Raw genomic sequence first — 144,179 nt, 5'->3', positions numbered from 1 at the left:
TTCTATGCAAATTAAATATTATTCAATGCAGAGAAGAATTACTCCATCATTGAAAGGAAGTGCCTTGGCATGATTTATCCCATAAAAAAAATTTGACATTATTTGCTAGGGTATGCATTTATTTTCCATGTGGACCACTCAGCATTGGTTTACCTAGTTGAGCAACAAAATGTGACTAGAAGGTTGGCAAGGTGGATCCTCTTGCTACAAGAATTTAAGTACAAAGTGATACATCAATCAAGAGCTCAACATGTGATTGCTGACTTTCTTTCCCAGCTAGATTCTAGAGAAACACCAACAGGTGTCAATGATGATTTTCTGGATGTCCACTTATTTGTAACAAAAGCAAATGAACCAAAGCCTAAACTACCTAATTTACCATGGACCTAGTCTGAGGAAATGTTGACCTTCCTAGAGACCAAAGTGCCTCTAGCCCATTTGGGGAAGGATTATCAAAAATGATTTTATGGATGTCCACTTATTTGCAATAGAAGCAAATGAAGTAGAGCCTAAACTACCTAATTTACCTTGGACCTAGTACGAGAAAATGTTGATCTTCCTGGAGATCAAAGTCCCTCCAATCCATTTGCAAAAGATCTACGAAAATAATTGGTCATCTAGAGTTGGAGTTTTGAGGCCATCATGGGCCAACTATATCACCATACCCTATCCAAAGTGTTATAAAGACTAGTTTTACCAATGGAGCAATTTGCAGTTTTGGGGGAAGCACACTAAGGAATTTTCAGCGACCATTTTATTGCTAATGTGACCATTCAAAAAATCCAACAAGTCAAATTGTGGTGGCCAACCATTTATAGTGATGTGCATAAGTAGGTCCAATAATGAAATTCATGGGCTCAAGTCCATATTGCATGACAATGTTAAGGGTGACAACAATTAGTAGCATTAAAAGCAAGATGGCTAGTGACCATTGAGGAGTAGATGGTTGCAACGGTAGTTATGGCCATTGGCATGACATGTGGTCAAAGAGAATATTGCAACTAGCATCAAGCTATAAAAGGGAGAGGCTCTCCCAAGCAAGAGGTTTATTTTTTGGTGTTGGGGGTAAAGGCGCCTCCACCTAGCCGCCCATGTATTACTTCACTGACAGTCACCACCACCACTGCATACTGCAGGTGGCAGGCGTCCATCACCGTCACTTTATTCTTTATTCTTTTAATGACCCTTTGAATAAAGGAAGGCCCGATCACACATTGTGGCTGTTGGAGTTCCCATTTCTTGTCTCTCTCTTTCTTACTCTTGCTCTCCCGCCATAGCTCTCGAGTGCACGCTTCGATCCTTCTCACCTTTCAACTGGTATCAGAGCACGGCTTCCCGACTCTTGAGCTTGGCTCGTGGCATTCTCAGCTTCCCATCGACTCCCCACTCGCATTGGGTCTCCTTCCCGGCAACCATAGCTCATTCTCTTAAGCTCCCGTCACTCCCCGGCTTCCCGAGCTTCTTCCCGGCCTATTGAGGTACCATTAGGGCATTGACATTGAGATATTACTTCATTATTTCAGAGATTTATCTCAGTCCACAGGTCTAGGTAAATAGGGTTTTCACAGGTTGTGTGCAGCCATAGCTCACACCTCTTGGAGCTTCCTTCACCTGGATCTTGCTTGCAGCCTATCAAGGCTTGTTGAGGCTTAGTGTAGGCCTTCTTTGGCCCCCATTTGTGCCCCCTTTGGGCCCCATTGTTGACACATGGGATAGCAGGTCCCCCCCAACCAACTCACGTTTTTTTTACGCCTGTTTCAAAATCTGGCCCAAAAATCACTCTTTTTGTCATATCTCGAGCATTCGGAACCCGATTCAGGCAAGGTAAGAGTCTAAGTTGGGGTTTTGGCATGCTCCGAACACGATGGTGATGTCGGATTTGCCAAATTCTAATGAGAGCATATTTTGCAACAGATTTCAGGTCTGAGACAGCATGTATTTGTATGCCTATGGCTTATGTGATGCTTCTACTGATGTCTATTGATACCAAATCACTTGTGGATATTATGCCTCTTATGAGAGACGCATTTGGAGCTGATTTAGCTCAGTCATTGACTATTTTGAACAATCCCAAATCCGTCCAAAACAAGGCAGCCACCCGTTACTTCAATTTTATGCTTACAGGTCTTGGCATTTGATGCCCGATTATGCTCGATTTGGTGCCTATACATACAAGAATGTATGCCTATGGTTTGCCAATGGATTTGAGCTTGGATTGAGCACTAATTTGCTCAGTTTACAGAGGCTATATGCTACTGGAAACTTCAGGGTTGAAGCTATTTATGCTATAGTTGGGTTATGCCTATTGGTCACAGGGTGCTCCCGGCTACTCGGTATGATGTCATGATGTATTTTGACTATGCCACATGTCTTGTTTATGCTCCGGAATGCTTTTGAGGTGAGATTAGAGCTCGATTTGGGTTTGACTGTCACTTTTTGTAGCTGGCATTTCATCTATGACATGGTTTATGCCTAGGCTACCCAGTACGGGTTATGATGTCTTGGTGAATGCTTTATGCTTTGGCTATGGATGGTAGTTGTTTGAGCTCGTCTCGACATTCATTTGAGTATTCCCTTGAGCAGTTGGACGTTGACTTGGATTTTTCCATTACAACTTGGCTTTTTCCATTACGACCTTGGATGCTATTGAGGCATTGTCTTGCTTACCTGTCTTTGGTACTTTGACTTGGTTTGCTTGAGCTGTTGAGCTCGTTTATCTGCCTTTTGAGCCAGTGGGAGCATCTTGTATGCTTGACCGACATTGAGCAGGAGGTTTATGCTATTTTGAGCATTTTGCATATACTTGAGACTTTGGGATCTCTTACACTTAAATGTTACATGGTTCATGCACTGATATCTTAGAGTTGCTTTTGACTTGAGCTTGGGCTTTGCACTCTTGTAAGGTATACCTACTGGTGTCAGGTCTTGCCAGTGTTATGTATACTTTGCCCTATTATCAAGGGGGTATGCCTACTCACTAAGGATGCTTTGTTGACATGTTTGGGTGTTTGCTCAGGGTCTTGATGATTGTTTGGTGTTGATTTATCCCCGTTTATGGCTGGTCATGTCTTGGCTATCATTTCTTGACTTGATGCAGTGATTTGGTCAGCAATTGCTTCTCACAATACCCTGCTGTCATTTATTACAGCAAGCATATAACACCGAACTGACATGGATTTTTCATGTTGAAATATTCTGAAATGATGTACTTTCACTAGTACTTGGTGGGCAGTAGCTTTGGTTACACTTTTCTCGCCATTTTCTCTCGATTTTGGTGATTTTTTTATCATTTTCTGCAATAAAAAGCAAGCAGTATTGAACTGTCTACAGTCTTCCAACCTGCATTATGGCGAGTTCATCCATTGATCATGCTATTTTCAACATCACTAAGCTTGATGGTACAAATTACTCTTATTGGAAGAGCCAGATTTGGCAGGTGTTGGTGCAAAAATCGCAGAGCAAACCATTAAGGTTGAGCGGGCATCCGCCTGCAACTATGCCAGATGAGGAATGGCTTGAGCTTGATGAGTTATGCAAGTCCACTATTGTATTATCTCTCACAGAACAGGTTCATTACAATGTATTTGAGGAAGAACAGAGTGCATGGCAGTTGTGGGATAAAATCAAGAATCTCTATGACAAGAAAAGTAAAGCAAGTCAGATGTATTGGCTGAAGCAGCTTATGGATCTGCGCACATGAAGGAGAAGGTGACTATGTCTACTCACTTGAGCCAGTTCCATGCTATACTCAAGAACTTGACTTCACAGGACATCACTTTTGCAGAGGATGTCACTCCTCTTTTCTTGCTTGGTACTCTTAATAAGTCATGGGATGTATTCCGCACTACATTATGTGCCTCTACTACTACCTTGAAATTATCTGATGTTGAGAGTGCTCTTCTACAGGAAGAGGTTAACCATAAGAATTTGGATGGCTCTCTGTGTCGCATGCTATGACAGTTAGAGGCAAGAATGATGGATATGGAAAGCATGGCAGTGGCAGTGGCCGTAGACGAGATTCTTAGAAATCTCGGTCCAAGTCTCGTGGGAAGTCACATAGCAAATCCCATGGCAGGAATGCAGATGTTACTTGTCACCATTGTGGGAAAAAGGGCCATATTAGAACACAATGCCACAAACTGCGCAATGAAAGGCGCAAAGATAAGGGGAAAGACAAAGTGCAGGATAAGTCTTCTGATCGCAGCATAGTGCCTACAAAGTCCAGATTAAAATTGAAGAGATCAATGTTATGCAGCCTGAGGATGTTGATGATGATGATTATATCCTTGCAGCTTCTTCTAGTGCTTCGTAGATGATAGAGATACACTCTATGTATGCACAGTGTTGGCTCTTGGACTTAGGTGTGTTCTTTCATGTGACACCTTTCTGAGAGTGGTTTCATTCATATTGTACTATTTCGGGTTCTGTGCGCTTGGGTGATGACAACTCTCTTGATATTGTGGGCATTGGTGATGTTAGGTTGCAGTTTCCTTCTGGCAGCAATTTTGTTATGCAGGATGTACGTCATGTACCTGCTTTGACACGCAGTCTCCTGTCAGCTGGATAGCTTGATAACGTAGGTTATCATGTATATTTTGGAGACTCTGCATGGAAGATCACTCGTGGCAGACTTGTGATTGCGAGAGGTGCCAAGGCTAGCAGCCTCTATCCCTTGATTGTATCTACTTCTTCCCTTGATCATGTTTTGTCTGTGGGTTCTATCCCACATGTATCTCTTTGGCATGCCCATTTGGGCCATATGTCTTTGAAGGGAATGAAAATTCTTTCTGGTTTGCAGTACTTACCGCCCCTTGATTATGCATGTTTTGATTCATGTGAGCATTGTCTTTATGGCTGTCAGACTAGGTCTACGCATAAGAAGTGTGGTAGGCCACGCATGCATGAGCCCTTAGCATTGGTACATTCGGATGTCTGTGGGCCCATGCCTTGTCAATCTATGGGTGGTGCAAAGTATTTTGTTACGTTCATAGATGATTTTTCACGGAAAGTTTGGGCTTATCCCATTAAGCTGAAATCCGATGTCTTGGCTGTGTTTCAGAGATGGCTTGCATTGGTTGAGAACCATCTGGTATAGGCTAAAATACCTAAGAACAGATAATGGGGGTGAGTATGTCTCACGTGCTTTTGAGCAGTTATGTGATGAGAGGGGTATTAAGTGTCAATTGACCGCCCCCTACACCCCCCCCAGAATGGTTTGGCTGAGCGGATGAATAGAACCATCCAAGAGCGTGTACGCAGTATGCTTGTTAATGATGCGGGATCTAGAGCATGAAAGAGGCGGTAGCTATGGAGGATGGAAGATAAAGACACAACTCATGTTGACATGACAATGTAGACAACTGTTACACAAGTGAATTAGGTTTCAAGATTGAGACTTGAACTCATAAACACAATCTTGTGTATGGAAAACAATGACACAGACACTTGACATAAGAGACAAGTACTCTTTCATTATCATCATATGAAAGTGATAGTTCAAGTACATCATTATATAGAGTTCTTTGGTAGCACTTAACATCCACTGTGCATATGGGATTTTGTCTCTCTTCCTAGAATAAACTGCATCTTCCTAGCCTAGCTGTCCTATACGAAGGGACTAAAGTAGGTGTGATTGCAGGTATCTCAACAATGCTTAGCCATGTAGGCCTACCACAGAGCTTTTGGGTTGAGGTAGTTAGTACAGATGTGCAGGTCATAAACAGATCACCTTCTAGTGGTTTGGATTTCCAGGTTGTAGAGGAGGTCTGGACTGGAAAACCTCCCTTTTATGCACATCTCCGTGTCTTTGGATGTGAGGCATTTTGCCATGTGCCCAAGGACAAGACAAGCTGGATCCTAAGAGTGTCAAATGCATTTTCCTTGGTTATGGGGATGCAGGCGAGATGGGTTACCGTATCTGGGATCCGCAGGCGCAGAAAGTCATTCGTAGTCATGATGTAGTCTTCCATGAAGACAAGATGCATTGGCAGCCTGAGAGAGTTGTTGAGATCCACAGGGTCATATTTCAAGAGGAGCCAAGAGCTCCCACACAGCCAGTTGGACAGCCTACAGCTGCAGCAGATGCTCATGGTCAGGGTGTTGGACAAGGCAACTGGGCAGGCAGCCGAGCCTGCCGTGAGACGGTCTACTAGAGATAGACGTCCACCTAATAGATTTTAGCCCTTGATGCATTATGTCTTGGTTACAAATGCAGGAGAGCCTTTCACCTATGATGAGGCTATGCACAAGGGTGACAGTCACTCCTAAGAGAGGGCTATGCAGTCTGAGATAGACTCCTTGCATAAGAATGACACTTGGGATTTGGTTTCCTTGCCTATGGGCAAGAAGGCTTTTCCAAGCAAGTGGGTGTACAAGCTAAAAAGTACCCCTGGACACCCCAAGCCGGTATACAAGGCTACATTGGTAGCGAAGGGTTTTAAGCACGAGCAAGGTGTGGACTTTGATAAGGTCTTTTCTCCTGTGGTTAAGACGACCACCCTATGCTTAGTCTTGGCTTTGGTTGCTTAGCTTGACTTGGATTTATACCAAATGGATGTCAAGACGGCTTTCTTGCATGGGGACTTGCATGATGAGATTTATATGGAGCAGCCTAAGGGCTTTGCAGAACCATTGCAGGAAGCACCTAGTGTGCAAATTGAAGAAAAGTCTTTATGGCTTGAAGCAGGCACTCAGGGAGTGGTATCATAAGTTTGATGCCTTTATGCAGTCACAGGGCTACAGCAGGAGTGCTATGAATCCATGTCTTTACAGGAAGAAAGCCCGTGATGGTTCTTTATTGATTTTGGTACTCTATGTGGATGATATGCTGATAGCTGGGAAAGCTCATGATGAGCTAGATGCTCTTAAGGCTTAGCTCAAGAAGAGCTTTGAGATGAAAGATCTGGGACAGGCTACTCACATACTTGGTATGTGCATTAGATGCGACAGGCATTAGGGACTCCTCTACTTGTCACAGAGGGAGTACATTCATAAAGTCCTTGAGCGCTTCCACATGCAGGACGTAAAGCCTATTGGTTGTCCATTGCCTTCTTATGTGAAGGTATCACAGGCTGATTGTCCGCAGACAGATGAGTAGAGGGTCAAGACGGCCAAGATTCCCTATGCATCCACAGTGGGCAGTCTTATGTATGCCATGATCACCACTCGTCCAGATATTGCCTTTGCAGTTGGTATTGTGGCACACTATATGACTACACCTGGCAAGCAGCATTGGGATGTCGTGAAGGGTATCATGAGGTACCTAAAGGGCATTGCAGATATGTGCATATGCTATGACAGCCAGGATACAAGAGTCGTGGGGTACACTAACTCTGATTATGCAGGACATGCAGATAGTAGGAAGTCCACTCTCAGCTATGTATTCACCTATGCTGGAGGTGTTGTTTCTTAGATATCCAGGGTGCAGAAATGCCCGGCCCTTTCTACTACAGAGGCCGAGTATGTTGCAGCCACTGAGACTTGCAAGGAGGCCATTTGGTTGGGTCGTTTACTTGTGCTGACCTTGGTATTGATGCTATCCCTACACTGCATTCGGATTCTATGAGTGCTATTCAGTTAGCCAAGAATCCGATCTTCCATGCGAAGACGAAACACATTGAGGTGAGGTATCACTTCATACGTGGGGTCGTTGAGGACAAGTCTGTTGATCTTGTCAAGATCTCGACTGACCAAAATCCTGCAAATCTGCTCACGAAAAGCCTCTCTATAGAGCGCTTTGCCTTCCTCAGGAGGTTGATGGGCATGGAATAAGATGACGTCTTTCCTCATCTTGTTGTACATGTGTACATGTTGTACTGTCGTTTTTTCTTCTTCTTTTTTCACTCCTCACTAAGGCAGATTCGCCTTTAAGTGGGAGATTGTTGGGGGTAAAGGCGCCTCCGCCTAGCCGCCCATGTATTACTACACTGACAGTCACCACCACTACACACTGTAGGTGGTGGGCGCCCGTCACCGTCACTTTATTCTTTATTCTTTTAGTGACAGTTTGAATAAAGGAAGGTCCGGTCACACATTATGACTGTTGGAGTTCCCATTTCTTGTCTCTCTCTTTCTTACTCTTGCTCTCCCGCCATAGCTCTCGAGTGCAAGCTTCGATCCTTCTTACCTTTCATTTGGATAGTTGGTAATTGATCGGTTCTCTACGTGACTTGATAGGTAGCCTGGTTGCTATATGACAACAACAAAGCTATCCCCGATGTATAACTTGAGTCATGATCATTGGCATTAGTAATGCCTCCCCTCTTGTATTTCCATTGTCACTAACTATGTGAAGTTATGCTGCCTCTCCAATGTTGGTTCTCATGTATTCGAATGCTGTTATTCCATTCTAATGAGGCTATTGTATTGAATAGAGATATCAATACACTTGGAAGTTTTGTCTAAGTATATCGTCTTTGTCTCCATTATTTTGGCTATGTATGTCTTCTTACCTCTAACGGTGCTGACTATAGGTTAGAATGTCAATATCCACATGTATTGGTTTTGAGTATGACCGCACTACTCTACACTATGCCAGTGTGATGCTCGGACCCGCTTACACTTATGGAATACTTAAGAAGTTGCGTGAGGAATTGTAGATTCCATGTCATATAAAACCTACCTAAATCATTACTTCTTTCTCTACTAAACTAAGAAAGTGGTCCTAAATGTAACTAATTATGGGCAATAAATTCTCAAAATTTCTCCATTGTCCTTATTCAAATGGACCCCTAATTTCAGCCCCATCGCACACAAGCCCTCAAAGTTTTTGATGTGTGTAGAATTTCAATACCTTCCTCTTAAGTTTTACCCCTTTCTAAGAATCTTGGCCTCTACTTTAGAAGAATTGTTAGGTCAAAGAGCAATAGTAGACACTAATCCTAGATGGCATCCTTAGATTTTAATAGAATTAAATAGCAGTAAAAAGTGCTTAAATTCATAAGTATTATAGATTCAGATGGTAATACCTATTGGGATGCACTCATATATGAACATGTACTTAGAGAATATCTAAGAAGGAAATATCTAGATATTTAGGAGAACTAGATAAGATAGATCTAGAATATGTGGAGAATACTTCACTAAGAAGACCTACCATATCCACACCTTTATTGTATATATATGTGTACTCTCACATATTACAATGCAAGTGTGTAAGCAAGTGAGCAATACAAGTTTGTGACTCATTCTCCATCTCATTGTCTCATTGTCTCTCTCTCTCTTTCCCTCACAATCACTTTCACTACATAGTATCAGAGCACGCCAAGCTCCCAAGGGCCTAGGTTATTAGCTTCCAGCTTTTGTCTACTCAATCAATCCTAAGATTTATTTATTGCATGCAATCCAAATCAATTGCTTTGTGTGTAGATTAGTAGGATTTGAATCCATGTCAAGGTAAACTCACCTTATTCCACATGCACCTTATTTTTATTATCTTGATCTCATTTTATCATATCCACCTACTTCTTGTATATTCTTATCATCTTCATCTACTCTTATATTCTTCATTATTACATCTCCTTAAAAGAGAGAGATATTTGTCCTCTTTATCCTTATTGACATCCTTATCTCGTCGTATCTCCTCTCTCCGCCTACCTACCCCTTTGATCATTTGCCATATTAAGGTCTAAACCCCTTCTCTCTCGCCCTCATTTGTGGCCCATGCATCTTCACCTACTCTTATATTATTCATTATCACCTCTCCTTAAGAGAGAGATATATATTTGTCATCTTTATCATTATTGTCATCCTTATCTCATCTTATCTCCTCTCTCCACCTACCTACCCCTTTGATCCTTTGCCATATTAAGGTCTAAACCCCTTCTCTCTCACCCTCATTTGTGGCCCACCCATCCATTACCCATTAAAGTGATCTCCCACACACAATCCATTTAATTCTCACCCAACCTTATCCTTAAAGAATCTTCTTCCTAGCCACACATATTTTCTATCCTTTCTCAAACCAATCTCACCCTCTTCACCTTGAGACATTGAGCTATCTATGCCACATATACTTCAATCATTTCTAATCTAGCTCGAGCCTTTACATTACCTCCCATTTTTCTCCACTTTTATTGATCCTTATCCACAAACATTATCTCTAATCTTATCCTCACTTCATACAATACCTTATTACTTCGTGCCAACGTGCATATGCTTCACATAGTTTCCTAGCTATTTTCCCTTGCCACATGTTTACTCTCACCTCTTTTGTTAAACTCCAAATGTTCTCCCTTATCTAAAGTCTTTGTCACATTATACTTCTATCACATCATGTAAGACATATTTTCCATCCGTCTATCCTCATTAAGTCTATTATTCACTCTCTCTTGTCAACTAATGGAATACATAGAATATTATTTGATGGAAAATCCCAATTCTCTACCCCATGAAGGCCCCTCACATCCATATCTTTGTCATGAGTCTTCCATTTTGTGCTCTCATGCTCTCAACTCATCTGTCCTAGCATGTTCTAGCTCTCTTGGTTACTTTCAATACTACAATGTTTGTCATCACTGTCAATCTCTCTCGTTGAATCCTCAAATAGAAGGCTCTATCATAATCTTAGTTAGAACGACAATTTCAAAAGGGAACGCCCTTTGTACTCTACATCTTGAGGCCCAAGAAGGCATTGTATGTGGCCTTTCTATTGAATTGTGTTCTTCAAGACTTTTGGATGGTACTTTAGTGGCAAGAATATGGCAAAACCTCATCACTCTCTCAATTAGCAGCATGGATACTCCTACTATTCCTCATCGACTCTTATTGGACACCAACCTTCAAGGTCACTCCCTCGTTAGACATATTACTCCACTTCTGTTACATCTCTGAGTTTTGTCCTATTTACTTACATTTATCACTCAACATCTAGTCTTTATCTAAACTCCACTTCAACTATGTGCCATTATCTCTTGAACAAATGCAAATGCCCACACTCTTGGCGTCCTCCTACACATTCAAGATTCTCACAATGAATCCACATTCACATCAAAATCCTATCTGCTTGAGTACCTCATTATCACATCGCTGCCACTCAATGTGCAATTCTAAATTCTTACACATGATCTTATCTTGCTATCACATTCCATCCACATTATGTTTCTTTTACTTCCAATCCATCAAATCATCATTTCTATCTATCCTACCCTATCCAACCATCCACATGGTTACCTTCCTTTCGCAACAACCTTATCAACCATCACAAGTACTCTCTCTTCCAATTTTCTCTCAATATCATCTCATGAAATAGTCTACCTCCTACCTTACCCAAATCATCATCTACAAATTGCATCTTTCTCAAATTGGCCAACTATCTTGGCCTTCCAAATGTGGGGAAAGAAATGGATAAATAACAAAGAAATGCATAAGCGCATTGGTACAAATTACTTTGTATACAAAAGAGCACATTGACACTAAGTATGCTATTATTAAAGATATGATACTCAACTCTTGGAGTCCTCTCAAGGAGAATATGCTTGAAATTCCTAATCAATCGCTTGCTAATTTACACTTTTGTATTTATCAACAACCTTCCCAAGGATCATGCCACAAGCACCTTATCAAGATCCATCTTACTATGGTATATAGTGGCATTGGGATCATATTTTCATCTACAAACATGCTCTCACCATTACTTCACTCCACAACTATCAAGCTCCAATTGAAATACATCATTTATCTACATCATGAGACCATCTTTTATCAAGTCTATCATTAAGCAAACTATGGTGATCAACTCTTCATCAAGGTATCCATCAACTAAAGTCTAAATATATTTATCATCAGCTTACATCCCTTAAATCATTGCAAGATTGATGTATATCTTCTACAACAACAAGGATAAGGTCTCATGCTATAGTAATCATTGTAATCTTACTTCTCTTATAGCCAAGATGATTTTGGCAAAAATTCTTTGTATTGCAAAAGAAAATCCTATTTTCCTTTGAGAAGGGAGGAAGAATGTTAGAAGTTATTGTTAACATTTTCTAGAGAGGGGAAATGTTAGAATGTACTCATGTGAACATGTACTTAGAGAATATCTGAGAAGACAATATCTAGATAGTTAAGAGAACTAGATAAGATAGATCTAGAACATGTGGAGAATACTTCACTAAGAAGACCTACCATATAGACACCTTTATTGTATATATATGTGCACTCTCACCTATTCCAATGCAAGTGTATAAGCAAGTGTGCAATACAAGTTTGTGACTCATTCTCCATCTCATTGTCTCATTGTCTCTCTCTCTTTCTCTCACCATCACTTTCACTACAATACCATTAAAAAGAAACAAATCCTTTGTCAAAATTTCCCAAATTCTTGCTTCAAATGTCTTAAGTTTAGATGTTTTATTAGAGATTATCCTAATCTAAAGTTCCCTAAAGAACATGTCAAACCAAAGGATGATGTTATCATATAGGAAATAGGATAGATAGTAATAAAAGTCTAATTGAATTAATCATGTGAATATCTCCTAAGGAAAAGGAGGTCCTAATTGGCTATGACCAACTAAAGCCAATTCCCCCTTATTCCCAAAAAGGATAAGTTTTGCCTTCAAATCTCAAAAATAGATATTATACTATAGAATAAATTGGAAGTAAGACTTTTAATCTAAAGAAAAATAGTCAAAAGAAAGGTAAATCTCCTCAAAGAACCTAATCATACTAATTCCCTTAAATATTTAATTAATAATACTACAGGGATGAGTGGTCTCCCGATAAACAAGGGTGATGCAATGCTAGTTGGAAATCTCACAACCAAACTCCCACATCTTTTGCTTATAGGAACTCAAAGCTATGGGGGAAGCCCTCCTTAAAATTTTGAATATTATCTTTAAATATCATGACTAGAAAATCACTAATAATTCTTATAAAAGTAGTAGAGCTATTATTGTATCATTAATATAACCTTCCATTTGGTTTCTAAGATCTCTAATACCTATAAGACTAAATGGGTCATTTCTCATTTTGGGAATGGGGAAGAATTTATAGTTGCACCCTTGAATGCTTTTTGAAGTGCCCAAGAGAGCATTCTTTGGACTTCTGTACTAAATCATCATTGTCCTCAAATGATGGCAAACGACTTAAAGTCATTCAAGACAAGTAACTAAATAAAGGGCAAGTATTAATAGATAAAGAAAGGAATATTTGGAATCATTGTAAATCTGTCACAAGCTTATTAAGAGATAGGATGTACTTGGGCTAACAACAAAAAGGTTCTTATTTATAGAAAGCTAGACTTGACATTAGGAAGAAGTTGGATTCACATTTGGGACATTTAAGAAATTCCACTTCAACATAAAGAGATGTCATTCTTAAACTATTAGAAATTGTATGAAATTGAATTTTTTGCATGTTTTGTTTTCTTTTCTAATGCTGAAAGTAGTGCAAAGCTCTTTACGTTGTCATTATCCTATAATAAAGAGTTAAATAATCAATGCATGGAATTTTATGGCTCATATCTGTATCAATCTCGATAGAGGGATTTGTCTCTCTTTCTCAAGATTTGAGTCAAAAAAATGATACGAAGGCATGAGCTACATTTAGATACATTTTTGTATTTAAAAAGAAAATTTTAGAAACAAACCAAGAAGGAGAAAAATACATAGAACATTTGAAAGATGATTGGATCGACATTAGAGAGACATAGAAGAGTATTCCACCTCCACATCGTGCATCGTGAGCATGAAGCCTTAAGTAAGAAAAATAAACCTTGTATAATATATTCTAGTTCTAGAGAAATATTAGGGATTTGTCCGCATAAAAACTATCTTTAGAATATGAAACATATAAAGTTGAGATACAATGGTATAAAAGAGAGGATACATGGAACGAAGTTATATGTATATTCTCCATATGTTTTTTTTCTTTAGATTTACAAGTTTGACAAAGTTGAATAGGATTAGCACGAGAAATGAGTGCATAATGGCACCCAAGAGGAGCACTTTGGGTTTGGAACATGCAACAGATATGGCTTCAACAATCCAACCACTACTCAAGGTTTCTAGGTGCCTTTGTGTAGATTTGAAGGAAAGCATATTATTCAATGATTAGGTAATAAGAATGAATACAGTTTTTGAATATCTATTAGGAAAACATTTATGCATGATAAAATGCCACATTTCTGGAAGGAAAACTCAAATGTTTATCCCTATTGGAACATATGAAAAGGGATTAATTATTAGGAATGCATGAAAGGGACTAGAGAAAAGAAACTTAGACTCTAAAACCATTAAGTTATATCTAGAAACATAGGAGAAGACTACGAAGGACTTGGAAACCCTAGGATGAAATAAGGAAGAGGATGATCATTGGAAAAATATGCATTGTATTATGATGTAGGATTAAATGTGTGCAACTAGATGTCATGCCCTCTTTCAAGGAGGAACTAATGATTTTATTATCCTGGGGGAAAGTTGTAAATTGTATTCTCCTTGTAAGACATTTCCTTGTGGAAAAACTCATTATGGGACATTCAAAGGATATTGTTTTGATGTTGATTGACATATTGTAAGATACCTTTTATTGCATGGAAAATACATGTTTTCCTAATTAAACATAGGCTATTTGTGTTGCCCTTGTTTGAAATTTTAAAATTCCCATAAGGGGGAGCTGTACTCGTTTTGGGGGGGTTTGTTGAACGATGTTGCACAACTGGATCACCTCCATGATTGAACTATAGAAAAAGAATATTGACAAAGGCAAAAGAAACAAAAGGACATTGCTCGATACACTAGCCAAAGGTCGAGTAAGGCCACCATAGAACACTAGTTCACTCATATGGCAATATACAGGTCAAGGAGGCTCTAGACACCCCACAATGGCCTAGGATCGAGATGGAAAACCTTTGTAGCCCAATATCTTTGGATGTTGGAAGACCCAATTCTAAATAAAGAGTGGATTATGGATTGTGTGCATGGGACTTGGACATGGATATCTAGGTGGTTGGTGTTAACCCCAAGTCAAGAAGGCAGAAGGACGAATGAAAAAGCGGAAAGAAGATGGAAAAGGAGCAAGGACATGCAGGCGGTCTCCAAAGCCAAGCCGGGGCCAAAAGCGTAGTTTTAAATAAAAGGCGCCTCAAAAACTCCAAAAACTCTTGTAAAAGAGCGCCAGGCTCCCTCCTATGCCACCTGTAAAAGAATAGTCGAATATAGGCCTAGGGCGTGAAGCAAAAAGAGGGAATTAGAAAAATGGACCTTGCCACAATGGCCGGTCATGTAAAAAAGGATGGGTGCCCGTGAGGTTTTAGGGTTTGTATATATAAAGTTCAAAAAGTGAATGGAAACTCATTCTTTGATGTGTGCCCAACAAGAGCTTCTCTTCTTCTCCTCTCCTTGCTTATGTGTGCTCTTGAGAGAGGGAGTGATTGTGAGTGTGAGGGAGGGAGTGTGTGGGAGTGAGGGATCAAGGGGGTGAAGCTCTCCATCTTCTCCTCTCTTCTTCTCTTCTCTTCTCTTGCACATGATTATGGCGGATGGAGCTTGGAGATGGAGGAGGCTTGAGCATGCTTGAGCTAGCATCTAGGATCATGGAGCTACCAGAGTGTGAAAGAGAGGAGGCAACTCATATTGGCATCAAGGTAATCTCGCTACACTCGTAGGAGCGGACGCGTTAGCTATGTGAGAGGTAGCCAATAGAGCTCGCTTGGAACACTTGAAGCAATAAGCAGTCAGTGGGTCTTGGCGATTGAGCGAAAGCTCCCACATTTTGGTTCTATTGTCAGGACCAACGGATTCAAGCTTGAGTGCTTGTGCGCCCCATATCAAGCATCGAAGTAAGGGATTCTCCCCCGAAATGGAGCTTCAGGTAGGTAGGAAGGTTGGGTGTTTTGATCTTCAAAACAAGTATTTTGGGTTAGTTAGTTTGTTTGATAATTGGAAAATACGGAGAAATCATTTAGTTTGTTGCTTTCGATTCTCGTTGCATTTAGTATAGGATAGGGATAGGAAATCGAACCGGGAAAGGGTAGGGTTTACTGTTTACTGTTGCAAATAGGGAAAAAAACAGGGCATAAAACATGCAAAAAAATGGCAAAAAGCTAGCTTGGGATGCTTAATGTTGGCAAGTGAGTGATTGAGAGTGTCAAAGCCCTACCCGAGAAGGGGTTTAACGGCCAAGAGGCCAAGGGAGAGCTCATTTGCAACCGTTGCAGTGAGAGAGAGAGAGAGAGAGAGAGAGCCCCCGCGAAGATTCCATTCGATCGCGTCGTCGAAGAGCCTACCACTCACCCAAGGTATACCAATCACTTCCCTTGGTGCCTTAGCCAGGATCTAGAAGTTTATGCAGGGGATGATTGCTTTACTAGGGAGATTCGATCGAAATTGTCATTGCACAGTATTCATCGCGCCGCGTTCGGTCCGTCTGAATGGCCCTTGTTAGGCCGAGTCCCAAACTCGGCCCTCGGACCTGCCCATTCGGACCTCAACCCGAAAACCCTAATCAGCCCTCGAACCCGATACTCGACTCGGCCCATTCGAGTTACTCCACTCGGCCCTTTGACCCAACCGACACTCGACCCGAAGTCCACTCGGCCCAGGACCCAATTCGGCCCTTGGCCCATCATTTGGCTTGGCCCGTCCGAGTTACTCCACTCAGACCTTGGCCTACTAAAAACTTTTTGCACTCAGACAGGCACGATTCGGCCCATCCAAGTCACTCGCTCGGCCCATGCAATTTAGACCAGTTGGGCCGAGTGTGTGCCTAATTCAATCTCAAAGATTTGACTTGACCCAACTAGAGCTCCACAGTGCAACCTGTCGTAAGCCCTCCTGATGATTAGAGCCTGATTCTGGCGCACCGAGTAGACAAAATCGTAAGGCATAGCCACTTAACAGTTTGAGTGGGTTGTTGCGATACCTAGAAACCCAGAGACCTAGAGGTAACCTGCCGAGCCATAAAACCCTGATTGAACCCAAAAAATAGCAAGGCAACGTAGCCGAAAGGCCCTAAATCTCGCGTAGATGGCTAGAGAATTGATCTACAAAGCCTATCAGGCCAAGGGTGCATGAGACGCTTAGAGGTTTTTTACCACACTCACCTTGAATTTCTGCACTTGAAGTGCACTTAAGAAAAACTGAAAGCCTGATTGAACACATGTGCACCAGAAAGAACACACACACGGAGTGGAGATAACTTGAGGACTGTATTTAATAAGTCAAGGAACTCACTCAGATAAGCCACTCAAGGAACCCACGAATAGGAGAGAACCCACGGACGGAGACAAACCATCAATACGCAAAGTAGGACCAAGCAAGTGGCACAAACAAAGGGGATTTGGCAAACCCACTCAATCCGATCGATAGCTTGGCGAAGCACGAAAACTCGACTATGGCGAAGAAAAGCTCAGACCGTAGGTCCAACGAGAAACTCAACTTGGGCGTCTTCCTAGAGGCTATTCAGTAATTGGTCAACAGCTACGATGCACACGCCCAATATGAGCACCGCGGTCGGACAGCAGATGCAATCATCGCAGACTTAGAAGAAGAGAGGAAGCTAGCCCATAAGGTGTTGCAAGGCATAGCCGCATACAATAGAGACTAGCAGGCCAGGAATCAAAGGCCCACGGAGTTGCGTGAGGTACAATGACTGCTAAACTTAGCCGATAGAAACCAAACGGATCACGAGAGAGCCTTAGAATGAGACTTCACGCTGAGCGAACTTCTTATGAAGCGATTGTTAGACAACACCGTAGCAGAGCAAAGTGCTGCAGCATTAGCGACCTCACTGCTGGTAGGGTTAGGAGCAACCCAAGGATCTAAGAGCCAGTCTAAAATCCCGATAGTCACAAAGTAGCTCGACAAGTACCAACCCCATGATGATCCATACAGCTTTGTAGAGCAGTTCGAGCAAGTCTGCGAAGCCAACAGCCTCAGTGACCTGACTCGGCATTCTCAAGCGTTCGAACTCTACTTAGGTGACAAGGGCAGGACTTGGTATACAAGCTTAGATGCTGCAGAGCGGGCAAACTTCAATAGCCTCAAGGATCTCTTCATTAAGAGATTTGCCAAGCTTGGATACTCCGACAATCTACTGGTGCGACTGATGAATGTCAAGCAGAAAGAGAAGGAGGATATTCGCGATTACATAACCCACATAAGGAGCCTCTTCAAGAGAATCCCTACAGGTGAACGACCGACTGAAAGAGCAGTTTCAACTGTGTTCATCAGCGGAATTCGAAACAAGAAACTGTATAAGGCTTTGGCAACCAACTTGAGCTTGCAGCGAGACACGCTAGCTACAGTTTTTGAGGAAGCTATCAGAGTTGACGATCAACTGAAAGAGAGGAGCTCCAGGAACTCCAACTTAGAAGAAACCATCTCGCGAGGTTTGAAAAGAGCACCAACCTCTAGTGAGCGACCAGCACCATCATCCCAAGATAAGGGGAAGGCCACCGAGACAAACCACAACTTGGCTGATGTCAAGATAGAGATAGTCAAGCTGCAAGACCTGTGGAGATGACCAACGTGGCCACACATCCAATGTGTGTACTGTGGCGGAAATCATTTGCCAACCGAGTGTCAAGACCCTCGATCGAGACCTTGCGCTAACTACGGCAGGTTTGGTCACGATGTTATGCACTGCAGATTGCCCAGGAGACTTCTATACTCCCAACCATATGGTCAACCTTACCTAGCAAACTACCGCAGCCACTTTTCGGAAGGGGAGCCCCATTGGCCCTTCCTGCGCCTAACAACATGAAGCCGACTGCCCCCAGGATGGACATAAACCCTACATGTATACCTAGGCCGCCTAGTCCCTATGTGACCCATCCACCGAGTGACACTCCAGTCCATTACGTGGAAGAGCCAAATGAGGAAGAAACTTACTTATACCCTTATGTCTCTCACGACGAAGAGGGCAACGCCATCCTCATGGACTATCGACCAGTACTAGTGATGGCGTTAGGGAGAGGACGAGGTAGAGGCCTAGGGAGTAGACGCAGGATCCAATCATCTGTTGGACCTGTGGACACCCAGGCCATGTCTCATTACGTTGCCCCGAGAGGGAGAAACAGAATAGAGACAAAGCTAACCAAGGTGTATTGAGTGTGGAATCACCCATCTCTTCATCAATTGCCCAAAGCGAAAACCTTCTACAAATTCAGCCGAAGTACCATCTATCCCATTGGGACTGTTCGGCGTCGAGAACCTTGATGGGGAGGCCACCACCATCCCGTTGCGGGTCATGACCCGTGCCCAGACAAAGCAGGCCAGCATATCGCTACCATGGCCCAGCAACCTCAATGCAACCTCGCCAGGAAAAAAGAGCCGCAGGCGAAGGAAGGGGAGGCCCTAAGATCGCACTGAAAGCTGAGAGTGCTACAACTCTACCTATTGGAAAGAAAGTCGAGAACGCAGAGACGGAAACTTCAGCCCCCAAGACGGCCGAAAAGGGAAGTGCCAAGGTAGGGGAGTACCCGCATCCGAAGCGCCAACTCGAGGCCATAGAGAAGGTAAGGGACTGGGTAAAAGAGGCCCAAGAGCACTTAAGAGATGCTGAGCCCATCCTAGAGGATGAGAGCGAGGATCTCATTAGCATGAGCATGGCAGAATCACCCCCTCAACCAAAGTCAGAAAGGGCAACTGCACCACAAACAGCACCCCTTAGGGCAAGCCTTGATGCTGCACGCCCACAAATCAAGACAATTCGGCGCAGGAGAGGGACGAGCAACCGACAGCCTCCTCACCACGCTAGTGACCACCCCAGTGACGTTAAGCCTAGGAGACCTACTTAAGCAGTACCCCACCCTATGGCAAAACCTCAAGTAGTGGGTCCAGGAATCACGAGAACAGGCGTCGAATCTGCAGGATCAAGACGTAGAAACACAAATATTGAGTCTAATGCTACACTCTGTACCAAAATCCTTGCACATTAATGCTTTCTGGGAAGGCATTGAGATGCATGCAATGTTACTAATCATAGCCTTAGGAGAGACGACAAGAAAGGGGATCGTAGACACGGGAGCCAGGGTTAGTGTCCTAAGCCATGCAGTATTGTAGACCTAGGGAAACCCACCTATTGAGACCGCTTGGTTTAATGTCACGTTAGCAAACGACATGAGGGTGAGGCCATTCGGGGTACTTAAAAACTGGCCAGTGAAAATCGCAGGTGTCCAGTTCTCTGTCAACTTTATAGTCATGAAGAGGGTGGACTACGATGTCCTGTTAGGCCGCCCCTGGATGTGCAATGCCAGAGTTATTGAAGATTGGGGTAACGGCTTGATATTCTTAGGCAACAGGACGAAAGCTGTGAGGGTGGAGATGGACACTTGGAAAACCTCACCAGTCAACTTGGATGCCATCTCCTCGATGCTCAAGGGTGACAGTTAGGTAAAGAAGTCTTATGGGCCCTTGACCAAGTATATCCCATGTCCAGAAGACGAGCGGGATTGGATGCATGTCCTTGCTACAATCGACCTGCGTTCTCGGACCAAGAAGCACATGAGCAAGCCATCAAGATGATGGGCACGACCGACGGCACGCCCTCTATGCCAGTGTGCATGATGGAAGGAACCCATCTTAGGAGACCTAAGCCCGTCACCTTCCAAGTGCCAGGCAACAAGAGAGAACTCCAGGAGGCCCTCAAATACTTAACAGACAAGCTGGCTGACAACTCAGCAGCAAACCTCACACCATTCTAGGATCTCTTAGGTGAATCCGAGTGGCAATGGACCAAGGTGCATGACTTGAACCTTATGTACAACTGGGCCTTAGCCCCGGATCGATGACAAGAGATGTACCAAGCCCTACAGGACGATGAACCGGCAGGCGCAGAGGACTCTAACGAGAGTACGAAGACTGCCAACCCTTCAGTGGATGGAAGTGAGGGTGAGGTGGACTCGGTAGAGTACAACACGGAGGGATATGAAATAGAACAAATACGAGCGGATTCCAAGCCGCAAAAAAGAAGTGCCTACAAGACAGAGCGAGGACTCATGCACATAAATTGTGATTGTGCCTGGTTAGAACACGTAGCAGCCATAGACCTTAAGCAAGTAGGCCTAGCTCAACCAGGGGCAATACAAGTGCTTAGAGTAGAATCACCATTTGAACTGCGACCACCAGGGGAGACCCCCTCTTCTAGCGAAGACGGCAAGTTCGACTTTGAGTCAGAGGTGAGCTCGGATAGCGACCCAGAAATACCTAGGCCGCCCAAGACCCAACGTACAGCCAGGGACTTACCTGTCCACTTGAGGCGCAAACGATTGAAGCAAGGAAGGGCGAACCAACCCAGGGACACCCGAATAGATGAGCAACGAAAACCACGAGACCTTCCAATATGATTTATGAAATTCCAGAAATGAAATAGGATAGTGATCTTGATGGGTGCCAAACAGCAAGGGCAAACGAGCGAACCAGATCGAGGGACCAGCCAGGGTCAAAGAGGTGAACTTAGCCCGGGAAGGGGAGACATCGTAACCAGTCTTCATTGCCGATGACTTGGCTGAGAACGAGGAAGCGAGTCTAGTCGCTCTCTTGCAAGAGTATGTGGATGTATTCGCATGGTCCTTGGAAGAGCTTAAAGGGGTAGATCCGAGTGTAGTGACTCAGAACATACCCATAACACCAAACGCAGCGCCACTGAAGCAACGACCATATCCAATGAATCCTAAGCACGCTCATGCTGTCAAGGAAGAAATTGATAAGCTGATGAAAGCATGATTCATTTACGAAATTGAGCACACGGATTGGGCATCACCCATAGTCATTGTGATGAAAAAAAACAGAAAAATTAGAGGGTGCGTCAATTATAAAAAGGTGAATGCTGCCACCAAAAGGGATAATTATCCATTGCCATACACCGAGCACATGCTTGAAAGAGTGGCAAGCAAGGAGACCTACAGTTTTCTGGACGGCTTCTCAGGATACAACCAGGCGCAAGTGCATCCTACCAACAGGCGTGCCTTCGCCACCGAGTGGGGTGTCTTTGCATACATAGTCATGCCTTTCGGGTTGACAAATGCCCCTGCCACCTTCCAATGTCTCATGTGCAACATATTTAAAGACATGCTTCGCAAGGAGTTAGAAGTCTTTATCGATGACCTCTGCATTCACTCGACCTGGATGGAACACTTGAACAAACTCCAAGCAGTCTTTGACCGATGTCGCCTATATCATCTCTCCTTGAACCCCTTGAAATGCTAGTTTTGGGTAAAGCATGGGTGCATCCTCGGCCATGTGGTGTCGAAGAATGGCATTGCCACTAACTTCTCGAAGGTCAAGGCTATTGTTGACCTTCCACCTCCAACCAACTACAAGGGAGTTCAATGCTTCTTAGGCCATACAGGATACTATCGACGGTTTGTGTTGAATTACGCATTGATAGCAATACCTTTATACAAGCTGTTGATTGTCTTCGAATGGACTGAAGCATGCCAATGTGCATATGAAGAGTTGAAGAGGGATCTAACCACATCACCAATTCTATGAGCCCCGGATTGGACCATAACCTTCCACGTGCATATCGATGCTTCTAAAATTGCTATGGGGGCAGTGTTGTGCCAACCTGGTGAGCACAACCTAGATTATCCAGTGAGCTTTGCTAGCAGACAACTCACGGAGATGGAAATGAATTACTCGACGATGGAAAGAGAGGGCTTGGCCATGGTGTTTGCTGTGAAGAAGTTCTGGCATTATCTATTGGCTACGCCCTTTACCTTCTTTGTAAACCATCAAGCCTTGCTATACCTAGTGAACAAACCTTGCGCTACAGGACGCATAGCTCGATGGCTCCTCCTGCTTTTGGAGTTTGACTTCCCCGTGGTTGTACAGAAGGGAAAACAACACTACATGGCCGATCATATGTTACGCATCCCCACAGGGAAATCCACTGGAGAAGGCATTACCGATGAATTGCCAAACGCCCACCTCTTTAACCTCTCTAGCAGGAGGGATTTATTCAAGGCCGATCTAACGTCATACTGGGCAAATGACATAGTCCAACTACTTGAGCACGGACTGCTTGCACGACCAATAGAGAAGGCAAGATTGAGGCAACTTGTTCTCAAAATCCAACCCTACCAGTTGATAACATGCCAGCTATATCGCTTAGGGCAAGATGGATTGCTGTGCAAATGCATGTGCGAACATGAGATGCACGACGTGCTCTCGGAGGCACACAGTGGGATTGCTGATGGACACTTTTGCGGAGACACAACAGCCCGCAAGGTGTTGCAGTCTCAACTATGGTGGCCAACACTATTTCATGATGCCGCACGATTTGTTAAGCATTGTTACGAATGTTAGCGGACAAAGGTCCTGACTCGCAAGGATTAGATGGAGTTGACCCCAATCATTGCACGACAACCCTTTGAAAAATAGGGGATCGACTTCATGGGACCCATCAGCCCCGCTGCATAGTATTCCCAGGCCAAATACACCATTGTGGCCACAGACTACCTAACGAAGTGGGCAAAGGTGAGAGCAACCCGAAAGAACAATGCTCGAATAACTGCCAAGTTCTTGTGGGAGCAGGTGATCTCGCGAATCGGATGCCCCATCGAACTAGTTAGTAACTAGGGGACACACTTCATCAATGAAGTGATAACTCATCTCCTATCCACCTTCCTAATTATCCATCGAAAATCCTCTCCATACTACCCTCAAGCAAACGGCCAGGCAGAATCCATAAATAAGATTTTTGTCAACATCCTAACCAAGGTAGTCTCAGCCTCATGCAGCAACTGGGATAACAAGTTGATGGCGGCCTTGTGGGCTTATCGTACAGCCTACAAAACGGCCATCGGATAGACCCCCTTTAGGCTGACCTATGAAACCGAAGCAATTCTCCCCGTGGAATTCTTCGTGCCTAACCTACGAATCGTACTTCAAGAGTGATGGGAAGGAAAGGAAGCATGAACGCAATGCCTAGTAGAGCTCGAACGCCTCCCGAAGACTCATCTTCTAGCCACCCATGGACTCATATGTGAGAAAGCACGACACAAGAGCTGGTTTGACAAGCATGTCAAGCAACGCGACTTCAAGCAAGGCAACCTAGTGCTCCTATACTCAGTCAAGGGGCACAAGAAAAAAATAAATTTTCGGGGTCTTGGACCTTTCAGGGTCCGTGCGATCAGCCGAATGGGCAACGTCGAGCTCAAGACTCTAGCCAACAAAGGAATAGGCTTCTTCAATGGCAGCCGCGTCAAGAAATACTATCCCCCCATGCATCCTTTGCATGAATCACCAATATTGGAACCACCAGTCAATGTCCGAGTAGCCACCATCACCAAAATCAATGATGCGGATGAGAAAATCGTGGAACCTGCATACCTGCACATCACAGTCACTGCCAAGCGAACATGCATCTTTAATGCCTTAATTGACGAGAGAGCAGACTTCAACGTCTTGACTCATGATCATTGGACCCAACTTGGCAAGCCACCACTACAACCCACTAACACCAGGTTAAATCCATATGGGGGCCGCTCCTATGCACTCCTCAGTAAGTGCAGGGCCGCCATTTCTATCGAGACTAAAATTGTACCAATGATCTTCTACGTGCTGCCAAACACTAAGGATGCAGGCACATAAATGCTACTAGGGCGAACCTTCAAGAAGCAAACTCGTTGCCACGTCGATTATGAGTTGCAGTGCATTCACCTCACCATAGGCAACATCCTCATGGATACACCTTTCAGTAAGGGTTGCGCGATGGAATAGTCCGCACGACCACTGAGAGAACTATTAACATCTGAATCTAAGGAGAAGGGTAGTGCCCGCGACCACCACCCACCACCTCTCAAGAACCACTACTCGTGGTAACAAAAGCTAAGGCTCAACAGCCGTCGCCTAGGAGTCGTCGCACACGACCTCATAAGACCCAAAGCTCTAAACCTAGGATGACAAGGCACAGTTACAGAGATCAGAGCATGATCCAGCGAAGGTGGGTCTCCAAAGCCCTCCTGCACACGCAAGGCTACTATGAGGGAAAGACCTGGTTATATATCCCTAAAGCCCACATGGCCAAGACCGCCACCCGTATGCTACCCCCAAGCTTGATCACCCCCAACCCCATCAAACCTCAAAACCATGAGCCACAGTGCTCCCCAGGCCCACATCCATCAAGCCCATCTACACATATGCCCGAGAGACTCGAACAAGCCTACCAGCCCAAACGACAGACACCGTCGCATGACCCATCACCCACTAGAGTCCATCCGACTACAATGATCCACTTTGAAGGCAGTAATCCATCAAAAGTAGTTGCTGCTCCCCCAGCCCTAAGCCAGGAAGCCCAACCGCAACCTAAGGCACACCCGCAACCTCAACTATCCACTGTCAAAGGCTCTAGTGCTATCAAATCCCAACCACCAACATGTCTTAAACCCTCCTATGAGCGGAAGTCATTTTTGACACTGGCCTCAAATCTAGCCAAAGATACAGGGGAAGACATGGTTGATTGCATTAGACACTCGATGCCACCTTCAGAGAGCTAGCTCTAAGCTACAACCGCTTGGACTCAGGCTTGTTGCCCGAACCTTTTGCAATCGAATTTCACACGATGCCTTGTTCTTGGGAGACATTTGAACTTGCCTTCGCAAAGGCGGCAAACTCCACTGCTGTATTGCTCGACAGTAAGGTCTCTAAAGAGCAAGCCCTCAAACAGTGCCTTATAACATCATACAATCAGCGAATCACTTCTGCCATCACCGACCAAGAAATTGCAGAATTATCCCAACTTGTTGGGACTCAATCCCCATTCTTGTGGCACTAGTACACTCTTAGGTTGCAATGGGAAGTAGAGGGATGCTGAGTCATGACCAATGTGGAGCAATGCCGCGTAATCAAAATGGGAAGTAGAGGGATGTTGAGTCATGACCAACATAGAGCAACGCTGCGCAATCAAAATAGCGGAGTACGACCCCACTTATATCGCGCCAACCTCGTACAGAGTGTTAACCACTCTTCGCAACCGCGCCCCGGAAGAGCACATCAAGGGACATCCTTACCTCGATCACCTACTAACTGAGGAGAAGCTACACATTGCTAGCTGCGGTGCCTCTGGTGACTTCCTAACAGATGTTCTCACTTACATAACACACGTTGGCACTCACGCTTTTGATCTCGATCGTGCAGTTCACTTAGAGTACAACCCCGATTTTTACACTTGGTTCCTACGCCGGTGACTCCTAAGACCCATTGCTAAAGGTCCTCAACCTCCCACACCTTCAATCCTAGTAAGGATTCTTCTCAAGCTGGGAAGGGAAGGGAGTAAGGTGAATCAAGAGATCAATTAAAACCAGTGAAAATCAAGCAAAACGCATAAGCCCGTAGACAACGAGCGAGGTAGGAAGATGTCAAGAGACCTTTAAAATAAAAGGCAAAAAGTTAAAGCTGAAAGGGAAGGCTTCACATTGGATAAGATTTTAAGGCTTTCATTCAATAAACACATAGAGTCTTTCCTTTTTAGTCTATGATTTCTTTTGTGAATTGTTAATTTGGAAGCACTAATGGAAACTGGGGTTTATGACAGGAACGAAAGATGTCGCAACAAGATCGTACCCACCGACTTCCATTCACGGAAGAGGAAAGAGCGCAGTACAACATCACTCTGGAGAGCCGCGCCTACAACTAGCTAAAGTTCCGAACCATTCACAACATAGAAGGTTTGGTGGCCAAGACGCCGCCAGGAGAGTTGTTGAAAAATGCAACTTCACCAAGTACCTAGAAAAATTCACACAAGAACCCGACCACACAAAGTGTGTGGAATTTCTCAGGTCTTACGACCCCGACAACGAGTGCAGCACCGTCACAATAGGAAGGGGACAAAGATTCACTTAACCCCCGCCTTGGTGGAGAAGACATTGGGACTGGAGTCGAAAATAGAAAAGAAGCAGAAGAGAGATGCATACGCCATGCTGAAGATGAGAAAGGAGGACGTGCTGACAAATGACGACATCAGTATCTAGGATATCCATGATGCGGAAACCAGATTGCAAGCAAAACTGGTACACGTGCTCTTCTCCAGCCAGCGCTACAATGCCTTGATGCACCGAATTAGTGTGCCTGTGCTGGAGAACGTAGCGACTCATACCCTGCATGAAGTCCATTGTAGCCCCTATGTGCACAAAACTATCGACCAGGTGGCTAAAGCACTGGCTTTAGGAAGCACGCCCGCAAGAGGAGAGTCTCCAGCTTCTAGGGCCACAGAAAGAAAGAAGGCCTCGTTCATCGCCTATGGAAGCATTTTAACTGCACTCATCCAAGAGGTAGTGAAGGAGACGCAGGATGCAGAAGAAGGGGAAGGGAAAACGCCCGACAGGTCACCCCCTCATCAGGACCAAGAGAGGTCTAGCGACAGGACTGAGACTGATGAGGAAGGATGGGGGCAAGAAGAGCAATCGAGCAAAAAGCAGGTCAAGGAACCCAAGAAGAAGACAGCGTAGAAGAAAAAGAAACCAAATGAAAGCCGCAGGAAGGAGAATGAGGAGTTGGAAAAAGCAAAAAGACAATCCCTCAAGGAGGCCGAGGAGAGGGAGAAGAAGAGGAAACACGAAGAGGAAGAAATAACAGAACAAGTCAAGAGGGCTAAAAAGGCGTCAAAATAGGAGGTCGAGAAAAGAAAAAGAGAAGAGCAGGAAGAAAAGGAGAAACTGGAGGAAGAGTATAGGAAGGCCAAAAAAGAAAGGCAAAGAAAAGCTGGGGAGGAAGAAGAGGAACTAAGAAGGAAGGAGGAGGAGGACTTGGCCGAAGCCACACACCAATCCATTGAGCAACAGTACAGGACTGATGATCCAAGAGCCTGGAGCTAGCTGAGGGAAGAAGGGCCTAGCTCCAGCACACAGGTACCAGAAGTCGCGCCGCCCACTGTCCTGGAAGGCAAAGGCAAGGCCCTCCTCCATCCTATCTCCACCCTCATAGCACCCTCCACCGAACCAACTATTCTCACCCCTAGCATCCCCACCAGCATGGAAGTTTCCAACTTTGTGGCTTGGATGCAACATTTTATCAATAAAGAAATGGCCCATGGGAAGAGCACGAAAACCATAGCCACGAGGCAAAAGAGGCTGGCCGCATATGCTGAGTCGAGGCAGGACCAAAAGCGTCAGAGAGTGGAGGCCTCAACCACTCCAACCCACACAACAATGACGCCACTAGCCGGTTATGATGAGTACGTCGTCGAGCTGCTCTCCCAATTGGAGAGGGCAAAGGAGGAAAAGAGAATGGCTGTGGCTAAGTTGGTGGCAGAAAAGGAGTCAATAGCCACCTTCCAGCTTGAGAAAATGTACACAATAGCCATGTAACAACGACAAATCCTTGATCTCAAGTAGGAATTAAAGGCCAAGGAAGACATGGAAGAAAGCTACAAATAGTGGCTCGAGGAGGAAAATCAAGAACTGGTGTAGATGCAATGGGAATACAAGCTCCTCTTGATGCAACATGGGGAATTGGAGGCGAAAACCGCCAACATCGAGCAAATGATGGAGGAACTAACTGCCAAAGAGGAGAAGAGAAGACAAGAGAGGGAGCAGCAACAAAAGGAGATCGAGTCTATGATCGATCAATTGCACCTGGGAAGGAAAGAGCATGAGAATCTAAGCAGAGAACTCAGAGCCCAAGAGCAGAAGCTCGTAACCCTAGCACAGAAGCAGGGGGAGAGCATGGAAGGAATGAACAAAAGGGTAGAGGAATGGGCCGTGCAGAACGAGAAACGGGTGAAGGTACTGACACGGCACCTCACTTTGGTGGAAAAAGAAAAAATCTTGGCATAAAGTAAAGCAGACGCCGCCCAGACAGCCTTCAATGCCCAGCAAACAGGCCTTCCTCAACACATTACTGGACACGACCCGGCTAGAGGGAAAGGAGTCATTAGAAGTGGTGCAGGAGAAACTGAGCATCGCACGCAGGGCCCTACATGCGGGGCTACAGATGCCACCCCAACCTGCGGAGGTTAGGTTGAGCTTAAAAGAACAACGAAAGTACCTACCATTGGCTGGCCTAACCCCCCAGGAGTTGGACACACTTGGCTTTGAGGAAGGAGCGCAACTAGAAGACTGTAGGGGGAGGAGGTTGACATTGAATTCGTCATAAAGATAACTAGCGAAGAGATAATCCCACAACCCCCCTTATCGCATGATCAAGAATGGTAGCAGATTGACCCGCCCTCAGACAGACAAATCGCGCTCAGGGAGCGATGGAGAAAATTAGTTGAAGAAACCAGGAGGCAGTTAAGAGCCAAACTAGTCGTGCAGCCATCCGCACCCCTCCCACCGTGCCCCGATGACCTCCCTACAGGATTCCACGCAGAGTTGGTGATTTGGGAACGGCAAGAAACCGAAAAGGACCCTTTTACCTTCAGCTTCCTCATGCCTAATAGCCTGAGGAGGGTCCTACCAATCAAGGTAATGGAGGAGGTGATCGCGACTAGCGGCCGACTGGGCCAAAAATGGCTGGAAGAAATATAGAAGACCCCCACTCTGTGGGGCACGGAGGAAGCAGAGTTTTGGCAAGACAAGGTGTTTGAAATACCACATACTGTATAGGGCTACAACTACCAACCTCTTTGGAGGAGGCAAGTGTGCGATATTAGCATGCTCGCCTGGATAGCGTTTTGCAACACCCTACCCTATGAGAGAAACGACCCTACATTCATGGCGTATCCTCGTAGGGTAGGTGTATTTTGTTGCCACCCTCCATGGGCGACATGTTTTCCCCATCATCTACAACTCCAACGCCGCCTCCTTCGAGCATGCCCTCCTTTTTTACTTAGGAAGCCTAAATGATTCCATGATGTGCTTTCTCGCAGACTTCTCCTCATGTCTCGATCCCGCCTTTATAACTACATGTAATTACCTTAGGCTACTTAAGCTATTACTCAAGCAGGACCCAACCCCACAAGAGCGTGGCTTGCCTCCCCTCTTTTTTGACCCCAATGCTATTGATAGCTGTGCCATGGCACGCCTAACGATGAGAGCTAGCCTTCTTCCCTCCTTTGCCTAGCTCTCCTAGAAGATATGAATGACTGCCAATTTACTAGGTGCAACCATCCCTTCCTCTCCACCACCTCCCTCCACGTCCGCATGAACCTCAAAGGGTACATGCAAAGCCATCAATTCTTGAGCAAGTCCATATGACCCCCTTCTCTGCCTCAATCAAACAAGGAAGATTAGGTACAGGCTGTCGTTCTCCTAGTGTAATACCAAAAAGAGAGAGAGAGAGAGAGAGAGAGAGAGAGAGAAAAAAAGAACAACATGTAGGTGGATCCTTACGCATGGAATAACCAAAACAACTCACTTCCACAAGCACTCAACACCACATAAAGCACAATCACCGCACCTAGGGGTCCTCAAGTTAGGCGTGCCCAGTGGCTTCAGTCGGCCAGCTCCGCTCCTAACCCCCTAGCACTTTTTGCTCCTCCACTTCATGCTTAGGGCCTATCAAGGGTAGGACATACCTAGGAAGGCCACTCGCCTATGGTTAGACCTGTCACCCTGAGCCACTTGCACTGCACCTTTGGCACGAATGGGCCCCCCATGTATGGGATATCACCTCAACTGCCCTGTGGTTAAACCCAACTCCCCATTCCACCAACACGAGCACAATGCACTACACATTATGATAGACACCCCCTCCTTAGGTGGAGCACCACCCCCTGTCCTTCCAAGCACCACCAACGCGCCCAACCATCAACTTCGGAGGCCCCCGTCAACCACTAGCTATCAGTTACTTCTCCAACCAACCTTACTACCATGCTTCCACGAGCACCCAAGTCAAGACGTTGCCCTGCCCTCACATGATTGCTCCGCCAACTGCCTCTTGAAAGACCAACAGTCGACAAGAGTGCCATGAGACTGGTACCCGTCTCGGAGGGGGGTAATGTTAACCCCAAGCCGAGAAGGTGGAAGGACAAATGAAAAAGCAGAAAGAATATGGAAAAGGAGCAAGGACACGCAGGCGGTCTCCAAAGCTAAGCTGGGGCCAAAAGCGTAGTTTTAAATAAAAGGCGCCTCAAAAACTCCAAAAGCTCTTGTAAAAGAGCTCCAGGCTCCCTCCTGTGCCACCTGTAAAAGAATAGTCGAATATAGGCCTAGGGCATGAAGCAAAAAGAGGGAATTAGAAAAAGGGACCTTGCCACAATGGCCAATCATGTAAAAAAGGATGGGTGCCCATGGGGTTTTAGAGTTTGTATATATAAAGTTAAAAAAGTGAATGGAAGCTCATTCTTTGGTGTGTGCCCAACAAGAGCTCTTCTCCTCTTCTCCTCTCCTTGCTTGTGTGTGCTCTTGAGAGAGGGAGTGATTGTGAGTGTGAGGGAGGGAGTGCGTGGGAGTGAGGGATCAAGGGGGTGAAGCTCTCCATCTTCTCCTCTCTTCTTCTCTTCTCTTCTCTTGCACGCGACTATGGCGGATGGAGCTTGGAGATGGAGGAGGCTTGAGCATGCTTGAGCTAGCATCTAGGATCATGGAGCTACCGGAGTGTGAAAGAGAGGAGGCAACTCATATCGGCATCAAGGTAAGCTCACTACACTCGTAAGAGTGAGGGTGCGTCGGCTATGTGAGAGGTAGCCAATAGAGCTCGCTTGGAACGCTTGAAGCAATAAGTGGTCCGCGGGTCTTGGCGGTTGAGCGAAAGCTCCCACAGTTGGACACAAGCCCTAGTGTAAGGGATGGAATATTGGATTAGTGTTGTGCCTTGAAGAAGGTGCAAATAAATACATTATTATTACTATCTTCTAAAGACTATATGATCTTTTGTTTGTGTTTGAGTATAAATTATGTAAATGAACCTTTGTTAGTGCTTATACTGATATACTTTATCTTCAGCATGTTGTAATTGCAGTTTATTGCATTGTTTATGCAAGTAGTCACCTTCATTTGACAGTTCTTTATATTGGGTTTGTGGCCAGTTCATTACTTGGTCAATATCGCTAGTTTTCAGCTTGATTTGATAGTGGTTCTAAGGCTATTTGCAATAATTATAGCAACTTGCTTTGACAAATTATACACTTGTTTGCCTTCATTATGGTGGGTGGCTTGAGTGATAGTGATAACTTTCATATTGATAAGTTGGATGGCACCAACTACAACTACTGGAAGGCCCAAATATGGCAAGTTTTAGTGTAGAAAATGTAGGTTAGGCCTTTGAAACATAACGTTTTCAAGCCTAAACTTATTGATGCAAAGGATTGGGTTGAATTAGATGAGCTATATAAGTCCACCATCATATTATCCCTCTCTAAGCAAGTGTTCTATAATGTTGTCCCTGATAGGTAGTCTACATGGGAATTATGGGTAAAGATTTGCAACATCTATGACCAAGCATAGCCCCGCTTCTTAAATGTATTGGGGGCTAAAGTGACTCATGGACCTTCATATGAAGGAGGTCACTTCTGTGTCAGCTCACTTAAATGAGTTTCATTCCATTATCAATCATTTTTCTTCACAAGGGATTGAATTCAAGGGCACCCTTCTTCCCATGTTCCTCTTAGTTACTCTGCCTAAATCATGGGATACCTTTCATATTGCTATGTGTGCCAACATACCTACTTATGAGTTAAAATTGCAGGATGTAGACGGTGCACTCTTAATTGAAGAGCTTAGTAAAAAGAATATCGATGCTTCCCACACCTCTTATACTTTGATAATTAGAGGTAGTAATGGTAGGAGCAGTAATGACCACCGTGGAAGAGACTCTCAATAGACTTGCTCTCGGCACATGGACAATCTTGTAGTAAGTTGGGTGACTGAAAGTCCTCATTGACTTGTCATTAATATGGAAAAGTAGGGCATATTTTGCCACAGTGCCATAAGAAGCACGAGGACAATTGCAAAGAAAAGAGCAAGAATAAAGTACAAGAAAAAAATGATAATTGCAACATTCTCCGTAGCAAGTTCAGTGCTAAGATTGAAGAGATTAATGTTGTGCAAATTGATTCTAATGATGATTTCATACTTGCAACTTCTTCTCTTGATACTTCACAGCTAATTGATGCTTTATCAGGGTATACTTAGTGTTGGCTCATAGATTCAAGGGCTTTCTTTCATGCGACTCCCCCTCATAGAGAGTAGTTTCACTCTTATCCTAGTTTGCGAATGGATATATCCATTTGGGTAATGACCTGGCACTCAATATAGTTGGTATTGGTGATGTCCTTGGTTCAGATTGCATGTTTATCTTCATGATGTATATCATATAATGCCACTCATGAAGAGCCTTACCTCTGCTAGCACTTTGGATAATGCAAGTTAGGTAGTTTCTTTTGATGATTTCTCATGGAAGATTACTCGTGGGAATCTTGTCATTACATGTGGTGCTAAGTCCAATACTCTCTACCCCTTGCTTATATCTAGGCCACTTGACCATATTTTGGTAATTTGTGTTATTCCACATGTATCTCTTTGGTAACGTCGCCCTGGGTACATGTCATGGAAAGGAATGAACATGCTTACCCATTTGCAATATCTTCCGCCCCTTGATAATAAGTGCTTTGAGTCTTGTGATCATTGTTTATATGGTAGGCAAACACATAATATATTTTAAAAACTTGGTATGATACACATGGGTGAGCCATTGTCTCTTGTTCATTTGGATTTACGTGGTCCCATGCCTTGCCAATCTTGTTAGGTGGCATAAAGTATTTCATTACTTTCCATGATGACTGTATATATAAGGTCTAGGCATATCCTATTAACTAGAAATCGGCATTTTGGTGGAGAACCAATTCGAGTATAGGTTGAAATGCCTAAGGTCAGATAATGGGGGTGAGTGTGTCTCTAGATCCTTTGAGGAGTTTTGTAATGAGAGGTTGAGGAGTTTTGTGATGAGAGGGGTATTAAGCATTACTTAACCACCCCATACACCCTACCCTAGAATGGTATGGCTTCAACATATAAATATGACAACTCGGGAGCGATTTCACAGTATGCTTAGCTAGGCAAGCTTACCACAATTTTTTAGGCTGAGGCACTTACTATTATCGTAGACTTGATAAATCAATCCTTATGTATTGCTCTTGACTATCAGGTTTTGTAGAGGATGTATGGTTTGGAAAATCTCCCTCATATACTCATTTGTGTGTCTTTAGTTGTGAGACTTTCTGCCATGTACCCAAGGACAACTGCAATAAGTTGGATCCTAAGTCTAGGAAAAACATATTTCTTGGTTATGGGGATGCAAGTGAGATGGGCTATGGCTATGGAATCTACAGGCACTCGGAAGGTTATCGCAACCATGATGTTGTTTTCCATGAGGAAAAAATACATAAGCTACCTGAGTATATCATTGAGATATGCACAGTGATATCTCAAGAGGAGCCTCCTACTACTGTACAACCAGGTAGACAACCTACGTAGGGTAGCAAACTAATGCCCCAATGGCCTAGGTCCCTGATGCTCCACAGGATCTACAGGCCCCATAGCCAACTTTGAGGCACTCTACTAGAGATAAATGATGATTTGCATGGTTTGAGCCCTCTATGGATTATGTTATGGTGACAAGTACCGATGAGTCTCTTACATATGATGAGGTCATGCATAGAGGTGATAGTCACTCTTGGGAGAGGGCCATGTAGTCACAGTATAACTCATTGCAAAAAAATCATACGTGGGATTTGGTTCCTTTGCCTAGTGGCAAGTGTACTTCGCCATGCAAGTCATTGTATGAGTTGAAAAGTACCCCTCAATGCTCCAAGCTAGGATACAAGGCCAATTTGGTTGCTAAGGGTTTCAAACAAGAATGTGGTGTGGACTTTGATGAAGTCTTTTCTCCTATTGTGAAGTTGACTACCCTACGCTTGGTACTAGCTTTGGTTGCTCAACTTGACTAGGATCTTTATCAAATGGATGTCAAGATGGCTTTCCTTCATGGGGACTTGCATGATGAGATCTACAAGAACCAGCCTAAGGGCTTTGCAAGACATGGCAGGGAATACCTAGTGTGCAGATTGTGAAAGAGTCATTATGGCCTTAAGCAAGCACCTAGGGAATGGTATCTCAAGTTTGATGCCTTTATGCATTCACAAGGATATTCCAACAATGATATGGATCCATGTTTATACAAGAAGAAGACTCATGATGCCAACCATATGATTTTGATCCTCTCTCTATGTGGATGATATGTTGATTTTTAGGAGTACTCATGATGAGCTAGATACCTTAAAAGGTCAGCTCAAGAAGAGTTTTGAGATGAAGGACATGGGATAGGCCTCATATATTCTTGGGATGCACATTATGCACAATCACTCTAAGGGGCTCCTCTACTTGTTACAAAAGGAGTACATCTAGAAGATCCTTGAGCGATTTTATCTACAATATGTTAAGCCTATTGGCTATCCTTTACCTTCACACATGAAGGTTAGTCAAGCCAATCGTACACAGTTTGATGAGCAAAAGGCCGAGATGGCCAAGATCCCTTATGCATTTGCAATGGGTAATTTGATGTATACCATGATAGCCACTCATCTTGACATAGCATTTGCAATGGGAATTGTGGCATCTTATATGGCTACACCTAGCCAATGGCATTGGGATGCTGTCAAGGATATCATGAGGTACCTGAAAGGCACAATAGCTATGTGCATCTGTTATGGTGGCTAGGATACATGAGTCGTGCGATACACTAACTCTACTCATGTAGGACATGCAGATAGTAGGAAGTCCATCTTTGGCTATGTCTTCACCTTAGCTGGAGGTGTTGTTTCTTGGATGTCCAAGGTGTAGAAATGCACGGCCCTATCTACCACAAAGACAAAGTATGTTGTAGCCACTAAGACTTGCAAGGAGACTCTCTAGTTAGATCGTCTAGTGGCAAACATTGGCATTACTGATGTGGTCCCTACACTACATTCGGATTCTATGGGTGCTATTCAGTTGGCCAAGAATCTGATCTTCCACGAGAAGACGAAGCACATTAAGATGTGTTACCACTTTATTTGAGAGGTCATTGAGGACAAGTCCATTGAGATGTGGTCTCTACACTGCATTCGGATTCTATGGGTGCTATTCAATTGGCCAAGAATCCAATATTCCATGAGAAGACGAAGCACATTGAGATGTGTTACCACTTTATTCGAGAGGTCATTGAGGACAAGTCCATTGAGCTTATCAATATCTCAAATGACCAAAATCCTAAAGATCTACTTACTAAAAGTTTCTCAACATAGTATTTTGCCTTCCTTAGGAAGTTAATGGGCATTGATTGAGATGATATCATTTCTCATCCTATTGTACTTATGTACATTTGTACGTTTTCACCTTTTTTCTTTTTCTCTCCTCACTAGGGGCACATTCGCCTTTTAGTGGAAGGTTGTTGGGGGTAAAGGTGCATGTGCCTAGCCACACATATATTAGTTACACTGATGGTACCGGCACAACTGTACATACAAGTGGTGGGTGCCCATCACTATCACTTCATTCTTTATTCTTTTAGTGACATTTGAATAAAGGGAAGGTCGGTCACACATTGTGACTGTTTGAGTTCCCACATCTTGTGTGTGTCTCTCTCTCTTGTTGTTGCTCCTTTCACCATAGCTCTTACTTCCACTCCATGCTTCCACTTTAGGGTTCACCTCCCTTCACCCACAAAACTTGGTCAAGCTTCACCCATCCAACAGTGGAAGAGCCATGGTTTAAAGCTTCAAGTGCAATATAAATGCCCTATGTAGTACAATATTGCCTCATAATTTATGGTATAGTCTACACTAACATTCCTGCTATCCACACGGTCAATGTCTATTGCACAACATGCAATGTGGTACTCCTTGATATCCTTATTATGAAGATTTGTAGGCTACGAAGAAGGATGAAGCCATAGAGAGGAGTTCTAAGCAATAAACACCATGAAAGCTTCAGCAGTTTGAAAAGAGGTAAGTAAAAACCTTGGTTCCCAAAAGTAAAGGGACTATTGGTTGTCTCCAACTCCAGTTCCCTTCTCTTTTGTCAAAGAAGACTCCAAAATAGCCTTAGTTTAATGATGACTTGCTAAAATAGGAAGAAGATTGCCATTCTTTTGCCAAGATCCTATACAATGTCTTCAATCATAGTCATGGTTAGCTATAGAAATCTGACTTGACACAGCAACCAAGATTTGTAACCATAGCTACATGTTCTAATTGTAGATAGCATATCTAAATCTTAAAAATGACCTATTGGTTGGATCTAACTACTAGTCTAATACCAATGAAAAGAAGGCCTACTCTAACTAAACTAAACTAACATTTAATTCCTAAAAAGCATGAAATGAAGAAGAAATGTAATAGGAAATTGGTGATCTTTTATTATCAAGGTGTTCCATGAATCCATGGTGGTTGTTGAAGTACAAAGAAGGTATAAAATGTAACGACTAATGCTAACTAGTTATTGTTAGATTTCTAAAAAATGAGCAAAAAGTAAGCACATTGGCACTAAGGCCCCTTTTTATACTCCTAGATTAATGAACTCTATTTACACTCTCCTTTCCCAATTATTGTCCTCTTTACAAATTAATAATGATCTCATTTATCCAATGAATATCTAATTTAGAGAATTTGTTAATTGGATGAACGAAAAGTCATGGCTATTCATATGAGACAGGTCAAGTATGGTCTTGTCAATCAAATTGATCCTCGAATCCACAACACAACATGATCAAAAGACCATGTCGTGGCCTCTTATTGGGGTCCACCTCTAGCATTAAGGTAATAATTTATAGTTGGCTATGCTTTAGGCCACACAATATTGAATTCACCTTCTTCAGGGAATTTTATAGACATATCCACAAGATAGGTTTTTGTTTATTAATGTAGCCATGAGAGCCAACCAATGTGATTGCAACCTCTTGTAACTATTTATAGGTCCATTAGTGGGATTTGGGATGAGCCTATATAGATCCACTGTCTAGTTTAGGTTCAAATGGCTCATCAATTGAACTCTTAATGTAAACTCTAGAGGCAATCTCCTCAAATAGGTATTTACAAGTCATGCACATCCAAAAAGGGTCATCTTGTATTCTCTAATGCCACTCACATGACGATTTGAGCTTTGTTTGCTTGTCTAGCATCTGACTTTTGTTCTAGTGGGAGCCACTACTAAAGACTTGGATGTCACATTGAGCTTTGGATTTTATTTGTAGGGAGCTTGAGTATGTTTTACCTCATTTTCAACATGTTGTAATTGTAGATTGTTGTATTATTTATGAGAGCAATCTCCTCCATTTGATGTTGTTTTGGTCATAATTTGTGGACAAATCATTATTTGGTATGTATCTCTTGTTTTCAACTTGTTTTGGCACTGGTTTTGGGGTTGTTTTCAGGTATTATAGCAGCTTATTTGGTCTGTATTGTGCCTCTTTTTCTTGTAGTATGGCTGGTAATTCAAATGACAGTGCCATCTTCAACATTGAAAAGTTGGATTGCAGCAATTATGGCTATTATAAGACCCAAATTTGGCAGGTTTTGGCATAGAAATCTTAGATTAGGCCGATCAAATGTAAAAGCATTGAGCCTAAAGGTCATGATCAAGATGTATGGGATGACTTAGATGAGCTTTGCATGTCCACAATTATCCTATCCCTCAACAAGCAGGTTTATTATAATGTTATCATAGATGGGCAGTCTGCATGTGGGATCTTTGGGAGAAAATCTATAATCTCCATGAGAAGCAAAGCCTTGCTTCTCAGATGTATTGGCTAAAGCAGCTGATGGACCTTCGTATGAAGGAAGGTACCAATGTTTCTCATCATTTGAGCAAGTTTCATGCTATCATTGGCTAGTTGTCATCTCAGGGTATTGACTTTAAGGACAATCTTCCACCTTTGTTCTTGTTGTTCACACTACCTAAGTCTTAGGACACATTTCGTACTACTATGTGTGCAATATGCCTGCGAATGGGCTGAAATTGTTTAATCTAGAGAATGCATTCTTGACAAAGGAGATTAATAGGAAGAATGTGGATGCTTATTGTACTTCTCATGCTTTGATTGTTTAGGGTTGCCACGATGGTAAGAGCGGGAAGGACCATTGTGGTAGAGACTCACAGAAGTCTCATTCTAAGTCCCGTGCATAGTCTCATAGTAAGTCCCATTTGACATGCCATTATTGTGGAAAAGCATGACATATTTGGCCACAGTGCCATAAAATGCGCAATGACAAGCACAAGGAAAAGGGAAAAGGGAAAGCACAAGACAAGTATGATGATTGCAGCATTGTCCCTACTAAGTCCAATGTTAAGATCAAAGAAATCAATGTAGTGCAGCAGCCTGACTCCGATGATGATTACATACTTGTATCTTCTTCTTTGGATGAGTCACAACTATATGATGCATTGCTTGGTTTTACTCAGTGTTGCTTGATGGATTTAGGGGCTTCCTTTCACGTGACCCCTCATAGAGAGCGGTTCCACTCTTATCGCAATATGATTGGATCTGTCTGTTTGGGGAATGACTTCGCATTGCAAATAGTTGGTATTGATGATATTTGGATGCATTTTGGTTCATGGTAGTATGTTTACTTTGCATGATATTCAACATGTACCAGCTCTCACGAAGAGTCTTATCTCTGCTGGCACACTAGATGATGAGGGTTACTTTGTTTCCTTTGGGGATTCTTCTTGGAATATCACCTATGGGAACCTTGTTCTAGCACATGGTGCCAAGTCTAGCACTTTATACCCCTTGGTTATATATGGATCCATAGATCACGTTTTGTCTATGGAGCGGCTGCAGTTCCTCATGTATCCCTTTGGCATCATCGCCTTGGGCACATGTCCTTAAAGGGAATGAAAATGCTTACTCATTTGCAGTATCTTTTGCCCCTTTGCTATACGTGTTTTGAGTTACATGATCATTGTTTGAATGGCAAGCAGATATGTAGTACACATAAGAAGTCTAGCACTCGACGCATGGGTGAGCCTTTGGCTCTTGTTCATTTTGATGTCTATGGACCTATGCCATATTAGTCGTTAGGAGGTGCGAAGTACTTTGTCACATTTAATTATGATTACTCACATAAGGCCTAGGCATATTCCATAAAGCTAAAATCTGATGTTTTGGCTATCTTTCAGCATTGACTTGCATTGGTTGAGAACCAGTTTGGGTATAGGTTGAAATTCCTATAGTCAAATAATGGGGGTGAGTATGTCTCTAAAGCCTTTGAGCAGTTTTGCAATGAGAAGTGTAAGCGTTAGTTGACTGCCCCATACACCCCAACCCAAAATGGTATGGGTTGAGCACATGAACATGACAATACAGGAAAGGGTTTGTAGTATGCTTAGTCAAGCATGCTCACCATAGCAATTTTGGGCCAAGGTAGTGACTACTGACCTACACTTGATCAATTGATCTCATTGCAGTTCTATTAACTTTTAGGTTGTAGATGAGGTGTGGTTTGGAAAACCTCCCTCATATGATCATTTGCATGTCTTTGGTTGTAAGGGTTTTTGCCATGTATCCAAGGATTCCTAAGTTCATGAAATGCATCTATCTTGGTTATGGGTGAGATGGGCTATCAGCTATGGGATCCATAGGCTCAAAAAGTCATCCTATAGCCATGATGTAGTTTTCCATGAGGAAAAGATGCATAAGTAGCTTGAGTAGATAGTTGAGATACATAGGGTTGTCCTTCAAAAGGAGCCTCCTACTCACATACAGATAGCTAGATAGCCTGTGTAATAGCAGCAGAGCTGATGCTCCAGGATCCCATGATCATGATGTTAGATAGAATGTGCAAGCTCCTCAACCTTCCTTGAGACACTATGCTAGAGTTCAACATCCTCCTATGCAGTTTGATCCCTCTGTTAATTATGTGATGGTGATAGATGCAATTGAGCCTCTCACTTATGATAAGACCATGCACCATGGTCATAGTCACCCTTGGGAGAGGGCCATGCAATCAAAGTTTGACTCATTACAAAAAAATCATATGTGGGAGTTGGCTCCTTTGCTTGGTGGAAATCATGCATTGCCATGCAAGTGGATGTACAAGTTGAAGAGTACCCTTGGATGCCCCAAGCCTGCATGTAAGGCCAAATTGGTTGCTAAGGGTTTTGAAGAGGAGCATGGTGTTGACTTCAAGAAAGTCTTTTCTCCTATATAGTCAAGATGACAACTCTATGACTGGTACTAGCATTGGTTGCTCAATTAGATTTGGACCTTTGTTAGATGGATGTTAAGATAGCTTTCTTGCATGGGGACTTGTATGAGGAGATTTGTATATAGCAGCCTAAGGGCTTTGAGAAAAAAGGTAGGGAACACCTAGTGCGCAGATTGAGAAAGAGCCTTTATGGCCTTAAGTAAGCACCTAGGAAATGGTACCACAAGTTTGATGCTTTTATGCATTCATAGGGCTATATACGCAGTGATATAGATCCATATTTATACATGAAGAAGGATCATGATGGCAGCCTTTTGATTTTGCCACTCTATGTGGATGACATGTTGATTGCTAGAGAGCTCTTGATGAGTTAGATGCTCTAAAAAGTCAGCTCAAGAAAAGCTTTGAGATGAAAGACATGGAACATGCCTCACATATTCTTGGGATGCACATTGCGTGTGAGCACTCTCAAGGGCTTCTTTACTTATCACAAAAGGAGTATATCCAGAAGGTCCTTGAGCGGTTTCATATGTAGGATGTTAAGCCTATTGGTTGTCCTTTGCCTTCTCATGTGAAGGTGAGCTAGGCGGATTGTCCGCAGTCTCTAATGAGCAGAAGGCCGAGATGGCCAAGATCCCTTATGCATTTGCAATGGGCAGTTTGATGTATGCTATGATAGCTACTCGTCCCAACATAGCTTTTGCAGTGAGAGTTGTGGCACACTATATGGCTACACATGGCAAGTGGCATTGGGATGCCGTCAAGGGTATCATGAGGTACCTAAGGGGCACAACAAATATGTGCATGTGTTATGGTGGTGAGGATACAGGAGTCATGGGATACACTGACTCTAATTATGCAGGACATGTAGACAGTAGAAAATTCACCTGTGGCTATGTGTTTATCTTTGTTGCTGGGGGTGCTATTTCTTGGATGTCCAGGGTGCAAAAATGCACGACGCTCTTTACTACAAAGGCCAAGTATGTTGTAGCCACTAAGGCTTGCAGGGAGGCTCTCTGGTTAGGCCGTTTGGTGTGGCAGACCTTGGTATGACTGACATGGTTCCTACATTGCATTCGGATTCTATGAGTGCTGCCCAATTAATCAAGAAACCAGTCTTCCATGCGAAGACGAAGCACATTGAGGTGCAGTACCACTTTATCAAAGAGGTCATTAAGGATAAGTCTATTGACATTGTCAAGATTTCAATTGATCAAAATCATGCAGATCTGCTCACGAAAAGTCTCATAGTAGAGTGTTTTTCCTTCCTTAGGAAATTTATGGTTGTTGGATGAGATGACCTTTATTCCTCATCCTGTTGTACTCTATGTACACGTTGCACATTGTCACTTTTTCTTTTCTTATTCCCTCTTCACTCATGGCACATTCACCTTTAAGTGGGAGGTTGTTGGGGTTAAAGGTGCCTATGGCGATGGGTGCCCATCACTGTCACTTCATTCTTTATTCTTTCAGTGACATTTAAATAAAAGGAAGGCCCGCATCACACGTCGTGACTGTCGGAGTTCCCACATCTTAAGTCTCTCTCTCTTGCTCTCTTGCTCCATCGGCCATAGCTCACATCTCTCTTGCTGCCGCTTGCTCATGCTTCCACTTGGGCTTCTTCCTTCAAAAGTTTAGTGGAACTTATTGTCTCACAATGCTCCACTCATTAATGAATAAATCAACAAGGGTCATTCTTGTAAGTTGGTTGAAATTTCAATTGCATTATCTTGGGTGTTGTAGTGGCCACTTTTTAAGTTGAGAGTTGACTGAAGCACAATATAAGGGAAGAGTAATATAGGTACTACTAATAGTGTGGAGTTTTGTATGATGCTCTTTTTAAATAGGCAAAGATAAGTAAGCATGGGTATTCAATATAAAAGTGAGGGCATCATAACTTTTTTGGTTCCTAGCAATAAGTGGGAGCACCCCCTTAAGGCAATATTTCATCTTAGTAATTGTAAGGGCTTTTGGCCTTAGGAATTTTAGGGATTATGCACCAATATTCTCCTAATCCTAGCTTAAGAAGCTATCCAACTCATGTGTGCACCAATAATATCTAGGAAAGGAACTAAATTGATCAGGTGACTTGTCCTTATAACCCATGGAAACCAATGCCTAAATACTCTAAACATGCTCTAAAACTAATATGGAAGTTGATAGCAAATTAAAGTGACCCATAACGAGATTGTGATTGAAAAACAAAAAGGTTCCTATGACCTTATAAGGAAAAGGAAACAAATGCATGAGTGCAAGTTAGACAAAGCTTGCAATATTTTGCAATAAACTACTAGATATCTTCCCAATATTTTAATATATAATATAATAAGGTAATACCTTGTAGAGGAGGGAATCTTATGATGAAAAATCCCCATCCTCCTCATATAAACAAAAGCTAGTAGGGGAGAATGATAACATAAAGGTTAATCCAAAAACCTTAATACTTCTCATTTCTACCTCCTTAGTCATTGTTTCTCATATCCAAGACATCATCATTAACCTTGGATGTATCGGCATCAAGATCGTGATAGCACTAAATGCCTCTATAAATTCCACATCATCACCATCATTGATCCCTTCAACTTGATGTCATCATGATATATTGTTCGATTTGTATGCATCATCAAACTCATGATCATCATACAAACCCATCATCTTGTTGCATCAAATCATGTCGACTCTAGCTTAAGACTTCTTATCACTACATGAATTGATCAAATGAATTAATAAAATAGTAGCACAACTTCAAATCCATGACAATTGTCTCGAAACACCACCACTCGTTTGCACAATCAATCAACCCAAGGCTGATGTTGAGAAATATAGCTCCAATTGATGATCATCCCTGCCCTCCCATCCAAAGAAAAAAGGATGATTAAGGCTATATAGTAGTCATAGCCCATTTGGGATAGGGACTTTTTTCTCCTTTTTGGATCATCCTTAATCATTTTGCAATTGCTATTGAGAGAAATAGGACATATTGAGAGAGAGAGAGAGAGAGAGAGAGAGAGAGAGAGAGAGAGAGAGAGAGAGAGAGAGAGAGAGAGAGAGAGAGAGAGAGAGAGAGAGAGAGAGTGTGTGTGTGTGTGTGTGTGTGTGTAGGCTGAGAGAGAGAGGGAGGGAGGGAGAGGCAATGAATAGAGAGAGGGCAAGAAGATCTCAAAGATCAAAAGAAGACTCAACATCCCTCTCACTAGTTTGCACCCAAGGTGAAGCTCAAAGATTCAAGGTTTGTGGGGAGTATTGAAAAACGCAAATAGAAACCATACAAAAGATGGCTCCATATCGTCATGTCACTCCCAATGTCATCAAATTCACAAGTCACAAAGGAACCTTGGTTGATCTCTTAGTTCTCTTTTCTACTATTGATCTTTACTTTTTTTTAGTTGGTCACAATCAGCTTCATAATATTAAGATGAGATAGAAACATTAGCCTTGAACTCATTGATATCTAGTTTAAATTACTATGGCATAGATATTATAAAACGAGCTAGGGTATATTCAAGCTGGTTTCCTTGAAGTGGATCAAGAAGACGAGGAACCAACAAAGAAACAAAGCTGTACAAGTTCAACATTCAATATATTCCAAGAGTTTAAGAATGATGAAAACCTTGAGCCTAGAAACATTCAATATATTCCAAAAGTTTCAGAATGATGAAAACCTTGAGCCTAGAAACATCTTCACAAGATGTAATAAGTCTTATACCAAATCTCACTTTTACAATAGTTGTTAAACCATAATATATTGCAATACATTTACTTCTCATTTCGTCTTATTGCCTTGGAGTTTAAACACTTGTATGTGATTAGAGTAATGTAGTGGAAACATGGTGAGCCCTAACCCATAGGTCATATGATGCAATAATATTTTACCATAGGGAATGACAACCTCTAAGTTCTTTTGAGATGAGGATATCTCAATTCCTCAAGGGGGGAGATAGGATGTAACATCTTAGAGAGGAGGGAATCGAGGATGTAATGTCCCAATCCTCCGCATGTACATAGAAGTTGGTAGGGGGAAAACATAACATAAAGATGAACTTGATGTCTTCATGACAAATCAATCAATTAGTGCGCACCATCAAGCTCTTCATCATTATCACACAAACCCATCATCTCCTTGCATCAGAACATGTCGACTCCAACTTAGGACTTGTTATTATCCACACAAATTGATCGAACAAACTGATTGAATAGTAACACAGCTTCAAAACCATGACAATCATCGAAACACATCCATTCATCACAATTGATCAAATTGAGGCTAATGTTGAGAAATACTGTGGTAATCAATGATCATCGAGAGTGTTAAGAATATACAGTAATCTTAGCCCATTTGGGATAAATGAAAATTTCCTTAATCATATTGCAATCACTATTGAGAGAAATAGAAGGATACATCACACACGCACGCACGCACGCACGCACATCACACACGCACGCACGCACGCACGCACGCACGCACGCACGCACGCACGCACGCACACACACACACACACACACACACACACACACACACACACACACACACACACACACAAGGGAGGGGGGGGGGGGGGGGGGCAAAAAGATCTTGAAGATTGGAAGAAGGCATGATATCCCTTTGGGTGGTTTGAACCACAAGGCAAAGCTTGAAGATCCAAGATTTGTGGGGAGTATTGACAAAATCAAATAGAAACAAGATGAAAGACAGCTCCATGTTGTCATGTCACTCATGCTATTACATCAAATCAGCGTGTCGTAAAGGACCCACAAGTGCTTTGTTAGTTCTCTTTCCTACTCTTGATCTTTAATGTTTTCTAGTTGGTCACAACGGGCTTAGTAATATTAAGATGAGGCATAAATATTGGCCTTAAACTCATTAGACATCTAGTTTAAATTCCTCTTGCATAAAAGTAATGGGGTGATTCCTCATGGGAAGGGAATGTCATTCGTGATCATATTAGAAGAAGATGGGAGTTACTCATGGACTTTTCTTCCATGAAAGCAATCCTTATAGTCTAATGATAATATAATTTATATGATTATGTTGTAATGGATGTAAATAACCCATGACTAGATCATTTTGAAGGGCTATGATCAACCTACATGGTATGCTGTGTTCTTATAAATTGAAGTAAGCTCATTCTCTTAAGAAGACATGACAAGGTTAGTCATCTCAGTATTATCAAGGTAATAAGTGTTGGGCTTCTTCCTTGACAAAGGAGCTCTACATGAACTTATGTTTTATGAACAAAATAATGGCTCTAAATGTTAGAGTAAGTTAGAAACTAAGCCCTAGGGTTATCTTCAAAGGGGAAATGAGTACAAGAAATTGCTTAGGGACAAATATCAACATGAACTTGTATTTGAATGACTTTTGAGTCTCGATGATGAGTTATGTATTCATTTTTAAGAATTTTGTATTTCCCAAAAATGAATGTTGCAATTTCTATTTTCCTTGTGTGGCAATTCCTTGTGGGGTGTTCAAAGGACATTTTGCTAGTATTGATAAACATGCTTCAAATACATTTTTTGTATGGAAAATAAATGATTGTTTAGGTAAATATATGTTATTTGACTTGATTTTGGGGGGAGAGTTTACTCATTTCGAGGCTTATCAAGCAAGGGCTTAATGAATAGGTGGATTACCTCTATGATAGCACTGCATAATAAGATGGCGATAAAGGTAAGAGATGTAGATGGTCATTGCTTCCATACATGGTCGAAGGTCGAGTGCTGAGAAGGCCCCCATGGAATGTTGGTTCACTCTTATGGCAACTTGGGGGTTAGGGAGGCTCTAGACACCCCATGTTGGGCCTAGGATGGAGACGAAAAACCTCCATGGCCTAACTTTTACGGATGTTTTAGGACCTTATTGTAGATAAAGGGTGGAATATGGATTGTGTCCATTGAACTTGGACTAGGTGTTGGGATATGGGTCTTAGTGTACGGGACATAATGGTGGATTTGCACCTTGGAGAAGGTGTGGATAAATATATTATTGTTATTGTCTTCTAAAGACTGCTTGATATTGTATTTATGTTTGTGCACAAACTACTTGAACAAGCCTTGTGCTATTAGGATTGATTAAAGAAGCTATTTCTGTATATTACATTAAATCATGCAAGGTGTTTAGATAATTAAGATAATTAATTAAGAAAAGTGGGAGGGCAAACCTTGATAGGTCCATCTTATGGTTTGGTGGTCTTAGTGAATCAAGAGCCTTTAAAAGTGCTAGACTCATGATTTTTTAGGAAAGAGCTGGATGATGAGTTTACCCTCGTGTTGCTTTAGGGGGCCAAGGTGAGACTTTGCCCCATGTCAAAGAGATTGATGTGTTCATTCCCTCTCGTTTCTCACCCTCTTTGAACCAAGTGTAACATGGGTCTACTTTGGTTCAAGTGGATTTGCACAAGCAGTTGCTCAACGACCAATGCTAGGTGAATTGTTAGGTAACCATAGCAATGTTTAGGAGTCTCAAATTTAGGTCAATCCTCATGGCTATGGAGTGGTGCTTCCTCGATGAGGTAGACTCAAGTGAGCTTAGGCAACAATGTTAGTGATATTCCAAGGGAGTTCTAGATAACATCACCTAGGACTATCTCTTGATGGGCTACCCAAATAGTGTTGTCGAGGGTTCGTTTGATAGACATGTTACATATAGATATTCAAAGGTATGTAGTAAGTCTATGGGAATAAGCAACTGTAAAAGCTTAGGTAAAAAGTATCAATAATCTTGAAGCCTGGCTTACAGGGCTGTATAGTTCAAGGGTGTCAATGGTATATCATCGATGAAGGCCACACTGACTAAGTAGCTCATTCGTACATAATTATAGCAATATGACAGGAATAGAAGTCTCAATGCTAGGTGCTAGAAGGTAAATTAGAATAAAAGTCAGTAAATTGTCCAATTGATGAAGTAATCAAATTCCCTAAGTTGGATTAGCCATTAGCATGTGGAGTAACAACAAGAGCTACTGTAAGGAAGGGTTGTATGTATATGAGATAGTTGACCATTCTTCTAGCCACTTTGAGGCAAGGCATTGGAGTCATCTAGAGTAGAGTTAATTTGCTCAAACCACAACTAGTCCATGGATTATTTTATAGGGCTAAAGAATTGTTCATAAGAATGCCTTAGACTATGACTCACATGAAGTGCTCAATTTTCTAGGAAAGTGGAAACAACTCAGACCGAAAGAGTGTGTATAAGGTGGTTGTTTTTATGAATTGTACCTTATACTTATTTGCAAAGACATGAATCATGCAATAGTAAAAACTTGAAGTGCTTTGATTATGCAAGTGTTTGTCAAAAAGAGAGTTTGGTGTTGAAATAAATAATTGTGCCTTACCATGACTGTCCTTGTTTCTTAATGGTAGAGTATTGATGTACTACCATGGATTATGAAAATGTAAATCAATGAGATTGTTTTTGGCATCATACTCTCCCCTCGAGGCTTGCTAGGTTCGCTATTGTTTGGTTGGAATTATTATTGCCTAGGGTGCAATGGCCTATGCTTAAGACAATGAGGCTAAATGTTTGAGTTAGACTCCTTCTTATAATGGCATGAGGCCAAACGGGGGCTCTGGTTGTGTTAATGTAAAACAAAATTTGGTCCTATGATGATAGAAAAAATCCTCAATAGGCATGGTGTGTATAGGTATTTGGGGAACCCTGATTCTATATAGGGGTAAGGGTGAGGGACTCAGGAAGGGATCAAATATTAGTGCTCTAATTGAGGTTGGAAACCAAAGATGGGTTCATACATCTCTTGAGTCTTAGCTTGAGGGAAGTTACATTTATCAAAATAAAAATTTACTTTAAGTAACTTTGAAAAACATTGTTTTCATAAATTTTTGTATTGTGCTTAAAGGACATTCAATGAACCTAGTGTAACAAGATAATTAAGGAAGTTGTTTCTATGTGTTTCCATAGTGTGGTAGGACCCTAATTAAAGAATTAAAAATGATGGGTATGTTGGGTGGAAAGCAAGTGGATAGTTGTCACGACAATGCCATCATATGAGTGCATTGGGTGGACGATGAGTGGATAGTTGTCATAATGACATTATCCTATGGACAAGTGGATTTGATAAGTCAAGTGCTTTTCTAATGGAGTTTTATAGAAATATGATCGAATGATGACGCTTAGCTCCCCCTACTACAAGGTAGACTTGAAAGTCACTTGACTAGCCAAGCCCGTGAATCATAGGGTATGGATGGTGCGACTGAAGAAAGGCATCCGAGCCACTACTAAACGTCAACTACCCTAACTTGGCTACAAGGAAGTATGTTACACTCGCATACATGATAGTAGATAAGTATTGCATAGAAAATGCTCAATGTGCAATAAACACATTAACAATAATGTCACCCAAGTGCTACAATGTCTAGAGAGAGACATTCATCCCATGCCATCGACTTTGAGAAGAGTTCCAATAGTAACTGATAGGGTGAAGTGTAATCATTAGGCTTTGGGAAAGAAATACAATGCTTTGATTCAAGTAGGGAATGTTGATGAAGCCTTCTAAAAGGACAAGCTTTTTTATTTTTGCAATAATGATGCATGGCATTTTTTGAAAATTAGCAAGAGAGTGTTGCATGCTTTTGTCAATGTTTCTTCTAATATGGCCAATTACTATAAGCACACATATAGGGTTGCAAAATATAAGAAAGTTGATAGTTGCAAGCTTTGATATTGTTGTCGCCCATAGAGTGATAGTGATGATTGTTTAATCACAAGACTTAACTATGAATGTGGTCCCTACGATAAGGAAGACATGAAGGTTTTCCTATAGGCTTGATATTTCTAGGCTGCATATACCCAAATATCATAAGTCTTAGATTTATCTGCTAAGTTAGTTGATGGGTTGGTCCACAAGGTAGGGGTAAAAAATATGTTTGAGTTGCAGGTTAATATTTCAACAACCAAGCATAGAAGGCTTTGTTCATGTGCTCATTCAAAAAACAACCAATGTGCATTCATGCACAAAGTTTCAATAGAGAATGAGGTCTCGCAAGGCATACCTACCACATCAACATATATACTTTGTTTTTCTTATAGTTATTTGCAAAGATGTGAATAATAGTATGCACATCCATTAAGCCAACATAGTTGAGATTATATTGAAAGGCATTCTCACATCACTCGTAAGGATTGTCCTTGTGAGGCATTCTAACAGCTAATTTGGCAAATCTCATAGGCTAGAATGTTGATTTCTACTCATTCTAATCCTTGTAGTGTGGCTTTTGCATTTTTGGAAAAAGATACCGATATTTAAGTAATTGAAATGCCCTAAAAGCTTATTTGCTATATCTTTGTTTTAATGTCTTTATATGTGATGATGAACTTGTAGCTTGCTCTCTAGTCTTAGATCATATATCATAGTTGCTCTCTAGCATAGTGCTTCCATAACATGTCTTGGTTGCATGCTCTCACTTTTTCGTGCTCACTCCACAGACATACCTTGATTGCTTCACTCATAGCCAACATGGAACAAGTGACCTACTTTATTAGTTAACTTTCTTTTTGTATCCATGTTTTATGTTTTCCTTTTAATCTCAAGAAAAAAGAAACCTAGCAAAATACACCAATGCCCCCCATTCTAATGCACTATAGCTCCCCTAAGTACCCTTAGCACATGATTATCATTGGCACCTTGGCAAAAGTAAGGATCCCCAAACTCATTCATTGGCAAGCTTATGGCGAGGTAGGACAAACTATGTTTCAACATTATAATAAACAGAACTTTATAAAAGCTTATGTGTGGATCTACAATTCGTTGCGACATGAATCTTGTCCATGGCTGAAATCTGGTGGCATCATGAATTGATGCATGACAACATGCAGCTCCAAAGCCCACATCACCTGAAGTTCCTATGGGTGTGCTGCTATGGCAACCCCACTCTCCCATGCTCCTATGAGTGGTGATGCTAAGAGTGGAAGGAGCGACGGGGGAGGGCAAAAATTAACGCTCGAATATGAAGCTGAAAATGATTGGTCTATTGAAGCTTCGAGTCGGTTGCAGTGTGGGCAACGGGCTATAGCCGGTGGTTTATTAGGGGTTAAGCGGAAAAGTGGTGCTAATGAAGGTTATTCTCTTCTTCGTCTTCGTCTTTTGTCTTTGGGGGACCAGGAGCTGTGGAAGTGAGGCTTAGTGCTCTCTCTCTCTCTCTCTCTCTCTCTCTCTCTCTCTCTCTCTCGCTGGCTGGCTGTCTGTTTTCTCTCTCTCTCTCTCTCTCTTTCTCTCAGCCCTTCCCTAATATTACCTCGTGTGTGGTGTTTGTATATCGAAGCGAAGGCTTGTCAGAAATTGCCACCCTTGGGTTGCCTATCTGTTACCAGGTGCGCCCCGCCCGATTGCCTGCTTCGTTGCGATCACCCCTGCAGGCTTCCTGCATGAAGGGATTAGGGTTTTGGCTAGTCGATGGATCGGCGCTGGGACCGGCTTGAAATCATCCGCAAGCAGCAGCAGCAATCGCAGCCACAGCAGGAGGAAAACGAGGCGTGGGAGAGCAACTCCAGTGACGACGATTCCTCTGTAGGGGATTATGACGGCACGGACATTATGATGCATCAGCAAGAGGTTGATATCGATGACGAGCCGGTGTACGATTTCCCTCGTGAGGACCTAGTGGTGTTGCTTGATGGTCTCAACAAATGGCCATGGACTGTCTATCCCATCCAGCTCACCAATTGCCTCATCTCTGCCAGTAAAATTGCGAGTTTGGGCATGGAAGAGGCCAGTGCAGAGGTTCGCCGGTTGCAGACATTGTACAGGGAGGCAGTCCCTAGTGCTTTCGAGAAGTGCCTGGATGATAAGGCGATTTGGAAGTGGAGTGATGAGATTCACAACAACATTTTTGAGGCCCTGTGCCGCCTCATTGATTTGACAGTGGCAAAACTTCCACAACTACAACACGAGGATATCTCGGCAGCAGATGACCTGCTCCCTCTCTTGAGGTCACTCTCTTTGGGATTTGATAAACAGAGCCAGTACCATCTTAAGCATAAGGAGCAGAGCAGACAGACTGGAGCCTTGTCGCAAGTTTCCAAGTTTGCAATGCCGATTCCAGGATCTCCAACTGTGAAGAGGAATGGAGACTGGTATTGTGCCACCAGGAAAGCTTCAGTGAAGGATGCGGAAGATTGTGAATGTAGTCGATGCAGGCCTCCAGACGTGTACAGTTGGCTGTCTTACTTGCTAAACTATTTTGGTCAGACTCCTTACGGTAATGGCTACCAGCAGCTTCTGAGAGTCCTCTCTCAGCCTCAGAAGCTCATGCCAGCTATCTTAGAGGCTGTGCTGCTACCAATCTCCAAAGCTATTGAGTTTCTGACGGAAGATGTGGTTGAAGCTTTTGCAGAGCCCTGCTCTCAGGTTCTCACGTATATTGCAGACAGACTGGAGGCAGATGTTGATGCCTTGAGCGACAAGACTAAGGACGGTTCTTTTGCTGCTCTTTCGTCTATACTCAAGCATCTGCAAACTATAATTGCTCGAAATTCATCATTGGAAAGAGCAGAGCGCATTGTCAGTGTGGTGCAGCGGAGGATGGTGGAGAGAATGCTTGGATTTCAGTCATTTAACAAACATCTTACTGCTGTGCGGGAGATCAATAAGCTCTTGGAAAATGCGAGGGTTATCTCAACAAGGTTGGAATGGAGTTCTGTAATGTCCTTTTTACTTAGATGTTTACTGAGGTGAATTTAGCTAGGCATATTCTACAGATGAGATGGGTCAGATAAAGCAATCAGAGCAGCTACACAGCTTGAGGGGTCACTGAAAACCAACACCGTATATTTTTTGTTTGTATTTAAGATGCTGATTAGTCCTCTGGCTCACCATGGATGCGGCTTTGATGTACAGGGATAATTTATCACCAATATGTACAGCTATTGAGTGGCTTGAAACAAATGATATTTTAAAACAGGTCCTTCGCTCTCATCTTCACCACAAGCAGTACGTTGATCAGGTGAGTAAACAGGTCTAACCTCCTCTTATGTGTCATCTAGACCTGTTAACCTGGCTCTTGGTACATGCATACCATCTATTTGAGATTGTCTTTTGACATGTGCTCTCTGGGCACACATTGCTTTCTTGAAATAAAGCAGGTGCAGAAAATCATGAGATTTCTTTTGCAAGAGAGGCGTCTTTCAGAGGAACACCTGGATGCATTATGGGCAGCTACAGAGAAACCAGATCAATTTGAAGCGGTTAGATTGTTTATACTTCTAATCCTTTCTGCAATGGGTTATTAGAGAAGACAAAATGCTCTGGTTGTTCTCATGAACTGTTGTGTTCTCTGGCACAGGTGAAGGCCAACATTTTTGATCTTATAGCTGATTTAGCATGGTCTTTTTCCCCTGAGCAGCTGGATAGCCTGTTTGGGCGGTTTGAACGCAGTCAGGTAACTTGAATCTGATTATATAGATTAGTTGCATGTTATGAAGGAGGGTCATCTGGATGTAAGCTGTTGTGGTCCTTTGCTGTGGCAGGGCCAGTCTGCAGCAGACATTGGGAAAATCTTGACATTGGTGAGGAAGCTAGCACAGAGTGACAATAAAGGAGTCATGGCATCAAGGTTATCCACATTCTCGATGTTTGAGAATTTGCATGCAACTTCATAGTGGATCCCTAAGTATATCAGCTCTGTCAGCAGTTTCTGAAGTGGTTGCTATAGGCACTCTCTTCGGTGATTTGGGAACTTTCATGATACATATGAAAGGTTTCTTTGGACACTTTAAAGGCTTCAGAACCCTCGTTAGTTAGACTCTGGCATGTCTTTTATGTTTTGAATTGCACGAAAGACTTGCACATGTGGTCTCTGTTTCCTTCCTGGCCAACACTTGTTCAAGTTTTCTGAGTTGGAAGTGTGCTAGTTTCACATGAGGTCTGAATAATGTTATTTGGTCTTTTGAAAATTGTCTGTCCAGTTTTAGATAGAGCGGCCTTGCTAATTCTGTTGCTGGGATTGACGTAATGCACTCATTCTAAAATGTTTTATGTCCAGATTGCTGGAGCTATTGTGGAAGATGGTGCTATCAGAATCACCTGGAGATATACTGGAGTCTGGAGCTTTCACAGAGATTCTTGGTCATTATGATTCAATAAATTGTGCAAGCAAAGATGTGGGTCAGAGAAGCTTTTTCAATAGCTGTAAGATGTTTTGTGCACTGGAGTAGTTTGTTTTGTTGCTGATGCACGGAGTGACCACATGTAGACTCTTGCATTCTACTGCGGCCCAATCAGTGGCGTTGGTCAGTGAACAAGAAGAGAGTGACTGCTGATCTCTTTAAGTAGTGGCTTGTCATCTGGGATCCTGCTGAGTCCATTTCAATTCCCCATTAGAAATTCTATCAATGCTAGGACAAAGGTGGAGTCTTCTACATGCAGAGATTGTGAATCACTTCCATGTTTGGAGAAAAGTGTAGCTGCCAGTTACAAGTTCAGAGATTAGGAGATATGAAGCATTCAACATACAAGATAGAACTTGAGAGGAGCATTTAGCCGTTTTCTATTGGCTGGTGCCAAGTACTACATATGTACACACACATATGTAGTGAATTCATGCATACTTGTCTGTATCTTTTAGACATGAAAAGCAGCATGGATGTTTGTAAGCATATCTGAAAGATGCATGGCGGTCTAACCAAGCAGTTTCATGCTTAATACCAACCTTCTATTGCTGAATGGAGATGATACACATTTTCATAACTGATATTACAGCAGCTAGATCTGAAAATCTTTCTCACACTAGTGAAAAGAGAATTCCTGAGACGATAGAGCCATAGGCACTAGATTCAGGTGGGGATACACTTAGCCCCAGTTGGAATGCCAGTGAGATTAATTATTTGAGAAATACAATATACTGGATGGCTGAGCCACCAGGATTCTCCCAAAAGAACACAATCAAGCTTTCCTACATCAAGTGATGAAGTCCCATAGGATTGTATGTGGCACCCCTTGCTTGTAACACACATCAATCGTTGTCTTATAAGAGATCTCCCTCTGAGGTGTCCCTGTGATGCATAGATTGATAGTAGTCTTTCGATGTCTAAGATCAAGGGCGCCCCTTGCTAGGAACATATTTTCATGGCGTTTGGAAAGACCTCAGTGGCTCAGCCAGTCTTCACAGCATCTTAGCTTTAATCTCCAATTTATCATTACAAGTTTTTGACCATGCATGAAATCTTTAGTAGAATTTTTGGCCTATCTCCACATGTAGTAATCAGGTTTTCCAAATGAGAGTTTTCAGATCAGAGTTGAGGATTTTTGGGTTTCATTCGTGGGGTTTTTCACAGCTTCCCAGTGGGGGAAAAATGGCTAAGAAATAGACAGATGCTAGAGAAAACTAAGGCTTTTGATTCGACACAACCAGATCTGATCAGTTAAGCCCTGATTCTTCGCAACTGAAGTGTCCTGAGCTGTGAGGTGGAATTTTCCAGCATTGAAGAGAATTCTTGCACACGAGGCAAGAGCTGGAAGAGGATAAGATCAAATTATCCTTTTTTGCTAGTCAAAGCTGGCCTATAGAGATGAATTTCAAGTTTGAACATGTTTAATGGCAACTTTTAATGTGACATGTGACATGGTCCATGGATTCATTTTGAAGTCCTATAGAGGCATGAATTGGTACTGATTGGTTGCAGATTGTATGTTTAAGCAGGGCATGTGTTTGTATATTGTTGGTATAATAATTGTTCGCTTAGATTTTGTATATAATGCTGAATCATGTGCAATTTATGTTTTGTTGTGGTCCATGGGACTTAAAGTACATTTATATGTGTAAAAACTATAAATAATTTTAATCTTGAATGAAACTTGTTTCTTACGCTTTAGGAAAGTTGTATGAAACCTTGGAAACCTGTTTTAGACCTCCCATTTCTGAAACCCTTGGCAACTATACACTTGAGTATGAGAAATTGGGCAGGCAGTCGAGTGGTTGGCAAGTGGATGAAACAAGCCTTTTAAAGTCCAAATGGCAGTAATCTTAAACTAAATCATCTAGATTCTAAACATTTAGCCTTAATCATGAAATCAGCAATAAAACAATTAATACACATATGATATGGGAGCTAGATTGCACTTGCTCGATGACAAAACTCACAAATTTGCCCCAAAGCTTGACATCCCTTGTGGTATTTTTCTTTAAGAGCTATAACCAACCTTTTGTATATTAATCATCATCAAGATGTATTGGCTTAATGACTCACATGAATTCAATGCTTATAGAGCTTGAAATGTGATTTGTATATTCTTTGAGTATTTAAATTATAGATAAATGCTAATCTTTTCATTCAAGGATGGCTAATGGCCAAAACATATTGTGTTATTACAATTGGGTTGTCCATGGACGAGATGCTCAAGAGTGTTGGAAGTTTAGTTGGGGGTCAAGTTGGCTAGAACCAAGACTTTTTCGCTCGAGCAGTCACATTGACTAGAAGCCTAAATAACGAGTGGTTTTTAAAGTTGAAATCAAATGCTTACGGTCAAAGAAACCCTTTGTAATGAAGCTCTTTTGAATCTAAATTTGGGGACTTCTAAATTTGAGGTTACTATTTCTAAAAGTTATGTCAATGGAGATTCTATTGCATCAATAGCTTCGAAATTTTGGCAAGGAACAATTGTGTCTTTAGTAGTTATATCAAATTCTCAACCAGTTGAGATATTTCTAGAATAGAATGTCTAGAAGCTTTTTTCTCTAGAAAGTTGACATGTGGCATTTAGAATAGGATGTGTCATTTGAAAGTGACAAGTGTTCGTATACTTGTTATTTTGCTTAATACTGCCATTTTCTACGCACTTGTCTTTTGTAGCCTTGTATTTTCATTCTTGAGCACAAAAGCCTCACATCTATATCCTATTAGTGTATAGATGGCTATTTCTCATGCATAAACTGATGAACGTTGGACCATGCATGAAAGATGGTCTTTACTTCCATAGGCTCTATAGTTGAAATCTTAGCCACATGTTCTATGTAGACGCTTAAGAAGAAAATCAGCTTGCTGCGTGGAGTACATGGAAATTAGGTTTTTAAAACCCTAATTTTCAGATTTGCAGCAAATCAGCCCCATTGTATATGGTTCAAACACTTTGTGCTTGAATAAAATCTAGTAAAGGGGGAGGGGCTGGTTCCTCTCTCATTATAGTATCACCTCTCTTTATCTCAATCTATATTTGTCTTTCTCACTTGCTCTCCATCTTTCAATCGTGTCACACATGGTGATAATGAACCAAGTTGGATAGCTTAGAATATTGTCATTCTTACGTTCTTTCCAATGTTTGCATTAGTATCAGAGAAAGGATTTCTTCCTTGTAAGAAATTTTTTGGGGTGACTACATCTTTGGGCTGAACATTCTTACTGTGATTCACTATATCAAGAGGTGAAGAGAGGAGAATTTGTGAGAATACGCAACAAAAAGGAAAGTGAATATGGAGTGAATAGAGAAGAGGGGAACTAAAAGAACATAGGAGAGACTTGTAACAAAGTGATTGAAGATAGAAGGATACAAGGTTGCAACAAGCAGCCCAACACACAGCATTGAGTGTAAGAATGGGTGTCAGATGGAACTTTGGAAGTAGGGGGATGAGAGAAGAATGAGAAGGGCTGTCCGAATGATAGATGATTGGAGTGAGGGGACAAGGCTGCCTATATATAGGCATATTGAGGTCACAATTGGCATACAAGTTGGCTATACCTAGAATATGGACACCTAGGTCAGTTTGTCCAATTGACAAAAATGACCATGTGTGTTTTGCTATCATGTTTAAGCTAGGACTTCGTCTAAAGAGACTTCTACTTAAATCTCAATCAAGTGTGGCTTTTATTGTTTTTTGGTTATACATGGTTGAAGAAGTTAGTAGCCTTTACAAAGGTTGATCTAAATGTAAGGCCCTTCTACAGGCTGAGCCTTGTATACGTTGAACACAATAGAAATTTATAATCAATACACCTTAGAACACAAGTTTACAATAAGTAAGCTTGCTCATTCTTGATAAAATGCTTTTTGATGATAGTATTACATTGTTATATATATGATAGCATTGCATTTATAAGGTTTCAAAATTTGACAGATTGAATATGTCAAATGACGAAATACATTGGTGTCACCTCTATCTAAAGTATCTAAAATATGTAAAATGGTAGACAAACTCAATGTCAAAGCTTTAAATGTCCTTGTTTGACTCAGATTGAGGCTCAAAGGCAAGAGATGATCGGACATGATACATACCAGGATGGGCATGTAAGTGGCATGGGTTGGTGGCTTGATTATGAACGAAAAAAGTCATCGTATGAAGGAAAGCCCTTATAAGATTGCAATCCATGAATAATTTCTTCATGATTTATGGAATTCTCGTTCGAGACACAAAGGGCCAAGGAATCCACGGACGCGTCTCCAATATCATCCCCTATTGATAGGCGTGGGGGACGAGAGAATCATGAGAGGAGATGGCGGGGGATGGGATAAAACTTGTGGAATGGGTTGTGTATAAAGAAGAATGAGTGCAGTAATAGAAAGTTGCCTTGAAGAATCCTTCACTTTGGAAGGGAATTGGAGCTTGTATAGCCTCCTCTCTTTTCAATGTGTTGCAAGAATGGCTTGTGAAGTAGAATTCTCAATAATTATGGTCTACTTAGTGAAAATAACTCGTGTGTTGAGTCTCAGAAAACCATGAACTGAGAGGAGATGGAAGCCCAAGTTCGGAAAATGTAGAACTTTTGAAATGGAGTTGGAAGGACGGTCAAGCAATAGAGGCAAGGTGTCAACAATCCTTCACTTGTGGACGAAGGTGAGTGTATTTCTTTCAACACTTCTCCTTGGGGTGTGAGTTTTCCATAGTATGGACACTTGGGATGTCCTTTGTGCTTTCCTTTTGAACATGTACAAAATTTGAAGATGACTTTGGTTTTTTTCTTTCCTTTCTTTTGCTTGGCTTGTAAAGGGCTGCAAAGGCATGACTTTGTGCTTTTTGTCAAAACCTAAAGGGGAGAAAATGGGCTTTGGCATTGAGCCGATCCTATAAAGTTGTTGAGTTCGTGGTGGAGCAACATGGGGATCCATGGTAGGTTGAGGGATAGAGACTGTCACAAAATCCTAGAGGTCAAACATGTTGAGGATGCACTCGACTTTGCGCGATCATAGAGGGTAGTTCATTCCATGAAGCTTTTTTGAGGCGCGAAGAGAGGGTAGAATGGGCACCTATGAAGAGGGTGCCATAATAGCCAATTGTGGACTGGTGGCCACAAAATACAAAAGAGGGAGAGAATGATATGATGGTCGGGAAGGAACCTAGCCATAATTTGTCCTACCATTTGTGTGATCAGTGTGTCGATGTGAGTCGTTTGAACGATGATCCTCATGGTCATGGCTTTGTGAATGTTGGTCTTCTTGATCTTGATCATCACTTTGATGATCCTTGCAATCTCGATCCTCATGATCTCCCTAGCCATCATGGCTTTCCATCTGAATCCTTCAAGAAAACTTGTTTTTCTTCAGATGAGAGCCCTTTCCGCAATGGGGACCCTTAGGATCCTTTCTTCTTGAAATTCTTTGATCATCCTTCTTATCCTCATGTTTCTTGGCCTTGGGCTTCTCCTTCTTCCTCCCCCCCGAACTTACTCTAAAAGCCTTCGTAGAGTTGGATCCACTAGCACCTATATCTTTGAGCCGCTTGTTATGCTCCAAGACTAGTGGGGCAAGGTCCTTTCAAAGAAGAGTATCTTGGATCCTTGAAGTCAGAAGACTGGTGTAGAATACATTGAACTTCATAGATGACACTTGAGTCAAAAGACTCATGGCCATATCCTCAGAAAATATAGTTTGTTCAAGAGGTGCAAGCTTATCTCTCATATCCTCTTGTTTGTTTGAGATGCAAGCTTCTCTCTCATACCCTCTTGTTTGTTGATGTGGTCCTTCATGGAAGGAGAATCATTGACATTGAGCATTTGAAGCTTCTTCTCAAGAGATACGTCGTGGGCAAACGTCTTTTGATGGTACAAAGGTGATAGCTTCTTCCACATCTCTGCGGCGGTCTTCAAATTGCGAACATTCACTAGGACAGAATCCTGTAAGCTCATAAAAAGAAAGGATCTAGCACGAGAGTTGAACCGATTCCATAGGGCGGCATGGTCCATTTTGTTGATTCCTGTTACGAGGACATGTATTTTTGAAACCTCACTTAACATGTGGATTAATTTTAAATCACATGATTAAGTAAATGTTGCACATGTGAGGTGCAGCTGGGGTTAAAGTAAATCTATGAGCCCGGGACCCGAAGAAATTACAGGATATTAAAGGCAAAAGTTGCTATAAGTTATGCCGCACAGGTACTTGGTGGTATCTGGTGCTAGTTGTTGGCTAGGTTATCCATTTGGCCATAAGTGTCAGTTGGTGACACTAGAGAAGTGGCATTTAATGGTACCTAACGCCAATCTGATGGTCAAAGATGGTGCAAAGACACTCAGGAATGGAAGTTGCCCAGCCAATTTAATTATTGGCCGGTCAGATTATTTTTCATGGCACCGAAATAATTATTAGATTAATTTTCAGTATTTAAAGACTGAAGATTAATATTTAATTACGAAAAATGTTGGAAAACCCAATTGGGAAGGTTGCCACTTGTCAAAAGTACTAGTGCAAGACTGAAAAACGTCTTTAGAGGCTGGGGAGAGGCATTTTTAGGGGATTCAGCTTGCAAGAGAGAGGGAGGAGAGGCTGTTGGTTTGATATGCAACCATTGGAGGACCTTCTGAGGCAATCAAGGGTAGAAGAAGACCAATCAACATCAGGGCAGCAGCTGCATTTGACTGATTTTCAGTCATTCTTCGTGACAAAATTTTGAATTCTCTCTCTCTACAGCTTTCCCTCTCATCTCCTAGCCATTTCACAACCTTGCTCCAAAGATCTTAGCACTTGGACCCTTGGAGGTTGAGAAATTTCAGATTACTTTGCTGTAAACCCTAATCTGTAGCAGAAAATAGGGTTTAGCAGCAGCGTCGGGAATCGTGTCAGAAAGCGAAAGCTCCAAGACTTGGATTGAATAGGGCTGAAGCTGTTTTTAGCCTATTCAAGTGGAGGGACCAGCAAATAATTGAATTTGGGGCATTTTCCATCTCCATCAAAGCGGGTGAAGGCCAATTGATTGCTGGAATCAAGGGGCAAATCAGATTAAAGGCTTGCTGGTGATTTTGAACAGCAAGGGGAGTTGGAATATTGAAAGGGATTGGGAGAATTCCATTGTAAATCAACTTGTTCTTCAATAAAGCTAAAGAAATACCAAAAGGGGCGCCAATTTTAGGGTCAATCGGATGTGTATTGTCCAAGATCAAAAGGTAAATTTGTATTTTCAGATTTGCACTAATTGTTTGCTGCTGTAATTAAGTTGTAATCAGGGATCTACCACCCATCCACGGAAGGAAGGCTGGTTTCAATCCCACTTTGGGATCCTCAATGGGAAGAGGTACAGGATGGGAAACAAGCTCCCAAAGGTCGAAGGTGTTGAGAATGCACTTCACCTTACATGACCACATTGAATAGTTGAAACCATACAAGGGATCCTCCTTGGGCAAAGAAGGAAGTACGGACACTTGCATTGTTGGTGCCATAGGAGGTATCTTAAGACCTAGGTGACATGTCTTTTGGGAAACATGGAGGGAGAGAGTGCCGTATAAATGAACTTGGTGACCTCCATTCTTCTTGGTCTTTGCGATAATCAATGCGACAATCTTGCGCGTTTCAGAGGAATGATGAGAATGCTCATCCTTTGAATCATTAAAGCCGGTAAACTGGTGATAAGATATCTTCCATGACCTGCAAAACACCCAAAAAAGGTGCGTTTGTTGTACACACCCCTTTGAACAATGGAAATCAGCTAGAGGTTCGGGATGGAATTGATGTAGATGGTCCGCTTGAAGAAGAAAAGCAATTGGCTGCAGGGAAAAACCTGGGTTTGCAGCAAAATGCAGATGATGAAGGTTGCATTTTCAGCCTGGAAGGTTCGCCTCAGCTTTGGTCACCTCTATATCCTCTCATTTGGCGATGATACCATGTGAGTGCACAACGGAAGAGAACTGCGAACACAGAGAGAAAGGAAGAGAGAGAGAGAGCAGGAAAAGGAAGAAAGAAATTTGCATTGATTGAAGACGAATGTTGAATACAACAGAGTGGACCGATCAGTGCCTACATTCAGCCAAAGGCGTCAATGAGGGCACCAGATGAGGGTGTGTGTGATGACAGCAGTACCTCACCACAACATGCAGAAAAGGGTGAATCTGCCCCAGCCCCCAGCGAGCTATAAGTAGCAGCTATAAATAGGTGGCCACAGCCAGAACTGGCTGACCTGCCCAAACTGGGCTGACTGCAGACTGGCCAACTGCAATAAATGCAGCTGGCATCAATATATGCTGCACAAAGAGGCTGCTAACGTGGCAAAAATGCTGGGGTGCCGGGATAATGTTGCGTAGTTGGAGACAGGCTGAGAAATGCAGAAAATGCCCAAGAAAAGCACATTGACTGTGCACAAGCAAAAGAAATGCATGTAAGTGCACACTAAATTGTTATTGCTCCCATGTCTTCATTAGATTTTGACAGGAGCTCAAAACTAGGAGATGACAGACTGACAAACCCTAATATAGGTAGGCTAACAAAGATAATTGTGAAATGTTTCACCTTTTGACAAGTCCGAAGGCAAATGACAAGTGAAGTGGTAATGAGTTTGACTTACACATCTACACCATTTAAATCCTTTTTATGTCAATAAATGATGTCTTATTTTGCTAAACGAGATTAATAAGGATGATATCCCATGTACAAAGCGTGCAAAAACCCTCAAAAAGGCAAGGAGAGGAATTTTTTCATTTGAAAATCATGTTCGAGTGAGGCATTTCACATTTTAATGGAATGTTTTAGGCATTTTAGGTGTTTCATATTTCAACTAGCAAAATGAGTCTCATGGTTATTGTGCACTAGGAGCAAAACATAGATTTTGGGAGAGGGGCCAGCTGAAAACGCAGCTATGTAAAGGGTGTCCAACGACAAAATGTAGCTTGTTGGGTGGAGAGAATAAGCTACCCTACAAAAATGCACTAGAAAACACAGATTTGGCTGATGCTCCTCTTTAGTTGACTTTGGCTCCCACCAAGGCGAATGATACCCTGTGAGAGTGTGGAGTGGAAAGGAAACTTAATATGGAGTGAATAAAAAAGGATACTAAAAGAAACACAAGGGTGAGAAGGACCAAGCTGATTGAAGACTCAATGATACAAGGCTGCAATGTTGCAACAATTGCTCCCAACACACAACATTGAGTGTCAGTGTAGGCATCAAATGGAAGTGGGGGATGATAGAAGAATGAGGATTGCTGGCTGAATATTGGATGGTTGGAATGAGGTGCTAGGCAGCCTATAAATAGGCGAGTTGAGGCCATAGTTGGTGTATATATTACGAATTGATCAAGCCCAAAATGTGAATGCCCATGTTAGCGTGCCAAATTGATAAAATGATCACTGTGCCAAAAATGAAACGCATTGGTGTCACCTCTTATCTTAAGTATCTAAATGCAGTATGACAAAGCACAGACTGATAATAGATCTTAGTAGTGTTAGGGCAACCCAAAGACAATGAAGATTGAAAATCATTTTGATGATACGGATAAGTACAGAGGGCAATAAATTGATTGCCAGGTGCTGAAGAAGGATGATCATTGCCATGAATTGAGATCTTTGCCATGGAGGGATGTAGACAATAGTGGAGAAGTTGGTGCCAATATATGGAGGACTTGAAAATATGAGATGAGACTGAGTGGTGGCTACCTATCTATTTATAAACGAGTGGATTCTTCCAAATTAGGATTTTGGCTTATGGACATAAACTCTCTTCAAAAATGCCCATTGTCTAGTGAAATGGTGATAATTGAGTTTTTGGGTTGTAAGAAAGAGCTTATCACTTTATAATGCATTTTTAGCTCAACACCCCTCTCAGGTTCAAAATTAGAATGAGGAAGGGATTGTAACCATAGCTCAAACCCATAATCACCCCAAAGCGTCCCACCCCAAAGCAGCGAAGGCATCAGGCCAACGGTGTACGTCAATTGCTTAAGGACCTAGCAAGACTACAAAGGCGATGCTTATCTTACCAATGGAGTCCAAAGGATCACCCTAGAGAGACCAAGGCATCAGACAAAGTGTACTCATTGGCTGCCTACTTGCTGACTAGGGCCTACAAAGGTGGATGGAACCACTTGTTTTTTTTGGAGATTGTTTTGATCGTGTTGAGCATGTGTGCCCCTAGAGGAAATGAAAGGGATGGTCAGATTCAACACACCACAAAACAAACAAGCTAGCTTGACCACCCATGGGTGTCGATGAAGAAGAAAAGTATGGGGATATGTATGTAGAGCTGCCATGGAAACTACCTAGGGAGACTACCATGTGCATTGTTGCAAATATGGGGGTCTAGGGTTGACCATGCTTTAACAAAAAAGGGATAAATGTGCATAGATGCATGATTACAAGGACAGAATGCCAATTCATAGGGTGATGCAAAGGGCAATGTGATATGTCATACTCAAACAAAATCCTATGCAATGGTGCCATTTGGATAGTGCCCTTGTAGGGAATTGTTTACTTGTCTTAAACATTTTTTTATAATCATAATCATTTTGATGATACAGATAATGATATGAGTACAGTAATAATGTGTCTGAACTTAAAAGTGAAGAAGAGCATAAGCAACATTTAAAAATAGTGTTTCAAGGACTCCAAAAACACAAATTTATGCTAATGGCATGGCTGCACTAACCTTGAAAGGTGGCTTATTAGGTGGGCTATTGCCAGGGATCAAATCTATGTTACGATCCTCGGGCCTTTCAGGTAGCAAGTGTCCCGGAAGCGATTGAGAAAAGCAATTAGCATACATTTGTAAAAATGACATGCGATCTTTATCCAAAGTAGTCACATGGCCAACATTTCCATTATCACTTTTATCCTTAGTGAAAACTAAGTAAGGTGAAATATGATTTTTCATTACTTTGGAAATAGCAGAAGCAGATGCAACAGGATAGATTTCCCTTTCAATTTTACATCCAAAGTATGAACTTTGCCTCTATGGAAGAGGGTCACAATCTTATCATGAGTATCAATCATTGCATGCACACGATTACACCAAGGCATACCAAGCAAGACATCACATCCTTCCAATGGAGCAATAAAAAACTCTTCGCTGTCCACATAACTTTGAATGTGCAAACAAAGCTTTCCAATGATAGGGGTGACCAGCTCTGCATGTCCTTTGCATGCCATACCAATCTCACCCATGGGCCCCATGTCATCCTCTTTGATGCCTAAACAGGCTGCCATATCAAGAGAGATGAAATTTGACCATGTCCTTGGACTAAGAAAAATCAGTGCATGTTGATCTATGATTTTGCCCCATGTCTTGCAGAGTTTAGTACTATCTTGATTAGATTGATCTTCCACTACATCGAGCACTAAGCCAGCAGTGGTTTTGCCTTTCTTTCTCTTATTATCATCCTTTTCATCTTGCTGTTTATTAGGACAGCTGCGTGCCATTTGCCCTTCCTGTTCATAAATATAGCATTTATTTGCAACCATGAGCTCCTTACATCGTGCATCACTTTTCCCACTCTTTCTCTGCGATCTGTTCCTCTTTCTAGCTCTATTTTGAGATCTGCCCTGATTTTCAGATGTACCCTTTTTCTCAGCCTTTACCTCTTTGACATGTGACTTGGCATCATCATCGTGGAATCTTGCATCCTTTCCACGCAGGAATGTGTCAGTTGTAGTAGCAATTTCTATAAGCTGAGACATGTTGGAAACAATGGATGTAATGCAAAAATCCCGAATACCCTTTGACAAACCACAAATATACTTCTCCACTTGCTCATGGAGGGGTACTATGCGATAAGAAGTAACTGGCAGCAATGCATCCCAAAACTTCTTATTATATTGATCCAAGTTCTAGCAGTCTTTGGAATTCAATTGATTCCAAGCTATTATAATGTCGACTTCAAAGGTACTTGTCAACCAATTTGAAGGAAACATTTGCTTGAACTGGACCCAAGTGGTAGGTGACTTCCTTTGAATAAGAAGTGTAGACCACTATTGCAATGCATTTCCCTTAAAAAAATGTGGCTGCCTTGCGTATCTTAGATGTCTCTGTGAAGTTGCCTCTAGAATAGGCTGCATTAAATTGCTGAATGAAAACAAGTGCTTTCAATCTATTTTGTGCACCATTGAAAGGCTCAAACTACAGGCTTTTGCCACCTTTATCATAGTCCTTCGACGGACCTATGGGAGTCATATTATCATAAATGGGCTGCTGCAAAAAGGGCGCATTGGCTGTATTTGCATAAAAACCAGCACTATTTGAAGCACCTATATGACCAGCACCAAATCCTTGTGCTCCAGCAGTCCCTGGGGGTGTCGAGACATATCCATATGGCCTGCTTTGTGCCCCAGGCATGCTGCCATACATGGGATTAGGCATTCCACTTGCATTACTCAGATACATTGGGTGTTTTGAGCCATGCATTGTCTGCTGCATACCATAGGGATTTGTGCCATACATTCCCATATGTAGTGCCTGTCCAATCATAGCATGAAAAATGGTACCTCCACCAAAGTATCCTTGCTGTCCCATGCTTGCATGTGTATAATTGCCTTGCTGCCCATGTTCCCATGGATTGACACTACCAAGTTGGCCATGCATTTGCACTTGCTGTCCCATGGATACCAATTGTTTGTGCTCATCAGGCATTTTGGGCTCTTCTAAAGAAGGCTTAGGCATTTCCTTCGGTTCTTGTGGCTGTCCCCAAGCTGTAGAAGGTGTCTTCTTCTCTTTGCCTTTGCTGTCCTTCTTTGGGGCATTCAAGAATTGAGTAAACTGGGGATCCTTTGCCAATTCATTAAAAAGATTTGCTGCTGTACGCATTTGATCCTTGAAGCTATCATCAAATTCTTCAGCCCCTTGCTAGTCATCAGCCTCTTTATGCATTGAAGTGCCAACATTTTGATCATTTCCCACATTTTCAGCATGCTGTCCATGCTGAGAACCATGCCCAACATCAATTATTGCATTTCCCCCTTCACCACGTGATTGACCAAGGAGTGATGCATCCTCTCCACTTGATCCCGTATCACCATGTGAAGACATGCTTGCTGTAATTCATTGCTGAGAATAATTTCAGCAATAATGCAATAGTCCCAAGTTGCAATCAAGTACCATAGGCCCACCAATTCAAAGGATTTGATGGTATTCTGGCAATGGAACCATGAAACCAGCCTTCCTTCCATGGATGGGTGGTAAATCCTTGAATACAACTTAATTACAGCAGCAAACAATAAATGCAAATATGAAAATACAAATTTACTTACTGATCTTGGACAATGCACACCCGATTGGTCCCAAATTGGCGGCCCTTTCGGTATTTCTTTAGCTTTATTGAAGAAAAAGTTGATTTACAATGGGATTCTCTTGATCCCCTTCGCATTTCAAACTCCCCTTGCTATCTGAAGTGACCACCAAGTCTTCAATCTGATTTGCCCCTTGATTCGGGCACTTAATTGGTCTTCACCCACTTCATAGATGATGGAAATGCCCCAAATTCAATGGTTGGTTAGTCCTCCACTTGAATTTAGCTGAATTTTACCTTCAGCCTTGAAAAATCCGAGTCTTGGAGCTTCCAATTTTTGGCACGCTTCCCAAGGTTTCTATTAAACCCTAATTTTTGCTATAAATTAGGGTTTACAACAAAGAAATTTGCAATTTCTCAGTCTCCAAGGGTCCAAATGCTGAGATCTTGGGAGCAAGGCTATGAAATGGCTGGGAGATGAGAGAGAAAGATGTAGAGAGAGAAAATTCAGAGTTTTGTCGCGAAGAATTATTGAAAATCAACCAAATGCAGCTACTGCCCTGCCACAACAGTATTAAATGCTGTCGCCTACAGCTGAGACATCCAAATTAGCTATCACCTTGTACTTGGATGCAATCACCCAGCTTGGAGGGTCGGAATCTGCAATTGCCTCCTCAAAACTCACTTGTGGCTGGTTGCAATGGTTGATGATAGACTGGCCATGATTGCTCACAGCTCTCCCATATTTGCTACAGCAAGAATGATCTTGTTTTTTCTCTTCTTCAGTCTTTCACCAATCTGCATGGGCAAGTTTGCCAAGTGGTAGCCTTCCCAAATGGTTTTTCCAACATTATCCATCATGAAATATTAAATTTCAGCCTTTAATTACTGAAAATTAATCTAGTAATTATTTCGATGCTTAGAAAAATAATCTAACTAGCCAATAATTAAATTGGCTAGGCATCTTCCACTCCTGGGTCTCTCTGTGCCATCTTTGACCATTAGATCGGTGTTAGGTGCCATTAAACGCCAATCTCTAGTGTCACCAATTGACACTTATGGCCAAATGAATGACCTAGACCAACAATTGACACCGGATACCACCAACTTGTGCAACATAACTTATAGCAACTTTTGCCTTTGATATCTCATGATTTTCTCGGGTCTCGGGCTTGTAAATTTACTCTAACCCCAGTTGCACCTCGCATGTGCAACATTTACTTAAATCATGTGATAAAAAATTAATCCACGTGTTAAGTGAGGTTTCAAAAATACACGTCCTCATGACATGAACACATTATCTAAGATGCTTCTATCTTGGATGAAGCGTGTTTGTGTGTCATGATTGATATCTGGGAGGATTGGGGGGAGTCTATGGCCAATCATCTTTGCCAATGCCTTGCAAACCACTGACAGCAAGGTGATCAATCTCCATTAGGACAGCTCCAAGCAGTTGCCCCCTTTGGAGAGGAGACTAACTAGACTTGCTAATATGCTGGCCTGACATCCGTCCAAGACAGAAGATCTCCTAAAATGCTCGTTGCAAGGGGTCCTTCACTCCCTCTCAGTATGTAGAAAAGAAGGCCCTAGACAGCCCCTCTCTCCAGGGCATATCTGCCCATCCTTTGTGTGGAACACCTTGGCTAGCTCCTCATTAAAAGGGGAGAGGAGAGACCATCCCATCTCCCTTGTGACAAGGCATGGAATGCAGTCTCAAAGCTACTGTTTGCATTGTGTCACCCTAGCTGAGATTGTCTCCTACTGAAAAATCTGCCTACAGAAATCAGTGGTGAGCTCCATCACCTCCTCCAGATATGAATGAACCCTCCTATACTTGTCATTGAGGCTGTGGATCTGGGATGAGGTTGGTACTCTTGGAAGAACTCTCTATACATTATGCCCCTCCGGTGCCCAAACAGTGGCAGAGGTGTGGAAGGAGAGCTTTGATCAATGACTCTTGAAGTAGCCTCTGAATGGCTGCTGATTCTGGCGAAGGACCCTCTCCTCCTCTTGACACTGTTGACGAGGCTGAAGGGCCGCCTGTTGACAAATCTTCCTCAACTCCCCCAAGGCCTCTGCAACCTCTGAGGTCCTGCTGCATTAGACTGAAAATGCAGCTGTAGGATGCTGCAACTGTGTAGGGGCTGTAGGGAATCTTTGATAAGAGGATTATGGAGGCACAAACAAAAGACTCCTAGTTATAGATGATTGGGGATGGATTTGTCTTACTGACAAATATCAGTCATTTGTTTTTGGTAATTTTGCATAAATTACTTTTTGGGGCTGTTTTAAGGAACCTAAAGTAGTGGTTAATGCATCATATTTATGTCTAACTGCAAACATAATTGTAGTGGCACTGAAACTTCTATTTTTGGCACGTGCTAAATTTGGGCTGTGTGTATGTTGTGTACAACATCACAATATCCTCTTTTTTGTCGTTCCTTGCCAATAAATAACTGCAGCAATCAGTTTATGATTGTGTTTTCTTGGTGATCTGGATATTTCTATCCTTCATATTCTCTTAAATGCATTTTCGTGCTTGTGATGTTGGTATGCTGTCCTTTGTTTTGTAGTTATTAATGTTCTCCCTTTTTTGATTGAATTTTTTGTGTATGATGATTGTAGCTAGGGGAAGCCCATCACATGCTTTTGTCTTACAGTCTTTGTTGCTTAAAAATCATGTACTTCCAAGTTTCTGTAGGTGAATCATCTTTGAGGTATATCAGAATTTTTCTGGGGGGACTGTCCTTGCTGTACACCTTTCTGTTTGTTGTTGCACTGTCCTTGTAAACCCAAAAAAGTCATGCATGCGCACAGAACTTCTTTACTATGATAACATACTGATTGTGAAGAATGCTAAAGTTGGTTTGATCATTCTGATCTTTGTAGCTCTGTGGTAAATGCAGGTATATATATCACGATGCCTGACAAATGTAAAAGAAGGGAACTTTGTGATCCCATCTTTGAGGCTTTTACGTGACTTCATTTGGCTTGACAATGAGAAGCCTTTCTATCAGGCAAGTGAAATTGTCGGTAATGCTTTGGGCTATGTTCCCAAAGAAAAGATCATATTCTGTGTGCTGGATTTTCTGAACTGCCTGGTCAGTTTTATTGAGTTTATGGTTAAAAGAATTAACCCTACCATGAGACACACACATTTAAAGAAGGCATGTATCAGTCTTTTAATATGAACTATATGGAGTTACTCTAACTACAATTTGGTTGATGGTTCTAACGATTAACCTTCCTGGCTTTATGCTGAAGTTACTTGGTTTCTGTTCTTTGTTTGCTGCTACAGTAGTTATGGCCCTTGTTTAGAAATTAGGTAACTCTGTCGATAGACGCTCTCTTTGCCTCTTATCATTATGTTTTCTGTACCTTATTTGGTATACTTAGTTAAAGGTTTTTACTTGTTTATCTTATTTTGAATATCAGCACAAGAAGGGCTGCTTGCTAATTCTGTTAGTACCTGTGAGAAGCTTCAAAATTGTTGAGGCTTTATGCATAGTCATTTGGCAGATATTTTTGTATTACCTGTTAAAGTCATTGAGGCTTTATGGCGCAGTCATTTGAGAGATGATGAATTTATATTAATGAGCTATACATACAAGTTTACCTGGGACTGTAGTTTGAAATGTTAGTTTTTGTTTTCTGTTCTTTACTTCATCTGCTACAATAGAATATCTTCATGAGCTATACATGACAAGTTTACCTGGGACTGGTTGTTTGAGATCTTAGTTTTTGTTTTCTGATTTTTATTTTATCTGCCACAGTATATAATGCCCTTGTTTAGGTAAAATTTCGATGGGACTTCTCTCTTGACTCGTCCTTTCTTTTTATCATCATGTTGTATGAACCTTAGTCAGTACCATGTTTTCATTTGGTGAAATCACATTTGTTTGAACGTCTGATGTGATTTCTATAGGATGAGAGTTCTCGCCAGGTGCGCTTGCGACTATTAATAAAAGAACATGGTCTATTGGATATGGTAAATGATCTCGCCTAGACAGTGTCTGTTTTAACTGACAGCTTTTGTTCTTTATTTGGTGTAATTTGATGGTGAATTCTGCATGATGTGTAGGTTGTCAGAAGTCTGGAAAACTATATGGCAGTGGCCTGCTTGCGTTGTTTTTCTGGTCATGCTGATTCCAGGCAGTTTGACGCAATAAGTCCAGGGTATTCCCATGATGAGCAGGTCAAGGAGAGGCTTGATTTTTTGCTCTTTGCCTTACAGGTATCGTTAATCATGGCCTTCTTCTAATAAGAAATTGTATCTCAGTTTAGGTTTGATTTTATGTGAATAATGTCTGAGTGCATGGACATTTCAGTCAGGCAGCGCAAGTATGACATGGGATGCAGCTGAGAGGCTATGGAAATGCATGATTGAGGCACCTGCTTCTTGTACAGACAAAGAAAATGCATTTTATTGGTTTTGTGAAGTTCTTGACAAGTGGAGTTTGTTGTCTCCTGAGGCACAAAGAAATCTTCTGATAATGAAATTAACCAAGCTGGATGCTTCCTCTTTACCTCAGGCAGCTTGGAGGTAAACTTCTCAACATTCCACAAATAGATCTTAAACTCACTAGTTGTGCTTAGGGGTTGTGACCTGTTTGAGATGGACATGCAGATGTTTTTTGAAGTTGTTTTTGTGGGTCAATCAAAGTGAGGGAAAGGTCAAGCGAACACAAACTGAGGAGATTGGTGTGACACAAGATCTGGATCTTGTTGGCTTGCCTTATTTATGGCAAATAGCTTTATGCTCTCCTTCTGAACTTATTGTGGATCAGAGTATAAATCTTATTAGAGAGATATATACATCACTTTCAGATAGGCTGCAGGAAGAAGTGCTTGCAATACGCCAAAGGTTTATTGACAAATGCCTAGAATATTTGACCAAGGCACTTGGTATTCGAGGAACTAGGTCCAGTGAAGCTTCAGAAACGAGCAGCATAGCTAGTTGCAGCATGGGCGAAGGAAGCATCGAAGGTGAACAAATAGATGAAAAGGATATTGGTGTTTCCAAAGGCTTGGACATAAACATTGCATCTGAGAACACTAGTGATGTTGACACAACATTGATGATAGGGGAAGCTCATCAAGTGGAACGTTGCCTCCGCATAATGAAAGTAAGCCGTCCCTGTTTCTGGTTTTTTTTCTTTATTTTCATGTCAGTACATTTCATTTCATTTTCTTTATCTTCCTGAGGGCTTTTTCAAAATGTATATTGGTTCCTTCTTAGCTGCATAATAAAATTCTCAGGCTCCAATATGTGTGATTGAGCATGTGTATGGTAATGGAAGGAGCCATTTTAAATGTCCACTGTTTGAACAATTGATATGCATTCAGACTGTATTTACAAGGAACATTGGCTTACATACCTATGAAATTATCTATGGCAGGTGTTTATTGTGAAGTGTGAAGGAAGATGTTTGCGATCAACTCCACCTCATACTGCATCTTTTCAAGGAAGGCCTTTTATGTTGGGGGTAAAGAATTTCGTTATATCTTCATCAGGGGAAAAAGCTAGTTTTACTTTAATGCTTATTTCAAATTTCGCATGTTTTTGACAGGTGAGTACAGGTAACAAGCAAGCAACACGGATTGATGTGACAGTCCATGCGAATGAATATCTATCATCGCTTCGTGCAAAGGTGAGTCCTGTGATGTTTTAAGGACATGAAAAGCTTCCATTTTGCTTAGAATTGTATCATGTACTTTGTGCTTGAAAGACTTAAGGTTATGACTAATATTTTTCATGTGTGCTAGGTTGCAAAACTACTGGATCAGCCAGTTTCACGTGTTAGACTGACTTATTTGAATCGTGAATTAGTCCAAGACTCCCAGGTTCAACCAGTTCTTCTTTAATATTTAAGTTGTGTCTCTTTCTGTTTGTATATTGAAAAATGCTATTTTAGGTCCTTTGGCAATGTGGGCTAATTGGAGGGCAAACTATTACTGCTACAGTAAGTTCTGTTTTTCCTTATCTTGTGTTGATTTAAGTCATTTTAACTTCTGTTGTGGTGCCACTTTTGCTGGCCTTTGCTATGACTGGTTATATTTATGCACTTGCATCTATCCAGATTTTTAGAGTTCTTGTCAAAAGCATTGCATGCACTTTGAGCTGGATAGCCTGATCTTGCCTCTCATGCTTGTACAGGTGAATCTGGTTGAACGACCATCAAAAATGGCAGATGAGGAGCAGATTCCTGGAATTCTGATCTCAAAGAATTTGAAGGTGATGTGTTAAGTATATCCTTTTTTCATTCTTTTGAGTTATATTTTGAACATGTCCAAGTTACCAGATTTTAAATTTAGGGACTATATTTTGTTGTCACTTTTCAAGAAAGAGCACTTTTCTTACATGTAAAAGGTTGGTAGATCTTTTTATACATGTTGTGAGGGATGCAGAAAACTTTGATATCATATTTTTTCATTCTTTTGAGTTATATTTTGAACATGTCCAAGTTACCAGATTTTAAATTTAGGGACTATATTTTGTTGTCACTTTTCAAGAAAGAGCACTTCTCTTACATGTAAAAGGTTGGTAGATCTTTTTATACATGTTGTGAGGGATGCAGAAAACTTTGATATCATGCTGTGTTAACATTGATTCGCTTGTATTACCCTTGAGTTGTTAATTTGTGAAATCTGTTTAAGTTCTAGGACAGTGAGGCTAATTTCAGACTCCAGCTCTTAAATACCTGACTGGGACATGGTAATCTGGTGGTCACAGTTCTATGAAATGCTTTTCAAACTTGCCAATGCAAGCGATGGGAATGTGCGGGAGGTGAGTATGCCGGTAGCTGGTACTTGGTTCTGGTGATTTTCTGATTGTGGTCTGGACCCTCATACCTTTTGCTCAATGTTTCTAAATGAGAGTTGCCTTGGACATTGGATGTATATGTCAGGGGGCAAACAGCTTGCTTGCTCTGCTTCCAACTCATCCAGCTATTTTGGCTGATTTTCAAGTGAGTGATTGCCTCAACATTCTCCTTTGCTGATTGCAAGGTAATAATAATCAATGTTGTAACATAGAAGTATTATTTTAAGCAGAGTTTATGCAAAAAGGATATTGATGAGGGTCGCTCACTCATTGCCTCGCACTTTGGAGCACGTTCTCGCTTGCTGTACACCTTACAGGTAAACTGCGTATTATGCTCACTGGACATGAAAAGGAATCTATGAGGTGTGTTGGTACCTTCGCATGCATGGTAATTTGTTTTTCTTGTGGGGTTTGTGCACTTGTGAAACTATGCTTGAGAAATGGTCATTGCTTTAATTTTAATTAGAGGGTGTTATTTAATCCAGGTTGGATTTGTCAATTATGGTCTGTTAAGCTCTGCTTGTATACCCAACCTCCTCTTCTTTAGTATTGCCATTACACTGCCAGATTCCAGGTCCTCTATAGAGTTCACATTGCCACCACACAACTCTTGCACAAAGTGTATGATCATTCAGTTTGATATGGTGAGATTTCCTTTATACCAATCTGAAACATTGTTCTTCAATGCTTGCTACCAATAAGCTGGAGTTTGGGACCCTCAAAACCTGCTGTGTGCTGTTTGCTGGCCTTTCTGTCTCTAGAGCACTGGCTCTTTGTCTTGCATGTGAGGATGACATTACGTGTGATTACACACCATTGAAAAGAGGCTACAAAGTGTCATAGATTTTCTGTGAATGTACACCTATCTCTTTTGTATATGAAAGTAAAGGCTAAACAGTATCTTCCATAAAGAAGACATCATGGCTAACCATGACACACTCACTTTGTGGATAGTATAACTTATAACCTTTGCTTTTATTACTATATTCAACACAAATACATTTTACAGCCTTGTCATCCAACTTCTTACATTGCTGCACTAGAACCAAACCATGAGTCAAGCAACCAAAAACACAAAAGTAAGCCACATATGGTTGTTTACCATGCTAAGCGTCATACAGAGTGATAAGACCACAAAGCCTTAGTGGGACATTTCCTAAGTACATATGTTGCACATAAAATAGCTTCAATCCAAAAATTGTGTGGTAAAGCTAATCATGCATTGTGCCATCTCCATGAGTGTTCTATTTTGTCTCTTAGCTATACATTTTGGTGTATATGGCATTGTATATTGGTGTTTTTATCCCATGTTCAGCTAGATATGCATTAAATTCCTTAGACATATACTCCACACTTCGATCAAAATGGAGGGTGCCCACTTTACATCCTAACAATTTTTTAGCTATGCTAACAAATTGCTTGAAGCAAAAAAACACTTCAGATTTAGGTTGTAAACCATATACCCATGCATGCCTAGAGTAGTTATCCTGCTGAAATCTCAGAGTGGGTGTATGAGTGTCAGCACACCAGCAAGTGAAGAGACTCTGAGATTGGAGAGGAGAGGTTAACACCCAAACTCACTGTATATCGACAGTATGAAAGTACTCTCAGAACACACTTTCCCAACCTAAATGGTGGAGAGTAACATTGTACAAGTGAAAACTGTTAACTAAAGGTTTAGTTTCAATTAGTAATTCAAGATAAGAACTGTGCAGGTAGGAGTTTCAGATATGGGTCTAGTTTTCTTAATTGTAGTCTATATATTTGTAGTTCACAGTCATGTATATACCTATTTTGTGTACATATATGGATCATCTGTATATTTGTAGTCAGTGTTTTGGCAATATATGCAACCAATATGTACAAAATTTCAGTGTAAGGCTGTGGTTGATTGTTTCTTTAGGGCATGCTGTAGGTTCTGGATGGATTGGTTATGCCAGTAAACCGCCCAGTTGATACTCAAACATTGAAGTTCAGAAGGTCTTTTCTTCAGGCTGGTGGCATTCAGTAAGTATACATGGATACATGCAATGTCTTGTTTCACAGATGTTGACATGAGCACGCTGCTGGACTGCAAGATGGTTTGTTCTGAGATGCTTATATGGTGTATCTATCTTATGGCAGGCATTTGTTAGCAGTGTTGGAACCTGGCGCCCTACCTGAAGGGATTGACAATCAAACACGTCGTGGATGTTATGCTAGCAGCCTCCGCCTTCTTAAGTTTCTGGTGTGTAATGGAAAGGCTCTACTATGTATTTTGGGAATGGCCAAGCCTGATACATTTTGCATTACTTTGATACTGATTAACAGATTTCATAGTTTGGCGATTGAAAGATATGTGTGTGTTTATATGCACGAGGAAAGCTGCATGTGGTTCATATGCAGCTGATTGTAAGTTTTGTTTTCTGGACTAATAATTTTCTTCTGCAAAACCTATAAAACATAATTCATATGTAGAAGTCTCATTCGTAAATGTAGTCTGCAGTTTTAATGCTATTTAAAAGCTTGACTGGATGATCAGCATGAACAGCCAGGGTAGAGTGCCAGTGTCTCTGATATATACATATGTATGCATATTTTGAACCACACATGAATTCCTCGTTGAACCTTACATAAGGCTTTCTCATTTGTAGGGAGGAGGTATTAAAAAAATCACATGTTAAGGACCTGATTTTGTTGCTTATAAGTCTATTAAGATCAAGATAACTGCATGCTAGCTGGTTGGCACTGTGTGGAGAGCGAGTTGAGCTACACTTATCGTGAATGTTAGTTGAAAGGGATAGTGCTGGAAGCTACAAAAGAGGAGGAAAATGGTAGTTTTGGAAACCATAGGGCCTCCTTGCAAGCCTCAGTGGCTGCAATGTATTCAACCTCGGTAGTAAACAAGGTAGTGCATTTCTACACGCTAGACATCCAAGAAACACCACCTCTAGCAAAGGTGAAAAGAGAGCAAAAGGTGGACTTCCTTCTATCTGCATGTCTTGCATAATCGGAGTGGGTATAGCCCACGACTCCGGTATCTTGGCTGCCATAACAAATGCACAAGTTTGCAGTGCCCTTGTCTAGTGGCTATCATGATATACATTAAGCTATCCATTGCGGATGCATATGGAATCTTGGCAATCTCAGCTCTCTCATCATCGAATTGGAGACAATTTGTCTAATTGACCTTCGCATGGGGGGATAAAGGGGTGCCAATGGGCTTATCACTCTACAAATGGGACCGCTTAAGTACGTTCTGAATGTACTCCTTGTGCGATAAGTAAAGGAGTTGCTTAGAGCAGTTGTACGTAACGTGTATACCTAGTATGTGAGAAGCATGCCCCATGTCTTTTATCTCAAAGCCCCTTTTGAGTTGACTCTTTAAAGCATTGAACTCATCATGAGCACTTCTAGCAATTAGCATATCATTAACATATAATACAAAAATGATAAGGTTATCATCACGGGTCTTCTAAGTGTAAAGAAAATGATGAGGCTATCATCACGGGTCTTTTAAGTATAAAGACACGGATCCATAGTGCCGTGGATATAGGACTTTTACTCAACTCACACATTAGGTGTTGTGAAGAAAACTGCTAGGGTTTGCTTAGGAGCACCCAACCATGAACTTGCAAAGCCTGAAATCTTCCTTAAAACTAGGAGGCCTAGAAGAAACTACAGGCATTTAAAAACGGTGAAGACGCGATGGGTTCCCAAGACCTTATTGCAAGCGTAACGCTACTACAAGGGTAACACCTGGATTTGGATACCTAAAGCCAAGAGGGCCAAGGACACTACTCCAAAAACCCTTGAAACTTACCCACACCAAGCCATGTAACAGAATGGGCACCAACACCACATATCACCCAGACTGCGGTGTCTTGCTGACTCTAAGAGTGCGAAAAATGAATGCTAGACTGATTTGGCGTATCCGAAAGGACCTAGAGACATGCTAGTATAAGAAGGTGGCTACCATTGTGTATGTCCAGTAGGAAGGCTTTGCCAAGGGAACGCTTGACGAGGTGGGGAGGAAGGTGAGATAGATGCATGAAGTGCAATGGGATTGGAACTTGCAGACCAATTAACAAGTCCCTTAGGGGTAGTGAAAGAGATGGGTTGTTGAGGTTGTACTCAAGCCACATGTCCAGCAACAACGACGGGTGCTGAAGGAGCAGATAAAGCAGGAGCGGAAGGAGTAGCCCCACTGGATTGTATAGTTGCAGCGGTCTGCTAAGGCTTTTTAGGTGGAAGACCTTGGGCCTTGGAGCAATACTCCTCCTCCACATGGCCTGCTCTCTGGCAATGTGTGCAAAACCGATTTTTCTTAGGGATTTGCTGCCAGATAGGTCTAGATCTTTGGTTCCATTTGAGGAAGAGGATTGATTGGCTTGCCTTCGCATCTTGCGAGTTATTGCCACGGGTGGTTTTTCCTCTCGAAGAAGAGACAACCAACCCCCTTTGCTTTGAATAAGGCTGTGATGAGGATTTATTGTGGACTTGATCATGCAGCCTTGCGTAATGCAAGAATTGGTACTCAAACTCATAGAAGGTTGGCAATTGAGGTTGGGAGATGACGTGTTGAATGAAATTGAAGTACTTTTCGGGCAACTTATTCAAGAAGAATGTAACTTGATCGTCATTTGACTTTCGAGAGCCAGTAGTGGCAAACTCGGCTGTCTATATTCAGCCAACTTGACTTTCAGATCATCCCCTTTCTTAATAGAGAACTCTTGAAGCTCAAAGTGGAGATTGATGCGCGGAGTACGATCATGAGCTGCATAGCGGTCGAGAAGGTGACTCCAACGCTTTGACGCGAGCGGGAAGTGCTGCAACTGAGAGTGAAACTCAGGAAGCAATCCTTGCATCAGCTCAACATTGGCTGTGGCATTGTGGGCTCTCCATTGATGGATGTAATCAGGGTGAGCTAGTCGAGGGTCTGGCATAGGCTCTAGACCAATGACGAGGTTCCAAAGACCCTGAGACTCAAGCACTTGTTGCATGAAATTAGACCAAGTGGTGAAATTTGACCTGTTAAAACATGTCTTATCCGTGAAGGCATTCTTGGCTGTTGCAATAGGGGTGGTAGTGCTCGGAGATGGAGTGTGAAAAAGTGTAGTGTGGATAGGATGGGGGAGTGGAGTACACTTGAGAATGGGCCCCAGAGTGCCCACGAGGCATGCGGGTAGTGTGCAAGGTGGATCCATATGTAGGGATGGGCTGACTAGGCATGTGCATGGTAGCCACATGAGGAACCCAAGGAGATGGGATGGGAACACGGGGAGTAGAGGATGGGAATCCCTGCGTAGGTGTAACCCAAGGAGAGTGTGAAAACGCACCATAAGCTGAGGATGGAAACCTGTGCGTATAAGTGGTCATGTGAGATGTGAAGTTGGGGATAGTGAGGGGGATGCCCATCACAATCGACCCAGGAGTTATGGGTACGCTCCTTTGCTGAAAGGTGAGAGACACTATGTTAAAGGGTGGCATTTCCCCTAACGAAGTATCATGGTGCAAAGAGGTAGAGAATGGAGTGGAGAAGGAAAAGGTGCTAGGAGCAGAGATGGAAGCTCCAACCCCTAGGGTGTGTGATGCAGATGTGGAGTGTAATCCAAGGTTTTGGAAAGATGATGAGAGGTGATCAATGTGTGATATAGAAGAGGGTGGGATGGGAGGGATGTGAGAAGTGTATGTGATACGCTCAAATGGAACAGAAGCTGTAGATGTACTTGAATTCTGTCTGCTTCGTGAGCCCCCTCTATTGAAGTTCACATACGCAAAGCCATCCGGATCCTGTACCTCAAAAAAAGAAATAGGTGAGGGTTTTAATTCGTGCAACACAAAAGAATTATACAAACTTGACATTGGACCTAGCTGAGATGATGAAGATGGATTGCTAGACGTTCCGAATGCCGTATGTCCTCCATGATCGGAGAGGTAGCCAGTCTCACCAACCGGTCCGAATGTGGTAAAAAAATCGGTAAGAGGGGTGTAAACATCACCGTACTTGTTGTGATGGTACTCCTCAAAGTCCTCCTTTGTCATGTTAGTGAAATCTGGAATAGGAGTAGAAGAAGAAGGTGAAGGTGAAAGTGGAGTGTCGTCCTCACCGAGTGCATAATGTCGTCTCAGGGCCTCCAATGATGGAGAAGCATGATAAGACATCATAGGAACTGGAGAAGAAGGTGTTGGGTCATTGTGATTCGGTTACGAGTCGTATTGTGTGCTTTGCACAAAGACTAGCTCTCCACAATATCCGCAGGATACTCTTTACAAGAGCATCGGCTCTGATACCATGTGAAGAAAACTGCTAGGGTTTGCACCAAGGACACACAAAGCATATGACCACGACAGAAACACAAAGAGATAGACACAGACACGGAGGGCAAAACTCAAACTCTAAATGCAAAACTCAAAACTCAAAACTCAAACACAAACAGAAGAAGGGAGAGAGAGAACACAACTCTGAAGTGAATGAATGCTGTAAATGAATGTAAGAGTGTATAGTGTGCTCAAGGGCAGAGCAATGTTGGAGCGGTGGATCCCAAGTTTGTGACCACTAGTCGGAGTGTAGGAGTGCTGAATAGTGAATGACAGTAGGCTGGTCACCAAAACTCAGCAGTCTGGAGGCTGGAAACTGGTAAACGCAGCAGTGTACCACCGATCAGAGGCTGGAAACTGTGCACAGTCTGTTGTAAACAGCAGGCTGAAACAGTGTCTGATGTGGCTGGCGATGACTGGATGATCAGATCGCAGCAGATGATGATGTCGTCAGCAGTTGATGTTAGCATGGATGAAGGCGCCAGCAGCAAGAGCAAACATAGATGGAATGGCAGCAGTCTCGAGGGCTGGGCAGCCACGTGGGAGGGGGTTGATGGCTGAAATCTGCACATGGAGTGAGAAACCTGCATAGACGGAATAAGGCGGGGCAGCTTGTCTATTTATAGATGTGGAAGGGCGCCCAAAAATTAGGGTTTCCACTGAACTCTCTCGAAACGCTTCCCATTTAAGGGTGTTACTCTAAAAAAGCATTTTTAGTCTGTTTTGGGGCTGTTTAAGAGGCTAATCAGCAAGTAATGCATGTTGTAGCTGAACAGGTGTTTCTTGCTCTTTTCCACAAAGATCTTAGGTTGTTGCATATAGATATCCTCATGTAGGTCTCCATGTAGAAAAGCTGTCTTAACATCCACTTGGTATAAGTCCAGATCCAATTGTGCAACCAATGCCGAAACCATGTGAAGGCTAGTCATCATGGCCACAAGAGAAAAGATATCATTAAAGTCAACTCCCTTTTCATGTTTAAAATGCAACCAATGGAGCCTTATATGCTGGCGTAGGGCAACCTTGGATACTCTTCAGCTTATACATCTCCACTCTTATAGCAATGCATGCTTTTCATTTGGTAAGGAAACTAAATCCCAAGTATGATTTTTCTGTAGTGAGTCAAACTTAGATTGCATAGCCATTTTCCAAGATGAGTTGTCACCTTAGCGCATAGCTTTCTCATGAGTAAGGGGCTCATCAAGTTTTTGTCACCATGACATAATGTATAGTAGACTCAGTGATTAGGAGGACGTGAGGCTCTAGTAGTGCGTTGCAAGGGTGGCTATGGAGTCAATACATCTTGTCCTCTCTATTTATTATCAACATGATCTTGCATAATAGGCTGATTGTGGGACATTGGAGCATCAATAGCAATTGCAGGGTGCATAAGTGAGGCCATAGTAGCAATGGAATGGGAATGTGAATGAGAATGGGAGGTCTTGGGGGAATGGGAATGAGGCTCCAAGGGGAACAAGAACATGAGGGGAATAACTTGTACTGTTTAAATCATATTTCAAACTATTCATTTATATATTTCATAAAAGCTTTTGAAAAATGCATGTAGAATTTGCAAACATGATAGTCTTTTTCATAAATGAAAGTTCAGTTACATTGAAAATTGAAATGGCACATAAGATGCAAAATAGATGATGGTCTAAGATATACTACATAAAAGAGTCAAGAAGCATCAAAGTAACAACTGCAATTGATAAAATATGGAAGCTTGGAATTTGAGAGTCTCTCAAAGTAACCATTGGATCATACATGGCTATGACTAGCAGCAACTGCAATTGATAAAATATGGAAGCTTGGAATTTGAGAGTCTCTCAAACTAACCATTGGATCATACATGGCTATGACTAGCAGCAAGACTATCTAGAAAACTATCATCCACATTGTCTTAGAAAGCCATGTCATCATCAAAATTAGCATTTGCAAGTTTCAAAGCATCTTGATTATCGGCCATATCTGTAGGCATAGGTGTCTCCCCATCCTCCTCATCTGAGGACTCTTCTTTATCAAGAGCTATAAACTTTTTTGTCTTGAGTGAAGCCACATTTACGTATAAATATCAAGTCATTCACTTGTTTTGTTCCAAATCTATTTCTATTTTTAGATGCAACATGCCCAAATATATTCCATAGTTGCTCAATGGGAGAGAAGCTTGCATCTTGAGACAAATTCTTCACTGCCAATGTTTGAAGCTCCAGTGTACGTGCCCCATAATCTTCCCACCACAAGATAGCCTCAATCTTAAACCAATCTATTTATGCATCAACTGACCTAAACCTTCCCAGCTTGTTTTTATAAAAAACAAGTTGGTCTTTCACCAATCTTCTCTTAGTATCAATGGAAACCAACCTAGAGAGCACTATATTCCAATTGTGCATTACCTCATCATCCTTCTCTTGACCACACCCTTGGAACTATGGATCCAATACATATGTTGCTACATGCATAGGTGAGTGATAAGCAATCCATCTTGCCTCGCGTAAATCTCGAACCTTGATACATTGTATAATCCAAACCAAGTTGTCCTAGCTTCTCAATCATGCGATGTGCCTCCTCATAAACCTTTCCAATGCATGGCTCTCGTCCATCAGCAATTTGCATCAAGCGCATGATGGACTTCATGATAATATTGATGCTTTTCAATTCATTCCAAAATGCATGATCTTATATGACGTTTTGCACTGCTATACTAGCTCTTGATCTAGAAGTAGCCCATGCCATCCACTCATTACTTACCACCAATTGCTTCATGGGTAAGCTTACCTTCTTAAGTCTCTTTATCATTAGAAAGTTATAGCCAAAGCGTGTCTTGGAGTACTTCAAGAGATCTTTTTTAGGTGATTTCTTGCGGAACTTACTAGAATGAACTTTTGGGTTTGGATGAAATTAATCATGTCCTTGCTCTTTTGGATGATTGGGATTGATCCATGACAAGCTACCAATGTTTTTGAGCAAATTGCTGAAACAATGAGCAAAGCATGGGCTGAATATGATGTGCGGGTCTTTCTCCTCAAGTCTCACACCTACTGTCCCTATTTGTTGCCTCATCATCATCAATAAATTGGAGTACATTTTCAGCCCTAACTTTTTTAAACACTTTCAGTCCATTTCTCCACAAGCTAATCTGTACTTTTTCTTGTACTTGGGATATCATGTGAGAAAATGAATTACATCTTTCATTAGGAATCAACAATCATCTCATGGATGGACCATTTTTGAGTATCACTTCACCTATCCACTATCAAAGAGACACCATTCTTCACCCAACTTTCTTCCACAGTTACCTAAACACATTTAATTGCATTCTTTTCCTTTTGCAACAAAGTGGTATGTAGTGTCTTATATGATGGAGGCTTATAGGTTGGACCATACTTTGCAATCTCGTGGACCATCTCAAGGAAGTAGGATGATCTGATGACATTGAATGCAACATGATAATGGTGGTAAAACCTTGCCACAATTGCATCCACCCTCTCTTTTTTTACGAGGATCCTAAGCTGTTTCCAAGGTTTGTTGCTTGCTGCATTTTCCATGATGCGATTGTGAGAATCCAAAAGTTCAAAGTCCCTCATGCATGGCTCTATCTCCCATGACTACATCATCAGCTTGTCCACTAAAAAGAGAGGCATTAAATGCTTGCTTTTTCCTTGCACATGCTTTGTCTTCTTCACTTGGGTGCTTTGCTAAGAGCTGCCTTTGTATTTCAAGTGTGGTGTTTGGGCAAAAATTTAATTTGGCTCCGATATCAACATGGCACAAGTGTTGCTTCACATGATTGGATATCCTCCTGTTTTCAATTGCTCACACATTTTGCATTTCCGTTTCTTTGCACCTCCCTTCAATGCATAACAGTCCACTTTCTCAACCTTGTTCCACCAACTAGGTTGAGATCGCTTTTTGCCCAAACGCTTTGATCCCAAGGAAGCCATGACTTCTTCATATCCAAGAATCAAAAGCATTACTCAAAAGAGAGAGAGAGAGAGAGAGAGAGAGAGAGAGAGAGAGAGGGGGGGTGTAATTAGTAAAAGAAAAGGCTGAGAGTTGTTTTAGATATACCAAAGAGAGCTGTAGCTAGTAAAAACTAAGCTTCTTAGCCTATTTTGAGAGAGAGAGGAATGCTGTAAAAACAGAGAGTTGTGTGTGAGAGAGAGATGAAATGTAATGAAATGATATATTAACATGTGCAAAAGGCCAAAATGACCTATGAGACCATGAGTTGCAAAATGTATGGCATAAAGCAAACGAGAAAGAAACTAACTCAAGCTATGTATAACACATAGAGCTCTATCTAGTAACAATGAGCTCATGATGGTACAGTCTCATGTGGATATGGATGGCCTAGCTCTAGTCACGCAGAGAGAGAGAGAGAGAGAGAGAGAGAGAGAGAGAGAGAGAGAGAGAGAGAGTTCATTGAGGGAAAGGCTGAGAGATGTTTTAGAGAGAGACTGTGTGAGAGTCTACACACACACACACACACACACACACACACACACACTTTGTTGAGGGAAAGACTGAGAGCTGTTTTAGAGAGAGAGAGACTGTGTGAGTGTGTGTGTGTGTAGAGAGAGAGAGAGAGAGAGAGAGAGAGAGAGAGAGAGAGAGAGAGAGAGAGAGAGAGTGTGTGTGTGTGTGTGTGTGGTGGTCTTGCAGGTTACGGCTTGGATTGTGAAAGATTGCACATGGAGAATCATTGGATTAATCATGGTAACTTGGGTCCTAAAGCTTAAAAGTTGATGATCAATCAATGTTGATTGAAACGATGTACATGGTGCCCTGGAGTTGCGCCCAATAATTTGAAGTGTGCATGTGGCTGCCAATAGGTTGACAATGTGGATACAACTCCAAGGGCAGTCCCATACTTTCTCCACGTCACTTTTTCCACGTTCCCCAATGGGGAACGGTAGCACACCATGTTTTCTCACGTTCTCCTAGTTGTTTCTCCTTAAAGGGTCCCCCCTAATTAAAAAAAAAAAGTTTCCTTTGATGTTTTTGGATGTGGAACACGTTTCCACGTTCACGAGGCTGTGGAATTGCATTCGCCTCCTACTATGATTGGGGTTAGTTGTACGATAATTTGGGTCTTGAAGCTTAAAAATTGATGGTCAGTCAATGTCAATTGAAGCGATACACATGGTGCCTTGCAACTGTGCCCAATAATCTGGACCATGCACGTGACTCTTGACAAGTCGACAATGTGGACACGATTCCCAAGGCAGCCTCGTACTTTCTCCATGTCACTTTTTCCATGTTTCCCAAAGAGTAATGGCAGCACATTATGTTCCCTTAGGTTTCCCTAGGTTTCCCTAGCCCGTTTCTCTTAAAGTTTTCACGTTCCCTTCGAATTTTCTGGGTGTGGAATGTGTTCACACGTTTCCAAGGTTGTGAAATGGCATTCCCCTCCTACTATGATTGGGATGAGTTAAATGAGCTTGCACACTCAACCATCGAGCTATCGATTTCTGATGCCTTGCTATTTAACATTGAAGGTTTGGATTCTGCATATGCTATATGGACTCGATTGGAAGAATTGTATGCACAGAAGATTGTTGGAAGCAAAGTGTATTGGCTGAAAAAGCTTATGGATTTGCATATGAAAGAGGATACAACAATGTCTACTTACTTGAGCGAGTTTAACTCCATTTTCAGCCAATTGGTTGCCTTGAAGTTCATGATTGATGAGGAATTTGAGGCTACTTTCTTGCTTTGCACTCTACCAGAGAGTTGGGATACATTCAGGAGTGCTATGAGCAATTCTAATGTGATCCTTTTGTATGCTGATGTAGAGAGTGCTCTACTCATGGAAGAAATGAATCGGCAAAACAATGTATCCAATAAGTCTTCCAACGCTTTGCATACTAGTGGCAGATCACAGCAGAAAGACAAATATAATAGCAAGGAACACAATAAATCATGTGGCAAAGATGTTGAATTCCATTTGAGGCAAGAAGGGTCACTTTAAACGTGATTGCTACAAATGGAAGAAAGAGAAAGGAAAGGGCAAGAAGACAGATGATAGCAAGGAAAAGAAGGACAGTTAGCCTAAGAAGAGCAATGTAAAAATTGAAGAGGTGAATGTAGTCACTCATGACAGTGATGGTGGGAGTGACGTACTCTTTGTCTCTTCACACTTTGGTGCACATGCTTTACTTGTAGATACAGATGATGACACGCATACCTGGATTCTCGATCCAGGTGCTTCCTTTCATGTCACTCCTCATTATGAGTGGTTCTTTGCTTATACAAGGGGTCGACATTGGTGTTGCCCATCTTGGGGGACAACTATGCATGTGACATTGCAGGTATTGACAGTGTGCAGTTGCAATTTTAGCATGGCTCTGTCTTCACACTTCATCATGTACGACATGTACCTCAGCTCGAGAAGAGCTTGATTAGCATAGGGGAGCTAGATGATGATGGTTTTCATACCACCTTGGGTGATGGAAAATGGAAGATTTGTAAGGGATCTAGAGTGATTGCCAGAGGTTGCAAGAGTGATACTTTATATCCACTTCATGTATCTAGTGTGCATGACCATGTTGTTGCCGTGACCGAGCAGCCGTTTGGGTTACCTGCATTGTCTTCGTTATGCTGATTTTGAGCATTATGATAGCCATGGCTATCATAATGGACCTGTTTGGTGTGCAGTTGCAATTTTAGCGTCAAATAGGAATGAAAGTGCTTTCTCGTTTGGGTTACTTGCATTGTCTTCGTTATGCTGATTTTGAGCATTATGATCATTGTATTTATGGCAAACATACACAAACGTTTCATAAAAAGTATCTTTCACTGAAATCTTCTCCTCTAGAGTTAGTGCATTCAGATGTATGTCAAATGCCAGGATTATCTTTAGGGGGAAAGAAATATTTTGTCACCTTTGTTGATGATGCTACACGAAAGGTATGGGTTTATTCTATTCGTAGCAAGGATGAAGTGCTTGACAAGTTAAAAAAATTCTTGGCATTGGTTGAAAATTAGACAGATAAGACACTTAAGTGTCTTCGCTTTGATAATGGTGGGAAATATATGTCCAAGGCCTTTCGGGCATTTTTTGACAGCAAAGGGATAAAGAGGGAGCTTACTACCCCTCATAAGCCACCCCAAAATGGAGTTGTAGAGCGTATGAATCGGACCATATAGGATAAGGTCCGTACAATGCTGTCTCATGCTGCATTACCCCATGGCTTTTGGGCAGAGGCTATTATGATAGCCGTTCACTTAATTAATTGGTCCCTAAGAAGCATGGTCGGGCAAGCCACCTTCATATGCTCATTTGAAAGTGTTTGGTTGCAAGGCTCTTGTGCACATTCATGAAGAAAAACGCAACAAACTTGAGCCAAAGTCTTGTAAATGCATTTAATTCTTTTATGGCAACTTTTGTTATGGCCGGGTCCAGGAACATTCTGTGGTCCTTGTGAGGGGCGGAAGAGTTAAGGATCTAATAAGTTTATTACTACATTTTGCTTCTAATATAACATTGCGTAAAACCAACTAATAAAGTGTCACACATATTCGCTTAGGGACTTAAAGAACCACCTACAGACGCTTTATGGCTACAGTTACTAGGAATCTTGTGTACAAAAGTAATTCCAATGAAACGGGGTATGGCTTCACAATCAAGTCTTGAATGTTGAAGGACGGTGTTCTCGAGGGATGGAAGATGGTTTAGACGAAAAGCGATTTTTAAATAGGCCAAAATCCTTGTTTCCAGCCACAAAATCATCTACTTTTTAATCTTTAGTCCATTATAAAGCATTTGTCAGTCTATTGGCATGGCCATTGGTTACTTACTTTGCCCTTTTGATCATTAAGTTGCCCTAATAGCGCTTCTTAGGATATGGTGACAAGGGTGAATTGGGGTATAAATTGTGGGATCCCGAGAAAAAGAAAGTAGTACGCAGAAATGACGTTATCTTCTGGGAAGATCGCATGCATAAACAGCTTGAAAAGATTGAGGAGGTCCATAAGGTTGTATTTCGGGAAGAAATACCTTTTGGACAGCAAAATGTGCCCGCTGTACAGCAGCAAATACTTGCTGTAAATGAACTTGTAAATGCAGAAAATGATACTGGAAATGATCAGCCAGCTATTGCCCATGATAATGAGCCACTATATGTGCAGGAACAGCCAGGACAGTAAGCTGTTAATGCTGATTTGCAAGTTGAAATGCCAGGACAGCATGCTGAAAATGGAATTTGAAGGAATAGCCAGCAAACAATGACCATTGGGTTAGGAGATTGTCTAGGGCTTCTAGACAACTTGACAGATTTGTTCCTGGTGCAAACAATGTGGGTGAATATGTCATGTTGACAGACTGTGATGAACCGTCTTGCTTCAAGGAAGAAATGGACAGACAGGACAACAAGAAATGGTATAAAGTCATGTTTTCAGAGATCGAATCTCTTGAGAAAAATGGCACTTGGGACTTGGTGCAGTTGCCTAAAGAGCAGAAAACACTTCCATGCAAATGGGTTTACAAGATAAAGGTCAATTTTGGTTCCTCACCAAAGTACAAAGCAAGATTGGTTGCAAAGGGGTACAAGCAGGAGCATGGAATTGACTGTGATGAGATTTTCTCTCTTGTAGTCAAGATGACTACATTGAGAACCATTTTGGGCTTGGTTGCAGTTGAAGATATGAAACTCGTACAGATGGATGTAAAGACTGCATTTTTACATGGTGATCTGCATGAAGACGTATATATGTAGCAACCTGAAGGTTTTGTTGAAAAAGGAAAAGAAAAGATGGTATGTAAACTCAAAGGGAGTTTGTATGGGCTGAAACAAGCAGTAAGAGAATGGTATCACAAGTTTGATACATTCATGCAGTCTCAAGGCTTTCATAGAAGTTAAGTGGATCAGTGCTTGTACACCAAGAAGGCAACATGATTTTCTTGGTTTTGTATGTAGATGACATGTTGATTGCTGGCAGGGATACTCATTCATTGTACTGACTGAAGCAAAGTCTTCATGGCAGCTTTGACATGAAGGATCTTGGTGATGCAAATCACATTCTTGGCATGCAGATACTCAAAGATAGGTCGAAAGGATTGCACTATCTATCTCAGCAGGAGTATATCTCCAAAGTTTTGCGACGTTTCAATATGGAGGGGGAAAAACGATTGGGGCTCTATTGCCTCCATATATGAAACTCAATGCAGAGGACAGCCCTACATCTGATGATGAGAAGGCTGAAATGGCCAAGATACCATATGCTTCAGCTGTTGGCAGTTTGATGTATGCTATGGTTGCTACACGTCCTGACATTGCCTTTGTAGTGGGAGTGGTTAGTAGATACATGGCAACCCCTCGCAAGAAGCATTGGGATGTAGTGAAATGTATTATGAGATACCTCAAAGACACAAAGGAGTTGCGCATCTGCTTTGGGAAGCAGAAGGCATCTGTTGTTGGCTTTACGGATGCTAACTATGCTGATCATGCGGATTGCAGGAAGTCCACTTTTGGGTATGTGTTTACTTTCACAGGAGGAGCAGTCTCTTGGATCTCCAGGTTACAAAAGTGTGTTGTATTGTCTACTATAGAGACAAAGTATGTGGTTGCCAGTGAGGCATGCAAGGAGGCTTTATGGTTTTCACGTCTGGTGGGAGAGCTTGGTATCACAGAGTTACCCGTTCTCCATTGTGATAGTCAGAGTGCTATCATGCTAGCACGGAATCTTGTCTTTCATGCAAAGACAAAGCACATATAGGTGAAGTACCACTTCATTAGAGATGTACTTGATAGTAAGAGCATTGAGCTTGTCAAAGTGCATTTAGATGATAATCTTGCAGACCTTCTCACGAAGGGTCTTTCAGCAGAGCGTATTGCTCATTGTCGAAAGATGATGGGAGTTCGATAGATATGTGTATTTCAGCTTTGTATATACACTTAGCTGATTCTTTTCTCCTCTTAAGGCACATTATCTTTAGGTAGGAGGTTGTTGGAAATAAAGGCCTTGTGCCTTTAAATGTGCTCGGGTGTGAACCCACCCTTAGCACTTGTACTTACACATATATATCTATCTAAAAACCTAAAGGTATACACTCATCATTGTACCTACAAACGTGCTCACTCTCTGCTTTGCTCTCTCTCTCTCTCTCTCTCTGTGTGTGTGTCTGTCTCTCCGCGACTAACGAACACCTCTTGTCTTGATCTTCATGCCCCTCCTAGTCTCTACAAGATGATAGGCCATCTCATTTGCATCACCATATCTAAGAAAGATGCATTGGATAGACTTTGAATCCAAGTCGTCGTGTGTGTCTTTGGAAATATGGCAAAAAGCCTCATATCCAAAGACTCGTGTGTATATGAGGGAGGTTTACCAGACCATACCTCCTCAACAAACCTATCACAAAGAGCATTGCATGGGGATCTATTAATTAAGTGAAGTACATCAGTGTCCATGCCCCATGCACACACATTGCATTCTAGAGTCTATTTATTGTAGTGTGCAGGTTGCCATGAGATTCAACTTCAAAATCCACCCCCCCCCCCCCCCCCCCCCCCCCCCTGCCCTGCTGCCGCTCTCTCTCTCTCTCTCTCTCGTCTCAATCTTTCTTGTCATCTCATGACATAAATATTCCAAGTAGGGCGTAACCACTTCCGTTGAGGCGGATCATGGCGGAAATATACTCCTTCATTAGAGACCTTGCATACCACATTGATTGAAAGGGAGAGGCAAGTGGTGGAGGTTTGAATATTTTAAAGTAATGTGCAAAAAGATAGGGGAGTATGGTCCAACTTATACTCCTTCATTAGAGACCTTGCATACCACATCGATTGAAAGGGAGAGGCAAGTGATGGAGCAAGCAACTGAAAAAACCAAGTGTGCAAGAGATTTATCCATGGGGTGGTCGCTTACTCTTGAGGTGAGATGTGCATCATTTCGTCTCATGATACTTCAGGAATAGGAAAGTTTGCCAATAAACTTGCTGTTGAGAGGGCAGATGTAGTGGAGTTTTTTGGCAGAGAGCATGTGGTGGGTTTTGTCGTTGATAGTGAGCCCATAAATAGGGCAGCAGATTTTATTTTACAAAATGTTAATCCTCATATTATTGTTTCTCATTGCATGGCACATTGTCTCAATAACTTATTAAAATATAACTTAAAGCTCCCATAGATAGAGCTTGTCATCCATAATGATTTGATGGTATTTTTTGTGTTGAACCATCAGCTTTCGCACCATGAATTCAGCAAGAAGTCAAATAAGATGCTTTTAAAATATGTTGAAACCCGGTTTGCATATAATTTTCTTGTGTTAGGTTGATTGAGCACATGTAGTGGTTCTTTGAGACAACTATTTATTAGTTGATGAATTCACTACTTCACCAGTTGTTGACTCTTCTATAGGGATAGACCAAGGATTGGCAAAAAAACTTTGTGTTTTGGAAAGATGTGAAGCGTATTGATGCTATGGTACAACCAGTTATGCATTGTTGAGACTCGTGGATAGAATGCAACTGTGCATTGGTAAGGTGTGTGAGGCCATGGATAGGATGATAGAGAGATTGAAAGATTTTGAGCTTGATGCAGACATGTATGAAACTATCCATGACTTGTGCATTAGTAGATGGAATTCCTACTACTGTCCTGTGCATGCAACAACATTTGTCTTGGATCTAGAGTTTCAGGGTGGGCATCAAATGATAGATAAATAAGTGCAGGCTGGTTGGAGGACCATATTGGAGAGATTGGTGCTTGATGTTGACTCTAGGAGGAAAATTAGAAATCGGTTGGCTCTTTATAGGGAGCAAGAGGGCTCCTTTGGTTGTCTAGATGCACTTGTGGATGGTTTCAAGGATGGGATTATAGTGGGAGGATTATGGTGTAGATGGGCTTGAGCTAAAGGATTTAGATATTCATGTACTTAGCCAAGTAGTTAGTTCATCTTTTCTAGAGTAGTTGTGGAGCTTCTACAACCATATAGTACCTAAAAAAGGAAATCTCCTTGACACACAAAAGGCAAGTGTTTTGGTTTTTGTGAGTGCCAATTTGCACATGTTTGATTAAAGCACGATTGCAAAAGCAAATCCTTTTGTGAAGTGGGAAGAGCAGTAGGTAGAAGAGCACTAGCAGGATAAGGATGAGGAGGATCGTGGTGATCATCGCAATGAGGAGGATTTCAAGTGATGCTTCCAACTTTGGTATTCTTGATGGCCCATTTTGATTTGTATTTGCTCCATGTATCTTGGGCCTTGGCATGTATGATGTGCTGCTTTGTCATTTTGATTTGGTTTAGGCTTTAGCCTTTTGTCATGCCATCCCAGTCTCAATTCTCCATCTCCCTGTCCTTGTCACCATCCTTCTCCCTCGTCACTTGTGACTATGGTAGACCAAGGAGGAGAGAGAAGACACATTGTAAGTAGAGAATGGAAATCCCCAAGTGGGAGTGACCCATGGAGGGCATGACAATGCACCGTAAGTAGAGGTTGGATATCCTTGCGTTTGAGGGCTCGATGGAATGTGTGGTGGCACTTCATAAGTAGAGGATGGAAATCCTTTCATTAGAGGAGCCATAGATGTAGGTCAAGGGGGAGAGAGCGGAATACCCAACACAACTGTCCCAGGATAGACATTCGTGCTCACTTGCGAGTTTGTGTAGGGTACATTGTTAATGGGTGGGATTCTTGATAACGATGTACCAAGGTGTAGAGTGGCATTCACTTGTGGGATTGAAAAGGAGAAAGTGATAGGAATGGAAGGAAAACATCTTAAGCCGATTGTGGATGATGGAGTTGTGGATTCAATCTAGCTATTGAAGGTAGAGGAAATAAAATCTAAGTGAGGATCAGAAGAGGGAAGGATGGAAGGGAATTGAGAATGAATACTACGGACTTAATGCTCAAGTCAAACAGAAGGTGCGGCGTTAGGTAATTGTAAAATGTGTTTTGTTGGCACTGAAATGTGTAATGTTTGAAACGTTTCATTGAAATGCAAAATGCCCAAGTGAAATTGTTGACAAATAAGACTTTTGAATGGAAAACAACTGTGTTTTTGTGCTTTTTTGAGAGTTTTGAGAAGCTCTATATGTATGATAGACATCATTTGTTAACATGAAAGGATTTGCATGGTAGAAATGTGTAAGTTGCAGTTGATTGTTTATAACGAAAACAATCTCATCTCATATATATTTTAACCATTTCACTTGGCGTTTTGCTTGGGACTTGTCGAAAGGTGAAATGTTTCGGAGTGAAGCACAACGTTTCAAGGGTGAAACGTCCGGAGGATGAAATATTTTGTGGTTACCTTGTTGTAGATGTATGTTTGCTTCAAGAGCCTTCTTAATTGACATTGACATATTCAAACTTGTCATGATTTGGATATTGCACAAAAGGGAGGGTTTTGTTTCGTATGACTCAATCAAAGTGGTTATATGTACTTAACACCGGGCTTTGCTGTGATAAAGAAGATGAATCGTTAGTCATCCCCAATTTATTTCCTCCTTGATTGGAGAGGTGGCCAGCCTCACCAACTAGTCTAGATAGATTTGCAAGGTTTTCAAGAGTGTTTGCATGCTAATTGAGATATTTGATGTGTTCTTTGAACTCCTTGTTTGACATGACACTTACATTTGGTGAAGAAGATAAAGAAGAAGAAGATGTGTTGTCCTCTTCATTGAGGCCATAATGTCTCCTCAAGGCTCTAGTAATAGAGAAGCTTGAAAACACATTGTAGGGTTCCAAGAGGAAGGAGGTTCAGCCATTGTGGATTTGGTTATGTGCCATTCGTGTATCTTGCACAAACCAAGCCACCATGATAGCTGCAGGATACTCTTTAGAAAAGCATTGGTTGTAATACCATGGGAAGATATGCTAGGTTTGCGTGGAGAAAAACACCACTAAGTGTACAAATACGACCAAAAAGAAAACTTAGACAAAAACACAAACAGAGCAGAAAGAGAACTCCGAAGTAAATCAATGAATGCTGTAAATGAATGAATGAGTGTACAAGATGTTCAAAGGAAGAGCTGTCCAACAACTGAGGGCTCTCGTGGGAGTGGGCTGAGAGAGTAGTTGGAGATTGACATCCACCAAAGATGGATCCCAACGATTGTGACCACCAGTTGAAGTGTTTGACAGGCTGACAGAGACCTCCAGGAGCAGTGAAACAGCAGTGTGAACAGAACTGCAGCAAAAATGTAGCAGTATACTGACACCAATCTGACCAGGGTGACAGCAGAGAAGGGCACATATGATGCTGCAAACTGTAGTGAAGTCTGTCCAACATGAGAAGAAGAGGCTGCAGCCTGTCGCCTCGCAGCAGGGGCTGTAAATGCAGGCGGCAGATAGGCTATCGATGCTGGTGTCAGCAGTAGCTCGAAATGCTGCAGTAAACAGACTGCCAGGTGGTTGGTGGCAGTTAGCAGCAGGTTGCCAGTGGTTGGAGGAGACAGGGTAGTAGTCGGAGTGGTAGGCAGCTGCAAGGTGTAGAGAGCTGATGGTTGGAATGACGGGGATGCTGAATGGCTTGAGCACACTATCTATTTATACATGAGGAAACAACCAAACAAGGAAAGTTTGCTCATGGGACACGAAAACTCTTCTTAGGATTAAACTTTGAGTTGTGGGGCTGTTTAATGAGCTAATTAAGGTTTAATGCAAAATGCTCCTTTTTAGCTTAATGCAAAGTTGGCGCTTCAATATGTGGGCCAAGGTACACACCCAAACCTTTGACCTTGATTAACAGTTTGGTGGTGTAGAAGGTGTTTACACCTATGCACTTACACTTACACACAATAAGTAGTGTTCATATGGAGGATGATTGATAATTAACAAACCCTCCTTTGGGTCATGGGTGATTGAATGTGTGACGTGAAACATAAAGCAATTGGAAAGGTCTTACCTCACAAGAGGTAGTGTCTAGTGACATGCAACAAATTTTCATAGTATTTAAAGAAAATTTCAAGCATCGTTATTCTTCATCCACTTACTTAGCATGTCATTCCTCCTACATATAGTGGACAATGCTGAGAATGTGGCTAGTGGCTTCATAGAATTGTGGTATTATATTGTTGGAGGCTGATCAAAGATCTTGGGTGCTAGGTGTAGTTTGTGGGTACAAAGTATTCTTCAGCTTTTGTACTTGCTCGGGTGTATTTCTTACAGTCCTTAATAGCATATTTTGGAAATTCCATATATACTTGAATTGTAATCCAAACGGCAATTCTGTTTTACCTCTTCCCTTTCTAGGTCCTTTTGGGAAATCTGATGGTGTATCTTGAGAACTTTGTTCTTTACTTGTTTTTGTGCCCTAGATCATTTTGGCTGCTTTTGTGGTGCATGAGTGTCTTTGTTCTCTTGTGCAGTGACACATCATAGAACCAGGGAACAGCTGTTCAGACATGTAGGAACGGCTTAGGAATGGCCTAACACGTTCCAAACACTCTGAGGAGGTGAAATGGCCAGGGAAGGTTCCTTGTCGTTTCTAGGCCCGTTCCTTGCTGCACCTTGTTTGGAACAGCCGTTCCATGCTTGCTGACCAAAAATTGATGGTTTTCCTATTTTTGCTTCTTGCTTGTGTGACACTCCTGCCACTTATTCATCCATCTCCATTGCCTAATGTGCACTTGCTAATCTCTCTCTCTCTCTCTTTTTGTGGGCCTGAAGATTCAAAGTGTCAAGACAAGGTACAAGCCAATCATGAGTCCATGCAGAGTTCATATTTGATGCATTATCAACTATTACAAATCACAATCAAATTTAATTTTAAGGGAACTTGGGGTGATTGGTGCATTTGGGGCAATTTATGGCAATTTGGAGCTATGAGTGTAATCTAGTTAATTTTGGGGCATTTGGGTCAATTGGAGCATTGGGGGGTATTGGGGCAATTAGAGGGACTTTTGGGGCATTTGGGAATTCGTGGCATTTTTGGGGCGTTGAGAGAAATTTGGGGCAATCAGGGCATTTTTGGGATATTTAGCAAGTTGGGCAATTTGTAGCATTGAGAGGCTATTGGGGCAATTTGGGTTATGCAGGGCATATTTGGGGCACTTAAGATGCGCCGTTTCCCCCATTCTTGTTCCCTGACATTGGGTGTTCCCCCCGTTCTTGGGGATCCTGTTCCTGTTCCTGTTCCCCATTCTAGGGTACTATGTGGCACATGCTTGTGACGATTAAGCTCCCACTGTATACAAGGAAAAAAACCCACATATCTCTGAACTACATGCATTTACATATTTTGTTTTGACCATTCAAGTCCACTGGTGCACAGACATGACCGGTTTTGAGCCATTGCTGTTCAACCTGGTGGAAAAGCCCTAGGGCCTCAACCTTCAAGATTTACCAAGAGGGAATATAAGGCATGGGAGGGTATTTCATAATGAATGGGTACTTCTTTTTAAATGAAGCTCTTTCATATGAGCAGTATAGCAGTTAAGTTCAATACAGATGTTTTCACCTTTGGAAGTGTTGCTTAAGCAACTACCTTGGTAATTGTTCTTTTTCTGAGTTGCAGAACCTCTTACAGTTGTTAATTTTTGTTTAAGATGCAGTAATGAACTAGATGCAGTTTTGACAAGGTTGCTTTCATGTCTTAGCTGTCAGAAAGGATTTCTTATGAAGATGGTGCTGCTGCCATCAGCGAGGTCACATCTGCTGTGAGGTACATTGGCTGCCAATAAGGATCTTCCATTTACTTGTTTATATTTAGCTGTTGATTTATGCGTTACGATCGTCGCACTGTGAAGGTGATTTTATTCGTTAATTTTGAATATAATTTTCAGCTCACCAATTGTCAGTTGTGCATTTGATTGCAAAAGTGATGGCCTTGCTGAAGCTACTGATGCTGGAGAAAAAGTTTCTGAAGATAGTGAAATCTCTATGCAAAGTAATAAGAAAGAAGGGCAGGTCAATGGCGTCAAGGTACATCCTTGTGAGACTATGAAAGTGTGCAATACAAACTCCAGGATTTTTCCACATTTATCATTCTGTTTCTCAATTTTATTGATAAGAGTTGCCTATGTTCAGGTAATTGTTAATATGATGATGTGTGTTGTGCATTGATCTAATCACATGTTTATCATTCTCTAGTTTTTTAAATGTTGATCTATTTTCTAACACAACTTTGCATTGATCTAATTTAATGCAGGAGGATTTGGAGAGTGTTGACATGCCAGCTGTTGTCAGTACATTACGCCGGATAACATGGGCTGCTGCTCTAGGGCAGTTATCAGCAATGAGCATCTCATCACCTGTAATTAGGAAAACAGGTGGAAGGTCTGCAAAGGTACTCCTATCTTCGTTTAATTGTGGTTCAGCATTTCACTATAGAGGTCTATATCCTTAATGATTTTCAAAAATTTTATTGTAGAAACGTTCGTTTCCTGATGATGAATCAGGACTGGATCCAGAGGATCAATATTTATGCCTTGAAGCATTGGATTTTTTGGTAAGCTATTCTTTACCCATTTGCTGTGGAAGTTTACACCATGGGCACCTGTGAACACTGTTGTTTTAGGTAGGACACAAAACAGAGACTCAACAGGTGAATCCAAGCTGAACTGGGAGTTGTAAGGGGAAAACCAACTGCTAGTGGAGAAAGAACCAGTTCTTTCTTACCAAAACATTTTGAATAAAACAAAGAAGGAACCAGGAAAATACATAGTTAATCTTTCAGATGGACATTTTTTGAAATCTCTACTTGCGGGCTAGGCCTTTTGCTGCTTGCATATCCGCCTTAATATGAGTCACCTAGGTCTGTACAGGTCCATATAAGGATCACTGACCCTTTGATGAGCAGTTATCTGGTTTCTTTTGTTGATAATCTCTCTTAATATTTATACTGTAGTCTGTTTCGAGTTCTTATGTGAGTGTCAAAAGGTAGCAGCGACTAAAATATTGAAAATGCATAATTTTTTAGTGTGAGAAGAAGTTCATGGCAGGGACACACACAAAAACAAAAAGATAGAAAGTGCACAGACATATCAATGCAAGTCAAACGATGATGGTTTGGAATTGTGTTTTGTCATGCTTCTGCGCAGCTTCCTTGCCTTTCACATGTTGGCACAGGAAGTTGATTATGAACACATCCTGTTGAAGCTCACACAATATCAGACTAATGGTGCATGCCATTAGTTCTTCAACAATAAGCGTCAGAATACTGTCATATTGACTTATTTCACTAACACACACACACACACACTCTCTCTCTCTCTCTCTCTCTCTCTCTCTCTCTGATCTTCACATCGGTGCATGCTGTTAGTTCTTTACTAACAGGCATCAGGTTACTGTGATATTGGCTTATCTTCATTGTTATAGGTCCCATGCTGAAGCTTCTTTGCACAACATATGATGATGCATGACATTTTCTACAACACATTGCACCTTTCATAGTTAGGGTTAGGGTTTCTCAGACCGGGGGTGATTATTGTATGACATGACATATACAGAAGCTCTACAATTTCGTGCAGTGAAAATTAAATGTATGGAAATGGATTTTGCAATTTCATTAGGTCTCAATAGTGCAGTCAAAATTAAATGTATTGAAATTAGAATATAGGGAGGATTTTCCAATCTCTCCTTCAAGAAAATCCATCCTCTGAATCCTCTGCATCTGTACAGATCCACTGCTCTCTAATGAGTTTTTAAGTCATTCTGTTTCTTCCCTGTTGATGCCAAGGGTGCATTGCTCACCATCACTCTCTTGGAGTGATGAGTCTAGGCCTTTATCCTTTGATCCATCTCGATCTTGTGCACATTAAGTCACATTTGGCCTTACAATGTGAGTTGTTCTCGTTTATTGGCTGCCTTCTAGTAGCAGCCATGGTGTATGATATTCTAGCGAATGCAATCTGAGAACATGGTTGGAATTGTAACTTTACCAGGACTGACACTTGAAGCTTTTTTTGGCATGCCCTCCCCCCCCCTTCCCTCCCACCCACACACACACACACACACACACCCACCTCAGGACATGGAACAGACTAACCAGTTTTTTCATCATATTGTATCCTTGATTTTCTTCTCTTTTTGATGCAGATGTTGTGCTTATTGAGGCATAAGTATTTATGGAGGTCGTTCTTTTCCTCTTCTGAGACAGAAAGTTTCATCATGGTATGATATTTCTTTCTTTTATGCCATTTGAACTAGTACTTGGAGATTGAAATATTTGCTACTGACCTATTCAGCTTTAATGTTGGCTTTTGGTAAAGCTAGTGTTATGATTGAGAAATTGTGCTAACTGAAGAATTTAACTGTGATTCAGGCTATGGTTCTGCATTCACCTGATAAAGCTGTTAGATGCCGTTCTGCGTATAATTTCATGAAATTAAGGTCAAAGCTTTCCTTTTTCCTGTTTTTCTGGAGTCTTGCTTTGTAGCTCGGCATGCATGTGCTGCTAAGCATGGGCTAGTTGAAGTAGCACCTCTGTAGTTCTCTGTTTGATCTGGCAATAGCTGCTGCATTTTATTTTTCTTAGATCTCAGGGCTTCTGTAAATTGCTGTGAGGTGAACATTGGAATTCAGAATGTCATTGCCTTGTGTAGGAGGCGTGATCTATCTGATTTTTGAGTAGATTTAATTTGAAGGGTTTATAATTGGGACCTGACTTACAGTGGGCTTGTCCTTTTTAAAATCAGTGCCATTAGAAATGGATCTGACTGTGTAGCTCGCAAGCAAATTTTGGCAGCTCTTCTGAATGGAAAATCTGAGACAAATCAGCATCCCAAACGCTGCGTAAATGTATGAACTCCAGTCTTGATGCCCTTGATTCAGTATTATATCTGTCAGTCAATGTACTGGAGCTTCTCAAATTTGGATCCTTGCTCCTGATTATGAAAAATGCATTTTCTGTCAGTTTTGGGAGCTTCTTGGGCATCTGTTCTGTTCATTTGAAGCTCTTGAAGAAAGGGAAGTGGCTGAGCAGCAGCTTGAGGATGAGCTGCAGTGGTTGAAGTCAGCTCCTATAGCCATGGATGACGATGACCGAGTAAATTTCTGATCTTCGGAGAATGCCTGCAATTCATAACATTTCTCATATGTGTCCTCTTTATGACTGGCAACTTTGGTGATGGTCATCGCATGTCTTAGATTAGTGATTGTGACTTCAGTTTGTCTGTTCTACTATAGTCCTATTGCTTTCCCTTGCTTCAAAACTGCAGCTCCTATCAATATGACCACTTCTTTGGCTTTTCTGAAGCTTCTGGAAGGGCACTTGCACTACATAAGAGTGCTGGTAGAGGTGCTTGATAAGCGCATCATCGGTAGCTCTACAAGTCCAGATGGGCGAGGATTGGTCCATCTGGTGAGTTGGTAGACAGTTGAATAATTAAGTTGAGTCTTCAACTTAGCCGATTAGTATTAATCTATGTTTCTGCATCTTGCTGTCAGCTCATCAAACACTTTTTATTTCCGGACTCTGCAATTTTGTTACATGAGCAAGGGACCATAAATGCTGGTGGGCGGGGGCAGTTACATCAGCTGCCATTTGGCATCCGAATGAGCTCAGATGATGATGGCTTATTGCAGTCAAAATGTGGCACCCGCGGAAGCCGGGAAAAGGCTTTTCATCTACTTATTTGCCTGGCTACACACTGTGTAGAAAGCTTTCGAGAAGTTGTAAATTTAGTGCTAAAGCTACATTTTTCAGAGCAAGTACTTGATTGGGAGCATCTTCCTTCTTATGGACGAAAAGCAGTCGGAGGCTATGTTGGCTTGAAAAATGCTGGTGCTACCTGCTATATGAATTCTGTGTTTCAACAGCTATTCATGCAACCTGAAGTTCGTAAAAGTGTACTGTCTTGTACAGAATGTGACGATGTTGAGAAGGCAGGCTCTGTATTTTTTCAGCTCCAGGCCATGTTTGGTGCTCTTCTTGGAAGTAGTCTTGACCACTACACTCCCCAAGGATTCTGGTGTGCTTATCGTGACTATGATGGAATGCCAATCAATCTTCGGGAACACCAAGATGCATTTGAATTTTTTAACCGCCTCTATGATGCAATTGATGAGACCCTGAAGGCAACTCATCAAGAGACAACTCTAACAAGGATTTTTGGAGGTGTATTTGCACAGCAGGTGATGTCTTTGCTTTAGCTTGAATATAAAAGGTGATATGGAAGGATTTGCTGTACAAGTTCAAGCTCTGTCTGACACCATTGTCAAGATTAATGTTCTGTTTTATGAACCTGCAGGTTATTTGTCGTGGCTGTCCTCATAGAAGTGAACGAGAAGAACCTTTTGCTGCAATAAGTGTTGATGTCAAGAACAAAAAGGATCTGTTAGAATCACTTGAAGCCTTTGTTAGGGGAGATTTACTTGAGGGAGACAATGCGTACTTTTGTGATGAGTGTGGCTCAAAAGTAGATGCCTTGAAACGTGTCTGTGTTAAATGTTTGCCTAACACATTGGTCATTCACCTGAAAAGGTTTGACTTTGATTATGAAACTATGCAAAGACTTAAGCTGAAAGATAGGTTTGAGTTTCCGACTCACCTGGACATGAAGCCTTACACTGTTGAAGGTCTAGCTTTACGAGATTCTAATAGTCATACGAGCTGTAGCCCAAAAAGTCTGGACAGTGCCTCAGTGGAATCGAGAAGTAAACAAGACCTATCAGCATTGCTAAAACCGGATCCATACTACAATTATGATCTTGTAGGTGTAGTTGTGCACTCTGGAACTGCTTTTGCTGGTCATTATTACTCTTACATTAAGCAGCGACCCGGGGACCATCCATTTAATTGTGGTGATGGTCAAACTGGCGGGTATGTTTTAATTCAGCTTTGTTGGGTTGATTCAAAACCTTCATAGCCAGGTTATGCTTTTTAAATTGGTTTAATGTATTGTGTTTGGGACTTCTTCAGGTGGATTGCTTTTGATGACAAGAATGTAGAACCATATGATGTGAATGACTTAGAAAAAGATTGTTTTGGTGGAAAGTACACAGTTGATGTGTATGACAACTTCCTCAAAACTACGACACCTCAGGTTATCAAAAAATCATTTTTCTTTGAAGAAGAAGATTTACATTTGGTTACACTAGCTTAAGAAGTCCGATAGCCCAGCATAGGTACGAATAGACTGATTGGTGTTTACACTTAACTTAGATTCTTGTTGGTTGCAGGAGTTTGATAGGCCTAACAGTGCTTACATGCTTCTTTATGAGCGATCACATCAGCAGGAGGTACTATTTGACATTTTAGCAGTTTTAATCAAAATTTCTGGATATTCTACCTTCGAAGCTATGTTAATCTTGTATCTTGTATCAATGCATGCGGCTAATTTCTGTTCTCAGGCACAGCTGGCATACTCTCCTGCTCAGACAGCAATGTCTCTGACAAAAGGTCAGTGTGATTTTATTTCTGTATCTTTTATCAACTCTGGATTGCTTTTTGCATGTGGCCAGTGTTTCATTTGTCTCGTGTGTTCACTTAATTTTTAACATATAGCTTGATGTGCAGAAGATGAGGATGGGGATGAGCAAATGAAAGAAATATCTACATCAGAGCGCGTACCAAACTTGTATTCTTTTTTCTGCTATTGACTGTGGAGGTTACCGTGCATTGCTGATTATTTCTTCTATGATTTCTATACTAATTTCCACATTTTTTTCTGCAGAAACATCCAAATGCCTGCTTCTGTACATCGCAGTGTATGGCAAGAAAACTTGAGGTTGGTAAATTTATACAGTAGGGTCAACCTCATGAAGGCTGTTCTCTTAATGAATTTCAAACATTAAAGCTGGTCCTTGGGACAAGATAATAGTAACATGTCATGTGGTACAATGTTGTAGGCAATTAGAGAGAAAAAGGCATTGTAGACTTGCTAAGTATTATGCTCTTAGGTGTTGCATTTGTAAGGGGTTGAGGGTGGTTGGATTTCTGCTGATGTTTGATGTTGTGAGGTAACTCACCTCTTGGTGAGTCCAGGTGCTATTGGAAACATCACAGATGATCTAGATTAAAACTGCTTTGAGAACCAATTGAACATGTGGGAGAGGGGGCTCCCTTGTCTCAGGGCTTTTACAGCCTTCTTGAAAACTACTACCATTTCATGTGCTGGAGATTCCTCGTAATTGTTTACTTTTGAGGTGCTTGTCAATGAGTCACCATATTGAGCCCATCCATATGTGAAATTTGTTATTTGGATGGACTGCTCATTATCCAACGTCATAAATCTGCTTTACATAAGGCTTTCATCTGTAGTAGTAATAACTTGTTCACTTCCTTTATTACTTGATTTGGCTTTCTTTTCTTGTGCAACATCAGACCCATGTCCTCACTCAAGGGTGGCTGATGTGTCTTCTCTTTCTTGAGAAAGTAAAGCCATGAAGGTGTGAGAGAGCGTGAACTGGGCATGCCATGACCGGAAACTCTCAGGATATTGAACACATCACTTGTTTCATGGGAGTAAAAGATCTGGTGGCCCCTATCGTATGCATTCTCTGCATTTTCACAGCTGGAGGAGAAATGTGGTCAAGGCATCACCACTTGTATGCAGTGGCCAACTCTATGGCTGGCTCCAAGGAAGGTGTTGCATGGGCCTCCACATTTACTGAAATAGCAGTATGCAAGCTTTCCACAAGTTTTAGAAACAATGTCACTGTTAGAGAGAGAGAGAGGATACATGAGTAATAATTTGGTAAAGCAACTAAAGAGAATATCTAAGCCTTCTCATAACCAAATGCTTGCAGCATTTCTTCAGATGTACCATCTCCACTGAACAGCTTCCAGTCTCAAGGCCTCTTGTGAATATGAAGAATCTTTAAAATCCCTCTATTTGCCTTACAGAGGCAAGGACACTATCTGAAACCAGCCCTCCTTGGATAGGGTGGTAATAACTTGGTTAAGCACTAATTACAACAAGCATAAAATTCACATAAACTAAAAATGCAAATATTACCACTTAATCTTAGACAATGGACAACTTGTTGGCCCCAAAACTAGCGCCCCTTTTTTTATCTTCTATTGCAAACTAGATGGAATACAAATAGATTCCCCGGATCTCCTTATCTCTCCAATCGCCTCTTGCTATTACGCCTTCAAACCAATTCGCCCCTTGGTTTGGTCAGGGATTTGGCCTTCAATTATGCTCTTGGTATGACAAATTCTGTCCCATTGGTCGTTGGCTCAATGGCCACTTGACTCTCTTGAAAATGTCTCAATTTCAGTGATTGAAATTCAAGTCTCTAGGCCTTCAATTTTTGAGCACATTTCTCAAGGTGGTTATCAAACCCTAATTTTTGTTGTAAATTCAGTCCCAAATGTTTGTTGGCTAAATGGCCACTTGAATCTCTTGAAATTTCTCCAATTTCAGTGACTAAAATTTTAGTCTTGAGGCCTTTAATTTTTAAGTATGCTTCCTAAGGTGGTTGTCAAACCCTAATTTTTGCTGTAAATTAGGGTTTTTAGTAGAGATTTGTCAAAATATCCACCTCCAATGGCTGATTTTGCTGGAAGTTGTTGAGGAAGGATGAAAATAGGTTAGAGGATGAAAGTGAATGTTGAAGAGAGAGAATACAAACTTCCATTGTGAGAAATGGAATAAATCAACTATTGCCTTGTCTAGGTAGACATGAAAGTTGTCTCCATTGATGGAACACCCCTAATGTGATGTTGCTTGGCTAAAACAATTGCCAAACTTTGTCTCCTATTGCTGTAGTCTCTTTTGGGCATCTCACCAGCTCCTAGAGGGTGTCTTACTGGTTGAAAATGGCTTGTCAACTGTTGTAGCAACACACACACACACACACACACACACACACACACACACACATATATATATATATATATATATATATATATATATATATATAAAGCATGTATGTATGTATGTATCAAGTGGCATCCTTTCAAAACAATTTTCAGCATTATCCAGCTTTATTAAATTGTTTTTTAGGATATGAATTTGGAAAACTAAATTAATAATTATTTATGGTTTGCTTCCTTAGATACAGAAGTCATTTCAAGAATCAATGCAGCCTATCCGTTTTATGTTACATAAGAAACAAGGAAATTGTTTAGGTTAAGTATGGGTCTCTTGGCAACATGTTTTTATACCAAAATGGTTGGGTGGTGCTACCTTGTTGGATGTCAAGATTCATATGAAAGCCTTGTGCTTTGGCCTTGTTGTAGTCTTTGTGTTTACAACAACATCCTTGGTTACACATTGCTAGGGCTTTTATTGGTGAAATTGGCATCTTGTATAGCTGTCATTCCTGCTCAATCTTGGGTTTATTCTTTCTGCCGTATCTGCCAATACTTTCAGGTGCCTCAGGGTTACAGGATGCTTTAGTTGAACTTGGAGGAACAACTTTGGCGGGATTTCCCTTTGCCTGCATTTCAGCCTTCATCCCTATGATTGGATTGGGCTTTTGTGAAAGTTGCTTCGTATTTTATTGTTTGGGGTCTGATGGGTCTCCATCACACTTTTTACATTTATATCACAGCACACCTTGTTGATCAACAGCTAATACTTTCTTGTTATCACAACTTAATTGGAAAAAATTGATTTCCAGATAGGATAGAGCATTAGAGCTGGCTGTTGATGCGTGGTCATGGGGGATGCATGTAGTGGGTTTAGAAGAAAGAGGTTGAGCAATGACTTAGATTATGGCATAAGAAGATAAGGAACGTATCTACCATGAAAGTTTGCTCAACATGCATGTGTTGGTAGAAATTTCAAAGGATTGGGATTCTGATATTGGCTGAAAGTTTTGCAGGATTTGGATTCATTCATTCATTTTGTGTTGTATGACACATGAGGTTTCATATAATTTCTGTATCGAGGGTTCATAAATCTCAAGAGCATGTGATTGGCTTAAGAATGTGAGCCTAAAACATAGGGATGATATAGTCTAAATATCAGTTGAAAAGTTGTTTCTACTCTTGAAAGTTTTCAATATAAGAGGGCATGCATTAAAGAGGATTCAATTTTCATGGTGTGTAGTTGGGAACTTGCCTTGTGCTGCTCCACTTTTCCTCTTTGTTTTTGAGACTCTTTTTCCTTATGAAAAAGAGCTGTCTCTTTCTCATCCTACATTGAGTTTCTTTGCTGTAATCTTGTGTGCAAACTAAGATAGCCCAAAAGGTGGTCATCAAAATCTCCACCATCATGTTCCAAATTTGCAACAACAGATCTCTCAATGCTTGTAATACGTTCAAGCCCTCCCTTGAATATATGCACTGTTCTTTAACTTAGGGATCACAAAGGAAACCATGCAGGTGTAATGCTCATTAGCCTTGATAAAAGGCTGCCTTTTTCTCTGCTCTACTTCCAAATTGTAGAGAGTGTTTGTTGCCTGGATCTGCAGAAATAAATTCTTTTTGGGGGGTTGACTATCATTAACTCTCAGCTTGTCGCTTTAAATTCTTTCTTATGCTTGTGGCTGTTATCATTTCTTAATCAACCTTCCAAAAGTTTGTTCTTTGCTTGAAGTATTTTGTTAGGGAAACTAAGTGTCAGAGTTACTTGTTGAGCATACTAAATCATAAGGAGTACACACACTTGTGTATGCAGAGGGGCACTTCTCCATTGCATGTGGCTGTCCCACAAACACTGCCTCACATAAACTCTTTCATGTGCTTGTGGATGTAATCATTTCTTAATGTTTGTATCATCAACCCTCCAAAATTTAGTACTTTGCTTGAAAATTGGAATATTTTAGTACAGAAACTAAGCGTCAGAGTTAATTGTTGACTTACTAAATTGTAAGAAGTGCATACACTTGTGTATGCAGAGGGGCACTTCTCTATTGCATGTGGCTGTCCAACAAACACCACATCGCAGTTGGCACCAATCTTCTTAGTTTTGATAGATGACTGAAGCTTTTTGGTTTGAAGGGAGGGAGGGAAGCAACTTGGAAATTAGAATCCTTAGATGGCTAAAGTTTTGTTAAGATTTTGGGAGTTCCAGCACAACAAATCATTAAATTATTGTGGATTGTTGTTTATATTGCGCAGGTTTATCCATGAAAACCACTTGATGGATAAGGATTACTTTCGATTTTTACTAAAATTAGTTGAGGCTAACTATGATCTGGTGGATACAAGGTAATTTTTTGTTTTGCAATTATCATATGGTCAATGTTTGAATTATTGTGCTTCAGTTGAGGTGTTTGGCATTGTATTTGGTCCCTCAGGGAAGAGTGGGGCTGCTTGTCTGTGGATCTAAGGTTGCTCAATGTTTTTCTTTTGGTCCATTTATTGTTGAAATGGTTTGATGTAAAATCTGAGCTGTTGATGTCACATTCAACTGTGTACAATATCAAGAAAATGTGTCCCATTGTTGGTAAGGAGCATAGAACTTGTTATATGGTATCCCGCTTAGAGATCACAAAGCTTATTTCCATTTAAAACTTAGGTTAAGGCATGCCACCTTGGCTTTTAGTACCTTGTTTCATGTGAACCAGCTGTGTTATCTAAGTTTTTTTTTCCCCTTTTTGGTTTGTGTTTTGGAGGGGGTTTTCAATACATCATTGTGTATTTTCTAGTCAAAGGAAAAAAGGTTCTTGGGGACTTTGGGGGGGGGGTGGGGGGGGGGTTTGTGCTACGAAGTACAATTGAAAACCTTTTATGGCAGTGCATGCTAAAACTTTTATGGACAGTTAGTAAAATGGTAGACACACCCTGGCCATGTAGGGTGGTAGGTATAAGGATTTGTCAACTCATGTAAGGGTGGTGCATATAAGGATTTGTCTAGACCCAAGTATGGGTGCTACGTAAAAAGAGACACCCCCTAAACTATAGGCATGAGAATTCATCTGAACACAATTTTGGAAAATAGATGCTATGGGAAGTGAAATTTCAGGTGGAGGCCTTTCCTATCTTTTATGAAGAAAGAGGTTGGATGGTTGCAATCAAAAAATAGGGGTAATGCCACTAGGTCCATGCTATGGGAAGTGAAATTTCAGGTGGAGGCCTTTCCTATCTTTTATGAAGAAAGAGATTGGATGGTTGCAATAAAAAATAGGGGTGCCGCCACTAGGTCCAAATATTAGCCTTTGTTTCGCCAAGTGACATAGCACCACTAGGAAGAGTAAGTGGCCTTTTATGGGTGTTTAATGTGGTACTAGGAAAAGAGACATATGTGTCAGTCTTAATGGCAGGGTGTCAAATGTCCTAAAGGGAAATATAAGTTCTTTGGAGGTATTCTACCCTACACAGGGGAACATCCTGAAAGCACCAATCTCAGTTGAAGGCTAACTATAATCGTAACAAGAAGCAGAGAAGCATCTTGTCAGAGCTTCTAGTTGAAGCATCTTGTCACAAGGGTTAATTTGCTACTGAATTTCTCACTCTTCTCTCTTTAGAGGGGCATTTCTCTTCATAGTATGGTGTTGAAGGTCTGCTCATTCTACACTTTATTTGTAGGGAAAAGAGATGGAGCAATGGGCACAAAGAAGCGTTGAGAGATTGCATGGTTGTGGTCCAAACTCTTTTTATCCCTTGAGATTGCATTGTTGCGATCAATACACTTTTCTGTCTTTTTCTTTTTCCACTTTTTTTATTTGGGTGGGGGGTGATGGGTGATTAGACCCTGTTTCTAATAGTTACTATTATCTCCATGTGACACATGGCAAATGTGGGACGGGACACCCTTGGAACCATGGAAATAGAGATGCTGATTTATGAACTTCTAATGCGGCATCTGGAAAAAGAAACCCATGTCAGTCTGAATTGGTATGTGTGCCATGTGTTTTTTTTTGGGGGGGCAGGGGTGTTGAATTGGTTCGTATGATGCGTGTCCTAAATGCAAGTATGGGAAGTTTTAGGTTTTTCCTACTCGCAAAAAAGGAAATACTTCTAGCTTTGAAAGCGCAAGTTTTTAATTGAAAGCCAATTTAAAATCCAATCAGATTCCAGGAGGAAGTCTGAGATTAGAACTTCTATTTCTGTGGTAGCCCACAAAAAGGATATATATGTTTCAGAATTTCTTTTTCTTCACGCATTTTGAAGGTCATATCTCTTCACAATGCAATGCATGTTATACTCTTTTTCTACACATGAATCAAAGACTAAAAAGGTGGAGCAATTGACCCCAAAGAAGTGTATGAAATGGCAAATGAACTTAGGATCGTTGTCACTTTGTCAAGCAACATTCCTAGAGGTGTTTGACAAAGAGTTTAGCCATTTGATGGGTCTTTCATAGTTATCGTTGGAATAAATTGAGACATTTTAGTGCATTTGTCTACTATGATTGAGATATCAGGGCCTTTATTTGTCTTAGTTGATCCCACTACAAAGTCTTGGATAAACTAGTTCATTTCATATTGGATTGGGTAGAGGATGAATAACCTTGCTCATTTGTGTTGCTCAACTTTGTTGAATTGGGGCAGTTTTGCACGTGATTTTTTCACAAAGGTCTTTTTGTGGTCAACAAGATTTCGGCACTAGTTAGTGCCAGTCTTGTATTTGCCATGATATTTTGCACTAGGTGCATCATGTTACCAATTTAAAATTTGAATGCGTATACCTCCATTAACGAGTAGACACACTTTGGTTTGTTTGGAAAATAATCCATGTTTGCTGGAATACTTTCCCGCATTGTTTGTTGTGTAGTCATCTTTCTAGCATTTGGATTGCCTAGTTTTCCATGCTGAGATTTCCATTTTGCTAGATTTTGTTCTTTGCCATGGGTACAACTTGTGTTTGTGTCTCATGTGGATGTTGGATCCTTGAGGGGCATTTCATTCGTGTCACATGAAAACAACTCTTCGCTCATGGGATGGCAATTGCCCACGTGCAACATTTACACTTTTGTCTTACAGATGCTTTTGTCTTGTATAGGGTGGTATTGGACACTACTAGCAAAATGGGCGTATATGGGAGGCATGTATTATAGGTGGTTGGTACAACAAGGTATGTTGCTTCTACAGCACTCATGCTTGGGATAAGCATGGAGCAATGTTTTTACATAAAATTTTCAATGGTCTTAATGTTTGGGGCCTAGGGAGCCGTGAAATCGAGGCCATGGCAAGCCATTATTGGCAACCATAAGACTTTGATACACTCATAAGCATTAAAATCCTGTGGTTTCTTAAATATATTTTAGTGTTAATACTAACATTAATGTTAATATTAACAAGAACATTGATGTTATGTTGTTGTTAATATCAACATTAATGCTATTGTCAATGTTTATGCTAAAATCAATATTAATGTTAACATTAACCTTCATGCGAATGTTAATATGAATCTCAGTATGGATGAGAATGTTGGCAAGAGATAAGATGCTAAGGTTGAAGAGAGAGAAAATGGTGATGTCAAAGAGAGAAGGTGCTGAAGTTGGGGAGAGAGAAGAAAATCTTGAGCACACATGGGAGTATTCGGAAGCGTCTTTTTTTCTTGTATCAAATGTGAACTTATCACGTGTGGTGATTGTGTATGTCGAGCCCAAATAAAAATCCAATGGTAACTTACCAAGCTTGGTACTCTCCAGTTTCCATTTATTCCTACAGCCATGCACATGTTGCCTCTTCAATTTTGACTCGATTCCTTTAAAGGGAAGATGAAGGAATCTAATGAGATGTACATTAACTCATAGCTGGCCAAATGGATGGCATATTGTGATTTGTATCCATTCGATGATACACAAAGCATTGTATATATACAAATTCATGCTTGAGGGGAAAGTGTACACTTGGTGGGTGGGGCTATGCCCCAAGCGGGATACTTGGTTGGAGTTTCTATTCGTTTCTTAGGAGCAGTTTGTAACAACGATCAGAATGAGAACTTACACAAGCTAGTTGAGTTGGACATGGGAAAGAAGTTCTTGGATGTGTACTTGGAAGAGTTCAAGGGCCTTTTGCACAAGATAAAGGCTTTGGATGATCTGCATACATTGCTCTATGTGCACGATCTTTTTGGATTGTGACCGGAGATTTCTAGAACGTATATGCAATCCTATACACTCATTGGAGGATGTCTATTAGTATGTGAAGAATTTCAACAATACCTTCATTGAAAGTAAGGTTTGCCATTTGTTGACGGTGGTTTCCATAGAGCTACATCTAGCTCAAAGTCAAGGAAAGCTCCCATAGCAACATCTTCACATTAGTTGAACTTTGGATTCAAGAAAGGAGGAGGAGAAGGGTAGACATAAGCTATCTCATGAGGATTGATTGGAGGGTCTTCATTTTGTGTACCACTTGACCTTCTCTTCTATGGGATAAGGAGTGCCCACAAAACAAAAAGGCAAAGAGAAGCTTGAAGGCATTGGTAAATAAAGTGGAAGCTTTAGGTTAGCTTTTTTGAAGTTTCAGCAAAGGATTGTTTTGTTAATGCAAGTAGTTGCCCATGTTATCTTGTCATGAGGACATGTATTTTTGAAACCTCACTTAACATTTGGATTAATTTTAATCACATGGTTAAGTAAATGTTACACATGTGAGGTGTAACTGGGGTTAGAGTAAATTTTCGAGCCTGGGACTTGAGGAAATCATGGGATGTCAAAGGCAAAAGTTACTATAAGTTATGTTGCATAGGTACTTGGTGGTATTTAGTGCCAGTTGTTGGCCGATGTCATTCATTTAGCCATAAGTGCCAGTTGGTGACACTAGAGAAGTGGTTTTTAATGGAACCTAATATTGAAATAATTACTATATTAATTTTCAGTATTTAAAGATTGAAAATCGATATTTAATAGATTGGATAATGTTGAAAATGAGATTAAAGGCTGCTACTTGGCAAAACTTGTCCATGCAAGTGGGAAAAACGTTTTTAGAGGTTGAAGAGAGGTATTTTCGTATATTTAGCATGCAAATGAGAGGAGAATGCTATTGGAGAGCAAGGAGAGACTACTTGTGTGATTCACAGTCACTAGGGATCAGTCCGACAGCATGTGATAATAGTTCTGAGCCCTCTAGGAGCAGGAGATAGCAGCCCAAGGTCCTTTTGGTGCAGATAACAGTGTATAGAAGGGGGCAGCAGTCGGTCTGGTGGTCCTAAGCTGTAGATGACAACTTCCATGGTTGTTTGACAGGGCAACAACAGTAAATGACTGATTTTCTCCAGTTCTTCATGAATAAAGCTTGAATTTTTTCTCTCCTTAGCATTCTCTCTTATTTCCTAGCCTCTCTACAGCCTTGCTTTGAAGATTATAGCATTGAGATCTCTAGAGGTTGAGAAATTTCAGATTTCTCTATTGCAAACTAGGGCTTAGTAGCAACCTCGGGAAGTGTGCTCGACTTGGATTCAACAGGGTTGAAGCTGTTTTCAGTCAAATTCAAGTGGAGAGATCAACTAATCAATGAATTTGAGGCATTTTTCATCTCCATCAAAGAAAATGAAGGACAATTCATTGTTTGAATCAAGGGGCAGATCAGATTGAAGACTTCTTGGTTATTTTGGACAGCAAGGGGAGTTGGAATATTGAAATACAGTAAGGGGTGCCATTTTTCGGGGTCAACAGGGTGTCCATTGTCGAAGATTGTGAGTTAATTTGCATTTCTGAGTTTTGTATTGAATGTTGCTGTTGTAACTAAGTTGTAATCAAGGAATTATCACCCATCCACGTGTCACAACTCTATAGAAACAGAATTTGTATCCTTTTTCATTAATTTGACTATATAATGATTTATTAAATTTGTTTCCTTTGCACTAATTAGATATAAAGAAAAGTGCATTGGAGCTGGCTACTGGATGAGTGGTCACAGGTTATGGTGGACCCACGCGGTGGGCTAGAGAAAAGATAGTTCACACTTCCACCTATATGGCCGATTGAGCGTCTGTGATCAGAACTCACGCATATCAGGGTTAGACTCGCACACAGAAAGGATTGATGCCTTGAAGTGTGGGCTAGATCCGCCAGAACAGGCAGTTACAATATACAAGATGGCATGATCATGAAATGCTTGTACAATGTGCATGTGTGGGTTGAAAGCTTGAAATGCACATTTCTTTGCATAGGAAAGTCACATGAAGATTCTGATACGGTTTTGGCGATGTATACGGAAAAAGCTTTCATATGACACCCATATTGGGGGTCCCTAAATTTTAGGAGGTCCCTAAATTTTAGGAGCCTCGAATTAGCCTAAAAATGCCAGTCCTAAAAAATAGGGATGACATTCTAAAAATAGTAAATTCTGTACCCGGACTGTGCTTACTAAATTTGGTTGTTTCTATTCTTGACAATATTCAGCCCAAAAAGGAAGGCCATAGAGAAGAGACAAGTGTCAAGACACTTGTCACACAAGTTTCCAAGTGTCCCACCACTTGTCACATCTCATGACATGTGGCTGGACACTTGTCTTGTGCTACTCCACTTTCTCCTTTTGTACTAGCTCTTCCCTCAAACAACCAAATTTAGTAAGCACAGTCAGGGTACAGAATTTACTATTTTTAGAATGTCATCCCTATTTTTTAGGACTAGCATTTTTAGGCTAATTCGAGGCTCCTAAAATTTAGGGACCCCCCAATATCGGTGTCATATAAAAGCTTTTTCCGTGTACATCGCAAAAACCGTATCAGAATCTTCATGTGACTTTCCTATGTAAAGAAATGTGCATTTCAAGCTTTTAGCCCACACATGCACATTGTACAAGCATTTCATGATCATGCCATCTTGTTGATTGTAACTGTTTGTTCTGGTGGATCTAGCCCACACTTCAAGGCATCAATCATTTCTGTGTGCGAGTCTAACCCTGATATGCGTGAGTTCTGATCACAGGCGCCCAATCGGCCATATAGGTGGAAGTGTGAACTATCTTTTCTCTAACCCACCGCGTGGGTCCACCATAACCTGTGACCACTCATCCAGTGGCCAGCTCCAATGCACTTTTCTTTATATCTAATTAGTGCAAAGTAAACAAATTTAATAAATCATTATATAGTCAAATTAATGAAAAAGGATACAAATTCTGTTTCTATAGAGTTGTGACACCACGAAAGAAAGACTGGTTTCATATCTTGCGAATAAAACCGTATTTGACTCGAATGACCTTTTTAAATATTGTTGGTACAATTGCCAATTGCTTACACTGTTGTTCGATAGCAACTTTACTCATAATTTTCTCTCTTCTTGATAGGTGTAGAAACTTCAACTATATGCCTCACTTGTTGACTGACCATGTCATGTTTGTTATGTGGAGGGCCCATGTGTGGATCATTTGGATTGTTTGGTGTTGCGATTGAATCTTTTGATTCAACAGTAACATGAGGCTCAGGACCTTCGATTGATGAGCCTTGACCATGTGAATGTCAATCCTAGCATGTGTTGGTTTTTTTATAGATCATTCTCACTCTTTGTAGGTTATAAATCTCATGGAATCTCTTTTTGGCTTAATGGTCATTTCTTCCAACCCTCCAAAATCATTGAATCTAATGTAAAATAATATCAACTTTGTAATTTAGTAAGTGTATTTTGGATCCAAATATTGCCACTTATTTGTGTTTTATTGAAAAAGCTAAATCATCAACATTATAATGTAAATTTTTTCTCATATTATAATGTTGACAATAATTCAGGTGTTAATAAATATGTGGGTTTGTTATTATATGAATTTGTTGATGTCTTCTCGTCTGAATCACTCGATGGATTTTATATTCTTGCGGTACTTTTGATCAGTTTGGCAACACCCCTTGAGGGAGCAATAGGTTTAGCTAGAAATAGTACGATGGAAAGGCTTGACAATAACATTGCTATCTTGTTAATGAATTTATGGAACCTAGTAAGACTGCATGGGGTGTGGCTCTCCTGCTTGCGAAAAAGGAGGACGGTACAATTCACTTTTGCATTGATTATAAAGGCCTCAGTAAGTTGACCATCAAGAATAGGTATCATTGCCTTGGATGGATGACCGTATTGATTGACTTTGTGGTGCATGCTATTATTCCAAGATTGATCTTAGGTTTAGTTATCAAAAGCGAGATGGTATGCTTTGATAATGTGTGGAAATGATGGTAGGGTTTGGGGGAAGAAATGAAGAGTATAAGGCAAACAGTGAGACAAAGAAAGGTAGAAACAAACACTGAAGAAGAAGATAAATGAAGAATGATGAACACTGAATCATACTGAATGAATCAAGCTGATACAGTGCAGTGTAGCTCGAAAGTGACTGCACTATCATGGCTGATTGGGCAGTATCACCTGAAGGGAATCTGCATTGTGAAGGGAGCGAAACACAATCTTCTGGGTAGTAGGATAAATGCTGTAGAAGGAAGGACAGCTGTAGAGGGAGTGCAGTTGAGTCGTTAGGGGCTTTGGGAGTGAAGAAGATGATGATCAACAATCTGACCAGCAACCCGAATCAGCTTGGGATGAGTAATAGATAGCGGGGTGGTGCAGTGGGATGCAAAACACTGATGCTGATGATGAAGATAACCTTCTGACAGCAAAAACGCAGATGCTGCTGATGGAGGATACTTGCGGACAGCAAAACACAGGTACTGCAGTTGAAGGTGACAGCTCTAGAAACAAGGCGGCAAAAGTAGATTATAAATTGTAGCTGATGATGTAAACGTTGGTGGGCAACAGTACCGCGATAGCTCTAAATGGCAATGGGCGGCAGCGAGACAACGCCAATCGGTAGCACTCAAACGAGTCTTGTGAGAAGCAAATGGGAAGAGCAGATCTAATGGAGAGAGAAGATGAATGAAAGTGTGTAATGATGAAGAAAGTTTGTGCCGTTATATATACAAAAATCAGTCTAGGGTGGCACCCCAGGATATGGACGCTTGGCCTTTTTGGGATTGTAAGTGTGAAACCAAGTGGGAATTGAGAAAAAGAAATGTAGTTAGTGACTGGGGTTTCTCAACACATGTACCATTAGATAGGGATAGCATAGTTACTTGTACGTACGAAAGAGTTTGTTTCATATAGATTGAACTTATACTATACAATATGTATCCATATCAATCTGTACTTGTACGATACAATACATATCTGTATCATACAATATCTTCCAACTTCCATGCCTTATGTTAATTATCATAATTCCAAGCCTCTCTCTCTCTCTCTCTCTCTTTTTCCCCCACAACTTCCCAGATGAATTACAAGTCCAAGCCTCACACACACACTCACTCACTCTCTCTCTCTCTCTCTCTCTCTCTATGTCTCTCTCTCAAAAGTGAAAGATTGAAGAGCTCTTTCCATCCACCCTACACTTTACTTTTTTGTATGACGTATAATATATCATGTATCCTCTCCCATATGTTCAATTGTAGTGTGTTGTGCATGTTGCCCATAAGGTTTTTGCTTGTTACCCTCACATATTCATATTATAAACTCTATTGGCATTGCTATTTTGGTTGTAAACATGTGATCTTTCATCTATAGTCCAAAAAAACCCTTGGTACTAATATTGTATTGTATAAGATCTTAAGGTACCAATTTGTGCAATATTTTGTTGTGTTAGGATATTGTATCTTTCATACATGACAAATATGATGGATAGCTACTAAGGATGCTCTGAAAATTGCATTTCATGCATATTATGGACACTACCATGTCTTGGTGCTACCTTTTTAATTGACAAATACTTCCACAATTTTCCAACAAATAATGAACAATCTATTTTGTCCATATCTTGAAAGCTGGATAGTTGTTTTCCTTGACGATACACTTGTTTATAGTAAGTCATTGGAGGAACAAACACATTATTCACGTATTGTCTTAGGTGAGAGCACTTTTTTGTAAAGTTTTCCAAGTGCGAATTCTTTTGTAACTTGGACATGTCATCTCAATTGATAGCACTTGCATTGATTGTGAAAAGATCTAGTAGTACTCAGTATGCCTATTTCGATGATCTCAGGCAAGTGATTTCTTTCCTGCTCCATGGGTTTCTTTTTGGAAGTTCACAAAAAGCTATGCTAAAATTGTTGAGCCCTTCACATATTTACTCAAGGGAATTCGAAGCAAGAAGAAACACATTAGTGTGTTTGTTGTTTGAATAAGTGAGCTTGATCAATGCTTTTAAATATTAAAAGGGTTGGTTACAATTGCAACTATGTTGGAAATTATATCCAAATAAATCTTATGATGTTCATACAAATGCTAGTGATTATGCAATTGATGTTGTTTTATATCAGGAATCCATTGCATTCTAGAGATGTAAGCTTATCAATGGCCAAACATGTTACACCACTAAAGAAAAGGAATTGTTAGTAGTTATGCATACTCTAATTTGGTGCCCTATTCATTATTTGGATTAACCGCTATTTGCCCAAATTCTTATGTGATTTGAGTGAAGCTTGTGTAGGAGTTTGACTTTGAGATTGATTATCATAAGTGTGCAACTTATAAAGTTGTCAATGCCCTTCATCAAATCATGTAAGTCAATGCTTTTTCTTTCTTTGAGATTTCGATTGATCTTGCAAATGCCCTTTGTCAAATCTTGTAAGCCAATGCTTTTTCTTTCTTTGAGATTTCAATTGATCTTGCCAATGCCCTTTGTCAAATCTTGTAAGTCAATGCTTTTCTTTCATTGAGATTTCGATTGATCTCTATTGCTCTCTCAAGGGGTGTCATAGTTGTTTAACTAAGTTAAAGTGTGTGTATTGAATGATGATGATATTTGCAAGAAAATTTTGTTTGGGTGTCATGGTGTGTCAAGTGTGAGGCACCAAAGCATGCATTGGACATTGACCTTAGTTAGCAAATACTTTTATTAGCGGCACTTGAAGACTTTGGTTGAGTCTTACATGCATGAGTGCTTACATTGGTGAATGACACAAACATGCAAGGATATTACATCCTGTACGAATTCTTGATAAAAGTTGAGTAGTATCTCCATGATTTCTTAGTAGGATTGCCTCGTACGAATCAAAGTCACAATGCAATTTAGGACATGATCAACCCATTGACAAAGATGATTTGGTTCGTAACGATGACAATTATTAAAGCCATGAGGTAGCTAGTCTCTTTGTTAAGCATCTCTCTAAACTTTATGGTTTGCTTAAAGAAATAGTCGTGAATGCGATCCTAAGTTCATTGGCCATTGGTGGAAAACAATCTTCTAGAATTTGGAGACTTGATTGTCCATGTTGTCCTTTGAGCACCATGAGACTAATGGACAAACCAAGATAACAAATCAAACTCTGGAGGATGTGCTAGGTGTATATATCTATGGTAGATAATTTGATTGGGAGTATTATCTTCCACATATACTAAGTTTGCTTATAGCAGTGCTTATGTATGGCTATGGGTGAAAAGCGTGGATTGTTGATGAACACAAGGGATTCAAGATGAAATCCATACTTTATTTCTTCCTCAATATACAAGAAAAAATATTAAAATTGTTAGCTATTGTATTTCATGTTGTCATCTCCTAGTTGTGAGCTCCATTAGAGTTTGACGGAGATGGAGGAGCTCTGATTGTTTCTAGCCTTGTATTTGAGTGTGTTGCAATTTTAGACTATCTAGGAGTGTGTTTCACATTGATTGAGCATTATTTCCAGCAAGGTGGATTGCGATTTTATGTTACCTCTGCGAAGGTATGCTAGGGTTTACCATCAAGAAACACAACATGTATGACCAAGACTGAAACACAAAGACTCAAATAGTGACAAGTAGAACTCAAACCCTAAATGTAAAACACAAAACACAAATGCAAAACTCAAAACTTAAACATAAAGACAAACATAGAGAGAAGAAACTCTGAACCGAATGAATGCTGTTAATGAATGTAACAGTGGACACAATGCCCAAGGGCAAACAATGGAGTGTCGGAGAGTGACGTTTGCGGGAGATGGATCCCTAGTGCTGTGACCACTAGTCGAAGTGCAGAAGATGAGGAAAACACCAAACACTGATCACTAGGTAGTCAGTAAACAGAGGTGACAGCAGGGTTGATGCCTGGAGGAGATGGTGGCAACAAGAAGCTGTAAACACAGCAATAGAGTTGCCGCCTAGAGAAGGCAGACCACAACCAACCCTCACGTGCAAAGGGGAGAACTAAAAAAAAAACCTCTAGAAGGTCGCCTAGAGGAGTGGAGGGTTGCCACTTGACGCCGGAGACTGTAGAGTCCAAATGCAAGCTGAAAGAGGGGTTGCCGATGATGGGGTTGCTGAATGCAGCCAAGTGTGGGGCACGAGATAGTGGGTGGGAGCAATGGATGAAGACGCAAGGCACTAAAGGAGCTGTGGAAGGAGTGGTACAATCGCGAAGGGTAGATTGCCACATGGGTGAAGGCTAATGACTGAAATCTGCAAAAAAAAAGAGCGAGGCTGAATGGTGGGGGGCCTACCTATTTATAGATGTTGAAGGATGCCACGAAATAGGGTTTTGGGAGATCAATGAAACTCTCTTTAACTATGCACCAAATTTGCATTTTTAATTGATAGTAATCAGCTATAAAGCATGTTTTAGCTCAACACCCCCTCTCAAGCCCAAAATTGAGCCTAAAAGAATAGACATGCAATGTTTATTCAAAGGCATGCCACCCCAAAGTAGCCAAGGCATTGGACAAAGGGTGCACGTCGGTCGCCCAGTTGCCTATGAAGCCCTACAAAGACAGATGGAAACATATTGAACTTTTTTTTTGTGGAAAAAGTTAATTTTATGGATAGTAACCAATTATGTAACAATGACCCAAAATATGGAAGTATGGATGGTACACCCAACACATTATAAAAAAATGCAAGCTTACCCATCTACTAGGGGATGTTGATGATGAGGGAAAGGTGATGGAGTATCATGTAAGGAAGAATGATGGTATAATCCGTTAGTGAAAACGACTTAGGATCCTTCAAGTGGTGCTTTGCACAATGGGATGCATAGGATGCTATGTGTTGAAGAACGCTCATGTAGCAAGTGTCACTTGGATAGTGTCCCTTGTGGGAAAATTATTCACTTGCCCAAGTGCCCTAGTACAAAGATAAAGAAATCACGCTATGCGTAAGGAAAGGTACAACATGGGGGGGAGGGAGAGGCCGATATCGAAGACAAGTGTCAAAACATGTAGAATACCAAGGAGAGTAGGAATTCTCTCTTAACCCGGATGTTGATGCCAAAGAAGGAAGAGAAGATAATGAAATCATACATAGGGGAAGGTACAACATGTGGGGAGGGGAGGGTCGATATCGAAGATGAGTGCGAAAACATGTAGAATATCAAGAAGTATAGAAACCCCCTCTCAACCTGGTTGTTGATACTAAAGAAGGAAGAGAAGCTTGATGATGTCGATCTTTGGGAGGTGCGGAGAACCATGTGGATGAAGCATCTCTATTGGAAGAGTAAGGATAGAAGGCACCACTATGATAGCATCAAGAGAGATGTTGCATGATCAGCCGCGGGAGGGGAAGTCTCCATGTTGATAGAAAAGCAAAACTCGAAGTAGATGGAACTATGAAAGGAATAAGCTCAAAGCGCCTGTCTCTAGCACAAGAAGTACTAGTGCAAACTTGCATGTTAGCCCTACACTAAAATACAAAACCCTACAAAAGAGATCAAAATCTGCAGCACAAATGTGAGTAGTGAGATGCTCCAATAAACAAAATTGAAAGTAAAGGAAAGCAAAGCTAAGTGCAATGCAATGAGTATGTAAGTACACACCAGAAGTCTAAAAGAGAGAAAGACTTAGTGTGTGGCCACCATCGTGTATGTTGAGGTGGAATAGTGACCCTAGAAGGTGTAGTGGATGGCTTAAGAATGGATGTGTAAAGTGCAATAGGGAAGTTACTAGCACACCAATCCGCTAACACTTTAGGAGTAATGGAAGAGATAAGTTAGTGAGGTTGTACGCATGACACATGTCCTATAGCCACTAATCTAGATGAAGTTGATGGTACAGTAGTGAGAGATGTAGCCCCTCTAGATTGGCCACCCGGAGTGGAGACAATCGTAGCAGTTTGGTGTGCTTTTCTAGGTTGAAGGCCTTGCGTCTTTGTATGACACTCCTCATATACATGGCTTGACCTTCGGCAATGCATGCAAAACCTATTTTTCTTAGGAATTTACTACCAAGGGGGTTGTGTTTCTGTGGTTTTGTCAAAGCAAGGGATGTCATTCTTGTTTTGGCTTGGCTTCGTATTTTGCGAGTTCTTCCCACTGTTGATTTTTCCTCTCGAAGAAGAGGCAACCAACCCTCACCCCTCTAAATGGATATGTGTGGAGGACTTCTTGCGGACTTGATTGTGCAGCCTCGTGTAATTCAAGAGTTAGCATTCTTAACTCATAGAAGATCGGCAATCAAGGAAGTGAGATAATGTGTTGGATAAAATGAAAGTATTTATCGGGCAACTTGTTCAAGTAGAATGTGACTTGATTGTTGTTTGACTTCAGGGAGCCAATAGTGGCAAACTCGGTGAGTAACCGCGGATATTTGGCCAACTTGACTTTTAGATTATTCGTGTTTTTAATTGAAAACTCTTGAAGCTCAAAATCAAGATTGATATGTGGAGTGCGATCTATGGCCTCATAGTGGTCGATGAGGTGACTCCAACACTTAGAGGTGAGGGGAAAAAAAGGGTTATATGAACTTAACATAAGGCCTAGTTGAGATGAAGGAGATGGATTGCCAAACGTACCAAATGCCGTGGTCCTTTCAAGATCAGGGAGATGGCCAATCTCACCAATCGGTCGAGGCATGGTAGTAGCACATGTTGGAGGGGTGTAAACTTGACATATGTGATGCACAAGTAGTCCTCAAACTCTTCCTTTGTAAGATGACCAAAAGGTGAAGAGGAAGATGGTAAAGGTTAAGGTGTGTCTACCTCGTCTTTGAGATCATAACGCCTTCTCAGAGCCTCCAATGATGGAGAAGCCTCTTAGGGCGTCACATGATCCCCAGAAGAAGGAACCTGAGACTAGCCTACAAGATATGCTAGGGTTTGCATTGAGGAAGCACAACATGTGCAACCAAGATTGAAACACAAAGTCTCAAACAATGACAAGCAAAACTCAAACCCTAGATGCAAAATGCAAACACAGTAACAAACACAAAGAAGAAACTCTGAAGTGAGTGAATGCTGTAAATGAATCTAAGAGTGTACAGAATGCTCAAGGGCAAAGCGATGGAGTGTTGGAGAGTGACATTCATCAGAGATGGATCCCAAGTGCTGTGACCACTAGTCGGAGTGCGGAAGACAAGGAAAACACCAAACATTGATCACTAGGCAATGATAGAGGCAACAACAAAATAGTTGATGCTTGCAAAGGGGAGGGCCAAATGCAAGCTCTAGAAGGTCACTTGGAGGAGTGGAGGGCTACCACCTGACGCCTAGGTCTATAGATTCCAAATGTAAGCAATAGGAGGTGTGGCAATGACGGGGATGCTGAATGCAGCCAAGTGTGGGGCATTAGACAATTGGTGGGAGCAATGGATGAAGACGAGAGGCATTGGAGGAGCTGTGGAAGAAGTGGCAGTAGTCTTGAAGGGTAGACCACCACATGGGTGAAGGTTGATGCCTGAAATCTGCACAAAAAGAATGAGGTTGAATGGTGGGCAGCCTGTCTTTTTATAGATGTTGAAGGGTGCCCCCAAAAATTAGGGTTTTGGGGGACGATTGATACTCTCTTGAACTGCTTCACACTAAATTTGTGTTTTTAATTAATTAAGCATGCTTTGGGGCTCTTCAAAAATGCTAAACAGCTATGTAAAGCATGTTTTAGCTCAACAGTCTCCACTTGTGTTGACATTGCTAGGTTGTCGATCAGGTTTTGCTGCATTAAATGCAGCAGGGTTTCACTTTATTGGCAGCCAACCAATATTAAATGCAGGTTTGGACAGGTTCACAATATGTTCCTGCAGCAGGTTGGTTAGTTTTGGGGCTGAGTGCCTAGTTAAGGCAGCCCCCCTGCACAAAAAGAATGAGGCTGAATGGTGGGCAGCCTGTCTTTTTATAGATGTTGAAGGGTGCCCCCAAAAATTAGGGTTTTGAGGGATGACTAATACTCTCTCGCACACTAAATTTGCGTTTTTATTTAATTAAGCATGCTTTGGGGCTCTTTAAAAATGCTAAACAGCTATGTAAAGCATGTTTTAGCTCAACAGTCTCCACTTGTGTTGACATTGCTAGGTTGTTGATCAGGTTTTACTGCATTAAATGCAGCAGGGTTTCACTTTATTGGCAGCCAACCAGCATCAAATGCAGGTTTGGACAGGTTCACAATATGTTCCTGCAGCAGGTTGGCTAGTTTTGGGGCTGAGTGCCTAGTTAAGGCAGCCCCCCACACTTGGCTGCTCTTTCTTTTTCTCCTTTTTGTATGTGTTGCACACTCTTGATTATTCTGGTGGATATTCTTGCTCATCAGCCTGATCTAGTGACCTCAATAATGCTTTGGGCTGCGTGCAAGGACTGGTCAGTTGGTCGAGTTGGAAACATTGATACTAATAACGGAAATCTCTTTTTTATAACAATCATAATTAGAAAGGGAAAGATCCGGAGATCTTGATTGTTTACATCTCCGCATGTCGACCATTCCACAACTACACCCAAAATGCTGTAACTGTGCTTGACCAACCATCCTGATTTGGTATTTGTTTCAAGAAAGTAATGATCCGGATCTTGACCCGTTGCAAATTGGGGGAAACGTCTAAGTGTCATCTTTAAGCGAAGTAAAAGAAATGAGGGAATCGAGGATCGGGTGTCATCATTACTCGGGCCATTATCCCCCAGTCTCTCTCTTTTTGACTGTGGCTCCGATGGAAAACCAAGTTGTACCCAATCGGCTGTCTTTGTTTTGTTCCGGATCATAATCCCGTCCACTTTGTGTTCAACATTCTATTTAGATCAATGCAGTTATTTCCTTCTCTCTTTCGTGTTTATATCAGTCTTTATCTTTCCTTCTTTGTTTGTATTCATATTCTTCTTCCATTGTGCATTCTCACGTGATATAAAAAAAGAAGACTTGGAAGTTTTACAAAGAGGTTCCACCTTCTACGCTCTATTTTGTACTGATTTGTCGCAAAGATTGCATATTTTTTAACTGCTCGAGCCTTCTTCGATGCGTGCAAAGTATCAACACCCTTTGTTGTAGGATTGTAGTTGGTTCCTCTACATTTAGGCTGCTTGGTGTCAAAATGCAACAGTTTCTTGTGTGTTTTGTAAATTCATTCAAGGAAGATGAATTTCTGGTTTGATAGGTGTGATGAGTCTGACGAGGAAACCACTCAATATTCTGAAGTCAATGTTCCATCAATCAAAATGTTGCAAACCCAGGATTGTGCTATTTTTATGCTAGTGAGAATGGTATTGAGAGCTCTTGGAGTGCATTAAGGGTTTACCTTAAAGTTCGAAAGAACTCCAATTCAATAACTGCCGACAAGTGTTGTAGGTTGTCTTTGAGATATTGTGAACCAAGATTACCAAGAAAATTAGAAGCTTGTCTTATTGATTGGACTTACCTTTGATGAGTTCATTTGGTGTTTCACATGAGTCGTTTGAAAGAATGCTTGAGGTAAGGTGAATTGTTTGTCCCATCAAGGATGTTTTACATGTGGAAGATATTGCTCACTATATTCCACTTGAACTTGAAATGGTTCTTGACTAAAGGACTAAACCGTCCCTTTGAGCCATTTATCTTGAGCACTTAGTCAAGAGAAGAACTCTTATGAGGTGTAGGTAACTTGCTAGTCGGTACCTTCATTGAAGAATCGTTTCTCCACTTCCTCCTTGAGGATATTGTTGAGGATAACAATCACTCATAAGGAGAGAATTGCTATATTCGTGGACATCTGGACGGGTGCTAGTAGCATTTGCCACAATGGTCATAAAGTAACCAAGGGCGAATGCATTGGGGATGCTTGATAAGGTGACCTACTTTAGGGTTGAGTTAGTGGAGTCCTATTTTTATGACTCAAGGCCCATTTTGTATATCTTTGTATGGTCATTGCTCTTGGACTTAGAATCGGTATAGTTGGTGTGTCCATACATTGGGATGGTACAGTTGGTGGTATGAAATGCCCAATGTTTGGATGTGGTTGTGATGTGATACATTGGTAGCTCTTAGAGTGGGGGGTGAGCATTGTAACTTGCTTAAGCTATATCTAAGCATCTTTCAAAAATGTATTATGTTACATGCACATCTTATGTGTGATGTATATGTGGGTCAATCCCTCAAATGTGGTGCAAGTTTATCAACAAATTACAATGCATCCAATTGTTGTTGCATGAGCCACTTGCTCAAGGCCAAGTTTCTCCCATTGTGTGGACACGATGTGCAAGTGCCTTCAATTGCTTATGGAGGACCTCAACAAGTTGAAATGGGTAAAGAAGATGGTTTGAGAAGCTACATCGAGTATCAACTCCTTCACAGTAAAGGGTGAAGGTGCTTGTGATATTTGTGAGCATAGTTTTCTCGAGTTGAAAAAGCCTCTCTCAAACTGCTTTGTCTATATATGGATCCTTTTGGTGTGTCTATATGAGCCACGGTTCTCACCCTTGGCTAGACAGCGGTGTCACCATATGGGAATGAGTGGGATAAGCATGACATCAAAAGATGCCAATGCTATGGAAGGCATTTGTCTACATGAGGTGTGGCACAAGGTTTGTGCCATTGTCATTGTAGTGAGTTTCTCCTCTATGATGTTTCGCTTTTTGTCCACTAGTTTAGAGTGGCACTTGTTTAGGTGTAGGCAGAGTCATTATGGAGTCCCAATGTGCACATATCGTTGACATAGCTGAGAGGAGATGGAGATGGATGCACAAGCCTACCTAGGGTTTTGCAGCATTGGTACATCCAGCATACTAGTCACTAGCCATTATGAGTGATAGAGAGCTATGATTGGACCAACTTTCTAAAATGCTTTGTGTTGTGCTTGTAGATGACCCTGTGCCTAAGACAACCATAAGGCAATGCTCGAGGAACCAAGGTACTATGCAAATTAGAGAGGTTATGTGGCATTTCCTTCTTCCTCTTGTCTATGGAGGGATGCACTTTTGAAACTTTCCTTTTTTTGGCAAAATTTTGGCTACTCACTTGAGAGTCTTCTACCCATAACCATGAGAGTCATAGCCTAAGATTGCTCTTTGGTTACATGTGAGAGATACTGGAGTACCTATTCTCTCATTCACACATGGCTTCCCACTGTCCTAGTCGCATTCCAACCTTGTACCATCCTAGTCACATCCCCATGTTAGAGCTCTTGGGATCTCATGGTGACATGGGATGGTAGCTCTTTTGAGTCAAGTCTTTAAGTTCACTTTTTTACTTCATGTTTGCAATGTGCATGTGGCACAACTCTTATGCTTTGCTAATCCTAAAACTTGTGGAGACGATTTTTGTAGAGCTCATGGGAGAGGACACTTGCAGCACAAGTGAGCATGGACATGCGAAAGGGGTTCGAGCAGGTGGCTGCAATAGGTTGATCACTTGATGCCCTTCATGCCCTTCGGCATCGATGGGGAATGGCATACGGACACATGTGACCTGAACCTAATGGTGATACCCCATTGCTTAGAGAGCTATCATATTATGGCAATGGTGACCTCGATTAGTGAGGACGAGCTCAAGAGAGTCTCATCATATGCCTTTAAGGATTTTGGACTTTCTTGATGAGCATTTTGATAGCTCATCCTAGGTCCTACACTCCTCTTTTTTGTATCTGCATCCTAAATAGCCATTGTCTAGAGAGCTGGGATTTGATGATGATGGTAACCTTGTCATTGAGGAGCCCAAGAGTGTCTCGTCATCCACCTTTGAGGAGTTATCTTTGGACTCTCTTGATGAGCACTCGGATGTGGATGACATTGATGATGATAGTAGTAGCTCATTGTGGGTCTGTTTCTCTATCCATTATACTAGAGTCTAGGCCTTGTGCGTATCTTTTTTGTATCTACTTTAGTGCATATTGTGAATGTGGGTTGCCTCTTGACATCCATATGATACTGGAATAACATTCCCCCTCCCCTCTGTATATTCATAGGCATTGCTTTTATTACTTTTAACTTCCATTATGTATCAATTCACACAGGTGTTATCTGTGAACCTGTATGCAATATTCTGGAACATATAGGTCAAATTTGTCTTTTTGAAGATGTTAACAGAATTCTTTCTTTTGTGTGTGTGTGGATTGGTCTGTCTGCCTCTCTCTCTCTCTCTCTCTCTCTCTCTCTCTCTCTCAGACAGGCATGTGGTCACTTGTTTTCTAATGGGAATTGGGGGTTTCAAGTTGGCCAGTGCTGGAAACACAGCATATTAAACTTAATGACTGGTTTGTGTCGTGGTTTGTCATGCAATTTTATAAGCATACAAAGTGTGCTCAGTGTATCAGCTTTGGTTTCTGACAATCTCCTTTTCTTTTGGAGTGCAGACACCCGAAAGGTACATTGTCTCTAGATCATTGTGTGGAGCGAGGTCAAGGCGTCATTGATAGCAGGACTGGTGAAGGTGGTCTAGTAGAGGCAGTTTCAGATGAGTTTGCGAAGCTCATGGGAACTCTCTCCATTGAATTTTTGCTGAGGGTGTACCTGCGGACCCATTCAAGTCTGCGAGAGGACCTTGTACATTGGAAGGTGTGGGCGGGAGTTGGCTTTGTTCTTTTACTTTCTGCAGTTTTGCTACATTGAAAATTTAGGAGATTGACATTTTCTTATCTGCATTGATAGTCATATCTCTGCAAACTGTTTGAAAGAAATGTGCTTGCGTGCCGGACCTTCATTCAAGGTCTTGTAAACCATCCTCAGTGGATTCAAGATTACCTAATCAAATGTCCTGTTGATGAAATTCAGCAAGTAAGTTACTCTCGTAAGGTGCTTCATTGTTAAGTTCATACTCTATTCGAATGAAGCTGTTTGGTGATTACTGCAGGAGTGATGGTCTCAGTATTTTTTGAATGATGAACTAGTTTTAATAGCACAGTAGATACAACTTTGTCAATTCATCAGTCAAATCTCAGTCCCTATATGTTATTGGCAGGTGTTTGCTTCTATTCTTGTTGAAGCAATGCGTTCTGCAGTTCTCTTTCTTCGTGGGAACTGTATGTATGTGGATGAAAGTGGTCATGCTGTCGATGCTCTTCAGCTTGATGCATTGATTGACATACTTCTATCAATTCTGCGTGATCCGACACTGCCGAAGTATTCTTGTCATCAGGTTAGATGTCTATTGCTGTAGGTTGTGGTGCAGTTTGTGTGTGGATAGTGAGAGTCATGTGTCTTCTAGTATAAGTTAATGGGCTGTTATACAGTTATCCAGCATTAATGCTGGTGCCCACTGTAGAAACCTCTGGTAATCTTGGGACCAAGGTTTATTAGTGAGATATGACACACGACTCTTTCCTGACAAAAAGAAGTGGTTTGCAAGTGATATAGATCCCTAAGTAATAAGCCGTCAAGACTAAAATGTGGTGTGCTGCAGTATTTCCAGGTCATTCTTGAGTATGCCAACATGGGAGGTCCTCAGCGCATTCACTTGTTACAGAAGGGCAGTCTGGGCCAACTGGTGAATACTACAGTAAGTAGTCCCAGATTAGGAATTTCTATGTGAAGGGTTTTGTGGGCCGAGCTGGGGCTGTAGGGGTCCTCTTGCTTTTTAGGGGTCATATCGCAATGTGCTGACTACTTACAAAGGATTGTGAATTGGCAGGTCAACTTTGCAACCAAAGTTAACCTCCAGCTGGCTAAGCCTGATTTTACCTGTCTTCACTCGATTGTTTCGCTCCTCTTGCGTAGCTGTGACACTGCACAAGTTCGAAGTATGCTTGTAATGAGTCAATTTACTAAATGTATTTTTGCTTGGCACACTTTCAAGTTAATGCAATAGCTGGTTTGCAGGTGTGCCTGACATGGACTCTCAGAATTTATCATCTGACGTTAATGATTACGTAGATAGACAAGTTCCAGCTGCTTCTTCTTCCTCCTCCTCTTCTTCCTCTTTAACTTCATGCCCTCATCAACTTTCTCCACCACTCTTCCCAATCCCAAGAGAAGCAGTGGATGCTGTTTTCAAACAGCGTGTGTATATTTCTGTTTTGGTTAGTATTTCACATCGTGGATAGTTAGCTCAGTCCTGTTTCTTTTTCTGGGGTCTATAAGGTGCTTTTTTTTTGTCATTCAGATAGAAACATGCTCTGAGCATGAGGAGGTTGTAAAATTACTCGAATTTAGTTGCTGGCAGAATGAAACCTTCAGCATGGTAAATTGCAGAAAATCTCAATATGAAGCTTTTAACTTTCTAAATAATGTCATTCTTGGCAATTATTCTACTGCCTATCTTAAAATTGTTTCATGTTTCTTTTGGCAAGTGATGTTGTAAAGGCAAGTGATTTTCTAGTTTGTCTCCTGTTCCTGATTGTATGACTGCACTCTCATTATTAGTATTCAATTGTTTTTGTGAGGAGTATCAATTTCTTGCAGTCAGTTGTGAAGAATATATTAGGGGAAGAGGAATCACTAATAAATTATTTACTCTCTGCAGTGGGTACTTCAGGATCTTCTAGACTCCATACATAGGGCTGTACATAATGAGGTCAAGCCACTGTTGTCATTGATCCTCCGCATTCTTCTGTTAGGTGATTCGTTGCAAAAGGTATGTAAAGTGTATGATGAGTGTAATATTGATTCATAATTTATCCTGAATGAGAGTGACTATGGTTGATATTGAGTTTGTCCATGCAGCTAAGGCAAGAAATATTACTGCTTGAGCATGAGAACTTCCGTCCTGGTATTATGGTGCTTATTGTAACTAGGGTGAGCTTTCTCCAAATCTTCTTAGCTAAGAATGCTTCATTTGAAAATTTTGTGCTCTTTTCTATTTCTTGATTCGCTTAAGGCATTTCCTGGGTACTATATTCTAATGCTTATGCATGTGCAGGTAATGAATACTCAAAAGCGCTACCTACTACTCAAGTTTGTGGTGAGGCTTGTCAATGCATGCCCAGCTGTGCTGGGAATTGTACTTGGAAAAAAGGGTGATTGGAAACGGGTTGTTGATTGGTTACAGCAGGAGCTTGAATCACATGGATCTGCTAAAGCTTTGAATGGATCTGGTGTTTCAAATGAAGATATGGCAAATGGCCATCTCCAGAGGACCAGTAGTGCAGAGTGGACGCTATCAAATGCTAGAAATCTTTTTGGTTCTTGATGTAGTTGTATATCTACTTTCTGCATCTTTTCACCAAGGATGCATATCTAATTGATGAAGAGGCACTCATGGTCATTTTTTTCACACCATGATGTGTTCTTGCATCCTCTTTTCTTTGTAATACAAGTGAGCTCAGTGGTGGAGTCATGGGCACTGGTCAGTCACAAAAGCGGACTGCCTTTTTTGTAATGCAGATATATATCGTTGTAGGCACTGTACAAATGTAAAGAAGAGGTAGAGGAGGAAGGAAGGGAAAGAGCTTCCCTCATTTTAGTGGGCTTTGCCCTTGAAGTTGTGATCCCCTGGTTTTTTGAAATAAGCTTTTGGGGGCTTCACTGAAACATATGTATGTATAAAGGAATGTAAGACTTCTCCCAGAGCAATGTTCAGTCGGTTCAAGACTTAAAATACTTACAAAACAATTGCTGACATGCTACCTGTGAATGCCTGATTGCGTTCCGGTTGATCAAGCCAAGTTAAATACTTCGTCTGGTCTGAACCAGATATATTACCATGTTTCAATTCTATTGTATTCTTTAAAAAGATATTGTATTTTGCTTATTATCTAGTCATTTATTTGATGGATTTTCAATAAAATGTTACTTGCAAATGATTTATTCAATAAGCATTGGCTAGCCTGAATTTGTGTTTTGAAAGTCCATTGATCCATTATGTGCAGTGTGTTATGATATTGAATAGACACTACATAATGTGTCGCTTGCTATATTGTCTCTTGTAGAAACAAGGTCGTCTCACTATAGTCTTAAAGTACAAACTAGGTTGCCTTGCTATACTCTCAATGCAACAAACAAGATCACTTGTAGGCCAAGCAATAGCACACATTGAGAGGGGGAGAGGGAGACATGTCTTTACACAATTTAGAAAGACATAGAAAGAACAAAGTACATGCATTCCTCTGGTCTCAAATAATACACAACCATAGAAAACAGAAATGTCTTGATGCTATTTGTAAAAAGATGTTAACAAATCATGCACCATGTGGCAATTAAGCTCATGCTAAATTGGATGTAACTACAAAACACATGATTACACTTGGAATTTATCACCAACCATTAAGCATTGCTCTTGGGACAAGGCCAACAAAAGGTTGATCCCTTCTAGGTGTGGGTCATCTCACAGGCTACATGTTGACGCCCCTTGATCTATGATGTGGGTTTCCTATGCCTTGAAGTTGTCATTTAAAACAATTGTTTCCCCCAATTTCCTAGGTACTAAGTGATACTAGTATTAGGGTTTGTGATGGTTAAGTCATTTAGGGTTACACTCTACTATAAAAAGTTACATTGTGCATCAATAGCATCCAAGTGTGGCTTTATTCATTGCAATTGCCTTGAGCATTGTACTCTCTTATTTGTAAATATATAGCTACTCATCTTTTGGAATTATTATGCATCAATTAGTTCTTGCAATAATCTTTCATTCTTTATCAATTAATTGCACATGTATATAAGTAGGCCAATAATGGTGCTAGAGCCATGGATCTCAATCAACATCTCTCGACCAACTTTCTCACAATCATTGCCATTCCACACCAAATCTTGCTCAACCATCGCTCGAACCCATTGCTATTTGACACCTTTACAAGTGGTTTGTAGAATTGTTAGTTGTCACATCACCATCCCCTACTAGTCGACATACTTAAGTGTCGTTTATTGGTCATCAATTTAAAAATTATATTCTCTTAATCTCCCAATAATATAAGCCCTATTTACATCCTTTTATATTTGACATCAACCTTCATCAAACGTGGGGCTCTTTACCAAATTGGTCCAAGTTTTTCTAAATTTTCCTATTGTAAGTCTCAGTGAATCTAGTTGAATACTTGTCAAAGATTTGTAGGGAGTTAATGTCATGTATTCAACAAGCCCAAAAGGGATATGAAGACAATTTTTATTGACAATGAACGCAATATCCAACTTATAATATTTGTGATCTAGTTTGGTGCCAAGGGTATCAAGTCACTTATCATCTCCAATTACCACAATCCATGAGAACTCACATCGTTTATTTATTAATTGTGCAATTACTTCACACTTGGTCCAACACTAGGATTGTCCAATTATTGATGCTTAAAGATTCACTAATGTTGATTTGAATCAAAAGGTTAATATTGTTTTCAAAGCTTAAACTTTTGCCACCATGTTTATATGAATGTTTGTTCTAAGACACCTTTGGTAAAATGAAAGATAGGTGGAAGGCAAGTTAAAGGTTTCAACCTTTAATAGTGAACCTTCCAAGTAAGGTAATCTACACTCCCAAACGTTAATTGATTAAAGAGGCACGTAATGTTCATTCATTATTAATAGCCCCATTGAAAATAGCTTCAACCAATGATGATAATATCATACAACCTAAATGCAAAAATGTTTCAAGTTTGTTAATGTTATAAATTGATAGTTATTGTGGATTTGAAGTGCTCTAAGTTTTTGCTATATTTGTGTGCACCACTCTTGCTTCAAAATACGTACTCCACATATATTTGAAAATTGCTACAATGAGATATGATCAAAAGAGAGAAAAATGAAAATAGAGAACAAACAAAAAACACTTATCATAAGGAGTATCCACTAATAGAAATTCTTTTGATAAAAGTACTTTATATTGATATAAAATGTAAATGAATGGTCTACAATCAACTTATCATAAGCCCTACCATTTATAGAAACTATGCATTTTAGAAATTTATATTCATACCATTTTTTAAAGAATGATTTGCGACAAGATACTCTATTACAATAATTTGAAGGAGAGAGAGAGAGAGAGAGAGAGAGAGAGAGAGAGAGAGAGAGAGAGAGAGAGAGAGAGAGATTAGTGCCTTTTGAAGGAAGATGATACAACTCAATTTTTGATATTAGTTGCTTTCAATGTTTTGTAAGAGGTGTCTAGAACAACACCTGGTATTTTTATTTGTTGATTAGATAGTATGGTGGTATATGGATGCAGGCTCTCTTAGGACATGAGAGCATGTTGAGTAATTTGCATGTCCACTTTCTCTTATCAAGCTTAAAAGTAAAGAAGAAACATCCTCAAGTTGCCTTTATCCATCACCTAGGCTTTCTTGAATTTCCTAACATTGCACAAATAACTACCTTCAATATACCACATAATAGCTAGCGATCGACACACCAAATTTAGATCAAAGAGATTACCAAGCACTCAATATCCATAAAATACGTTGCCATCTAGTAAGTATTATAAGTTTCTCAAACAGGTTCTAAGCACAAGTAGTTTTTCCCTTCATTAACTTAACATATATTTCTTTATACCATGCCTCAACCATTCTCGCTTGGAAAATACACCCATCATGAAGTTGTCCATCCTTACTTTTAGACAAAGGGAATAAAGATGAAACTATCATCCTTTTCCCATAATTCTCCCAACTTGGTCTTTAGTTAGAGGTTGCACCACAAAACCAAATTTAGCCTAGACGAGGGGTTAGCAGTGGACACACTTCTCATTCTCTTCCAAACTTATTCTTGAAAAACTCCATGATTTAATCAAATGCATATTTATCTCCTTAAAGAAACATTTCTTTCTCTTGTATCTCCAATGAAACTTTGCACCCCCAAAGATAAAAGGAACTCTCAAATGATGGTCCACAAAACACCTAAATGATGTAGGTCAATTCTTTTTTTTTCTTACAATATATATAAGTAATTAACCCTTCTCCTTAGAGCTTTCCCAAATTGAAAAGAAATTCTATTAATATCCACCAATCCTAATCCCATGATCCCACATATCAAGCCATTTCCTAATGCCTTTAGTGTGCAACATCTCGGAGAGCACTTGTCTTTATGTGAGAGGGACTGACATTGTCCCACATATTAAGCCATTTCCTAGTGCCTTTAGTGTGTAACAACTCATAAAGAACTTGTCTTAACATGAGAGGACTAAATGAGGATTATTTGCATAAATATTTAACCATAGATTATACATTAGAGATGTATATTCTCTTATACCTTGATCTCTGAATCATTTAGTTACCTCCAACTATAGGGTCTCCAAGCTTTAACCAAGTGCTATGCCACATCAAATTGACAATTCTATTGGACATCACTCAAACACCCACCTCTCAATTACCCATATACTCTCCAAGTGCCCAATATTGTAAGGCCCCCAATTGAGAAGAATCCATTATAGGCACCAATATAGTTCCAAATTTAGATACCAAAATGATATACACATGTAGTGATACTCTCCATTTTATCCAAGCTACGAAATACGAATACCTTCTACACTCACTATCCTCCATTGAAGATTTATCTAGACTACTTTCAAGAGCACAGTTGTGGATAGATCCTTCATCCATAACTTGTATAAGTTGGCATAATAGAATATTTTTATTATTTCCTATTCTCTCTCTTATACTAGTGTTTGTCGTTATCTTTTGTTTTTCTGTGTTTTCTTTCAAAGCTTAGTGCCACATTCCCACTCTTGAAAACATCTTTCTAACTTACCCCAATTCAAGATCCTCCGTTAAAGAAAGCAATTGAAATCCTACAATTACCCAAGTATGACTTCATTGATCCAAGAAGGAGATTTATTCATTGAAGTGATCTACAAAGTCCTCCATTTCTCAAAGGTATGCAATATATCTATGTAATAACCCTATCAAGGCCTTGTAAAATCTTAAACATCATTTAGTTCAAGAAATTTATTCCCAAGTATACAAAGAAGGAAAGGTTTGCTTGAGTGAGTAAATGAGTAAAGCATAGAAATCAAAAATAGAATTTGTAAAACTCACACTTTACTTTATAGAATGAACATCCAATGTTGCTCTCGAATCTTAAGAAGCTTCTATAGCCTTCTCTTTACAGTCCTACTTTGGATGTAGAATTTTTCCTAAAATGGGTAGTGTATAAAGGTCTTGGATCTTGTAACCACTTTTTTCAATCTCCACTATTTTCTTAAAGCTCTGGAACTCATGAAAGTGCAACATGTTTTGACAAGTTTACATGCTATGTGATGAATGGTATATTTAATATTTTTCTAAATTATCAAAGCAAGAAGTTTTTCTAGTTTACAAAGAAAAAAAAAACTTAGGTAGAGATTGCTCTTCACAAATAATTTCCTCTCCAATATGATTTATGTATATGATTAGGCTCTCTAAGGCTTCTACATCAAACTCCTATCTCTCAAATGCTTGAATCATCTAGAGGCTCTATACGATCAAACATTGTGGCTATCTTGTTCTCCTTTAAGACTTGCATTTGTACTTAAGTGTGGACAAAATTTCATAGATCGGGTAAAAAACTAAAAGGTTGAAATAGACCTAAACATACGATGCATAATGTTAGATGGCCTCGTTTTGCGCATCGTAGGGTCCAAGTATAGAATAACATAATTTCTTTAGGATTAGCATGTTCAAGGACTTGTCCATCTATATTGATGTAATTATAAGTGCTATATATGAATATATATAACATGCTTAAGTTGAAAATATGAGAAATCCCCAATGCACATGCAAGTGCCCAACATCACTCCATTAAACAAATTAATATTTAATCTTAACTATAGGTGACACATGCAATGGAACCTCTCATAATTAGATTTCACATTCAAAAGTAGTTATCGCCAATATACGTACCAAGTGTTTGAAAATATGACATCACATATATTGCATAGTATATTGAAGATCTTGTTGGCACTATCAAAACAACAGGTTTGTCTCTAGATTTATAAAGAAAGAAAATAGCTTCTTAGTTGAAAATTCCTTTTCATTGATAGTTTCTTATTCAAAATAATGATATTTTATAGCAAGGTCCTCTGAGCCTTCTAGATCAACTCTTATTTATTATATATACTAGTGACATCAATTACTTGGAGAAAATAATGATTGTTTGAATTAACATTGTAATATTAAGTATGATAACACTACTTGGAGAAAAAGATAATACTATGAGCCAAAGTTTAAGATGCACGGAAAACATAAGTAGAAATATTAAAATATTCAATGCAGATATTTTTCTTTGAGGATAGTGCTCATTCTAAGTTAACAAATAAGTTCAAAATATCAATTTTGATCATTTTGAGTACAAACACAACCCCTTTCCGATTTATGGAGTGCAAGTTATGACCTATATTATGGTATGGTTTGATCAGGCCCTCCCTTGGCGGTGACCCATGTGGGCTTCACCGCACATGAGGGTCACTACCAAGTGATACGGGGGGCCCTTTGCAAAATTGGCATGCCCTCTACAACTAGACATGGTTGGCTTGTGCTACTAGGAGGGGCTTCCTTAGCTTCATAAGGGCCAATTTGGGGTTCAACCCTCACTAGGGTCAGTAGAGAGCAATATGATGACTTTGCACTTTAATGGAGGCACGTCTCACTTGGTGGTGACCCATTGTGGATTTACACCACATGGGGTTACGAACAAGCCTACCCTAAATTGCCATTGAGGGCATGCCCTTTACGAAACTACACATCCCTTTAATGAGCATCTAGATATATGAAGTTGCTATTCAATTTGGTTAGGAATATATCATAGTTAGAAATAAACCACACGTGCTGTGTTGTCAGATGGCCCCTCATGCGAAGAGTAGGTGTTCATCACTAGATTAGAGATCCTTAATATGTTATGTCTCTATTGCATAATGACAAGAGTGTAGGGATGAAGTAGGAGCCAAACGAGAGCATATGCAAGAGAGAGCAAGAGAGCCGGTGTGATCGAAGGAGATCGAGAGAGAATGAGTGTAGTAGGGGAGGGTGTCTTACCCAAGTTCTAAACCCTAAACCCTTTTTGAGCGATCCCTAATAGTGCAAGGTACACCTATATGGTCAACGGTCCCATTTTTTATTCTTTGGAATTCCAAATTAGTAAAAAAGATGCTTTTCTAGGATTCTCTCATATCAACAACCTCCTACTAAGAGTGTTATCCCATAACAAATCTAAAAATTCCAAGACCAAGTCTACTTCCAATTAGTCCAAGTATCCTAGTGCATAATCATATTTGACTAACAAGATTGGCTAATCCACTACATTAGAAATTATTGCTTCCAATTCTAAGGTGGAACCCACACAGTCATAGCCTTTGGATGTGACCAAACCTACCACTTTAGCTAAGAAACAAGCCTTTAGTGCTTTAGCTCACAAAGGAAACTAACTCTAGCCCAAAGAGCACAATGAATCCCATGATTCATGAGTCTTGTTCATCCAAGGTTACAAGTTCCAAGGAACTAGATGAAACACTATCGACTTCACTCACTCGTACACATATTCATGCCCCGTTGGAATTCAAAATGCTAAGGATGGAAGCTTTAGAAAGGCCTTTGACATGGTTAGAGCCATCACAAATTTATTGGTGTTATCCAGCAATCATGGGAGAAGTCATGAAGAAAATAACCAAGGTAGAGCAAGAGCAGCATTGCTTAATTCCTGTGTTTCACCTTAGGCAATGTTAAGCAAGTAGGGAGGAAGTTGTGGCATTAGCCAAGAAAGTTGAAGGATGAAGTGAGTTTCAAAGGAAATGGTATGCTAGTCAAGGTTTAGTTGCAAGGTATGGTAGCTGTCTAATGACTATTGCAGTAAAGAAAGGCACTATGGACTCCCATGCATGATTCGACATATGTAGCTCCTACATCTCTGAGAGTGCTTGTGACTGCCCATGGTATCAACATTTCTAAACTTGTTGAAATCAATCCCTTGTGTGACAAATTCCTTTTGAAGGAAGAGCACGTTGTAAGTAGATTGGGACAAATAAACATTATGATTGATGTCATTAGATATATTTTCTACCTCACCAATGACCCACAACTTCTTGATGGCCATGCTTTATTACAGTACAATCTCAACATCTACGAATGGTTCATTCCAAGGCTTAGTGGCACATAACCTCATCTTTCCTCTACTTCTACCACCATCATCTGGAACGAATCTTCATTACATGATGTGAAGCATATGGATGTGCATAAACCTTCTACTAACATTGACACTATGGCCACAAGAAATGTACTTGAAACTCCATACCCTATGGCCACAAGTATTGATGTCTCTACTACCTCAACCCATCAGTTAGACCTAGTTGAGCCAAGTGAATCACTGAACCCTTTAAAGGAGGCTTCTCAGATTCACCTCCAAATTTGCCTCCTTTTGGCCTCCAACCTTTGCTAGTATATCTATTCCAATATCATGGCTTCTCATTTGGCAAAGAAATTCAATTCCTCTGAAACAGAATGGCTACTGTAATTTTATGCCATATTCACTACTTATGTCAAGCTTTTTGCAATGATTGATTTAGGCCTTATGATGATGAGATGATACAAGTTGCTTTCAAATGGCATTCCAATTGGGAAGAGAGTGAACACCTCTACCGCAAGTCTCTTGGGTTAAGGTGAATATGCAAATACCTTCCTCTGAAGCAATTGTAATCATGCTGACTTATTCCCTCTTATGCCTTTGTGACCCAAATCAATGACCAGTCAGTATTTGATGATGTTTGACAAAATTGCAGTTCCCTGAGTCTATTCTCACATAAGTGATTTTCTCATCAACTTGAGATTGAGATTGCTTGTAATGGCAATCATCTTATGACAATGGTTGAGCAACCTCATATAGTCTATACACTTCAATCTTATCCAACTTACTCTGAGACCGCTTCACTATGCTCTATCATCCTAGCTCAAAATTTGGGCATGCCATCATAGCTAAAATATCGCCCATTGATTGATAAATTTTTTATTGAAGAGAAAGTTGTTTAACATTGTATTATTGAAGAAAGAGAGTGAAATAAAAATACACAAAAACCAAAGTGAGTTGTAACTTCTAAAACAATAGAAGTTTGTCCAATGTTCTGATTGTTGAAAGTTTAGCCCAACATGGGGCAACCCACCTATGGAAACTGCATGATTTAACATTAGACCATTTGGCATATTAAAGGATTGCTTGACTAAAATTGTAGGTATCAGATTCTCAGTAGACTTTATTGTCATGAAGGGAGTTAACTATGGCATCCATCCTACTTGGTCGACCCTAGACGAGAAATGCATGAGCAACTGAAGATTGGGATAATGGTTTAATGTTCTTCGAGAATTGCATAGAAGCTATTAGGATTGAGATGGATACTTGGAAGACCTCGCTTTTCAACTTGGACACCATCTTTGCCTTGCAAAAGGGCAATACCAAGTCTGCATTAAATTATGACTTGCTTGTGAAACACATTCATTGTCCTAATGATAAGCGAGATTGGATGCATACCCTTGCTAATATTGACTTGTCTTTCTTAGATGATGAGGATAATGATAAGCAAGCATCCACCACAATCACTTCTATCAAAGAAAGAAAAAAATCAATGAATGCCATAAACTAACACATGCCATCATTTCCAATATGCATGATAATGAGAGGTGCCAAAATAGCTCCAAGCATGACCTATCAAGTACTTGCAAATAAGCTAGAGCTAATTAAGCACAAAATCCTAGTGCAAACCTAAAACCATTCAAAGAGCTCTTAGAAGCTCAACAATAAAAGTGGACATAAGTGCATGATCTAAACCTCCTCTACAACTAAGCCTTCCTTGAGAAGAACACCGAGTTGGCAAAAGAGGTGATGAGGATGATGTTTTTTCTAATGCAAAGACACGAAAAGTACAAACACTGATTGCGAATCATGGGACGAAGCCTCAACCATATGTCTCAAAATGATCGACCATGACACTGAGGAGCATGCAATAGAACAAATCATTGTTGACTCCAAACCTAAGGGAATGCATGTGTTTCTTGTCAATGGAGTAGTCAAGATGGATTATGGTAGAACTTGGCTAGAGTACTTGAAAGTATTAGATTATGAGCAAGCAAGACTCAATCAAACAAATCCAGTAACTATATATGAAATCATGACCTTTTTTTAACTATGACCACCAGAAGAAACACTCTCATCCAACGAAGGCTATAGTTTTAACTTCGAGTTAAAAGTCAACTTAGATAGTGACTTAAAAATCCCTTCATTGCCTAAGACTTGATGCATTAAGGGAGATCTTCTAGTCCACTTGTAGTGTAGAAGGTTGAAGGAGGAGCAAAGAAAGGTTCCACAAAGTACCAATATTGAGAAACTGAAGAAACCTCAAGATCTCCCTAAACAATTCATGAGAAGGGCAAACTGGTGAGCCTATTGAAGATCCAGTCAAAGTCAAAGAAATTGATTAGCTTGTTGGCGACCTTATTGAGGATGAGGAGACTAATCTTATGTATCTCTCGTGAGAGTTCAAGGATGTGTTTGCCTGGTCACTCAAGGAACTTAAGACAATAGAGTTGAGCATTGTTACCCATAATATTTTTGTAGTGCCAAATGTGGTTTTACTCAAACAAATACCTTATGCAATTAATCCTAACCATGCTAAATGCAATCAAGGAGGAGATCAACAAGTTCTTAAATGCCAAATTTAACTACAAAATTGAGCACATGGATCGGGTTTCCCCCATCGTCATTGTACTAAAGAAAAATGAAAAGATTAGAGTGTACATAAATTATAAAAAGATCAAAAGGGTGGTAAAAAGATATCATTATCTATTGCCTTATATCGAGCACATGATTGAAAAGAGTTGTAGGAAAGTAAGCCTACAACATCCTTGACGGATTTTTAGGATACAACCAACTACAAATTTATCTAATCGGTAGGAATAAAACATCTTTTGGCATCGCATGGGGCATATTCACATACATCATAATGCCCTTTAGTGTAAACAATACTCCTACTACTTTTCAATGGCTAATATATTCCATTTTTAAATATATGCTCCACAAATGGTTGGAGGTGTTTATGATGACCTCTACATATATACCAACTGGGAAGAAGATCTCGGGAAGCTTTGAGTAATATTTGGGCCAAAGAATGCCAATGTACCTATAAGAAACTAAAAAAGGGTCTAACCATAGCACCAATTCTAGAAGCCCTGGATTGGGAGATAACCTTCCATGTGCACACTGATCCCTCAAAGTTTGTTGTGGGAGTAGTGTTGTGCCAACCTAGAGATCACAAGTTGGTTGGACTATCTAGTGAGCTTGGCTAGCCACTAGCTCCTTAGGGACTCCAAAATGAACTACTCTAGCAATAAGAGGGAAGGATTAGCGATGGTGTTTGCAATGAAGAAATTTTATCACTATTTACTAGAAATGCCTTTCACTTTCTTCGCAGACCACTAGGTTTTGATGTACCTTAGTAAAATAAACCATATGCCATCGATCGCATAAACCGATGATTGCTACTTCTTTTCAAGTTTGACTTCAAAGCAACATTACATGGTTGATAATTTACCGCGAATACCCAATGGAGAGCCAGCAGAAAGGGACATCATAGATGCCCTTCCCATTGTTCAAAATCTCTAAGGCCAAAGGATCTCTTTAGCCAACCTCACTTCTTATTAGACTGATGATGTGGTTGAGACCTTGGAAAAAAAAACAACCTTATTGACGAGTAGAAAAGGCTTGAATTTATCAACTCATAATTGAAGTGCAATCCTATCAGCTAATCATTGGACACTCATATCGATTAGAGGCCAAGCCAGCCTCCTAAGATATTGCATTTGTGAGCATGAGATGTACAAGGTTTTGTCTAAAGTGCATGCAAGAATTGCAAGGAACTCACTTTGATGGAGACTCCACAGCATAGAAAACCTTGATGCCTTAGCTATGGTAGCCAACCCTATTCCATGATGCTACAAGGTTTGTCAAGTACTGTGATGAATGTTAATGTAAAACATTTCTAGTAAAAAAGGACAAGATGGAGCTAGTGTCAACAATGACTGCACAACAACCATTTGAAAAGTGGGGTATAGATTATGTAGGGCCTATAAGCCCTACTGCTCAGTATTCAAAAGCTAGTATATTATCCTGGCTACTAATTAGCTAAGCAAATGGGTTGAGACTAGAGCCACGTGAAAGGATAATACATAAACAACAACAAAAATCTTATGAGAGCAGGTGATCTCACCGTACAATTGCCCCATTGAGATTGTGAATAACCAAGGCACACACTTCATTAATGAGGTGATTGCATACTTGCTATCCACATTCATGATTATACACCAAAAATCTTTCTTGCAATGACCATAAGAAAATGGTTAAGCTCATGCTACAAACAAAATCCTGATAGATGCCCTAACTAAAATAGCATCTATTTCTTGAAGCGATCAAGACAATAAGATGATGGCAACAGTGTGGATATACGACACAAAGCTTATAAGCCTACGACTAGCCAAACCCCCTTTAAATTGATCCATATGGTACTAATCCAATCATGCTAGTTTAATTCTTTATCTCTAGCTTGAGAGCTATGGTACAAGAAAGGTGGGAAGGCCAAGAGGCTTAGACCAAATACTTAATGAAATTAGAACAAGTATTATATTGAACCCAATTACTAGAAACACATGCTCTTATTTGCAAAAAATTAAAAAAAATACCTAGTTCAAGAAACACTTCAAAAAATCAAATTTTAGAAAGGGCAACCTAGTATCTCTCCACTCCTTTAGGGGACATAAGCAAAAGATGAAATTCAGAGGCCTAGGCCCTTTCCAAGTGCATGTAAATAATAGAACCAATAATGTCAAGTTTGAAACATTGGACGGCTAAGGCACAGGCTTCTTCAATGGGAGCTGTATCGAGAAATATTATCTACCAGCACATCCAGTGCACAAACCCCAATGGCACTACCACTTATTGCCATACAAGCTATTAGAATCACTGAGCTCAACCCTGAAGATGAAAACCCCATACTAGTATCTTATTTGAGAATCACATTGATAGCAAGAAAATCCAATATGATCAATGCACCAATCGACAAAGGTGTTGATTGTAACATTATGACATATAATGATTGGGTTAGCATTGGGCAATCTCTACTAACTCCAATGACTACAAAGATGAATCGATACACAAGAACTCCTTACACACTATTGGGGAATTACCAAATCTTGTTGATCATCAAGCCTAAAAGTCTACCCTCCATCTTCTACATATTGCCTAATGCCAAAGGAGTTGGCAATGAAGCACTATCAGGATGCCCATTTAAATGACTAACAAAGTGTATAGTCGAACTCAAAATGCAACACATCCAGTTAGAGTTACCAACGTCAAGATTATCACAACTTTTAGCAAGGGGACTAGCACTTCAAATGAGAAAGTAATGCTACCAACACCTTCAATATCTCCCAAGTTCCCTCAAATACAATAATGATATCCTTATTACCAATCTACTCAAAGCTCAGGCAGACCATAGTAGACCAATCAGTCATATACCTAAATCCAATATAAACTAGCAAGAATGGATTCTAAAACCTTCACAGAAAAAGGGAAATGTCCACTTACTTGCTCATCACTTGCAATATCAAACCCCCACCAAGCACAGGGGCAACACCAACATCACAAACCCAACCTAGCTAAATGGGTTCATAAGGCTCGGCTCAAGGCCCATGTTTATTATGCTTGCAACAATTGAATCTAATTGCCAAAACCCACACATAATGTTCCCATAGTATCCCAACCACCCAAAATCATTGAGTACCGAACTGTCATAGCCAAGATAATGAAGCACCACGACTACCAGCACTAAGTGTGGTGCCTCAACAACTCTATAAAAGGAAGAGCCACAACTATCACTAATCACTCCTATGAAGAGCCCAAACCCTGACCATTCGCAAAAATCTTACAGCAAGCTAAGGATCACTAAGCCATCAAATCCACATACACTAACTGCCCCTTAACTACCTAGCAAAGCCAATGACTGCTAGCATTGTGCCCATTCTCATCTTCAAACCCAAGACCGACAAACAAGTAC

At 41.0% G+C, this 144,179-nt stretch overlaps 1 protein-coding gene across 7 annotated transcripts; it reads left to right on the top strand.

The window, feature by feature from the left end:
• The first annotated feature begins 51,112 nt into the window (after positions 1-51,112).
• Positions 51,113-130,978, top strand: LOC148023473 (uncharacterized). 7 transcript variants are annotated; one of them, XM_087696452.1, is made up of 48 exons: positions 51,122-52,639; positions 52,854-52,959; positions 53,099-53,200; positions 53,299-53,394; positions 53,483-53,568; positions 53,998-54,115; positions 70,266-70,376; positions 71,285-71,347; positions 71,441-71,593; positions 71,688-71,902; positions 71,987-72,485; positions 72,759-72,845; positions 72,930-73,010; positions 73,126-73,203; positions 73,275-73,322; positions 73,517-73,594; positions 74,093-74,146; positions 74,268-74,327; positions 74,413-74,499; positions 76,098-76,189; positions 76,307-76,409; positions 97,028-97,092; positions 97,250-97,352; positions 97,579-97,716; positions 97,801-97,878; positions 99,468-99,542; positions 99,694-99,761; positions 100,067-100,169; positions 100,285-100,416; positions 100,627-100,731; positions 100,818-101,504; positions 101,621-102,192; positions 102,292-102,415; positions 102,552-102,611; positions 102,723-102,771; positions 102,889-102,949; positions 103,046-103,099; positions 107,389-107,478; positions 127,618-127,819; positions 127,913-128,038; positions 128,223-128,399; positions 128,664-128,759; positions 128,892-129,000; positions 129,080-129,279; positions 129,363-129,440; positions 129,723-129,833; positions 129,923-129,994; positions 130,119-130,978. In XM_087696452.1, the coding sequence occupies exons 1-48, from the start codon at positions 51,411-51,413 to the stop codon at positions 130,386-130,388; spliced, it is 7,551 nt and encodes a 2,516-aa protein (XP_087552578.1). In that variant the 5' UTR covers positions 51,122-51,410; the 3' UTR covers positions 130,389-130,978. The 7 variants fall into 7 exon arrangements, 6 of the variants coding, with proteins under 6 accessions (XP_087552580.1, XP_087552579.1, XP_087552578.1 ...); XM_087696451.1 differs by having other exon boundaries at positions 97,229-97,352; XM_087696449.1 differs by having other exon boundaries at positions 97,214-97,352.
• Positions 130,979-144,179: the final 13,201 nt, after the last annotated feature.

Source organism: Lygodium microphyllum, chromosome 16, assembly GCF_053477565.2.
Source record: "Lygodium microphyllum isolate KBCC chromosome 16, Lygodium_microphyllum_v1.1.10, whole genome shotgun sequence".
Taxonomy (NCBI): Eukaryota; Viridiplantae; Streptophyta; class Polypodiopsida; order Schizaeales; family Lygodiaceae; genus Lygodium; species Lygodium microphyllum.
This window is presented reverse-complemented; position numbering and strand designations above follow the sequence as displayed.

Bases quoted from the DNA above. Each gene is read 5' to 3' on its own strand.
- LOC148023473 (XM_087696449.1), top strand. From the start codon at position 51,411: ATGGATCGGCGCTGGGACCGGCTTGAAATCATCCGCAAGCAGCAGCAG. The intron at 71,903-71,986 runs GTAAACTTCTCA...ATGGACATGCAG, and splicing joins TTACCTCAGGCAGCTTGGAG to ATGTTTTTTGAAGTTGTTTT. The intron at 74,328-74,412 runs GTGAGTGATTGC...TATTTTAAGCAG, and splicing joins CTATTTTGGCTGATTTTCAA to AGTTTATGCAAAAAGGATAT.